The sequence below is a fragment of the Dermacentor albipictus genome, unplaced genomic scaffold (genome assembly GCF_038994185.2).
Source record: "Dermacentor albipictus isolate Rhodes 1998 colony unplaced genomic scaffold, USDA_Dalb.pri_finalv2 scaffold_17, whole genome shotgun sequence".
Classification (NCBI taxonomy): domain Eukaryota; kingdom Metazoa; phylum Arthropoda; class Arachnida; order Ixodida; family Ixodidae; genus Dermacentor; species Dermacentor albipictus.
This window is the reverse complement of record NW_027225571.1, coordinates 5582020-5706788: the sequence shown is the minus strand read 5'-3', so window position 1 is coordinate 5706788 and position 124769 is coordinate 5582020. Positions and strand designations below refer to the sequence as shown.

General features: G+C 47.4%; 1 protein-coding gene and 1 long non-coding RNA gene across 2 annotated transcripts; one reads left to right on the top strand and one right to left on the bottom strand.

The window, feature by feature from the left end:
• The first annotated feature begins 6758 nt into the window (after window positions 1–6758).
• LOC139051971 (defense protein l(2)34Fc-like) lies at window positions 6759–84277 on the top strand. Its single transcript, XM_070529024.1, has 3 exons — window positions 6759–7235; window positions 77168–77375; window positions 82830–84277. The coding sequence occupies exons 1-3, from the start codon at window positions 7001–7003 to the stop codon at window positions 82921–82923; spliced, it is 537 nt and encodes a 178-aa protein (XP_070385125.1). The 5' UTR covers window positions 6759–7000; the 3' UTR covers window positions 82924–84277.
• Window positions 84278–116685: 32408 nt separating this feature from the next.
• LOC139052014 (uncharacterized) lies at window positions 116686–123835 on the bottom strand. The gene is made up of 4 exons (XR_011509655.1): window positions 123461–123835; window positions 121033–121118; window positions 120204–120423; window positions 116686–116816 (listed from the first exon to the last, which is right to left on the bottom strand). It is a non-coding gene; the product is annotated as an uncharacterized lncRNA (long non-coding RNA).
• Window positions 123836–124769: the final 934 nt, after the last annotated feature.

Genomic DNA, 124769 nt, shown 5'->3' with positions numbered 1-124769 from the left:
TAAAACTTGAAAAATGAAAGTTAAATCTTCATTTTCTCTTCTAATAATCCTCTTATTGCCACAATGTTCATGAATACAGTTCTGAAAGATTGTTTTATCAGTCTAAAATGATTTACTGTTTCACTTTAGTATTTCTGTAATGGACCTTCAGCAACAAAATGTGTGTTAGTATTCCACAGGTATTCTCAGCGGGGGCAAAAGCACCAGCAGCATGCTCAATGATTCTGTACCAACTGATAACTTGAAGGATATCCTGTGCCACTAGGGTTAGGCCAACGTGGCTCTGTGTTAATCACAAGTGTATTATGCAAAACTTAATGGCCCAGAAATTGGTAATTCAGGAGGGAGTTGAATTAGCTATTTTTTTTTCTTTATCATAGACTTCTCACATTACACTTTGTCACAACGCATTCACTTTAAAGTAACTGTGGAGAATAAGGTGGTTTGGTATTCAGACATGCCTTCTGTGTGTAAACAGTGTTAGATGAGCAATACAAAGATGCACCATAGATGCTGACTGGCAACATGAAGGAGTTTGAGGGCAGCTACAAATATACATCCTTGTAGTCGTACCTATAGCACCATGTTCAATTTGTCACACAAGCATATGGCATCCATCACAACTGCATGCCTAGAAACGGACAAGGGCAACACGCTCAATTCCCTTTTAGTCTATCTAAGAAGCACTACAATTTTTAGGCAACGAAATTGAAATCTGGCTTGTACCCATAAGTACTGCAATACAGTTGTGCAACGTGTTCCTCTTGTGTGGAAAACGGGCTGCATATGTTTTCTTTGAGCACAATGGGGAGTGGTATCAGTTAGAGCCCCTCCATCCACGTGCCACTGCCGCTTTCTTAGGTAGCGACAACCGTTGTTGTGCGCCGCCTTTTCCCCTCACACCAAATCCAGTTCCAGCATTTCCAGTTTAAAAGTTTCCGGTTCCGGCGTTACCGCTTCCTGAAGTTGTGCTGCGGGAATTTCCGCTTTGACTGCCGATGGTGAGACGCCCACGCGTGCTTAGCAGAGCTGTGGGAGTCACCATGAGAAGAATGCAAAGGCGACAAGCTGTTGTATTCCGCTGAAGTAGTAATTCGTGGTCGCTGTTTTCTAAATGCACGAAAAACGGCAGTGGTCTCCAAGCGCCCAGGCACTACATTCCACTGTACGTTGTCTCTCGTGGCACAACCCGTCGCAGGTTGATGCGAAACAGCGAACACGATCAGATCGCTGGTTGCAATAGGCGGTGGTACTTGGATGGAATCGCATTCACAGTTTAAACTGCAGCTGGTGCAATTAAAGCCTCTCCATCGACGCGAAAGTAAACAACGTTAAGAAAAACATAGCGTTACTTCCACTCGGAACAGGAAGCTGCAGCTACAGAAATTCCGCTTGACACCGGAAACTAAGGGGGTGAGTGGCAGAGGAGCGTGGAGGAAGAGGGTAGGTTGGCGGTACTTAACCTGGTCGGCGGAAATGTGTATGGAGGGGCTTTAGTATCAGTTAATGGCTGTTTTCACATATATGTTTTGTCGTGTGTATTAGCAATCACCATTTTCCTTATCTGAGTGAGGTCATTTTTTAGAAAGTTTGAAAGTTTATAGAACATGTTGCTCATGGTTGTTGCTGTTTTCTTCCTAACTATCCATTCATTGCACTGTGCACCCATGTCTTGGGCAACTAGCTGTTTGAAGGTCAGTATGCTATCGATGGGTCTAATGGTAATCTCTAGTGCCCTCTCATTTGCTTGTTGCAATACTGAAGAGTTTTGTATATTGTGTCACTTGTTTATTTTCACTGTACTTTAGTTTCACTACATCTTGAATGTGTTGTGATAGTTTTTCTTTTGCAATGAAAGATATGGTGGACAGTTGCCAACACTAATGTGATAGTATGAATGCTTGCTGTATTTATCACGATTGTTTCATTTCGCTGGGGCACTAATGGTCATTAGCAGCAGATGCTAGCTGCCCTTAAGTGCAATGTTTTTATGTTGCATAGTATTGTTCATGATCCATTGAATGCACTGCACGCGCATGTTGTGGACAACTGCCTGTTTGAAGAAATTGTCTGCATATTCAGTGGGTCTAATGTGAACATCTCTACTACTGACTTAGCTTCACTACATCTTGAATGTGTTGTGATAGTTTTGATTTTGCCTTGACAGATGTGGTGGGCAGTTGCCGGCACTAATGTGATACAGTGAAAGCTCGTTAATTCGAACTTCAATAATTCGAATTTATGGATAATTCAAACTGTGCGACTTGGTCCGGCCAAGCTCCATAGAAGTCTATGTATAAAAAAGTCCGTTAATTCGAACGCGAGAAGGTTCCCTCACGGATAATTCGAACTACGCTCGCCTGGCACACGGTCAGAAAAACACGCCTACTGCCTACACACAAGGCTATATTGCCTCCGAAACGGAGAGAACGGCGAGAAAAGGCAAAATCGTAAAAAAATCTAACCTGCACGGTGCCAGCCAGAAGCCAGCGGCGGCTGCCGCCTCTCCGTTCTACGTAACCTCAGAGACTTCTTGCCCGTTGCGAATCCCGGAGGCTTTAGAAATCTTGTACAGCTGCTAATGTTGTGCGGAGATGGCACGGCAAACGCCAAAACACAGCGAATCAAGTACGTCGCAGCTGCGCTTGCAATCAAGAACCAACGAACCAGGGCCTTCGCCACCTTCACGTGTTCAGCGTCTTTGTCTCGGCAGTCTTTATCGGTTGTGCACCTCTGTTTTCAGATTAGGAGGTATCGGCCATCGCGATTCATTGTGATGGTGTTAAGCCTCGGCTAACGTTCGTTTCGGTGGACATCGGTGGTGGGGCAGTCGGACCCAGAGCTTCGACTTGAAGATGGCGTGTGCCCGCAGCAAACGCCATCACTTTCTGACATGGTCTACTGCTTCCAAATCGCAGTGTACTGTTGCTCTCCTTCACTTTCGTTAGTTCGAACTTTCGTTAACTCGAACTCAAGCGGCTTCCCCTTGCGGTTCGAATTAACGAGCTTTTACTGTAGTACGAATGCTTGCTGTATTTACCACATGGTTGTTTCATTTCGTCTGAGGCACTAGTGGCCGTTAGCAGCAGATGTCATGTGGCCTTATGTGCAATATTTTTATGTTGCATAGTTTTGTCCATAATGATCCATTGAATGCACTGCAGACCCATGTTCTGGACAACTGCCTGTTTGAAGGAATGATCTGCATATTCAGTGTGTCTAATGTCAACATCTCTAGTACTGCCTCTGTATTTGTGAGTTAGATTTTGTATTGTGTGTCATTTTGTTTTCACTGTGCTTTAGTTTCACTACATCGTGAATGCGTTGATAGTTTTCCTTTTGCAGTGAGAGATATGGTGGGCAGTGGCCGGCACTAATATGATAGTACGAATGCTTGCTGTATTTACCACGTGGTTGTTTCATTTTGTCTAGCGCAGTAATGGCCATTAGCAGCAGATGCCATTTGGCCTTAAGTGCAATATTTTTATGTTGCATAGTTATGTTCATACTAATCCATTGAATGCACTGCACACCCATGTTCTGGACAACTGCCTGTTTGAAGGAATGACCTGCATATTCAGTGAGTTTTATGTGAACGTCTCTAGTACTGACTGTATATTTATCAGTTAGATTTTATATTGTATGTTGCTTGTTTTCACTGTACTTTAGTGGGATTGCACATTGAATGTGTTGCGATGTATTTTATTTTGCTATGAGAGATCTAATGGGCAGTTACCAGCCCCCAGTCTGTGTGTTAGTACAAATATTTATTATGCTTATCACAGTATCTTATAAGGCTATAGTTTTGTGATGATTAACTCATGCCTGACTTTTTTTATGAGAAACATGTCAGAACTAATAAACAATCCCTCATGCTTGGGATCCATGAAATCATCTTTGTAATCTTTCAATTGTCTTCGAAATATTTCCACATCAGGCCCAAGAAACTCCAGAACAGGCTTGAAAAATTACTCTCAGGTAGAGCTACGAAACCTTGATAACGAGGTAAGAAAATACCCCGACATCAGTACCAACAAACTCGAGAATAGGCCTAAAAATAACTCCCAGGAATAGCCTAGAAAACTGGATGAATGAGGTAAAAAAATACTCCCACATCAGAACCAAGAAACTCGCGAATGGGCTTGAAAAATAACTCTCAGAAATAGCCTCTAGAACTTCGTGATGGCAGTAAAAATATAGTCCCACTATCGTCCCTAAAAACCTTCCCACAGATTAAAAAATTACTCTCGTTTCTACATACAAAAACCTTGGTCAGCATGGTAGTAAATTTTTACCTCGACTGGTACGTAGTAAAAAAAAAACCAGAAACGGGAATGCGATACAGGACGAGCGGTTTACTCCCGTTTCGCGTTATTTTTGTTTAGTGTGTAGGTGAGGCCCGCGGGGCCGGAAAAACCAAATAGTTTGGTTCCCGTGGGGCAGGAACAACCAAATAATTTGGTTGTTTCGTGAACTATATTTATAGTCCGGTAATGCATGATCATAACGCCACTCACTAGTGTTTAGACGACTAACCCGATAGGCTATGCTCATTTATGTCCTCTGACCTAAAGGTACTTCTGGGTATGGCACTTGAGACACCACATTCGTATGGATAAAGAAAAAAAAAGAGGAATAATGTAGAGGAAAGAAGCGAAAAAAAAAGACGCACATAGAACCTTCTAGCCTGCCACTAACCCCTGCACCCCTACCATTACTTCCCGCTAAAGGTTGCGTGCCGTTGTCCGAGTACTCCATGGTAGAGGTTGTGCTACGGGTGGAGGTTGTGCGAGTACTACACGCATCAGTGAACCGGATTTATGTCTGATTCATTGGAACGACTCATTATTGGCCACGCGCGCGTTTCAAAAAGTACACATGTGCGGCCATTATTCTAAATTGGTCGTTTGAAATGAAAGCAAATATTCAAGAAAACGCACTTTTCATGCAGAGCGCTCACACGTTACTTTGACATTAAACAGGGTGTCTCAGGTAACTTTAGCCAGAGTTTTAAAATATGCGAATGCCACGTAGCTGGCCAGAACCAACGTAATGTTGTTTGCCGTCGCTTGGAGTTGCTCAGAATATATTTTTAATTCATCTAAGTAGATAATCAGTCCTCATTAATTAATCAAGTTTTCAAATGTTATAATTAGATTAGAAGTGTGAGTGAGAAAATTGTAGAGACATGAAAAAATCCGGATATAGTTTTCTGTTATTCTGTACGCACTGCATAAAAGTTTTTCCGAGAGTGAAAGAAGCCCGAAAATGCACGCGAAATTGCCGCGCGACTGGCCGCTCGAGCCACTTTGCGTGCATTCTTGGGCTCCTTTCAGGCTCGGAAAAACATTTTTATTTAGCACGTACTGAGGAACAGAATGTTGTATCGGGAGTTTTTCATGTCAGTCTACAATTTTCTCACTGAAACATTTAATATAACAGTTCAAAACTTGATTACTTAATGAGGACTGATTATCTACTTAGATGAATCAAAGTGATGTTCTGAGTATCCCCAAGCGACGGCAAACAACATTACGTTGGTTCGGCCCAGCTGCGTGGCATTCGCTTATTTTTAAAGTTTGGCTAACGTTACGTGGGACACCCTGTAGAATGTATGAAAGCTGCTGAGTAGCACGCTAGAAAACAAAAGGAATTGAGGGGATCTTGGTCACCTGTTAATCTGCTTGGTTGAATAGATGTGCGATCCATTTGGATGTTGTTGGAAATCTTAACTGGCGACTGTTTTGTTATTTTGTTAAAATATAAGTTATTCAGCGATTAAAGTCAGATAAACCGAGCGAGGTAAAATAAACGCATTGCAGTGATAAACCAATTTCGCAAGCGGACGCCATGGACACTTCTGCGGTCTACCCCGTCTTTGTGCCGCATATTTGTTCATCTATGAGTTACGTTTTTATTTTATTATTTGCAATATTGTAAATAATAAAACAATCAATAATAATAATAGTTTTGTTCAGAATAACATAACTGGAGACGGACTGCAGTGCTATCCAGAAAGCTAAAGCGTATACGCTGACCGTCGCACCGACAGATACCGCCGTCAACACAAAGCCACTCCAGCACTCGATCACCCAGCGCCCCTGTCCTTGCAGGCCAAGCCTATATTTTGATTATCTTTTTGCTTGTTTGATTCACTTTATTTTTTTCTCTAACGTCCTCTGCCGTTCTGGGCAAGGCCTGACTCGTTCCTTGCTCGGGACATTTCCTCTCCGGTTCCACGTATAGTGTCCTTTAAGAATCGGTGGATGTAGTTCTTTACAGCTGCCGGTGCGAACAGGAACGAAAAAGAGAACCAGAAACAAGTTTCTCCAAAGCGGTGGCCGGCCCTGGAGGGCATCGCCGACGGCCGGGCAACGGGACTTTCGTCGCAAGGGCGTGTGCCTCGCACGCCGCCAGCGACGAGAGGTGACCACCGTGCGAGCGCCACCGCCAGCGGCACGCCGCCGTAGCCGGCCGTGTATTGCAGCGAGGGAAAGCGGGCCTAGCCAAGCGAGAGAGCGCATGAAAGGGAGAGGGTGTTTGAGGGGTTTACGCAGCGTCGAAAGCCGCCGCCGCGTTTGAAAAGGGAAACCAGCGTTGCTCCAGAAGTGACGGAAGAAGGTGGAGCGGGAGAGGGCAGTAGCCAGACGCCCAACGGGGAGGCTCACTTTCAGAGAGGAAAAAACAGAGAGTGTGACCGAGAGAGGCGTGCGTGAGTGTGGATTCGGTCTCCCCTTGCCCTTTCTTCCGTCAGCCCTGCCAGCGCGGGACGGCCAGCAACCCGAGCAGTCCAGGAACGAACCATCGTCGCGAGCAGCAGCAGGATTTGGAGCGTCTTTCTGCGAAAGCCTGTGAGCGAGTGCCGCGATCGCCGAAGCTGCGGAGGACTGACCGAAAAAAAGAAAGGCCACCCCGGCACCCTCGGATTTTTCATCTTCGACTGTCGCCATCCTCGGCGTCAATCGTTCTCCGCTCCGCACGGTTGTATACCATAACAGCGATGAAGAACAACGGTGTCTGCTCGTCGCTGGCCTGCGCCCCCCTGGCCCTGCTCCTGGTGACGGTGCTGTCGCAGTGGAGCGCCGAGGCGTTCCCGCAGGGTGGTCCTGCCGAGTCTTGCGACTCGTTGCTGCCCCGGCACGTCTACACGGCGCCCAAGCCGGCGCACGAATCACCCTACACGTTCGTGGCTTCTGCCAACCGTTTCTCCTACCAGAACGTCGATGGCATCCAGGGTGAGAACCGTTGCGTCCGTGATGCTGTCCGCGCAACGCTGAATGTGCGTTGCTTTTGTCACCTAACCTTTGTCCCATTGACCAGACGACACGTCTGCTCGGTGGTGTCATAGCTTTGAAAGGCTGTACAGCCGCCGATACTTCTTTTTCTTTCTTATTTTATTTATTGTTTCTATACATATTTGCATTATTGTATTTAAACTTTCTGTTGATGGCAACTCGATTCAACAATGATATCAGAAAGACAAGTTTTGTTACCTGCCAATGATTTGCTGCGCCACCTGTCACAATGTCTGTGAAGAGCAGGTGAAAGGCTTGTTCTGAACTTCCGAAAGTTATAAGCACGAGTAAAATAGACTAGGGAATCGGAAAAGCGAGTCTGACTCAGCGGAATGCCTCTGTACATATCTGCGTAGGACCGCTTTGGACCAATATTGGCAAGAAAATTGGCCAATATCGGACCAATAACGTCTATGTGGCTCGAAGAAGCTTCGATCATAATTTCTGTGCCGGTTTTCATCAACTCATGGATTTAGTGTTGATGTCATGGTGATGCTGTTTTCATTACTCCATTTCACGCAGATTCAACGTTTCCTACATACACCCCCCTCCTCGAGGCTATTTTTTTTAATTTTCATGATTAGCTCAACCTACTTTGTCAAATACATTTTCATCATTCAGTGGACCTGGCGAAAAATAAAACGACAAAGACGGGACATGGTCCTCTCAATGCCCCTGTCCCGTCGTGCTTGTCTTTGTCATTTTATCAGCGCCGCGATTCCTAGCTCTATGTTAATAACACTGGAGGTCAGTAATAAACTCTCGTCTCCATAATATCTTCACGGAATGTTGCATGGTGTGCACCGTACAAGGCGAACTTGAATGAATATTTCCCGCCATGTCCTGAGTTAATTGCTGCTTTGTTTCATGTAAGATACCTCGTTTTTTACTTGCTTTAACTGCACGAGCTTGTCGCAGTCAAAGGTTTTCACGGTATACAATACATTCTTCACAGCTTTTCGCACACAACTATAGCCCCAGCGTGTAGCTGCAACCATCCTAGTGGTGAGCAACCAGCTAATTAAATATTTTAGCCGTTATCCTCTCAGCGCTTCAGGTCTCCTGTTACTGTGCAGCATTAAACCAACAGACTGACCAAAAATGAACCATCGTAACTGCAGTGCCAAAAGTTACTCTTTCATCCTGCGACGAGCGCTCTTCGGTGTGGTATGCTACTGCTGCGAGAGACAACCGCAAATATGTAGGTTTCCTGCCCCCTTCAAAACGCTGCCCCCTTCAAAACAAAGCTTCAAAGCGCATTGCCGTATAACTTTCTTCCTGTTGTTCTTGAGTAGTAGAGCTTTTCTTGTTTGCAAACGTTTTATAGTGCCAACTAACTCCATCACCTAAAAATGTGTCGGAAAGCTCAGTTTCGTTTGTAGAGAAATGAAATTTTAGCATTGGACGAATTCGCAAAGCTTTTCGTTAGTAGGTGCTGTTCGTAAAGCCGCGGTCGCTAATATGTGCAACGTCCCCATTGGCTGGTACCTGTTCTTACGAACAGTCCCCCCCCCCCCCCCAAGCGTAAGCATTACTTTCTGACTACGGACTGTGATCGGTTTCGTGATCGCTCGACGCGGCAAGCTGCACGGTGCGTGTTTCGCGCTGCAAATGAGACAGCGTGAAGAGGAAATCGTGGACAGGTTTAGGGCACCGCTACCGCCTCGACCAGTTTTTGCGTTTTGTAGGTAAGGCAATGTGAGTAAGGTTCACGCGCGGGCGAAAGCGGGCCAGCATGCTCGGAGCTTACAGGGGGCACTTGTGTGCTGGTGGGATGTGCAGCTTCCTACCAAAAATTACCAGAGGAAACGCTGGCGCCGCGATCGTTGAGCTAGTAGGATGGTTAGTGCTTGAATTTGTTTAATCTTCGTGCTTGTTGCTTCAGACGTTCCTCTGGGTTTGTTTACTAGGCTTTGTCTTCCTAAATTTCGAGCTGTCGTGTGGTTTTCTAAACGCAGCAAGACAAGTAGTCATGTCGTTGAAAAGGCTCAATTTGCACAGCCACAAAGCTGTTCGAAGCCAGACTGATAAAGTTGAAGCGAATTCGTGTGAATGGGAAAAACCAATGCGACCTGAATCGCCGTAGTTGCAGTTCCCGAAGACATTAGAGCGCCGGAGTTGCTTCCCGTACATTTTGCAGGAAACTCTGATACAGCTGGCGGTAACGGTTGAGCGATAGCTTTGTGCGGCAACACTGTTCATCTTGTCGTGCTACGATGTCACTGTTAACATGTGAACACTTTTTTGTCACTACTGCTCTGCACTGCACGGTGTTTTATTTCGAGCCACTGGGTTCGTACTAGGTGCAGACGTATGAAGGATTTGATTACACGAACGAAAAACGCGGAAGGGCATAATTTGGCGTCCTTTCTCTTGTGGCCGATGACGGTAACGCGCAGGTGATCGCCGGGAGTGTTGCTCTCTAATGTGGGGGTAACTGTACCCACTTCGTTATGAACAATGGAGCGAGCGTGTCGCAGGAAACATTACACTGCCGAAAGGCTTTAAAAATTTGTAAATGTGGTCTTTTTTTTTGCACGCATTTATGCCGGCAACCTGGAAGAGCTATTGGAATGTTGCGAGTCCGGTGGCTGGTTCTATTTTACAGACTATACACTATACGTTCACATTATTTTCTGTGAATGGCCTGCGTGTGCAAAATAGAACGATTCATGACAAGAATATCTGCCTTCACTTGAAAGAATATATATATATATATATATATATATATATATATATATATATATATATATATATATATATATATATATATATTGAATGGGGCCAAGGTGCTATGCTCTCAAGAATAGAAGGAAAGCACATTCAGTATGACAGTCTTTCTTACGGAAATACGCTACATTTTATTGTTGGTTTTCTTGCAGGTAAATACCAGTCACAGCTACACAAGCTTCCTTACTATTCAATGTATAGTGCCAATAATTGGTCCATGGACCTCCTCGTGGTTGCACAGACACGCTTCTAAAACGTGCGGAAGCAGGCATCAACAAACAAAAGCGGATCGAAATAACAGGCCACCTATGGGCAACGTAGCTTCCGAGAACACTTCTTTCCGCAGAACCTATTTCATACCAACATCTCTGCTCTTATAGATTCTTCTGTCTAGGCAAGAGGCGTGGATGGGGTTTCACAGGCTCATTGTAGGCATACGAAATATAGGCGTATCGTGGGCCGTTCGCCTAGAGGCGGGCGAGGAACACCTGTCGTCACCGCTTCGTCGTTCATCTTGCTCTTTGAAAGCACGGGCAACAATGCCACCTGCAGGTCGCCAAGATTTTTACCTCTTAAAAGGTGCCCACAGTAGAAAAAAAGAAACACTTTTGAATACCCTCGCCTTTTACTGTGCGCGCAGTGTGTAGACGCGAGGGAGATTGCAAGTTCTTATCTTGCGAAAGAGTCGCGCCCTGGCAACCTTATAACTTTCCTCCGTGGAGGACTTCATCGATGAAATTGTCTAGAGCGTTCCGAATGGTAACCAAGCGGCTCAGACGTACTCGACCCCTTTTGTTAAGAGCACGACGCTTCGCCTGGTGTGGTGCTTGTAAGAATTTCACATCCTAACAGTGATCGCACTTTCCCATTGAGAATGCACGCAATGCCACAGTTTAGTTCATTTATCCTATGACTGCCCCACCAGAGCCCGGAGGGAAAAAGATAAAGAAAAAAGCTAGAAGAGGAAGAATTCTCGCACGTAAGGCGGGCTAATGGCTACACAGTAGACTACGTCGTCAAAAAATTGTTCAGAACATATGCCCCAATACTTGAAGGAAATACACCTTCGAAAACCAGTTTTCTTCTCTCTTTCTTTCTTTTTTGCTGTTCTGATATTGAGCTATAACCGCTCCTGCACCAGCTATCTTGTGAGGGGTCGTCAAAATCGATGCATCCATAGCGTCGTCACTTGTCACAGGAAAGCGGCTACGCAGACAATAAATGTTGCAGCACTTGTTCATGGCACTGAGTATTTACGATGGTATTGTGCTTAAAAATCTATTTTTATCATTGCCGGCCTAGTAGCCCTCAGCTCGTTCGTTGTCTTGATTGGTCGGTGCTGACCTATGCAACGTTCTGCTGTTTCGTAAGAACAAAACGGCTTTCAAAACCCGTGCGCTAACATGGTTTCTGTGCGTCGATAATCCATTCATCGATGCAAATACTGTAAAGTTCTTGTAGTATAGCTCCGACGCATAAAAATCAATTTCCGCCACAGGTGGAAATACAGCATGCCGTCTGGTATAGGGCAGTATGCATCCTGGTATCAGGGAGGTAGCGGGCGTCAGCCTGCTGCTGGTAGTTGGCGGGGACCAGTTAATGTGCCGATGTGGTGGTATACATGGATCGTCTCCATTAGTGGCCTCTATATATGAGAGACACAGCTCCACAAGATACTAAATTATATGGACCAGTCATCACATTTTTGATACGCTCGTGACACGGTGCTTCGGGCAGTGATATAATCTGCGGATGAAGCCACAGCACGAGTTGTTCTGTGTACTGGTAAAAAAAAAAAAACACGAGCCGTCATACTTTGCGCGCATGTTTGACGACCATACCGCTGCACAGTTCTAGACGTCAAAGCGCTAGTGGTGCAGAACGTTGCGCGCCCATTCTTAAACATAACGACCAGTGAAGAGTTACCGTGAAGTGCGATACATTGCGTACAACAATGCTAAATATTGGCGTGAAATTTAGTGTCAGGTCAAATAGCCAGACGGACACGTTTCTATTTCCATCCAGAAAGTATTTTTCTGGCTTGACGATTTTAAGACCACGGCCTAACCAACCCCGCAATTAATATCGTGGGGATAATCGCTTTTGTATTTTATCAGATGAGGTGGCATTTGGGAGCCTAAAAAAAGGGCCATGAGGGCTTTGCCCTTACGTACAGTGTATAACAGTAATCTTGTGCGTATACATTCCTGGCGCTTAGTGTTACCCGCTTTTAATCATTCAAGACATGCTTCGCTAACTCCTTCCTAACCGCCTGTTGCAAGTCTGCTATAGCCCTCAACAAGTGACACTAAGATCGCAAATGCTGTGCCCATGGCTGTGCTTCCTGCCGCTATAATGTGGTCGTGAAGGAGATAATTTATTCGCCGTCAACGTCCACTTCCCAGACATGGCTGGGGACATATTCGCTGCTTCCATGCACCGCGAGCCACTTCCGCAACAGCCGCGCATGCCGCCTCAGTGAGCAAAGGTGTCAGATCAAACGGTAGCGAGCGGCCAGCTCGCATTTGTTGAAATTCGTTCGAATGCCCTGGCATGCGACACATATACGCCTTATCACCACCTGCGGATGCCGGTGGCAGCAATACGCATAACAGCCCTGCCGGGTATTGATTCGCGCGGATAGCTAGCTCGCTCGAGGCAACTGATAACACCGATATGCAATTTGCCGCCACCCGAGACGGGTTTCGCATTTCAATGGCTCCTTTCCAAAAGAAGATAAAAACACGATCGCGATGCAATGATGCTATAGCGGCGGTCTAGCTAAAACTCGACAAGTCCGAATCTCAGACCCCGTTGAGCGTGTACGCATTGACTCCACAAGGCGTTGCATGGAGTCTCCTTGTGTCATCGCTTACTCATTGCGGCTGAAGAATTTCGCTACCAGTGCTTGAAATCAGTGCACCGCCTGTAACTGCGGCCCATTCGGAGAGAGATATGTCCACAAGGAAGCTCGGCGAGGAATACCGGACAGATCGAGCGCCTAGTCTGTCTGATTCGAGGGAAGGATGGGCCGCTCGCGTGAGTGGTTCTGCATGCTGCAGCGCTGACGGTCACCTTTTTCTACGGGTGATAACAGTCGCGGAGAGAAAAGGGACCGCGACTCTGCAGCGGGATAGCATGAGTTGTATCTATGCACACACACACACACACACACACACACACACACACACACACACACACACACACACACACACACACATATATATATATATATATATATATATATATATATATATATATATATATGTATATATATATATACATATATATCATGTCTCGCTGGTTTACTTCCTTGCTTGCGCGTCTATTTTGTTTGTTTTCATGTCCTCTGTAGAAAGGTGAGCATAAGGCCGGGCTCTTTGGATGCCTTTAGGACAAAGCACGCTCACTTCGTTGCCGCTAACATACATCAGGAATAAGCTTTATCTTGCTCGCGGCGTGCACACGGCATCGCGGCCTTCCCAAACAGGTGACCAGACGGCAAAACAACCAAGCCGAAACGGATAAACGAATCCTATTTCAAAGTCTAACCCACGAGGTGCGTTGGGCCGTCAAGCGCCCCACATGACAGGACGCGACGACGGCATATATATATATATATATATATATATATATATATATATATATATATATATATATATATATATATATATATATATATATATATATATATATATACCCGATGGACACGTCCTCTGTCGGCCTGGCTGGGGGCTGAAGTTGTCCTCTTCGGCGCGTTGTCGTGTTACGTGCGCCCTCGCTTCGCGTAGCGGACGTCGCCGCGTGCACTGCTCTCGCGGATTCTTCGTGTGCGCGCCTCTGGCCGTCGTGTTTGCGAGGCGTGCTCTACGGACGCGCGCTGTGCGTCTGGAACGAAGCGATCCCTTCGCGTAATTCCTGTGCATGCGCTGAGCTCCCGGCCTCGCACTGCTCCCATTCCGTGCAACGCTTGGCGTGCCCGGCGCACCTCGACGCTGTTGTCTCTTTGGCCGTGACGGGAAATCGTGCGCGCGGCCGCGGGCATGCGTGCAGCGGCGGCGGCTCATTTGCGCGTGCCTTTCGCTTGACGCGTGAGACGGGACGCCTTGTGGCGGCCGCAGCGCAGAAAGCGTGCCGCATGGAAAACACATTTCGCCGTCCCAACTGGAAGGAAGACGGATTCGCAGCCGCCAGAAACGAGGAGGAAGGCTCAATGAGAAACGGAAAGCATTCTGTTATCAACGCGCTCTGCCTGCGATGGCGGAAAAAATAACGTAGAGCCATAAGGATAACGCTGCACGGTGATGCGTGGGAAATCGCGGCGGGCTGTTTCTTTTTGCAGCAGAATGTCGTCAATGTGGCTCGACTAAGTGGAGTTGACAGATTGCGTGAGGACGGCCGGGCGACAGCTATTGCGGGCAACGTATCTCTGACGTACCTACCTTCCGCGAGATGTATATAAACCCGGCGACAATGTGTCCATTCCAGACTGTACAGAGCAGGCTGTTAGCACGGCCAAAGTGCATGTAACAAGGCATTGGCTTTGGGCTTCTCGGTTAGCTCGCATACTGAAAACAGTGCTGTCACACACACTCTGTCAAGGGACAGACAGGCACACACACAGAGATGTACAGCTAGCAAACCAAGTAGTCCAAGAGCCAATGCCCAGATAGTCTTAGACAGTTTCTTCTTTCCCCCTTTTAGTCTTTTATCTTCTATACTCCTTTTCCCCAACAGAAGTTAGTCAAGCGGCGATCGAAATTCTTTCGTTATATATCTGGCTTTCTGCGATTCTGGGTCAGATATATTTAGTTTATGGTTTTCAAGCACGAGAATCCATCTGAAAGAGGGGCATCAATATACATTACTCACAGCATGAAATGGGCAACTGAGTAACAAGCCACGGGAAAACAAGACACGGTCACTTCTACGTCACAGTGCTAAGACGCCTTCGCTCGCTAACTTACATGGGACAAAGAGTGTTCAGGCCACCACCTTGTGAAAGTATTAAAAGCCTTAGCTGCTGCTCTCCTTGAACCCTTCAGTATACTTGAAGAATATACTTAGGATTTAAGTATATACGAGGTATCGTTCTCCACATGCTCTTGGGTGCTTTCTCACACACCCACTGGCGGGAAAAGCTATTCAAGCCCTGTGTAGTGCTGTTCTTGAAGTGCATGCCGGGTGCATTCGGCCCGAGTCACCGTTTATAGCCGTTCTGCGCATCCCCCTGCGTGCAAGCAGTGTTCAATATCTTCCTCTTTTCCTGTTTCTATTCCTCATGTCCCTTACCCCCGGTGTAGGGTAGCAAACCGTACGCTCTCCTGGTAGACCTCCTTGCCTTTCCTCTCCTTGCATTCTCTCTCTCTCGCAGCACTGCAGTTTCGCCCAGCTGTAATTACTCATTCTCGTAATAACATATGGCAGTGGCAACTGAGGTATGCCTGACTCGTTTCCCTCAGACTGTGCCTTTTTTTTTTCTGATCGATTTTCTCGCCGTCGCGACCTCGCGCCGTTCGAGCTCACTCGTAACGACGGCGCATGCGCGCAGCTGTCGACCCTAACCCCTCCGGCCGTCAGGACCCGCGTCGCTCGATCAGCTCGCGACAACGCGTTAATTCCGCGCAACACGCTCACCCATTAGCGGGTTGCCGCGCTCGGCGGAATTCGATTCCCGCGCGGTCTGCATAACGAGGACAGCGCGCGTGTCGAAGGCGCAGATCGCAATCGAATCGGCGTTCTTGTGCCATTTGCCTTCCGGCACTCGAGCGCTGGCGGCGCGCGGCTTTGCCGTCGCGGCACAATCAATTGGGCCTCGTCGTTGTCCGCGCGCACGAGGGCACGCTCTACCCCTTTATTATTTCTTTAATTGAACCTCCACGCGCGTCGGTGGCTCGACAGAGAAATGACGCTGCCGCAGACACTGCCCGCGTCGTCCTTCGAGAGGACATCCAAATCTCACACGCGCATACCTTAACGGAAGGCTTGCTTAACGGCTGCGCATAGTTTAGTATATGCGCCAACATGTTCGGGGAGTATAATGAAGAAAAAAAAAAGTAAGGAAATAAACGAGGGAGGGGGGGGGGGGTGACGGAGAAGTACCATAGACGAAGTCAATCTTTTTCGCGGCTAAAATGTGGCCTCGGGTTATGGATAAATGTCTGAAACGATATAAACGACCGGACACGAATATGCCCGCGGGGAGCAATGTCTCGTGCCTGCGCAGTGCAAGAACGAAATCCAACGCGCGCACCTCCGGAGGCAATGCTCGCGAGAGTAAGGACTGGAACAGAAACACAAAATTAAGGTTGGTAAAGAGGAGGGAGGTGATTGAAAGAAAGAGAGAGAGAGAAAGAAGGAATGCACTGCTGACCTCCCGCATTAACTATCGTGCACCTTCAGGGTGTCCATTACATTGCTCGGCAGATAACGATCCGACGGACGGCAGCGGAGCGCGGTCGAACCATATATGCGCCTGTGCAACCCGAGAAGGCCATACGCGCGAGTGGCCGAGCGCGCGCGAGTGCCAGGAGCGAAAGCGCGGCCACTCGGTGTAGACAGGAAAGGTGAAATCTCTATCGGGACTACTGGCTCCCTCCAATTCAGTAAGCGCGCTGGAACGCGAGATTCGCAGCAGATTGAAAAGTGCACTTACGTATGTGGCTGTGCGCGTGCTTCTGTCCGCGCGTGCCTGTGTGTGCGTCTGTGCATCTGCGTGCTCATGCGCTTTTTGCGCGCATATCTTCTCGGTGCGCGTTTGTATTTGCGCGCGCACTGGAATGGCCACACGCGACTCTTGCCTATAGGGTATAGCCACCGTTCGCCTATTCTTTCGGACCGCCTGTCAGATAAATGTGTTTCGCGCCGTCTGTCAAATAAATGGAGTGACGAAAGCATGAAGTCGCTCGTTTGGAAAAAAAAGAATAAAAACACAAAGGGAGGAAAACGGCGAGCGAAAGAGCGGAGAATGAAACTAGGCTCGACGAAGAGGAAGAGCGAGTCGCAGCTGAAAGCGTGCTGGCGGCGCGAAGATTTTTTTCTTCTTTCCTCCGTCCTCATATCCGAATGCATTGGTTTCTTCGCGGCCCGCAACATAATGCGGGCAGGCGAGCATCTCGTGCCAGGGCGATATTGAAGAAAACGGTCGGCATGGAAGCCTTCGTGGACGCAGCTCAATATGGGCGCTCCGGTAAATTCACGGTCACGGCGGTCAGCGAAAAGGGCGAGCTCCTATCTGCGGCCTCGGTAGGCGCTGTGACGGCCGACGTGGCAGAACAGGTGGCGGTGGCGCTGGCGATGCAGGATTCAAAAAGGCCGTATATCTACACTGACTCACGCGCGGCCGTCAGGGCTTTCGCTTCGGGAATGGTTGCGAGACAGGTGGAGGTGATTCTGAAAAACAAGTCCGGTACTAATTGTGACCCCATGCATTATATTACATGGTTCCCAGCTCACATGGGCGACAACGTGCTGCCGGGCCGTCCGAACCCCAATGAAATTGCTCACCGCCGTGCGCGAGAATTAACGCGCCGCGACGGCGATGGGGCTACATTGGATCCGGAGGAGCTCGGCCACAGCGACCCGTTATTAACATTTCACGAGATTGTCTCCCATTATAAAGAGGAACGCAGGCGCTTCCCGCCTCCACATCCAAATCTATGCAGATCACAATCGATCACGCTTAGGATGCTTCAGACGAGGTCATATCCCTCGCGAAGTTTCTTAAGCAGGATTTATCCAGAAATTGACCCACAGTGCCCGGATTGTGGGGAGGTTAGCACGCTACCTCATATGCTCTGGCAGTGTCCTGCGTTACGGGATACGTCCCTCACCAGCGAACAGGACTGGGACGAGGCCATATCTAGCACGCAACTCAAGTTCCAGTCCATGGCCGTCCAGAGGGCCCGTGAAAGAGCGGAGAGGCTTGGCCTCCCGATTCCGACATGGGAGCAGCCAGCGGCGAGCCGGGGGCCCCAACGGGTCTCCACCGGCTAGTCCCTCAGGACCTCATTAAAGTTCATTGTCTGTCTGTCTGTTCGCGGCTTAAAACAAACGGTAGCCATTAGGTGAGGCATGGCGCTGCCGATCGCGCAGTGCGCGCTACTCGGAATCGCCTCGCGCACGAGACGATTGTTTGCTGTGATACCGTGTCTTTCGGTGCTGCGCCTCCGTGCGTATGTGCGCTATAGTCGTGCGTTGATTGGCTTTGCAGCCGACGGTGCTTTCTTCCCACTGGCACGGCTGCGGCTGGTACCGGCACGTTCAAGTTAAACTTGAGTAGGTTGGGCGAGTTTTCTTTCGAGTCGGTGTTTCTTTTTCCTTTTGCTTTCATTTCCTTATTTATTTCACGAAAATTTCTGTCGTTTTCTTTTCTTCCCTTTCCTTCTTTCTAGCGGAAACGCGGCAGCTATTAGGTTGCTTACATTCCGCGTACCATGAAGTAAGTGTCGGTTACATGCATGAATGCACTTTTCATTTAGACCCCCAACTTAGCTTCCGGCTGTTGAAATAAATAGATCGTATTTTCGTGCTTCTGACCCAGGAATAACACGTGAATTGAATTACATTGAATTTATTGGAGACGGTGTTCATCATAAAGCGTACTTCCAGGGGTTCAGGAATTGTAAACTTTTTTTTTTGAGAAATAATGGGAAACGACTATGTCGCCAACAAAAAGGAGAATTTGATATAACTTTATTGCGCGCATTCAACAATTCAGACGCTCAACGATCGCGTTAAACCAACCGCGAAATCTTATAGAACACGGCAGCCATAAAAAACCCAAATTTTTCGGGAATTGTTCACGTGCTGCAACAATTTCATATCCGTGTAATAACGGAGTAAAGGTTGCGACCATAGGCGGAAAGTCAATTATTCTTCTAAGATATGCCTGATCGCAACACACAGGCACATCAAGCGATACCATTATGAGGCCAGTCTTCCTCCAGTGAAGGGTATTCACGTGCCGCTTCTTTACAATAAATAATTAATTGTTCATTAATGAATAAGAAGGAGGGGAGACATTCTCACGCTGGATCAAATGTAGTACCGACAGGCATGTTTGGCTAAGTCTACTGCGAACTCTAACTGCCTGGCTGTAGTCGCTTAGGTAGCAGTGGCTTGCTAAGCGTTCCATTCCAAGCTACGTTTACTCTGTGCGGCCTTGGCAGCCGCCGTACAGTTTTCCTGGGGCAGCGCGGCTGAGCCTCCCGAGCATCCTTTCGGACCTATTCTTTGCGGGAGGTCGGAAAGGCACTCGGTAGACGAAGCGACCGGTGCGTTCTCAGTCGGCGTTCCCGATCAGCCGCGTGAAGTTTGCCATTGATTATGTCGACGTGGAAGTCCTTTTCGGAGAATATATCTATCTGCGACAACTTCTGCACTCCGTGAATTGAATTGATTGATCGAGTTAGCGGAAAGTTATATCGTTTCATAACTTCCGACAATGGACAGTATGGGTATAAGGATATTGTGCACAACGGGAGATTAAAAAAAGAGAAATAAAACGAGAAAGAGTGTTGCAGCAAGAAGCTTTTTTGGTAGGGAATAAATAAGGATAAATTGAAAAAAAAATCACCGGCTTATTTGAGAGAAGAAAATCAAACAGCGTGTAAAAGTCCAACTTATCTGTATTTGTGTTTGCAGCCACAGACGTTTTGCCTGATTCTCTCTTCAGTTGACTAAAACTGTGCGGAGAGCGCTTGTCAGTGGATGACAGGGCTGTGAACTTCCTGGCATAGGACTGCGCCGAGGCACTGTATCTTTCAGGGGTCCAATTCAGAAAGTTCTTCGTTTGTAAGTGTTCTTTGTCATTGGATGAAAGCCTCCGCTAATAACATGTCTAACATCAGTTCTTCAAAAAGCGAACAGCGCTTGACCTGTATATGTACACTTCAGGCCATGAAGAAGGGACGTTATCAAGAGTTAAACTTTCACGCAACATAATTAACAATGGTATCTTCCACGAAATTAGAAAGGTTGTTTTCATCCCTTGAAGTGAAAAAAAATTCAGTACAATAATTCACAGGGCGGATGCTGGAATCTTTAAGGTGTCTTTACATCGCGCAGGTAAACACTTACTGCAAGAAGTTGAAACATCTAAGTTGAATACAGGTTGTTTCAAACGCACATGGCTAACGCGTGGTTGACGTACGCGGACAGAGACAGAGAACTGAAAGAAGAGCAAATATAATCCACGGGCCGAATTCAGGAAGTTTTTCATTCATTGGCCGCCTGCCTTCACAAATAATATGTCCAGCATTATGATTGCTTTACACTTACCCTCACGAACAGTTCTAGCGTAAGAGATTATTGTGAATACCCTCCCCCTTAAAAAAAATCATTTGAACGTTTTAAGAATCACTGTACAGTGTTCAGAAATTTACTGTATGCATACCGTCTTCATCCCAGCCCTGCCCACGCGCCTTCACGCCCACTGAGCCGTACGGCGACTCTTTTTTCCTCTCGTCGCTTGTAGAACACCCCTACTTATATACTTGACTCTTCACGCTTGGCATGGACTCACGAAAGTGGCTCGACTCGCAATACTCGTGTGGAAAGCATGTGCTGTGCGCTGGGCCGAGACAAGCGCACGCGCTATGTCTCCCCCTGCGGTATCTGCCTCGCTTCATTTTTTTTTTTGTATACCACGCTTATGCGCCTCTTTTTCTTCTTCTTCCTTTTATCTTGCCCGATACCGCGCGTGCCACCCCCTCGCACTCGTCGGGCCATTCCGCTGCCGGCAACGCGCAATATCTCGAAGCCGTGTCGCATGCCGGCGTGCGCTGCCGTCTTTCTTGTCTTCCCGGAAATGTCGGTTTTGCTAAAGTTCTCGAGCAGCAGCGAGAACTAGGTTGGAATAGAGAAAAAAAAAAGTGCGATTCCTTTTCTTTTTTCTTCCGTACCTCTAGCTCTGTTTTCTTTCTTCGTTTCCATTCTATCGCTTCCACTTCCTCGTGCCGACCGATGTGTCGTGCAGCGCTTTAAGGATGGAAAAAAACTCCGTCCCTATAGCTCTGCCCCGAATAGCCATAGACAGCCGGGCTGCGCAGATTGGCGACGAGAGAAGACGACGGCGATTGCACTCAGTGCTTCCGCACGCCTTCGTTTTAAAGAAGCAGCAAAGATCTTTATTCTAGTCGATATCAGACTTCGGTTGGGCGGTTTCGCTTATTTCACTGGCTTGGCTGACAATCAGAAGAAGGAATTCAATGATAAAAATAAAATTGCACAATAGCTCTTTGCAAGCAGAGGCACGACGCCATCAAGCTGGATGCCTTTATCGGCGAGGTAGCTTCGGAACACTTTTTTTTTTCCTTTAACAGCTCTCGGCATTTTGGTCGATGCGGACTGCTCGAGGACTATTATCTTAGTTCCGTGAAGATCAATCAGCCACCCAAAGACTCCTAGTAGACCATAAATTAATCTGGATCCCTCATCGCGGTAACTCTCACTACCCTGTGTCTTCTTCTTCTTCTTCTTGTTATTATTATTATTATTTATCACATGTGCCAGTACCAAGACCACCGGGTTCTTTTTAGGCGCGTTAATATAATTGATTGATTGATTACTACTACTACTACTACTACTACTTCTGCTGCTGCTGCTGCTGCTGCTGCTGCTAATCATGTAAACATACACAAACACCACAAAGAGAAAGAAAAGCTAGAAATAGTCCTCATGAAAAAGACACCACGCCAGCCCGCCAGAAGAGGCGAGAAAAAGAAGAGCTAGCAGAAGAAGAAGGTGATAAAAGAAGGGGAAAGGAAAAAATCAGAGGATGGCACCACCAGAACCACGTTAAACTATAACAATTCAACATGCACAGAGGAAGTAAGCACAGCGCGTTAAGCGTACAGTGCACGCGCAATTCATATTTGCACACTGCGGGACACAACGCATGCATGAATAGAAATCACGTGTTGCGCAGGCACCACATATGCATTCAGCAGACATATAATTGGAGCGTAGACAACTCGCCCATTTGGTTAAGACACGGTGCATTGCACAGCACGTATACTACATGACGGACATGCCGAGTGGCGCCGAGTCCTGGCTGCGCCATCGCTACGTACAGTCTGCCACAAAAGTTTGCGACGCAAGAGCTACGCGAGAAAGCTGAACTTCTGCAGAGCCTAGACATATAGCCTTCAATGAAAAGTAACAATATACAGTACCTTTTTGCAAATTACACACTAATCCAGTGAAATGGAGGTGTCATGCGTTGACAAGAGCTCCAAATCACAGTTGCCATGGAACGCGTGTTCTGTAGGCTTTAGACTTTCGTGCCGTCTGTGCACCCTAGCCACAATGAAAGGGAACGCATACAACTTTGTTCAAAAAAGTGTTTCTTGCGAGCGTACAAGTCAATACTATGGTAAGCTTAAATATATATCGTCAAGATATCATTCGCCTATATCTAGTACATAGTGTTCTAGTGCTCAGTGCAAATTCATTTCCTCACTGGAATGACTGACGCTGCAGTCCCACATATGCGACATGTGTTTAGCTGTGACGAGACACTCACACATCTTATCTGTGCTTGCCCGCGCTGTACTGCCGAGAGGCAGGCGATGGGCGCAATGCTGAATAGAGCAGGCATGCAGTCGGTCATTATCAGAACAAAAAGTTATAGGCCAGTGCTCTCAGACGAACTCCGCACAGAAGGCTGTATTTGCGCTGATCGAGTTGTCGAGGTAGCCTATACCTGAGAGGCGGTAACAATTAACGCCTCCTGATACCGCTGTACGACGCACACTGCTTACTTGGTTCGCACTTCTCTCTCTTTCTATCCTCTTACCCCCGTGCAGGTTAGCAAAGCGGAATTACCTCTGGCTAACCTCCCCACTTTCCTACACTCCCTTTCTCTCTTCTGTCTACCTCAGCGCAAGCATGGCGTTTCCTTTCATCTTGGCGCAGGCTTTCGAGCAAACATATTCAGATTGAGCGGGGGCTTTTCTGGAAACGCGGAGCTGGAGCGGACCGAGTGGCGTACACCGCTACCAACGTGCTAAGTAGACCGTATCAAAGAGTTACATCGACGAGAAGGGGCGGGCGGGAATCGAATGTATCTCGCTCTTTCTCGCTCGCGATACAATCAATCCAGAATGGTATACGCACCTGCCGACTCTCGCTGTTGGCAGTTGTGGCGCGGGATCCAAAAAGTAAGGAAATGTGCAGGAGGAAAACAAACAAATAAAGTGTATATAGATAAGGCAATGCGAACGCGCGGAAGGGGACTTGCCTCGGAGAAACTGTGTATGAGTTATTGCATTCGCGAAATCTGGAAGCCGAAAGGGGTTGCCGACCGAGCGTGTGTCCTCGTCAGCTTTGCGTTTCTTTTTTTTTTATCTCTTTTTCATTTTTTATGCTACATTTATTGTACTGCAGGGTTGCTTAGCTAACACGAAACGTAGGAATAGGGAATGTCAGGGAACGACAACAGAGCGTGCCTTGGTTTTCCACATCGAGCATAAAAAGAAATATATATATATGTATAAATACCAAATGGGCTTTTGTGATCCTAAAACACATACCAAGGGCATAGCAGCAAAGATAAAACAAGGTAAGATTCTGCCCAGCCAAAAAGCACCACTTTATGTAATTGTGAGAAAGTGGTGAAACTGGGCCAACAAGCCCCGCTGAATGCGGCCTCTTTCCTTCATTAATTCTGCAATAAGTTGTCATCGATATTCGCTTTTCTTTCTGTTTACTTTCGGTTGTGATTCATGGATGTTCAGTTGAGATGGAAAAAAAATGTCATCTATGATGGGGAGTTTACACTCTAGAAAGAAATTTATCCTAACTCTCCTCCTCCCTTTCTTTCTCTTTCTTTTTTTGCTGCATCAGTGTACGGGATCGCCTATATAATTTAGATGCAATTAGGTGTGAAGAGCGAGAAAGCAAGAAGAGGAAATGCCGGGAGGTCAACCAGACGAGCGTCCGGTTTGCTACCCTAGACTGGGGGTAAGGGAAAGGGGGAATAAAAGAAGGAAAAGAGAGGGAGATCGTGAGCACTGAGCGCACACAGTGCACAGCATGACTGCAATCGGTCACTGAGACCGGTGTTCCTCAAAAACTGCAGTAGCGCACGAACTATGGCATTCTGCGCCGTCGGCGGATGTGGCTTGGGTTCAAGAATTTTCGTTTCAGAAAATCTTCTCGATTCCCAGCGGCTAAGTGCGGTCTGTAAGGAATCCTCGATATAGCTTTGTCACAGGCAGAAGTGTCTTACCTTCGGGAGTTTGTGCAAATCAGTTAGTGATTAGCCAGCTTTGCTGTTGCCACGTGTACGTTATTTTCGTTTTATCGTGCACACTTGACAGGGTGGTTGTTCGCCTATCAGCGTAGTTTTCTACTTATATTGTTTTCTTTGGAAATAAACTGTTAGCTGCGAGAAGCGCCCGTGTTTGTCGTTTCTCTCTTTCTCATCTGCGTCTTTTTCGCGCACTTTTTTCGTTAAGCTCAAACGAAGTTCTCTCGCAGCGTCCGTTCTTGCCAGTAGAATTAAAATAGCCCAGGTGCACGCCGTGGGTATACCGAGCAGCCTTGTCAATGAGGTCTCATCGACGGTGGCACAAGAACCCGGAGGCCACTGAACGATGAAATCAAGCCATTTTTCCAGAGCATAATGGTTAATTTCTCTAATTTCAGATGTCATCTCCTGATACTTACTGTAGCCTAAAGCACATTTGACGTTCTGAATAACTGCTTTTCAGTATGTCGACCCATTTCTCTGCTGGTTGGTCGGTGACACAATTCGGTCAGCGACATATTATGATGTGAAGCATTGCAAGAAGACTGGCAACTTCTTCGAACACTTGGCGCCTATAATGGCAAAGTGCCCCTTAATCAGTATAAATATAAATAACGGCTATAATGAAGATGGTGATAATAAGACTTTAGTAAAGAGCGGATGAGTCGGCAGTCTTGTATACCGGCGAGTCGTAAGCTTTCAGAACAGGGAAACTGAAAATGTCGGCAGTGCCAGCCATTTCGTGCGAGCCACGTGGTCACGTTTTCCAACGACCCTCGGCGACAATGCACGGGGATCGCGGCCGCTGTCGATGTGAGAAAAGAATACAAAATGCGTCTCACCGCAAGGAGAAGAAAAAAAGAACCCAGAAATAAAAACACAAGACAGAGTGACCAAGAGAGACAAAGAAGTGTTCCTTCATTCGAACAGTACGTGAGCCGTAAATGGGGCGAAATCGAACCGCATTATCAGAAGCGCGATTCTGCAGAAATGATGCCGCGTAGCTATAAGTAGCCCCATCCTCATGCGCTCGCTTCGATTGAATCTTGAGCTCCGTGGTCAATTCTACGCATGTCGTTCGTGGCGACCTCGATCTAGACAACGTGAAAAAAAGAATATGCTTTCTCTTCTCTGCTTTATTTCCGACTGCCACGGTGCGCTACATAACAATGACGCCCCCTCCCCTCGAGAGAACAAAATAAAGAAAGGAAAATATTCGGGGCTTCCTTGGGGTGCTGTAATTCTGAGTGTTCTTTTTTCTTTCTCCTTTATTTCCTTTCTTTCTTTCTTTCTTTTTCTACGCCGAAGCTTCTTCATTGGTTCTTTGGCGACCTCATTGTGCAATATGGGACAAAAACGGAGTGAAAACGTGGCGCGAAAGGAGGCCTCAAGCATTTCCCAGCTCACGCTTATGCGTGACTTTAAGTTTACCGACATGCGGTAAATTCGTCCCGGAAACAGGCGCTCAGACGGTGTGAATGCCGGCGCATACTGATTTCGCTAGAAGCAGCAGCAAACACCGATATACCAACGGCCAACTAGAAACGTGTACTGCATTCCCGGGGCTCGGAGAGCACCTTCAGCGCTACTACGAGACGGTCCGCATGTAGCACCCAGCGGTCATTCTATGTGCCCAGGTGTACATATGATAAACGCGAGGGGGCCCGTCGATTAACGCCTTTAACCACCGGAAGCGCGGATTCCGGTATAGCGCCCCTGCTGCACGCGAGCATGCACCACTCTCGCCGTCGCTTCTCTTGCTTTCTTTTCTTTACCAACCTAGTTTCCTAGTTTCGTTTTTCTTGCGAGGAAGGGGTGTCCGGGGCAGTCATTACAGCGGATCCTAGACTGACACCCCCCCCCCCCCCCCCCGACGTCGCGCTCGTCTTCCCGCATCCGCCGCCGTCTGGTTCCATTCGCTTTTTCCCATGCCTTATTGCTCGTTCCCTGACCCGCTTTCCTGCTCGGGGCCTCGAGCTACTGGATGGAAGCGCTTTTATTTTAGATTTTCACAATGACCGGTTCGTGAGTAGCACGAGCGGTTACGGCAGGAAAACAGACAGAGGGAAAAAGAAAAACAAAATGCTGTTGCGGCGGGAAGCGAACTCGTGGAGGTGGGTGAAAGGAAGGGGCGGGGGGGGGGAAGTAATAAAAAGGCGCGTTTCTTCCGTCCTGGTGGCTCCTGTCCCAAAATGCCTTGCAAAAGAACATAAACGATAAAGCACACAAAAATGGCGGCAGCGAGAACGGGCGATCACACATTGCTCTACACGCTGTTGTAGGCGCACTCACGCTAAGCACACTGTTGCTGTTGCTGCTATTGCTGCGGATGAAGACGGGCAGACCGAGTAACTTACCTTATGGTGCTCCATGCCCCGAAAGTGGCGCGAACTGTCATTAGAAATTCGGAGAGGGGCGGACGGGCGGGGGCGGGGGGGGGGGGGTGAACAAGGCGCGCTTCATTCGCGCTTTACCCAGTGCGTGGTATTTAGCCGTCCACGCGTCGGGGCGGCAGTTGTAAAAAAAATTAAAATAATAAAGAAAGCAAGAAAAAAAAACGGTTTGGCGAAGCTGCGCTAGTTCTGGATGTTAATGCATGTACGTGTCTCATTTTGTTTTCTTGCTTTTTTCGTTTTCCTTGGCAACAATTGTAACGATGATGGTGCAACTTTTCTTTCCCAAGACTGAGTGAAGTTCGCATTGGTCACAAACGACACTCCGTGCTTGTGAATGAAGTGATTTGCGAGTACAAAGGGCAAGAGGGGGAATTGTTAGCCCTCCTTAACCGTTATTTCTTCTTTCTATATTTTTATTTTTGTCAGCCCATCATCAGTTGGGACAATACGGAACGGGAAAACCAAGGCGTTCACTGAGAAAAAGAAAATAAGTAAAGCGCGCTATTGGTACAGGTTAACGACAGCAGCTTCCGCTGGTCTGTTCCCTGTAGTGGGGAATAATATAAGAATGAAAGATTGAGATGACCTGCAACACTCAATCACTTCAACTATCGTATAGCATCTCCACTCACTGTACTGCAGCGCTTCGTCATGGCCATTATAGATTTGGCAGCCTAAAAACCGTTACGCATTTTGTAGAGAAGGCGCTTTGCCCGGCTGTGCGCCTTGCTCTGAAAGGCCAGGCTTCCGTTGCGGAAGTGGCAATTGGAATCTGATTTTGGCACTGATGTAACTCGCAATTATTATTGATGCGTTTGTCACGGTCAAGTGGTGCTCCCAGCTATGTAAAACGTACAAACGCGGTGTACACCTCGATATTGCGGTGACTTGTGAGTTTCGCGTGCGGCGCATACCTAACCCATAGATATTCCCGCACGAATCGACTCGCTAAATTTCATTTACCGCCACCTCAAGAGGCCAACGGAAGAAGCTCGCCCCACTCAACGGAGAACCTTCTCAGTCGGTACTCGAGGCCGCGGTCAGAACATTACGAAAGCACCGCATCACCTCAGCGGGCGCGTGCCGAGACTTTGCATGGTTTGATTGAGAGCGGTAGAACGAGATCATTGTTCTACCACTGTTGATCCCTTCAAACCTCCACCTTCCTGCGAACCTTTCTCTTGGTTGTATTACTACCAACTTTTGTTCGACAAACAAGCTTAGCTCTACCATATCGAGCTCACGTGTGGTACACCGCAAGGTCCTTTGGCAATCGCGCTGTCAGAAGTCACAGCACCGCATATTTCTGTCTGTTCGCATTGAGTGTAAACAAGTAGGGACATGTGTGCAGAAAACTTCTTTTACGTAAGAGCGTTTCCTCATTAGCCGGCGTTCTGGCCCGCGCCACTCGTGAGCACGATCAGAGTGATAGCGACGGGATCACCGCGGCGATGGCAGTTACAAACGAGGGGCGCTGAATTCAAAAAGCTTTTCGTTCGCAAGTGCTCTCCGAGAGCTTTTCGTGAATATGAGCCTCGGTATTTAGGTGGCTCGTCATGGAGAACAAGGCCCTTACCCGCCTATACATTAGCCACATGCCCACCACAAAGTGTAGGAAACGGCAATGAGTGAAAAAATAATAAATAAACAAGAAGATATACGGAGCCAAACTACCCAATTCCACGTGGGAGAACAGTTTCTCTCATCCTTCGGCATCGTCGCATCGACTAGGAAGAACAAAGAGAGAACATACAAAAGAAAACGAGTTAGCGATCCAAAGTAGCGAGAAGGGAGCAAGCAAACAGGGGCGCGAATGAGTGCAGGCGGGGGTGAATGAATGGCGGAAGAGCGCGCCCGCCAAAGTGGCTCCTTGTTTCGGGCGATCAGCCGTGACGCCCGCATTTGCCCACGCGCGACTGACGGCTTCCTGTGTGCCTATAGCGTCTCGGCCAATACGTGCGTGTGGGTAATCCCGTGTGTGCGTTGGCGCGCAGCCAGGCGACGACGACACGGGCCTACAACAGGTGCCGTCGCGGCGGTGTCTCCCACAGCTAGGAGCCGCCCATTTTCACGCATCGCTTGTAACCGGTGGACCGGCACGCGAGCACACCGAGCTCGCTGGAGACCGCGCCGCGGGAGGACACGCACACTCGAAGACTTGGAGCAGCGCCTGGACATCAAATTGAGGCCACCTTTAATAAGTAATCGCAGGGAGGGGCGCGGGCAGACGTAATAGTGATGTTTGTCGCTGTGGTGTGAAGGCTTGGTATGCCTATTATAGTGATTCTCCCAATAAGAATACAGGGATACCTGAGAGACCTGTGTATTTTGACTCTTCGCTGCTCCCGGCTTTTTACGGGTGAGGATAGCGTTCGCGTAACGTAGGTCGTTGGTGATGAGTGCCACTTTGAGCGTGTGCACCATTGTGTGTTGCCACCGCAGCAACCCTTATGGCCCGCAACTCGTATGACCAGGATATGAGTGTCACACCTTCAGTTGCTGCAGCATCTACGCTAAGTGCGATATTATTTGAACAGGAGAGCACAACTTTAGGCATAGTGTCACAAATGTAAAATAGCATAAAAGAAATATAGACCATTACTAGTACACCACGTATGCTAGATCATATATCCCGCAATTGTCTGCACAGTTAAATCTATATCGATAGTTTTGTATTGCAAAGTCGAAAGCGATCTCACTGTAACTAAATATAGTGTTCCAAAAAGAATTCCCTCGCGGGCTAGTAGGTACATTTATTTCAGTACTAAGTTTGTGCAGCGCAAATTAAACATGACTTTAAGGAACACAAAACGACCTAAACAGGCGACATTATAGACAGCAGTGTGCATGACTGGAATAAAATTGGAGATCTATCTAAATGCGCGTTTGGAATCGTAAAACACAAAACAGGCGCATACCAACAAAGACGAAACAACAAGGTAAGATCATTCCCAGCAAACAAACACTTCTTTACGTAATTTTTAGAAAATGATGAGGCTGGAGCAACTATACAACACGGCGCGAAAAGGGTACAAAAACGCAGGTGACACAAAGACAAACACTAACTTACAACTATTGTTGTTGTTGTTTTTTTTTTAGATACGCAGAAGACATAAATATATAACCCAATAATTTGTTGCGGCGATTCTTCTTTTTACCATTGCACGCGTCTTCGTCTTTCTTTTATTATCCGCTTCTATACGTCGTTCGCTCACACGTGGGTCACATCGATGTTTCACAGAATCAATTTCTCGAGGAATTATGTTGAAAACCACGCGCTTCGTAATATCCGGGATAAAGGTGTACGGCCGACGCAAGCCATTTGCCTAACAGGGGCGCGACCGGCCCAGCGCAGGCGAAGCCTAAGGGCAAAGCGGGCAACGCGATACTGTGGCACGGCTGAAACCACACGCACTGGCCGGCTAAAAGAGAAAACACCGGCCCACGCGTGCGTCGGTGAAACTGAGCAAGAGGGCCTGTCGAGATCGTTTTCGACAAAACAAGATTTGTGTTTTGAGGAGAGACGCTGAAGATGGCTTTCCTTGGCGATCGCATTCGATCTCTGGCGTTGCTTGCGATTGCCCGATGTCCAGAGCCTGGATAGTGTAGCGATCGTATTGCAAGGCTGTTCTTTTCCGCGCTTCGTCAGTGGCCCAAGCCCGGCCCGCGTTATCACTCTGATCGGTCGGGCTTCAGTGATATATGATATGGAAGGAATAGAATCGAGTAAACGGAATCCTTACATATTATACGAGCCCAAGTATATGATGAAAAGAATTCTGGCTGGTATAATGTAAGAATTCCTTTCGATCGATTTTATTCAGTCAGGGAACAGCATCCGCTGGTGCAAATACACGTTCTTCTGGCATAAGCACTCAGAACTGTTGTGTGTTCTTTTCTCCCTTTCCTAGATCATGCCACCCACGCTGTTTCATTTAGTACCATGCACTGCAGCTATAGCAACTAATTAAGCTATGTCAGAACCTTTCATGCTGCACGGTTACTTCATGACGCGCACATAAACAGCATGTGCGCGCGCGTCAAGAACGGCTGCAGTGCCTGCAGCATACATTTTACGGACTATAGACCAGTCATTCATCACGTGCACTGATTGGTCTTTTGTTTCCCGAGCAATGAAGTACGCGTTGGATTTCTTGATCGAGTAAAACTTTCTTTTTACCATCAGGGAGATTAAATTCTACCAAATAATTTGGGCCACGTTCCACTCAAAACTATTGCATGCATTACATGCCCCCGAGCAGAATAAGCCGAGATTGCATGTAAAATTTAAAAAAGAAAAGGCACCTACAACTTTACGAGCATTGTAAGAATCACTGTACGACGAATAATTGTTTATTTTATAAATGGGAATTAACGGTTGGCTTAGACGAAAATAGTCGATTATCTGAGCGCAAATTATCTTCTACATCTGTATAGCTAGTGGAGCTGTACGTGTGTGTGCGGAAAGGAGAAATTAACTGTAGCAGAGAGTACGGCGTAAATTTCAGTACAATTACGTCTACATACGCACGTCACACGCTACATGTATCCCGTATGCGCACCATGAGCAATACGTGCGCAATCTACATCGCTCGCACTGCGCAACCCATTCTCACGAATGTGCAGAGTGCGTGCCGCTAAATTACCCGCGAGGCACTATCAATCCAACCTTTGTGAGCTACAGCCAGCAGACCTTGTGCTCGTATAGCAGAAGGCGAAAAGTGTAACACGAGCTCGGTTATAGCTGACATGGTGTTCTGAGAAGTGCCACAGACATCGTTCAAAGCGAGCCCGCACGAGTGGATAGAGAAAAGAAAGAAAAAAGCTAAATACCCCGTTGTATATATACAAGCAGAACGTAGTCCGGCTTTATATCCCATATTTTCGCGTCGAGAAAGCAAAGTGTGTGTGTAGGGGGGGGGGGGGGGGGGGGAGGTGTAGTTGAGTCGGAAAGCGCACGCAGGATATGGGCTTGCGCACAGCGTGGACTAATTACCCACGAACCGAAAACACAATAAGGGAGAGGCAAACAAAAGAAAACAAAAATCCTGCGAGCTCGAATAAAAGAAAAATGGAGCAAGGTGCGTTGTTCGTCGACGACGGCCGACTGGCGCCCGCGCGCTGCAACAGTGGGCTGCGGCTAATAAGCCTCGAGATCGAGGACACGGTCTCCCCTGGGCGCTTGGCGGGGCTCGGGGCGGCGTTCGCCGCACGATACGCGAGCCAGATCGAGAGAGCCAGGGAAAGTACGGCCAGGGAAATAAAAAAAAACGAAATGCTGTGGGAACAAGGCGACAGCCGTGAGCGCCGCATATTCGCGGATCGCGGGTTACGCCACGGAGGTAAGACATTTATTACAGGACTGGACCGTGCTTACGGTCCTTGGTACTCTTACCTCGTAAATTTCTTTGTTTCCCCCTTTGTATGGCCTGCACCGTATAGGAAGTCCTTCACGCAGGTGATGATGAAATGCATATCGATTAAAGAAACGATGAGATCATAGGAAAGCTAATCTGTCGACCGACGAACACCGATTCGAGGGGCGTCAGCCATAGCTGTGCGATGGATAATGCTTAGATTGTCACACTAATTAACGGAATCCTAATCGGTATACCCTTACTGTTGTTATCACTTTATGGCTGTACGCGCACTATATCTCAACCGCGCCCGCCAGAAGGAGGCCGCTGGTGCGATTCCTTCAGACTCGCACACGTACACAGGTGTGTGCGCCCGGACGGGCACGAACGCTGCGTATATAGTTTCGCGAATAATCGCAAGGCGTGTCGTTTCGCAAAGCTTTTTATTCGTAAGTGCCGTTGGCTACTTGTCGGCCGCCTTTGTCCGAGATTGCGATTGCCTGACGACTACTGTTACGAGCAGCTAATAGCGTAAGAAATTCTTTTGGAGGTACTGGCCCCGGTTCTGTTTCAGCAACCCTGCACAATATTGCTTGCACAAGATAGTATATACCTTCTTTGGAATTGCGCTTCCGCGCGTGTCGAACTCGTGAATGAGTCTGCGCATGCAATTGATGCGTCCCGACATTAAGGCATATAAAGAAGACTCCGCTAAAACGGAGCTCAAAGGGACATAAACGTATAGTTCCGTTTATCTGACGTTTCCTTTAGGCGAAGGTCACAAATATCATCAAGAATCGTTTTATTAGAAAAGCGCCCGAGTGTTTACCGTTACTGTGGTGGGGAAAAAAAAAGCACAGAGACTTTACTATGCTATTCTAGTGCTGTAGCTTTATCGGTGCAAGGTTGTCCTCATGCGCGGAAAAAAAGATTCCCAATAATTCCGCGCGGACCTCGCATTCATGATAGCGCTGCAGACTTTTGACCGCACCTCTTGCCGTCACGCCCGGAACCAGTACCACGCAATGGAAAAGTTATATATACGCGGTGTTTCAGCGAAAACTTTCAAAAATTTTTAAAGGTTGCCTGTGGCAGATAGCTCAATTCAGTTTATGAGCCAGTCTACTCGAAGCGGCGGACACTACTTGCACAAAAAACTGAAATGCAAAATCGACTAATTAACAAGAATTCACTAATTAACTTTCCTGCTAATTATATTATGACCCATATTACAATCTAAAAATTCTAGCAGTGGACTTCGCAAGGCGGATCCACTAGGAACGAATTCTCAGGACGACACCACTTTTGAGATATAAATTCCCGAACTTTGCGGAGAAATGCATTGGCGTTCCAGTTGTGTGCTCCAGTACATGAGACGACATTTTGTCAACAAATTAACTGAAACGCCAATGCATTTCTCCGCAAAGTTCGGGAGTTTATATCTCAAAAGTGGTGTCGTCCTGAGAATTCGTTCCTAGTGGATCCGCCTTGCGAACTCCACAGCTATAATTTGTAAATTGCAATATGGGCCATAATGTAATTAGCTAGAAACTTAATTAGAGAACCTGTATTATTTAGTTGACTTTGCATTTCAGTGTTTTGTGCAAGCATTGTCCACCGCTTCGAGTAGGCCATGATCTAGAATTTTGATATGTGCCACAGGCAACATTTAAAGATTGTTAAAGTGTTCGCTCAACCACCGTATATATATATATATATATATATATATATATATATATATATATATATATATATATATACCCTGTCCACTTGAGCGTGCTCTTCGCCTCTTGTCAGTTCATTACGAAAGAAAAACCGCTCAGTGTAGATTTTATTCGTTTTTAAAGCAAAAAAAGTGATCTCCCATAAACGAGGAGAGCGTTTGATTGGTAAACGATTGGACTAAAAAAACATAGCAATAGGTTTACATTATAGGGGCCCATAGTCTTCGCCACGGACTACAATTATATTTTCAACGGCCTTTTCAAGGCCGCTAACAATGATATAATCTCAGGTAGCTTATTCCTGATGGTGTCAACGAAGCAGTAGTGGCAGCATGACTTCAATATCCCACTTACTCCGTAGTGCTTGATTCCTGCTCAGGAACCATTAGAGCAAAGTCCTCGTGATGGAAATACCATTGCAGCTTTGACATAATTAATTTATATAAAGATTCGCGCAACTAGCTGCCTGATGGATTGGATTTTTTTCTTGATTTCTACCTTCACCATTTGTTACTTTAGGGGAGTTTTGCTGTTCTATAAGCAGATGATGCAGATGGTACCACGGCTCAGCTTAAATTTACGTTTAACCTCAGTTCATGAAAAGATAAGTTTCGTTGAACGAAAGTTTGCAAACATTGAATGCATATACGGTTGGCCATCCGAAGTTGACATCATTGTACCGTTCATCCGGCATTGCTGTTTGAGCGAAATGCGTTTATCTGAAGTCCACTGTGTCTGCTTGTTTGTTTATTTTTTTTTCTTCCCTGCCTTTTTCTCGCGTTCCCATCGAAACTCGCTTCAAACATTACCGTGCTCACCTTCTTTAGCAGTACTGCACAAGTTTTGTGTCTTTTCACTTTACCTTTCTCTCCAGCACGCACGCACGTACACACACACACACACACACACACACGCACCCGCGATGGTAGCCCAGCGGCTGTGGCGTAGCGCTGCTGAACACGATGTCGCCGGCTCGATCCTCAACCGCGGAGGCTGCATTCCCTTTGGGACAAAATGAAATAACGCTCATGTAGCGTCCTTTGGGTGCGCTTTAAAGAACCCCAGAAAGTCAAAGTTCATTCAGAGCCCTCCACTATGATGTCCTTCATAATCCAGTATGATGTTTCAAGGCGTCTGGCACACACACGCGTGTGTATGTGCGTGTCTGCCATTGCCTGGTAGATATGCCCACTTTTTTTTAGAGCACAGCTCTTAGGCGCCCGTTCCTGCGGCGAGCGTCGGCGTACTACCTCGTAACCGGGCGAACAAGCACAGCGAAAGATGAGAGCGAACGCGGGGTGCAGCGAGGAATGAAAAAAGCGGCGAGAGCGAAGAGAGCGCGAGGAGGAAAGCAGAGGGGGAAGGTATGGCGAAAGCGTGAGAAGAAAAGCGTAGTGCCGCTCACTAGGGGCTTTGCGGTGACAATGGCTACGAGATAGCGCCAGGATAGCGCTCGTCGTCTGTATAGAAATTTAAATTAAATTATGGAGTTTTACATGCCAAAACCCACCCCCTATCTGATTTAGAGGCATGCCGTAGTGGGGGACGCGGGAAATTAGGACCACCTGGTATTCTTTAATGTGCACCTAAATCTAAGTACACGGGTGTTTTGGCATTTCGCACCCATGGAAATGCGGCCGCTGTGGCCGGGATTCGATCCGGTGACTTCGTGCTCAGCTGACCAACACCATAGCTACTAAGCAACCACAGCGGGTCTGTATGGAAAGAAGGCGTTGCATGTGCTTTTTGTGCTTTTTTTGTTTTCCCCACATAAAAAACGTAAAAAATGTATGCCCGCACCACCATCAGGTATAACGGGCAGAAAACCATATCGACAATAAATGATAGAGGCTACGAGAGGACCCCAAAGCAATTTTAAGAAAAAGCCAATAAAGAAGGGAAAAAATATGAACCTAAGCCTGGATGAGACTGACATAATATCAAGGACAGGTAAACTAAGTGAAATTGAAACCGGAACGCGGTAAACGACAAGTCGCGCTTCTTGTAATATTTAGAGTAGCTGGATTTGGGGGGGAGTAGCTGAATGCGCAGTTGTCACTCTGCTACCGGTTTACTGAATTCCATCAAAGGGAGCATAAAGCTCCGCAGAAAAGCCCACAGGAGATGCGCAGCCGCCAAGCTGTCCACGGCATGACGGTGATGTATAACTAGAAGATGGGCAGAGCAGGAAGCACCCGGAGCAGCATGTACCCGGAGTGCGCATGGCCTGCGGGCTAGACAGAGCTGTACAGGGGAAAGCATGAAAGGGATAGGAGGAACGCGAAGCATGCAGTCAATCCCTACTATCACGGTGATAACCCCACCATGGTTGGCGTAAACAGTGTACTTGGCGTGCAACAAACATGCAAAAGTATTATGAGAATAAAGGAAGAGTGCAACAGAAAAAATACTGATGGGCATCTGGGAACCAGGAGCGTAGAATAACGTCGGGGACGGACTGAGTAATTTGGTGTGCCAGCTGTAAGAGCAATGAACGCGTACGTTTATTGGTGAGAAGGACAAGATAATTATCAGGGGAAATGTGGTCGATCCGTAAGGCGTGCATGTGCGGAGCTTGTCTGCGGCAGCTCCTGGGAATCGCGCCCACACGTCACCCACGCGCTTCCTCTCGCAGTCTGCGAATTAGCGAGGCAGTCACGCCACACATCGCTCCGTTTGCAACGTGCCGCACGAGACAGGTTGCCCGCGCCATTCAATGTATCGCGAAATGAAAACACGTATACAGCGAGAACACGTGTAAATCGGCGCTCAAATTTCGCATTAGGGAGTATCGTAATCGTCGGTGATCTTTTTTTTTGTTTTTCGTGGTGCGGAGGTTGGCCTGTGGTCGATGCTCGGCATTCTAGCCGATTTCTTGCTCCAAAGTCTGAGACGTGCAAATATCTTGTTTCGCCGTTCTTGGTTGCTGAGGGTTGCGTGAGCTAAAACAGAAAAAAAAAATGGAGAACGGCTTTAGACTGTTGCCCGCGTATGCTCCTCGCGGCGTCCTTGCGTGCTCCGCCTCTGCAGGCATGCGCGCTGCTGTGTACCCGTAGGCAGCGCCAGGCGGGTTTTGCAGCATCGCACGAAGTGCTGCTGTGGCGCGCATTACTATTCCACCTACGCCCTCGGTGAACATTTCTCTTAAGGGAGACTGGGTTGATGGACATATGGTGAAACCCATCAGCGGTATTGTGCGAGACGCTCGGGCGGAGCAATTGCCGGCCTTGTTCGCCAGGCTAAACCCGCCTGTTGCTACAATCCACCACCACCACCACCACCATTTCTCTGCCCACAGCTTGGCAGTGACGTTCCTCGCGGTTCCAAACGCGCAGACCGTTCGCCACAGATAGATGGAAACTGCGGTATAAACCAGACAGCCGGCAACACAAGACGGATTGAAGGAGTGATTCCCGCACCGGGTTCTACTGACCGTGTGGTGCAAGCACAGAAGTCGCGGGATTGCCGAACACCACTGTATGGCATGCACTGACGGCGCGCGGCTCATTTACCTTTACCGTGGGCACAGCGGGGAGTTACCTAAGAAAAAGAAGAGAAAAAGACAGGAAAGCAAGGTCGCGCGTAGTTGTGGCTTTTTTTCGGCTGCCCCGAACTTGCTGCCGAGAGCCCACCTATGGATCCGCCATTGGATCGGATTCCCACGTTGGCCGAAGAAAGCATATTTATCCATTTATGGATTCACTTGTGTCGCCAGGTGAAAGTTTCCAATAGTAAAGACGTCGATAACATGAATATGCTCCAAGCTACAGGAATGCACCTATAATCGTTGGAGATGTAGACGCCTCGAGCATAATACAAGCATCTATTGATGACACGTAAATGACCGCGGACGTCCGTTTCGCAAGTGCGCCCTGCTCATCCAGGTGAGCTTTAGCAATGTGCCACCGGACTGACGCTGCGCAATCAGCCTATATAATCGTCAGTTGCATGCAGCGGAAGCGTGCGAGTGAAGAAATAACCTGCCTAGGAAAAATAGTTTGCGTGCTCAGGACATTCATGAACAACTGCTTTATTTTGTCCATTTCCAGGGCCTTATTCAGAGCCCACAAATCTATATTTCGGGAGCAGGAAGCTCGACAACGTTCTCTCGAACGCAGCGACTGCGTACTACGCCGAGATGCTCGGGATTTTCATGCTCGGAATTGTCACCGTGCTTTAAGAATTGCAAAACACCGGACGAAGGTCGAAATGATTAAAGTTATTCTCCGTCTCGGAGAGGCTCGCCACGAAAGCAGCAGGTCCCATGAAATGACGGTGACAGACCGGAGCGCACGAATTTCGTGAAGAGCCGGCCGCAGCGTCGTCACACTGCAACTGTTGGAAATTTCGCGTGGTTCGGTTCGCGGCAATCCATGCGTATAGTCGATGCGCAAACTTCTCCATCTTCTTGTGGCCAGCTCGTGCCGATGCCCGGCTCTTTCGAAGAAGTTACGAAAGAACCAGCGCACAGCATCTGTAACGGGGTCGATAGGATCGTGGAACGGGAGGAGCGAAACGTCAGTCAGCCGACGCGGCACGTTTGTGCGCGACACACTATCGACAAACGAGCAAGCGACAGCTATGCGTGTTGCGCAAGCCGGCTTGGCGCGCGCTGGGAGAGTTCGGGTGCAATTCATCGGATGCGTTGCGATATGCGCAAGAGGATGACAGCTCGCCGACTCTTTTTCCACTTTGGCTTAAACAATGAAATCAGGACGTTCGTGGAGCCGTGTGCTTTAATTGTTCCTCTTGTTCGTCGCGGCGTTGTGCACTTCTTTTTTTCGAAGACAATTTGCAGTGGCCGACATATTATGTAGCGACTCTTTAAAGCGACCAAATTTATTTGCTTTCCGCAAACACTATCGTTACTACGGCTTTGGAATCGATCACCGGTGATCGAAACCGAATTACTTCACGTTGAAACAGTTAGGTAGATTTTGCGAGGAATGTGATATAAGCTTGTTGGTTGTACATCTTGTGAAAAGCGAGTTACAGTGAAAAAATTATAATGATAAAAACGGCGTGGGCACCAGAAGACATGTCGAACGCAACCGTACAGCGACCCGCCGTGGTTACTTAGTGGCTATATATATGGTGTCGCATTGCAAAGCACGAAGTCGGGGAATCTAATTGGGGCCATCGCGGCCGCATTACGATGGGGCCGAAATGCAAAAAACAACCATGTACTTAGATTTAGGTGTACGTTAAAAAACCCCAGGTGGTCCAAATTATTCCGGAGCCCATCGCTACGGCGTGCCTCATAATCAGATCGCCGTCTGGACACGTAAAACCAGACGATTTAATTTAACCACAGCGCTACGCTATAGGCTCCCTCTTACTTATACGTCTATTATAATCGAGCTATTCTTCGTAATTTGAACTAAGCGTATCTCCGATACCATGAAAAATGAAAAAAGAAAGTTTGCCTTCACAAGGCGGAAAAATCAGGTCATGCTGCTAACTGAGCATTCGCGAAGGATCCTTGCCAGGGCTGTGGGAAGGGGCATGCGGTCGGTTTTTTCGCAAAGTTGGTGGGACACACAGCTCTTGCGAAACCATGGCTTTAAGCTTCACACAAGCTTAAAGTCCGTCTCTGCGAGTGAGCCGAGGTGTCCGCGATTCTTGTCCAAACATACTGAAGGTGCCAGCATTTGTTCAGTTACCTTCCGGCTCTAGTAAATGCTGGAGCGGGCACCGCTAACATCCGGGCAGATGATGCGGTGCCGGCCAGCGGCTATACATCCGGCGACCAGTGCGTAGCTCAGCTCACCGCACGGACGACTGGAAAGTGGAACAAGTTGGGCGCGTTCGACGTTCTCCGAGCAAACACGCGCAGTTTGCTCGTCTCCACGGCACGAGGAGGTTGTGTCGCGTGCCGCCATTTGCCACGAAACGCCTGTGCATGGGTGGATGCGCACTGCGTGCGCTCTTATTTCTTCTTGGCTGTTTGTATGCGAGCGTGAATTGGTTGCGTACTTCCATTGTCCCGCTCGGGCGCACTGATTGCGCGAGCGGCGAGAGGTATGCGTGGGCGTTTGTACTCAGATCTCGATCGCCCCGGTTGTTTTATTTCCGCCGTGCTGAGATGTTACGCCATCGGTCAACGCTGCAGGCAATTATGCGGCTGAGTTGCAGGTTTGACCAGCTGGGAAAGGTGCAATCGATGAATACGCTTTTCCCGCAGTAAGGACGACGAACAGTGAATCAAGAAAAACACCGACTATGCATGGAACAGTTCATTGTGCTCGAACGAGCAATGGTTCACATATGTATTAATGCGCAGTCATTATTCTTTTGTTGTTGTTGTTGTTCTTATCCCACAACTTTTTCTGCTCTCTCGCGACTCCATTAAGTACCGGTGTTAGGTAAGGGAAGGTATCAGATCGCCCTGAGAATGCTCGCACGTGAGTCTGCCGCGCATGCAGGTTCCCAATGGGAACTTAAAAGCTTGTCGATATGTTTTATCCCATCCCCTCGCAAGGCCTTATCTTTAAAGACGTCTTTTACTACTATACTAAAAGCCGCCATCACACCAATCTCTGCGAAGGCCCCTTGCATGAACTTCTTTTCGCGTAATGAGTTACCCATCGACACTTGCTGTAGTAACGTACCGCCGGCCGCCCCGTGAGACATAAAAGACAACACGTCGCTTGCCTCTCGGAGGCTCGAAGAATCTCCAACCCAGAATCCGCCGTTCTCGCTTCGAAGCTACGAGACTGAGCTGCTTATACGTGGCTCCAATAAAGTAGCTCTCAACCGCGCTGCTAGTGGAGCAAAACAACGAGGTTTGTAGCCACCGCCTTCACAACTGTGGCGGCGGCTGTCGCATCAAAATTACGGGCGACACGGTCGCGCGTTGACACCGTCGCGCGTCTATATACCAACGCGGGCGGCATTCGTGCCGTCCTTGTTCGCTGCACGACAATGACTGCTGCAGCGCAGAGCGCAGGCGTTGAGGGCCGTCGCCTCATCACACGCGCGTGGGCATCTTGCTGAAGGCTCGCCTGCAGTGTTGTGGTCTGCAATCCGCACTTCAAGGAAGCAGGCGTCCCACGCCTTATAAGTGCGCAGCGACCTTGGAGGCCGCGCTTGTCAATTGGCTGCTCGAGAGCTGAAACGTAAGTGGCGGCAGAGAGGGTCATAAGGACGTTACCGCGCAGTGCACGTATTCGCAGTCCACGCATGTCCCCTAACCGAGGGCGCGAACGTGGCTCCCCGCGCCTTGTAATCGCCGATCTCTTGGCCGCAGGCTCACCGGGTTATGAATAATAACCGCTCGCTAGTCCTTAAACACGGCAGCTGCAGGCTTGTGCGCACATCCGGATAACATCGGTGCTTGCAATTTAGCACCTCTTCCGTGCCGGCAACCATTAGACGGTTGCACTCTTCATCTCGCGCGTCCGTGCGCGTAGTACTTTGCCGCGCTGCAGCGCTGACGACTGTTTCCTAACGTCAGGCATGCCGAGGACGTCTCCCGCGTCTGGCTGAACGTCGGTCACGGCAAGTCGATGACGTAATCAACACTGGTGTGGTAGCCCGTCTCTTCACTCGCGGGTCTTGTGAAACCTGTGGCCAGACGTACGAGGGAAAACAAGGAAAAGAAACAAAAGCAGAACGTGGATGTGGTGAAGAATAGTTTGAAGTTTAGGGCAAGCAAAACTGGTGCTTACGCGCCCGACTGCAAAGCAGAAGTACTTGGATCATGCTCGCAGGTTTTCCTCTCGCTACCCCAAGAATGGATTGCTTAAACTCTAGATGGGCTGGTTACTCGGATGGAGAGGTCATAAAGTATGTCTGTTAACTGACCCCATAAATATGGCCTCAGCCTGCGGATGGTTAATGACAGTCTTTTCGTCAAAGACGAGATGACTATATTGTTAAGTCAAAGCAAAGTGTTCTTCAAATGTTATTAGCGCATTGTTTTCGCTATAGAGCCGCGGGAATTTTCTTAAGCGATAATATGAAATTGAAAAGTGAAAAGACTGCAGCTAACGTATTGAGACATAGGAAAAAGGTCGCGGCCATGCTATAGTGGGGGGTGCCGCTGCGAGCAGCAGCAGCATTATAATGGCTACCAAGAGCAGTACTGAAATATTGAGGAAGTCGCGGATGTAACTACTTTCAGCAAGTGCATAATAGGCGTTCGGAAGCACAGAAATGCTCTCAAAAAGAAATGATGTCACTATTTTTTATATTTGTTTTCGTTGTTATACTATAATATGTTTGTTGAATCCAACGGGGAACACGATGGAGCATGCGTAATCACAGTAGACAATGCTCTGAAGTGCTCAAACTTCCCATTACTAGTCCCAAGGTTGACCTCAAAAGAAAAAGAAAACTGAAAAGAAGGAAAAAAAAAGCTTGTTGTGTGACGCACAACCTTCCTGCATGATTCACCTCTATTGTAGCCTAGCTCACCTGGTTACCTCGCAGTAAAGCAGGTAGTGCATACGTATATAAACGAGCGGGAGGGCGAGGCCACGTCTCTCCTTCTAAATATCATCAGCCGCCGCGCTTCAATTTATTTCGCGTCAGGAAATGAAACGGCAGAAAATTAATGCTTCACCTGGGCCGCGGTGTCAACAGGACAGGCCATAAACGGGACGACCCGTTCCCGACTACCGCTTCTATAGCTGGGGCCGCCCACCTTGATGGGAGCTCAGTGCCGTCGTCCTATCTATAGGAAAGGCAACGTTCGCGCGTGTGTACGCGGGTGATTGCGCTTTAGTGGCTGCGGCTTGTATTGGAGGGGGGGGCTAACAGATCGCGCCATTGTTCGAGGCGGGCGCACGCGAGCGTCTTACGTATAGAGCGAGAGGCGCCGTCAGGCGCGCCTATCTGTCTCGGCTCGTCGGGACAGCCTAGCGCCGTGGTGTCCTTGCATGTGACGGATGAAGAGGCGCCTCCTATATGCAGCAGGAAGTGAGACTGCGCCAAGGTCGCACCCTGTGCATGCGGCGCGATCCACAACGAAAAGAGAGCATCGAACAACCACAGCAGCACCTTCGCGTAGACCGCCCGTGTGTGTGCTGAGAAAGCGAGCGCGCTTTGACGGATGAGGCCAGTTTAATGGCGTCCTTCTACATGTATGTCTAGGGTGGACACGTGCGCCGCGAAAGGTGTATTGACGGATAATGGAGAATGTAGAACAATGGAAAAAAGAAGAATGCTCGGGGTTTCCTTTTTTCTTTTGTTTGTTTGTTTTGATTTTGTGAAAGCTCCGAGATGGAATGTTCCTGTTTTATGTAATGTGTTCGAAGAAGTCCAAACTTTAAACCAGCAGCGCGAAAAAAAAAGGGCTATTAGTGGCGCCGCCGCTGCCCATCGTGTGTACCGCGACACGTACGAAGAATAACGGTTTCGCGAAGGCCTCCGCGATACTGATATACACTGTGTACCCACCGTATCATAAAACGGTCGAGCGTGACTACCTGTGCGCCGCCATATATAAATGTTCGGAGAGCACTCACATCGGGATACGCCCCAAGAAATGCGCCCGCGACAGAGCCTTCCGCGTATATCTCTCGCATCGATCGTGCGCGCTGAAGAGATTGCTTTTGTTCGTTTCTACAAAAAAGAAAGAAAGAAAAGAAAGAAAGATTGCAGCCACTGATCAGAACGGGGCTGGGGAATCGCGACAGCGAAAATGTAGGGACGACCCGCGCGACTGGCCGCGCGGCAACCTTGCGTTTATTCGTGGACTTCCTTCATGCTCGGAAAAAATACGCTTCTATGTAGCACGTACTGAGAAACAGAAAGCTGTATCGGGAGTTTTTCATGTTGCTCTACAATGTTCTCTTTGCCGCTTTTCATCCACTTTTAATATTTGTGAAGTTCAATAATTATTTAAGAATCATTGTGTAACTAGCAGAATGCAAAAAAATAATAATCTGAGTATCTACAAGCGACGGCAAACAACATTACCTTGGTTCTGTGCCGCTTCGCGGCGTTTGCATATTTGTAACGCTTGGCTCAAGTTGCCTGCACGGAACACCCGGTACATGATTGCCAAACGCGTTTGCGAATGCGGCCCCAGAAGCGCTTTACTCGCTGCACAGGCAACTAGAACCAGAAATGTCCCCCGAAATACCATCCCTTTCCGGGTTATTTCATTTTGACCGCTTGGGGGTCTCTTTAACGTGCACGAGCATTCTCGCATTCGGATCCGCTCTCTTCGGAATGCGGCGGCGGCGATCGGGAACCGAACCCCTGACGCCCGCTCAGTAGCAGAACGCCGCATCCATTGAACCGGAAGGTTTATAGAGATGAGAAACGCCTGCATGGCAACTGTTGTAGTTAAACACACTGAAAAGCGATTCTCCGCGTACTTGCAGTACCTACAGCCCTACACTTGTCGTCCTTGTCTCAGAGAAAAAAGATACATTTCCACATGACACTTTCGAATTAAAAAAAAAAGAAAAGAAAGTTATCGTAAATAACTATGGGATTACTGGGATTCCCGTGTATAAAAGTACAGTATACACAAATGGAACTGTCTTTATGTACCATTACTCACTATATTCCCGCACGTATGAACGCACCAAGTTAGGTCGTGCAGCGCAATTTCTTTTACCTTCGTTTTGCATATTTTTACTCTCGCAGACGTCGCCTCCCGCGGCTATGGCGTGTGTAGGCGCCGAGGAGGAGCGCTCAAAGAAGTCGCCGCTGAAAAGCACGCGAGGACGCGGTAGCGCTTTCAGCTCGGCACGCGCGAGCAGGAGAGTCGAGAGAACACCGCCCGTTCGCTTGGCCATTCAGCCCGAATGCGGACGAGAAATGGTGCACGGGTCCACATTCTCCCGTTTCGCTCCGAAGGTGTATGTAGAGGACGCCGCGAGGGGGAGAGAGAAATAAAGAGAAAGGGGGAGAACGACCTTCAGGAAACAGAACGAAACAAAACAAACTGGTCGTTGAGTCAATTCCGCAGTGCGAGCGCCACTGAGCTAAACGAAAAAAGTATCAGAGCGCGAAGCTCGGCGGCAGCCTGAACAAGCGCAAGCCGAAGCGCGGCCGCCGGAGTCCAGAATTAATAGTGACAAATGAAGGAAAAAGAGCAAGAGATAGAGAGAAATAGCAGCGGTGGTTGTGCGTGTATATATATCTATATATATATGCTATACGGGGCCGCCGAACTCCACATTTCGTCCTTATTGGCCGTATATTCCGGCAGCGCCGCCGGCCTCCTGAAATAGAAGAAAGAAGCAGAGCGCTGCAATCTGCGGCTGCAGTCTCCGAGCGCCCGATAAGGTGGTCGCTTAATGCTTCGGCCCCGGGAGGAGACTTCCCCGATTTCGGGGATTAGGACTCTTACTTTTTTTTCGGTATGTGGCGAAGAGGGCTTGCACGGCCGAGGGAGGTAGTGGTCCCCGTCACGCGATGTGTAAAGAATGGCCACAGCGGTGCGCGCTTGTGTACGCGGATGTGCACTTTTCTCACAGACCGAAGTGGCGCGTATGCTGTAAGCAAGGCGGCGGAGGCTCGGTCGCGCAACGCAGCCACTGCGGTTGGTAGGGCTCTAACTTGTGGCATCAGGTGGAAGATGCATTTGCTGCGCGCTACTCTGGTTCACTATCATATGGGCGCCGAGCGAGCAATGGACGTTACTGTCGAAAATGAAGTCCACCTCCATTCCACTCTGTAAAAGTGAATGTATACTGCGAAGCTGTTGCCTACGTTAGAGGACGTTACACGACCACCGCCTCCATAAGCGACGTATGCCACGCCTGGACGCACGAGTGCGGAAGTGCAGCACGCATCCTAATTTTTCTAGGCTCCCCGCCAAGCGCCAGTGCATTATTGACCTAAATGAATGTTTAAAAGTAAATTGCGCCAGAAAAAAAAAGTCGTAGTTTCGCCCGAAAATTGAAGCATCGATTGTGATAGCAAATTAGTGGACAGCTATGCTAAGTAAGTATAGTAGATCTATCGGCCGTATAAACTTGTAAACATTGTCATCCTAACTAAATCAACAAACATGGTGTCACGCACTCACAAGCAAACATGAACAAATCTCACTGGACGACTGCGGAAACTCGCTGGCAAAATGCTGGAGTAAGTAACCGCTGCGGCAGCAGCGAGCGAATTGACCTCCGTGCTGCATCTCGCATCAACGCGAACTCAGCCGCGAAAACGCAGCGCCCGGCGGAACTTCTATCGTCCCCGTAGCAGATAGCTTTCAAGATACAGCAGGCCGCGCTACCCGGAGGAGAACCCCCCTCCCCTTCCCCCCAGCCCTCCTACCCTCTCCCCGAAGACGGCACGCTTCCCCTCCGCTTCCCTTCCTTTCGTGCGCGAGATTGATCCGCTATCTCCGGCTCACCCTCGCAAGCTTTCCCTCGCACACACAACATACGGCACCCGGCGGCGATCTTATCGCCCCTCGAACTTTATGCGGAACCTGACGGCGACGCCGACGCCGACAGCAGAAATGCGCTTGGAGTGTCCATTAAGTGATATCTCAATAAAATGCATAAAGTACGATTTACGCACTAGCTAGTGGCCTGCTAGCCTTGAATCGTAATTCGAGTATTCGAGAAAACGTAAATCTGTTGCGCAAAACCTGAAGGACAAAGCCCTTTTATTTCAGCTACCGTTTGAGGTCTCTCTGAGTGGCCGCGACCGCTAGGTGGCGGTACCGTTTGCACAGCGTGCATCTTCATTCTTGTAGGCCATCCGCCTAGCACAAGTGCATTATTGAACTAATTCAATTTCTCAAAGTAAAATACGTCAGAAAATTCGCAAAGTATGACTCACACATCACCTGCGGATATGATAGCATCGCATTATACTTCGAATACACGAGAAAACATCAGCTGCCGTTCGTTTCTGTTTGAGCACCGCGCACGAGAACAGGAAATATCCCGCGACCAACTAGAGGCTAACAGCTCCTCTGTAAAATGTGTGCGCGTTATCGTGCCTATACTTTCGAGTGCGTACCAGTGTTGTCCTTCTCACGTGCCGTGCGTTTGCGCGCACGGAGGAGTATGAACAGTATTAGATATAAGCTTTTGGCAACCAAGGTCACGGACTTAAGCTGATAAAACTATTGTGATCCAATTGAGTTCGCTCTCTATTTATTTCCCCCTCTCTCTCTCTTTTCAGTTATTTACTTTTGAAGGGAACTTCACCAGTGCTATGTGCGGTAAAACTTCGCATTTCCTTCACGGAATCGCTGGACACAGCCACGTGGACAGCTCAAGCATTTCGACGGCCTAACACTTGACATGATGTCTAAAGACACTTTTTTTCCTTCTTTATCTTCGGCGAAATGTCATTCTCATCACCCTTCATTTGCACTGTGCTTCAAAAGTCGTTATTTATGACACGAATAACAATGGTTCAGACCGACGAAATGAGAGGCGTATACAAACTCTATAGCGACCTGAATCAGCTGTGAGCAAAGTTTTCGCACTAATAGCTCCGTGCTCGTAAGATGGCGGCTTGCTTGTCCCACGAAAGTGACAGTGCTGTATATATAGACTATATATGAGGTGATATCCAGACCAATTTCATTTTATTTCGCCTCCTCTCGGAACTAAGTAGTCACCGGATGCTTCGAATGCCAGTCCACTTCGGACTGAACGTCATCATCGTCACAAAGACGGCCACTGTTGTCCTTCATCGCGCCAGAAAGTGATGAGTATTTCTCCCGCTAGCCAGCGTTACTAATGGTAAAGGGTCGCAGCCAGCGAAAGGAGAAGGAGTTGCGCGTTGGCAACGCCCAATAAGAACATGCATCGAGGCCAGCGCTATATGAACGGCGCAAAAAAAAAGGATAAATAAAGGAAAGATTTGGCGCTAGAACCATTGCAAGACGGAGCACCTGTGTGCCCACGCAGTTCCGTGTACCGGCAAAAGAAGAAGAAGAAGGTCGTGCAACTCGATGACCGCAAGCAACACCCGCCGTACGTGTTCTTCCACGTGCTTGCAAAACAGATGACGAGGAACGAGAGAACTAATTCCACGCACCGCTTTCTGGCTGTTCCCCTTTCTTTTCTGGTCCTTGTCGCGCGGCTCTTATCGTCGAGATGTTCGGCTCGCCGCTTTCGCTTTTCTCAGCGAACAGAATAAAAGACGGCGCGCGGGTTACTTCCCGGTCGCCTGTATAGGCAGCCCTTGGGTGCGCAGTGCGACGGCGCGTCCCACGAATGGCCCGTGTGTTTGTCATTAAAGACGGCGCCGCATTCGCGAGTAGCCCATGCGGGAGCCGTGCCGTCCATCCCGATGAACGCCGAGCGGCCGAAGAACCGCGACCCAGCCAGCGGATCAGATAGGAGCTATACACACGCTGCCCGTGCAATAGGAACGCCGTTGGCGGGCGCCCGCAGCTTCAAAGACGCGCGAAGTTGCGATGCACGGTCCGACGATCGGGAACGCCGCGAAGCGACGCGTTCGGCAGGGAGGGGGGGGAGGGGGGGGAGCGATTTTCCCAACCCTGAAACACACCAGCACGCGCCTGGCTGCCTGGACGGGGCGATCCACCGAAAAGATTACCGCGTGTAGTACACACACGCACGCAGCTCGGAGGCGTGAGGCACTGTTGGAGAGGGGTCCGTGGCTGTCGAGTCAAAGCGGGCGTGATATGCAAATGAGCTTTCAACGCAACGCCCGCCTGCTGGCTGCATTTCGGAGACCATTGTTCTGGCACGGACGCTGACAGGTGCGAATTACTGGGGACAACAGGGCGCCGCTTCATTATTTCCTATAATACGAACGGCGGTGGATGCACTGCGTCGAGGACGCTTTCTTCCGTTTCTGCTGGGCGCTGTGCACGGGGATGTGGACGTGCGTGTGTGTTCTGGCGGCAGAGACGCTTTGACGAATTATTTCGTCCACATGCGCTTTTTTATACGATGCCTCCGCGTTGCGAGGGTGTGATGTACCGGAACAGTGCTCACTTATAGTGTGAAGAAGCCAGAGGGAGGAGGCCAGAGAACTAAAACAACAGGCTGCCGCGAGCTCGCGCTTTTGTCTCACCGAGAGGAAAGCTCAGCGCGAAGGACCAACCACAGCCCTCTAAATTCATTGTCGGTTGGTGTCTTATCTTTACTGACCTGGCTTTATATATATACCTGAATGCACGATCACGATGAAATTGAGAGATCGCACGTACGTAATGTACAATTTGCAGCGACGGTCGAGGACAAAGGGGATAACTTGTCGAGGTGCACTCAATGGTTATGGCATTCTGCTGCTCAGCACGAGGTCACGGGTTCGATGCCCGCCCAGTCCAATAACACCAGAATGCATAACCAGCAGGAAAAAGAAATAAGAGTTATGTGTTGTTCTTCGTGTGCCCGTCAGAGTAATCCGGCTGGTTAGAGTAATATGAAGCCCTCCACTTCTAAAGGGAGAAGTTGAAAGTCTGCACGTCCAGACGTTCACTGAAGCCGAGATGTCCACTGCCTGTGCTAAGCAGGGACACAAACAGCTTCGATTACTTGCAGTCACATTTTAAAGCAAGAAGAAAGAAGGCAGTCCCGATAAGTCTCACACACGCCGCCACGAAGCCCGTCCGAAAACTGCACTGTTGTGAAGTGTATCACCCACCAGAGAGATGTCACAGGAAGTCACTCGAACGCATACGCATACACAAACGGCAGCAAATGACTAAAAAAAATGAAGCAAACATGCATCTTTCTTCCACTCATTTAAAAGCGTCGTGCAATTTCTTCGATCTTGCTTCGATTGGCTGCTTGAACGTTACGTCTCGAAGTTGAGCATGAACTTTGTAAGACGCGCGCATCGGATAGCTACAGATTAAACTGAGCCAGACGGAGTTGCTCTACTGATGGATAGTTGGACCAATGGAAGAATTTTATTGACAGTCCTGAGATACGCGATTATCGCGCAGCAGGGCGCTCCCACGTTGGGACGGCCCGCTGATTCCTGAAATTTTAACAGGTGGATCGTTGTTGCATTCCGTTCACGTCGCAATGTGGGAGCCGCTTCTGAAAACCGAGCCATCAAGCTCGTCGTAACGGCACGACACCACCGCCGCTAAGCCATCACGACATGTTTGAGTTTCCTCTGTGATGACAGTATGTATAGCAACAACTAGGATTTCCTGTCCTCAGTATATTACCGGAAGAGAGATGCCCATGATAGTGTGGCGAAGTCGCCACTGATGGGGCAGGTGTACTACCATGAACTACTTTCACCTTCAACATTTCGACTGCGAACCTTGAGCGAGCTTCACAGATATGTTTGTTTTACTCGACAATATATGTTAAAGGATATCCGGACTGACATCCCTACAAAGCTAACTGTTATTGGGACTCGCTGCTGCGTAGCAGTGCTTTGCGTAGCAGCTCCCCTGGCATAGTAAAATACTAGAACATTACTCCGACGAGCGGGCGAGCAGTAGTGCAATCGTGAGAGTGTAGACGCATTTCTCCCAGACTTCAATGTTACGGCGGTAAGAAATGGGCTGAATATATTTACAATCTGCAGCGTGCAGAAGCCTTAACCGATCAAAACTTAAAATATTATTTCGATTGATCTCCCGACGGCCTATCTACATTGTGCATAAAACTATCAAAGTGGCCGAGACAGTTTGTATCACAAAGGACGACGCCGACAGCAGTCACTCAAGGTCATCGTTACACGGGCGGAACGCTTTAATCTTCCGATCACGAGAAAAATGCAGAGGAAAAAGAGCATGGCGTATCGAGGAATAACCGAACGAGCAACCCACTGGCAAGGAACGCGAGCACATAAAGAGAAAGATGGCCTTTAACGAGATACGCCCTCCGTGCGCGCGTGCTCGTGTGCACACTATAGCCACTATACAGTATATATCCTGACTGCTGCAAACAACAAGCCGCACCGAATAGCCGCCGCGTCGAAGACAATGGCGGCCTTTCACGGCGGGGCGGCGGTCTGTTTCCTCTCGTTGCTGCCGTGGTTTTCGTCGTGCCCCGGTCGCGACTTGTTATTAGCTGGCTATCATCGCTGGCGCAGGCCTACAGACTGAGAGAGAGAGAGAGAGAGCGACAGATATGAGGCCCTCGTTCTAAATTGCCTTAAATATCGCGTCACGCTTTCTCTCTGCTTTCGATACGTGTCGGCGTGCTTTTTTTTTTATTTCACAACCGGCGCGCAAGCCACCCAGTCGGGGTGCAGTGAACGCATATCGGACCGACCGCTCGCGCAACAATGGGCGACCAGCACGCTCGGCCATCTCCATAGACTCTCGCGGTTCGCTCGCCAGTCCACGCCCCGGCTGTTAGGCGCCGCAGTGAGCCGTGTATACTATGTACAGTGCGTACACAAGCGCCTCGGGCGCAGGCCGAGGCGCTTGTGTAGAATATGTGGAAGAGAATGGCGGCGGTGAGAGCAGGCCCTGAACCACTTCGAGGCAGCGAACGAGCCGGCATTGCACGTACCGGAGTGCGCGGTTGAAGGGGGGGGGCGCAGACAGAACGCTCCTTTGGGGGCTGCGAACGCCCGCGATAACGCGCATTGTGTGGTGATCGCGCCCGCCTCGGCGTCTCACGTCTGCCTGTCTGCTTTGCTGCAACGCTTGGCTGCGTGCGCCGAATGTGACGGTTTAGAGTCCCTGATACAGGATCACTATATAGTGAGGGACCTACTGGTCTCGTCGAATATACGAGGCAGCACCAGCGCCACTGACTCGTTGCCCAGAAGGACGAGAACTGGCATTTTGACGCCAGCGTCCGACTCGAGGTGTTTGGTCACTGGCTAAATAAAGCGGGCGTGTGCGTTAGAGCTATGTGCTTGTCTGAACGACAGTGAAAGCTAGGGTCTTCTAAAGCTACGCGGTTAGTGTAATGTACGCGCGTGGGTGCAAGCTATACTACGAAACACCGCCATTCGATCGCCAATCCATTGCTTCGCAATCCGTGGTTCGAGCCTCGTTGTTTCTTTCGTCGCTATCACTTTTTGTTTTGCAAAATTATGCGCGGCTCGCGCGTCCGAGCACCCGATAAGCGTCGCTGTGGTCAAGATGTCGGGAAACGCGCGCGCCTATATACCGATGAGAGGAGTTGCATTCACCTTTCGGCTTCGAGGGGGCGATGAAGAAAGATCTGCAGTCACATGAACGCACGTTATTCGACACGCCAATCTGTGTCGTCCTGATTACTTCGAGCATGCGCGCATTTGACACGTTCACCAAACAACGTGATCTCAGCGCTGCATTCCAGGCTGCGCCCAGAGAATGTGATATGCCATATCTTGCTGGCAGTGAGAAATGGTCTCAATAATCTCTCTCTCCGTCTCTTCCACCTCAGGTGCCCAAAGAACGAGAATTTAAGCAGATATTGAAAACTAGAGCAAAAACAAAAATTCATACGGGCATTGCATGCTTTTGTTTCCAGTCTCACTTTTCCTTCTTCTTTTTTCCGGACTCCATTTGGCCGAAGCATGTAATTCAATTTCCGTGGCTCGCCTGTTTTCCCGAGGACGTGACAAGCGTGATCAGCTTTTCAAAATGCACCACTGCGCGGCGCCGGCTATTAATGAATGCGCATACAAAACAAGGTCGCAGGCAATTACAGGCACAACGGCCGGACAGCGTCTGTCACGCGACACCGGGGGATGTCGTTCCAGGTCGCTGCGCCGCAAGGTCCGGAAACGCTTGGAACGCTGACAAATAAAGTTGAGAAACGGCGAGTCGGTTTCCACGCGCCCGCGTGTCTCGCAATCTTGCGAGCCTTGCTCTGCCAACCCCTTTCTTTGTTAATTCCCGCGAGATAACGTGCATTTTCATGCGGGTCCACTAGAAAGCGCGGTTTCATTAGCACGGCCTTGCTCGGCATTGTACGACGTTGCGAATATATTAGAAGATATAGAGTATATAGGTATACATACTATAGTTGGACACACGTACACGTATCTGAGTCCAACACTATATATATATATATATACGCTGACTACATCCGCAGAGTGGCGGGGAGATAAGCGCACGTATACGACAGTTGTTGAGGCACGACATAGTCGTATAACTTCGATAAGGCATTCCTGATTTTCGTTTGGTGCAGAACTATATGGGCCGTCCCCGCATTCGACACTGTTTCTTTTCTTTTTCTTCTGTCATTCTATCATCAAGTGGTTCAGTCATGTTAGTATGTATCTCGCAACTGTTCGTTGGGTGACGGAGAACAAGGTTATCGGAGACAATGTCGCCTTCCAGCACTTTGCTGAGGTGCTCGCTTTTTGATTGTTTCCCCCCCCCTTTGCAGCAAATTCATTCGAGTTCGATTCTTTATAACACACAGCTCCATAAGTGCTGTACCACTGGCATTATATAATGACCATTTCCGGGTTACAAATTCTGCGTACTTGAGTCGCGGGTTTGCAGCAATGCTATATAGAAGCTTGCGATTACTCTCTGCAATATTGAATCAAATTCGAGACCCAGGCAACTTAGATGTGGACAAGATTGCAGCGCGACTGGCCGCTCGAGGCACCTTGCGTGTATTCGCGGGCTTCTTTCATGCTGAGAAAGACAGCTTTCTATAGGACGTATTGAGCGACAGAAAGCTGTAGCGTGTATTTTTCATGTTGCACTTTACGATTTTCTCATTGACACTTTTCATCTTATTACGATAATAGAGAAGTTCGTCAATTAATTAGGACTAATTATGTAATTAGGCGGAATGAAAAAAATCATCTATCTCCAAGCGACGGCAAACAACATCACCTTGGTTCTGTCCAACTACATGGCATATACATATTTTGAAATCTTGGTGCATCATAGTTGGGATAGAATCAGAATTTATTATTAGAAGTTGGATCACATTACAAGTATTTAGCATACAGGAGGAGGTCCCACAGTCAAAGACTCTATCAGGAGCTCCTGTTCGAGAACAGTTATGGTAGCTAACATCTCAAAGCAGCAGTAGGATAAAATAAGGTAGTACAAAGCAACAAGAAAAGAACTTTAACAAAACAAAATACCGAATTTATTAGAGGTAATTGCGAGGTTTAGCAGATCTGACGGCAGCAAGCAAAATAGTGCCAGTAGTTTATTTATAAGAACAAAAAAAAACGAACACGACGGATACATTAAACCTCGTTAGTCTGTCATATATATATATATATATATATATATATATATATATATATATATATATATATATATATATATATATATATATATATATATATATATATAAAGACACGGACAAAGTATGGACACTTAGGACAGTATGGGCACCGACCACCAACAGGCTATGCGTCTGAATTTTTGTATTTTTTTCTCTTTCCTTCTCACCTCGCTTTCCGGCCTGTTGTTGTGGAATAAATCAACTAGTCCGAACCAACATTTTATTGCACACTAACGGCCTTTCTTTATGCGTCTTAATTGATCACATCTCGTCGAAACCACAGACGGTCCCGCTCATTACACAGGAACGCAAAACTAATAGTCAAATTTCACTTGAGCTTGAATAGATAGATGGTATAGAAGAGTACATATATAACCTACATATTGTAGTGCTCTACGTCTTCGCATGAACGCAACAAGCAATGGATCACTGCACGCACGATGCGCCTGTTGTTACATTTAACAATCGAATTCGGAGGGACACACGTCATTTGAATTGACTGGGCTGATCTTTGCGACGGTGCAAGGCATTTATTGTCGCCTGTAGAGGTATGTTTTCATTGCGATAGAGACGGATGGGCGGAATGCTACTGGCGTCTTTGCCCAATCCCAGCGATCTTATTGGCCCGCTCGGAAAGTATACAGTCACGACATTTCTCCCATTTATTTATTTATTTATTTATTTATTTATTTATTTATTTATTTATTTATTTATTTATTTAATGTCCTTTATTGCTGCTTCCGGCACGTTCTATAGCACGGTGCACGTACTGAGCTGCGCGTGCCAGCTATCGCAGCGTTACCCGTGATTGGTGGTCATGCGACTGTTCGTATTGCGCGGAAGGCCGAACCATTGCTGCAGGGTACTAGCTGTTGCCGGTTAAAGCTCATTTTCTTGTTTGGGTTCGAAGAGCGGCTTGCGAGCCAGGCCCGCCACGAAACGCAGGCTGCAACCGCAGCTTGTTCAAGTGGAGCCACGTTTTTATGTTCGGCACCGAGACCGCGACTTGCAATACGCTGGCACGTCGCTTATCGTTGTGAAGGGCATTCGCTCTACAATGAGCACGTGTTTCGGCTTTTACAGAACGCCTCTCAACGAGGACATTAGGCGCACTTGGTAGGCGCAGATTTGTGAGAGAACACAGCCTGACGAGCGCCCAGAATAGTATTATAGAGTAGGAAGGGCGCGCTTCTCCCACCGGGCCTCAGCTGCATTCGCAGTGCTGATTGACCCAAAGGCGACGCGTGGTTCGAACAGCGGCAGCATTACGCTGTGGCTGGAACCATCGCTAAGGGGTGATGCTGTGTAACCGAGCATCGACGTGATGAGGGCTGTTGGATGTGCTTTTCTATGCCTTTTCTAGCCGACAGCCATGATCGAGCTGGTGCAAGTGCTTTGCTGATGACCACTTGCAAATTTAAATCGCGATAAGAAAAGAAAGCGAGGAAGACGGAGTAGGTCAGGGTAGTGTATACGCACTGTCGGCACCAGTGCTCACAGCGAATATCACCCTCGCGAACTCGCCGCTCCTTAAATCTCGTAGCCTGCAAGTTTCCTCATAACGGCAATGGCTTTTGAGCAAGCCATGACCTTCGCGAATTAAGAAGAAAAGAAAGAAGGAAAGGAAGGGTGAGTGTCTGCGGTTCCATGGTCTTCTAGGAGCGTGGGAGTACTGTTGGCAGCTTGTGTTAAGCGCGCGAATCATTCACTCCCGCAGATGCTCGACCTGGAGTGCGAACTTCATTGCCTCCGAAGTGCTGAGATACACCGCCCATTTGTGCGCTTGGCGCCGGTGGAAAGCGTTAGAAGGCCATCGCGATAGATATGAGAACGGGGTGGGTGAGAGCGCCCGCTGGTCACCTGGAATAAAGTACTGTAACGCCTCATCAGGCAGCGCACACCAGGAAAGGCCGTGCTGTCTCCATGTATTATGCGCAAGAATGATTAGCTACGCCGGGAAAGCAATTACCGAGGCGCGGACTGGATATCTGCAACGGTGACCGGTCGTCTGTGATCGCCAGGCCTGGGGACTTTTGCACATGCGAAGTTTTCTCTATGAATATCGCTCAGGAATAATGACACCGTAAGCAAACTGCCTCATGACTTTCGAGAATTTGAGGACAAAAAAAACAACAACTGTGACGCAGCAAAGAAGCCGAAGGCCCTATATACTGTCTTTGATTGATTGTATCTTTATTTCTCAAACCCGTCGTGGTGGCTCTGTGGCTAGGCGTTCTACTGCTAAACAGGAGGTCGTGGGTTCACTTGCCGGCCTCGGCGACCGCACACCAATGGGGCTGAATGAAAAAAAAGCTGTCGTGTACTTAGATTTTATTGCACATTAACAACGCCAGGTGGTCGAAGTCAATTCGAAGCCATCCAGTACACGGCATGCCTGCCGCTTACGAACGATTATAGTACATGTATACGTCTTCAATGGCGGAAAGTAAGCGCCTCGTGTGAGATGAGCGGGATAGCGCGTTGCACCGTCTGGTTGCTCAGTCGCTCCGTCCCTTCGCATGCTGAGTACGAGGTCTTGCGTGGACCGCATTATGATAGCGGAGGAATGTAAATACGCTCGTGTACTTAGAAAGAAAGAGAGAGAAACATGTATCAAAGGAACGCACCAGTCATGTTAACCTGCTAACCAGTCAAGAGTCTGGTTGTCTACCCAGCGCTGGGTGAAGGGAGAAAGGGAATAGAAAGAAGGGAGAGAAAGAGAGAGATGGGGGTAGAGAGACGCACACGAACAGCACAACAGAGTCAAAGGCGCTCGCACAAGACACGTTCTCAGAAAGCACAGAAATGCTTTTAGTGCCTTCTGGGCCGATGATTGGTGGAGACAGTGTTCTAGTGTTGTCTGTTCACTCAGAAGACGATAATCTAGTTTCCTGAATGTGTTTGACATAGGTTGTCTTTGTGCTTCAAACTGAGGACAGTGGCACAATAGGTGGCCAATGTTCTCCTCGCAGCCGGACTGTCAGCCATTTCAATTACCGATGAATAAGCTTTCGTGAAGGCAACTCCCAACCACAACCGACACAGAAGAGACGCTTCGCGTCGGTGCAGTCCGGCCGGAGGTCTGAGTTGCAGCGAAGCGTTGAGTCTCTGCAGTCTGGTGCACCCTGTATGTGCGGTGTTCCACACAGCTAACGAGAGTGTGCGTGCTAGACGCAAAGCTGTCTTGCAGCGTCTGTCCTTGAGAATGGAATGGGGACGCAGTGGTCTTCTTGGTTTGACCATGTACTTAGATTCAGTATTATATCTAAGGGTCATTGACGTTCAAAAATAATTCGGTTGCCTCCGCTACGGCATAGAGAGAACATTGCATCCCTGAGACGTTGAGTACGAACATTTGGTTACTACCTGAAATATAAGGTATTACACTCAGATTGAACGCGTAGTTTACGGATATAATCACGTGGCATTGCGGCCCAACCGAGCATGCGGCACCATACATCTTAATTGAAAACGTCACAATCGCAGCGTCTACGTTTGCATCCGGCGGCCATGAGGTATACTCCAAGCACGCTATTTTATCATACTTCAACGGCAAAAGCACCGCTGTTCTATAAAAGTTAGCCACAGCTGTCGCCTACATATCTTTATTGCTGTAAACAACAACAACAACAACGACAACAGCATTGAAAGCATTTTGCGTGATGCCTCGGCTGCATTTTGCCGGCTACTTCTCGCATCGGCAATTTTTGTTCCTTAGCCTTTCCTCTGCCCGGTACACCGTAATAATGTTTCCACCCTTAAAGGCGTTTGGTAGTCACACGGGTAACACCCCTACCGCTAGGGCCTTAGAAAAATTTACAGAGTGCGACAACGGAGATCTAACTAGACGTGCAATGACAAAAGACGTAGTTGAAAACTATGTAGTCGTTCTGGCGGCGTTGGGCGCACAGAAATAAATATCCAACAGGAGAATTTCACAGGAATAGATATGTAACTTTATTTAATGCACTTTTGACGTCGCCTGTCAAAGGTTTCTTCATTTTTGCTTGCAAGAGAAAGTTGGCAAGCAAGATGCCACCATTGGTTCTCTGCCAACAATTTTATCGTACCCTTTAAACGTCAGGGTGTTAGCCATGCGACCACCGAACACCCTTTATACACCCATAAAGGTGTAAAAATGTTTGGAGTGATACGTGCCTTTACCTGGCTATTTCGGCAGATGCTGTGCCCTCGCGCTTTACAGATGAGCGGTCAAGGTATCACGTTTCTTATCCAACCATATCCTACATACGCCAAATTCGCGGTGGACACTTTCTGCCCGTATATAGCACAAAGTACTTGCATTGTTAGAAAGAACCGCATTTCGCGTCGCAAGAGCGCCCCAATATATATATATATATATATATATATATATATATATATATATATATATATATATATATATATATATATTCGCCTCCATGTGCACAGTACTGCCCTGGTAGCGACTCTGTAAACCTCCGTGCAAGGATAGTCGCTTCTCAGGAATAGTTCTCCTTAGCCCCATTTCTTGTCTCCCTCCCACAGGCACCGGGTGCGTGCGAAAAAAAAAATCGAGAAAGAAACGACGTTATGGCCAAATCACTACTTATTTTAGACCCTTTGGTATGAAATATTTCACTATCTAGTCGCCCATATTATAGCGCTCAATTTCTTTCTGATAGAGCAGCAAATACCGCCAGTCATATTGAATCGAAACTGCACTTGTCCCATTTACAATGTATGTATACAACGTCTAGGGGCATCTGACGGGGTTCAGATTACCCTAATACTGCTGTGGTTTAAGCAGTTTGCTGTGGTTTAAGCAGTACGTGAGTATATGACATTTGTGCCGAAAATGATGTCAACAGGAAGAGTAGGTGAAGAAAAAGAAAAGAGCTTCGCGATGAGGTTTATATTAGAACTCCGAAAAAACGACGCAGCCATCGTCCTGATGTGTGAAAGGCTTGTATACCTGGTAAAATGAAAACGATTCACAGAACCCTTCGCGAGAAATCTTGTAGCCGCTGGTATGATCGCTCCTTTTGGATACCCGCGATTCTTCGCTATGCAATACACTCTCAAGTGCCAACAAAAGTATTTATCTATTGCCTAGGAGTAAACTAGGTTAGCAGAGGCCGGTTTATTTGTCGACGTAATGCCCTCATGGCATCAAAGTGTTGCCGGTATAGATGTCGTCTTGTAAAAGCGATGATCGCAAAATCCATGCGCTTGCTATTGCCGCTTTCTTTCTCTTGCAAATTCAATCAGCGTAACAATTTCCTCCCTTCATCACTCGCTCACTCACTCAGCTACGCACGCGCTTGCGCGGCGGCTAGGAACTTGTTCACCGGTCCGATGGCCCGATGCTTCCCTCCATCGCAACGCTTATCTTTGATCGGTCAATTTCCTGGCCGAATGGTTCTGACGTGTCTCTCGCTTCGATCCGGAAACTACGCCCCCAGAACACGACCGAAAGGCGCGCCGTCGCGGCCCGCGGCACCAATGGTGCCCACTGCCGCGCGCAGCTATGGCCTCGTGACCGGAACGCTAAGAAAGACGAGGAAAATATAAAAGCTCGGTGTAAGGGTTGCACTTATTTTTTTCTCTCTTTCCTTTATTTTTTGATTCCTACATTATCCATTTCTCGTTCACTCCGTCGCTTGCGCATAGCCGTGGGCAACCGTTGCTCCGTTGGCGCGCATGCGATGTACTGCTGGCGTTCAAGCGGAATCTATGCCGCGAACTTCACATAAAGACGCAAGAAGAGAGGAGAAGAAAAAGAGAAGGCGAGCTGGAAACCGAAAACGGCCACCGCACAGTGAGCGACTGCGTCCACTCTCTCGGTACCACTCGTCCAGTGACGGCGGAGGCGGCGGAGTTGTGCTGCCGTGGTTGTTTCCGCCAAACTATACCGAGATCCGCCTGCCACGCCCACTGCGACTCTGCTGCAAGGTTGCTCTCGGTTTTGGGCTGGCGTGCACTGGGCGTCGGCTGTGTCGTTGCCTCGGGGCAGAGTGTTGCTACACGCGCCCGCTCGTGCGTGGCCACTCGCAGGGCACCGTTATAGTGCGCGTGCGCGCATTTTACCGCTGGCTTCGCATTCGGCAACCTTGGCACGAGGCACGACTGGCGGATGTGTTCGCGCTGGCGTGACCAAGTCGGCTTCCCGATGAAGCCGCATCCGCGCGGAAGATCGTCTCTCGCGAAGTGACTGCGCCTTTGAAGAGGCGTCTGCAAGCGGGCCCACCTTTTTATTGCGATAGCAATTATGTGGACACTCGAGCATTTCTGACGTCGGCGTCACCGTGATGTTCCGTATAAAGTCCAAGGGTGATAACGTCGTGGCCATATGCTGTATGTGCGAGTGAAAGCGAGCGAGGGTCGGCGGCTCAATCTCGCGCGCGCAAAAGAGGAAAGCTGGGAGGAAGCGCGCCCTCTCCCGTGACGCGCGAGGTCCGGGAGGAGGGGAGGAAGGAACGTTCTACTCCTGAGGCTGCTGCATATACGGCGGCCGCGCGGGCCCTATCTTGAAAGCGATCTGGAATGAGCACGGAGTCGGGTGCGCCGGGGGTTCATAGCTTCGTGTGCATTGTGTTCTCGCCGCAGCGAGAGGCACCGCGAAGATCAACTCGCCCGCTGCTGCTGCCGCTCTTCGTCACGCCAGCGTTTTGACAGCGAGTGTCCGCGCTCATCGAGTGAGATGTATTTATGTTCACCTGTGCGCACGTGCCGCCGTGCTTGTTAATTTAGTTACTGAGCGAATGCGTACAAGTTTGTCCGACCGATAAAGCTACTATCCTTACTTCGTATATAACTGCCTACTAATTTCCTGTCGCAAATCGATGCTTCGCCTTTCGGTCGAAACTTTGATCGTTAAGTAGCCGCCACACACAGCTAGCACACAAATATGCGTGAAGGCTGAATGCCGTTATGCTTATTTGTGCAATAACAGGGGGGTCATCATGGGTCGCTAACTCATCCAATCATTCCTTTTATTATTCAAGGTAGTGCGAGTTGCCATGCTTGCTCGATCTACTCCCGTGGCACTTGTATCGGCTTATAACGACAATTGGGGTGCGGATTCCCATAACAGAACTTGCTTCATTTCCAATAAATAAATAAATAAATAAATAAATAAATAAATAGAAGACATCCACGCAGATGTTCGAGTAATGAGGGTGGACAGGTACCATCTTCGTGCTTATCCGTCCTATCAAACACAACGAGGACACACCTTAAGTCCCGACTGGGTGTCAGGTAGCTTTGCAAATATAAGAATCTTAGCGCGCTATAACGGAACGCTATTTCAAACTTTTCTATTAGAATTCTGCAATCAACCCTAAGCTATTGGTCAAAAACGTTTTTGGACCACTTTTCCTTCGCCTGTCTGTCATGCAACGTCACGAAAACCACGCTAGCTCCCAATCTGACATGACGTGTGCACATTGATTATGCATGATTCGACCAAACAAAAGAAAAATGATTATTTCTGATTCGACCCCGTTTCGCCATTAACCCTCTGATATTGGTCAAAAGGTTTCAGGCTGCACCCACTTCACCTGCCTGTCACTAGACGGCAAAATACCGTCTTAACTAATTGCGCCAAAGTGACGGGTACGCGGTAAAGATTCATTAATATGTCGAACAAAACTGGATTTTTTTATGAATATACGGAAGCTGCCCCATTCCGTAAGGAATAGAATATGGCTCCCGCCGATCACTCAGGCAGCTACTCCTACCTGCCGCAGAGCATGGGTTTATTTTCGTATAATAAACCATTAAGCACGGCGGCATGACGTAATCGAGCACTTTCGGCACGAATACCACATCGCTCTGCCAACTCTTCGTTCCCGAGATCCGTTTCAGCGGCATTTTTAACCTTCCGTTGCAAGCCGCCGCGATTTTCAAGCGGCCACCGCAAGTTAAGTAAGGGAAAGCGGACCATTCGCAGACACTGGCACCACCCTCTTCATCCGGTTATCTTTTTTCAGAGCGCTGACTCTGCCCCATCGCAACCCTCTCCACTTGAGCGTGCTCCTCACCTCTTGTGAGCCAATTAGATAAGAAAAACCGCTGAGTGTAGGCAATTTTATTCGTTTTGAAAGCAAAGTGACCTCCTATAAACGAGGGGAGCGATTGTTTGGGCTGTTCAGGCAACACTGCGGGTCACCACCCGATGCTTGCGTGGGCGCTTACGTGAGCTTGACGTCAGGAGATTGGAATAAAAATGTATAGGAATAGTTTTATGTTATAAGGCTCCTAGATCCGTATTAACGAAAAGCTATTATGGTGGAATTCTTCCCAAGAGAAAATACCAGCCAATCCTGATGCCGGGCTTACCAGTAGCAAAGGCGACCGGCGAATGGCAAGGCGCACTTACACGAACGAAAATATTCGTGAATAAGGCCACTAGTATACTCACGGTATCATTGCGATGCATTAAAACTGAAGACTGACATCATTCCGTTCCTTCGTTCAGGCATGAAGACCTTGCTGCGCCGTACAGCTCTCTCTAATATTGCTTTCCACTCGCGATTCGACTAACCCTCTACCAACTAAACGCCTCGCATTATCGACTCTTAAGTGCGCATACAGTCAGCGACCAAATGCTGACAAGTTACTTGATTGTTTGCAGTAGGACGTGGCTCACAGTGTCAGCCCCGTCCAAGTTTCCTGCCCCGATGATCCATCTTGGGTGCGGGGGCACCTTGGCGAGTACGTGGCGCATGGTTTCCTCGAGCACCCGCGGTGTATACGCCGAGGAATGTCCCATTGTCTCTCGTCGTCCTTGGACCTTATCCGAAAGCTCGCGCACCAGACTCTTGGTCACACATTAATGAAACAACGTGCGCTGATAGCATTAGGTGGCCGTTCCCGAGATGCGAATATTACTGGGGCCGAGTTTGCGAAGCTTTTCATTCATGAATGATATTTACCAATGGCCGGCCACCCTCGTTAATAATACGTTTCGCATTGTAAGATTTGTCGGATGATCCCACCGCTGTTACCAGTTATAGGAGTTGTCGGACTAACTCGCCGCTGCCACCATTTGTAAAGGTTGAAGGTCGTAGAGAGGAACTTGGGAGGAACTAGGTGAACTGGGTTTAATTACAGTATTTACATTTTAAACAAGCGATACATTTACACAGTCTAGCGTCACTCCCAAATGGAGCCCGCAAAACGAAGCATACAGCATACGAGCATGAAGCTCCAAACACACTGACGAGCACGCAGCTCACGAGCGCGACGACGAGCACCCTCTAGCAGCCGACAACTGCTGCTTATAAGCACTCCATCGGTCCCTAGTTCCCTAGGTGAGAGAACCGCTCGACGTCATCGCTGTCGACCCGCCTTTTTTGAAGGAGGAGGGCTCACGCACACACGTACACACTTTGGGTTCCCAGAACCCGAGTTGAGCGAGTTCTCGCTGACACGTGGCTTGCCCCGAGCAGACGTCTCTTAATCCCCGAGCGGACCTCGCACAGTGGCCTCTGCCACTGTCCATTGTCTGGCGTCTTCAAAGGCCCGTGAGTAGGCACCGCAAGGCATCTCCTTCCAGGAAACCCCCTGCTTCAGTCGAACTGTGAAGGCGTTGGCGATTTCACTAACAATAGTTGGTCCGCCAATCGCGTTTAGTCATGCGGCGCCGAGGGGTTGTTGATGCGGCACCTCGCGGTCCCTACGAAACGAGTCACCGCGGCGGGTGTTGAAGGCTTCCATGGTCTCTTCGGGGAAGCTCGCCATGCTCGCAGCTGCAGCTGGCTCAGAAAACGTTGAATGTCGGCATCTCTGCAGGCTGTTCCTAACAGCATTAGGATAGGCTGCAATTTGATCTTACGAACAAGTCTACCGCAAAACGCTTGTTGTGAATACAGGCCCTGCTTCGTAATGCTGCCCAGACTTGTAACTTAATCGCTTGTGTAGCGATTAATTGGTTATAATAGTTTAAGCGCGTGATCCCTTGCGGATTGCCTTACAGCCAACTGTAGGTAGCTAATCCCGAAATTGTGGCAAGGCACCGAGTAAAAGTGCCTTGGGGAATCAAGCCCGTATTCGCAAAAAAGCTATTAAGCTAGAATTGCTCGTAAGAAGATCTTCCAACGAATCGTTGTCCTCTGAATATTATTAGTCAAGGTGGTGAGCCAGCGGCAAAAAAAAAGCAAACTTAATAGCGAAACACTGTGCGAACTCGGCATCTGATTTATGGGACCGGTGCCGCGCCAGAATACGCAGTGCATTCGCAACTATAGCTAGAGCCGCAATGACCCGAACGTCCGTCCCCTCACCTTGGATTGATCTTTGTTACGCGCCTTCTGTAGGGATGTGTAGTTTGGTCATTGGGACGGGCCTGCGGCATGCAGCTGGTCAAGGTTAGATGGCGCTCCTTTACAAAGCAATGCGTCCGACGAGAAGGAAAGGGTAGGCGCCGCAGTATTTTGCTTTGCTCGGTTGAAGTGTTTCGCATTCGGCGCACTATAGGCTAGGAGCCGTGCGCCATAACGATACCTCGGACACGGCGCGAGGCATACGGGAACGATCCTGTGCTGACAGTGTACTTATAGACCCCTCTGCCTGTGCTATGGGATTTTATGCGGCCCGTTTGAACCAGATGGCGCAACTGTAACCTCATCAGTGGGGCGCCGTCGTACACACGGCTATAGCGCTTGAGCGTATATATATATATATATATATATATATATATATATATATATATATATATATATATATATATATATATATTTATATATATATATATATATATATATATATATATATATATATATATAATCCTCGAATATAGCTCGAGTTATCAAATAAATAAATTTATTTATTTATTTACTTATTTATCTATTTATTAAGTCGAGCTATATTCCATGGTTATACTTCTGTGAGGACGAATTCGTCATTCATAGCGAGAACAGAGCTTTCTCAACCGAGAAATTAATGAACACGTAAAATGGTAGTAACGCCACCTGTTGTGGAATACAGTACCTCTCATGTGACGTCAAACTGGCTGATTCACCGAGTGTTGCACAGAGCAAGGTCACGTGGAGATTACGTCTACACGTCCGTCTTGGCACGGCGTCTTGGAACTTCGGCGGCTATTGTCCATGCAACAACATTACATATTGGCACACAGAAATTGATGACAGACTTCTCGAATAGTAATATATTGTTACGGCGCAACCACGAGCAGGGCGGTAAATATTATTCTAGGTCGACCTAATATTTTCATTTCATGTGCCTTTAAGTACACCAGCTATATGCTGAATACAGCATCTCAGTGTTAGTGGAGAAGGTAACGGCTCCTCATGATCCTTGAAGTAAAAAAGCGTTTTTATTGGCCTAAACACAGAGGTTTAGATGTAGCATCACGTGATGGGCTGGCATGTTCATGCTGGACTCTGAATTTTCGTAAGGATTCGCGGTGTTCGAAAGGCACTTCACTCGTGTGATTTGTGCTCAGAGACGACACAGCGGTCTAGACCAATATGGTGAAAATATTTACTAAAGATGACAAAAGAAGTGCACGTAAACGACTTCCGTGTGGTTGTCTGCCCAGACATTCCGTGAAACGCTTGACTGCTGTTCACAAAATGGGCAGCGAAATGTATCGGTGTGCAAATTACAGTTACGCCCAGTTTGTGACGTTATTATAAAGGAAAGAAAATTGCACCGTAGAACTATAATATTTTGGCATATCTCAGCCCTGGTTGGTGATCCTACGGCCCGGTGAATTTTATACCCGTCAGCACTTTAGCCCGGTCATGTGATCCTTGATAAATTAATATATTCGTTTAACAGGCTACTAATATTCAATTCAGCGACTGCAGCACGTGCCCTAATATTTCCAATTAAAAGTTTTAGTAAATTTTACCTAATTAGTTGATTAATATCTCACGATATATAAACAATTTCTTAAGTTTAAACCAGCCATAGCAATGCGTTGTGCTTTGTACTGCAAGTCGCTTCAATGAAACGGAATTGCCTGTACTGCAACAATTTTGACTTCTTAGGTACCGCCTTGGTTGTTTAATAGCTATGGTGTTTAGCTGCTAAGCACGTGGTCGCGGGATCGAATCCTGGCCACGGCGGCCGCATTTAGATGGGACTAAATGTGAAAAGAACCATGTGCTTAGATTTAGGTGCACGGTAAAGAACCCCAGGTGGCCTGGTCCCCCACTAGGGCGTCCCTCATATTCAGTTCGTGGTTTTGGCGCTAAAAGCCCATACTTTTCTTTTTATTTTTTAGGTCTTATGAGTTAGTAAACTTGGCTGCTTGTGTTCGTACAACAAATATATTTTTTTATTACACAAATATATTGTTTTATTTTCTGTCGTGTTAGTCAAGTCACAAGCAGTGTTGCACACTGTGGCTACAGTGTACGGGTACACAGCATGATGTCCTTTGCGTCGTTCGCTTTGTTCGTGCGGAGGACAAAACACAGTGAAGCACTGTTTCACGTGACACTGCCTATCCTTTCAGCGATCATTCAGTGATGAAACAAAGGCGAGGGCAGAACCCAGTCTGGGGCCTTCCTTGGAAAACTGCGCCTTGCTCCATTTCTTCGTCCGCAGCGGACTGAACTGGTGTCATTTGCATACTCTGCATACTATTTGCATACTAGTTTCTCTCTCTCTCTCTCTCTCTAGTATATTTTTGACAAAGGTATCAAAAACTCGAAGCTCGTGTGCTTTCTTTTGTGTTCGCTTCACTCCTCCTGCGCTGTACTTTTTCAATCCGAAACACAAGGAGCACGCGTAAAATATCGATCGAACGTGCGAGGCCAAGCTCAGCGCGTCTATTTGGGCTGTTTGGTACACATCTTGTTAAAGAAAAAAAAAGATTAAATTCGGGGTTTCACGTGCCAAAACAAGGATATGGTTATGAGGCACGCCGTAGCGGGGGACTCCGGATTGATTTTGACCATCTGGGTTTGCTGAACGTGCATCCAATGCTCGGTACAGCGGTCTTTTGCACTTCGCCTCCCATAGAAATGTGGCTGCCGCGGCCGGGATTCGATCCTGCGTCCTCTGGCTTAGCAACGCAACGCCGAAGGCACTACGTCACCACAGCGAGTATGTTGTTGAACAACAGCTTTATTTTCCCTTTATTCAACAGCTTACAAAAACGCAATACTGCAGGGCACAGCAAAGGAACCACGGGACTAGCGCTCTGTCCTGTGGTTCTTTTGCTACGTCCTGAGTTGCGAACAAATACAAGCTCATTCGCTGGCTCTCCTAAGCGGTGTCCCATATGTGGCTCTGTTTCCTCTTCTTTTGGCTCTTCAAAGCCCTATCAGGATGTCAGAGAACAGCATATTTGCCGCGATGACTATACATCCGCAGGACGCAGGTGCCCTGGCCGATAACTTTTGTTTTTTTAAGGATTGTAAAGGAGTTGTGAATAAATCTGTGTCGGAGAATACTAAGAGACGTAGAGACATATGACGGCGTAAGGAAAGGGAATGCACAGAATGAAATCATATTGCGTTACAGGGCAATCAATTCATTTTAAGAATGGTTGACTCGCTAAAACCAACCACGTTCCTTAAGTACAGATAATAAATGCAGCGATTGGTAAAAAAATAACTAGCTTAGTGGCACGTGAGAAAGAGGAAGACAAGAAGGAAAGGCAGGGTAGTTAACTAAGGTTCTACCTGGTTGGCTACCCTACACGTGGGGAAGGGAAATGGGAGCGGCACTAGGCGCCATCGCGCTTCAATTTAGGAGTGGTGGTTATGCTTATAAATCCGTCGACCCATCCATTTCGTTTGAGTGAGTGAGTGAGTGAGTGAGTGAGTGAGTGAGTGAGTGAGTGAGTGAGTGAGTGAGTGAGTGAGTGAGTGAGTGAGTGAGTGAGTGAGTGAGTGAGTGAGTGAGTGAGTGAGTGAGTGAGTGAGTGAGTGAGTGAGTGAGTGAGTGAGTGAGTGAGTGAGTGAGTGAGTGAGTGAGTGAGTGAGTGAGTGAGTGAGTGAGTGAGTGAGTGAGTGAGTGAGTGAGTGAGTGAGTGAGTGAGTGAGTGAGTGAGTGAGTGAGCCAGCCAGCCAGCCAGCAAGCAAGCAAGCAAGCAAGCAACAGCAACCATGGGGGATAAGTATATAGCGGTATCCTTGTATGCGGTCAGCTTTAACTCACATTGGTCACTCATGAAGCTGTTCTTCATTCGGTAAACAGGCTCTTATGAATCGCGTGCATTACGCCCCACGAATAAACTATGACTCAGGCTCGATAGCAATGACTATTTCCTGGCGCGTGAGAAAAGGGAAGTCGCGCAAGCTTGAAAGTATTCTGGTAGTTATTTGTCGCATGCCCATATCTGCCCTCCGAGTTACAGTGCACACCAGTCGACAAGGCCTGTTTAAGCTCACCTCCGCGTCTAATATAATGGAGTAAGGAAAAAAAAGGTATATCATGCGTCTGAAAAAAATGACACACCACTGTAACAGAAAAAAATAAACTTGTGTCAACGTCCCACGAACAAGGACCGAATTCACAGCACTATTCGTTCGCAAGCGCTGTTTCCCACTGGCCGGTGGCTTTCACTGATGATATACCCAACATTACCATTTGCTTGCTTCTGCTCTTGGGAACAGTGCTGGCGTATCATTCTCAGCGTGTGTGGATGTACGTTTGCGTGAATACTGGCCTATATTTTGCATTATGAGCATATAGCTTTAAAGATACGAAAATGTAATAAAGCATTGTTCGCTTGCGTAGACCTGTCTACAAAACACGGACTTATAGCATAATCCCATGAATTTACGGTGACGGGACAAGTATTTATGGCTGCTCAGCGTAAATGGTAGGGACGCGCAATTGCATTGCAAAAAAGAAAAAAAAAGAAAAAGAAAAGGTGATAACATTTTTATTTTTATAAAAAGTAATTACCTGCACGTGCGCGGGCCATGTAAGCTGCAGGAACAGTGACTAAAAGCGTGACGAGAACACCTTGTATAGTGAGCAAATAACTTGAAAACGAAAAAAAAAAGAAGGGCCGCTTACACCTCGCAGAACGCTCTCTAGCGGCATGCGCCGCAGCAACGAGTAGGCGGCTAATTAAAAAAAAAAACACGCTTTCGCATTTACATTCGCGCGCATCGCGAGCCGCGAGTAATAATAGCACGCATCGCACGGCATTTAACTATTCACGAGCATCATCATCATCACCGATGCGGAACGAAAGGGGCCGCTGAGCGAAACTTCGTGCTCGGCCATCCCCGGCGCGCCTTTCCTTCGATTTGTTTCCTTTCTTATTTTCGTCATTTTGTGACCCCTTCCCACCTGCTCGAGTCTTGATCATGCAGACCTGCCCGCGCAAGCGCATCTTGCCGGTCCAAGCGCAGTGCGTGCCCTGTGGAAGCGAACGCGGTTGAATGCCTCGATTTAGATGGATGGATGTAATGCACATAGCCACGGCCCTCAGCGGCGGCATTAAAACAACGTCAGTCGCAACCTGCGCTACAATCATCTTCGCTTCGTTCCTCGGCCAGCTGATGGCATATGTATCAAAGGGTGCGGGTGGCTGGGTGGGCTGGCTATACGGGTGTGCATTACCATGCGTATTTTGTCTCGCTGCTATCCGCGTTTTTATATATGCTACGCCGAACGAATAACATGCCACCTTTTTTTTTTCTACGAAGCTCTTCGCACCGAGTGATGTTATTATAGACGTTCCCACAGGCACCGTTATTATTGCTGCATACATGTAGGGTGCGCTCCTGCACGCGCGCGCGCGCTACCATTGAGCTCCAGAAGCCCGGAGGCGAGGATAAGCTAGGAGACCGTCCGGCGCGAGCCGCAACGTTAGACCGCTATTCTAGTATGCTATCGTCACGCTCAGCACCGTCATCAACGAGAGCGAGTTAGCTGCAGGGGGGCTAGAATCTCCCCGAAGCGGCGAAGAGGCCCGCGCGCGTCTTTCCTATAGCGCCAGAAGGCGGAAAATGAGCTACGCCAGCGCAACTCATTTACCCCGCTTCATGCCGCCGCTTCTTTAACGGCCCTGCTGTTTACAAAAGAAAAAAAAAAGAGAGAAAAAAATCAACCATAAACAAACGTGACGAAGCGCGCGTTGCGTAGTTGCACGGGATACGGGGGCGTATATACATACGGGATAGCGTCGCCATTAGAGAAGAATGCGAGCTTTGTCTCACGAATGCAGGCTCTTTCCTCAGATGTCCGCGCTTGCTGCAGCGGCGGCAGCTTGCAGCTTGGAGGCTCGCGGCGTCCGCCCAGACACAAGTCGAGGACCGCTCCGTGTGTCGACCGCTTTGACGGTCTCGCTTTCATTTTCTGCCGGCTGTCAAGGTCGGGATTCTGCGGGAAAGAGGGAAAAAAAACAAAGAAACAAACCGGCACCGATTGTACGAGACTCGCTTAGCGCGACTTACACACGATGCGCACGCACCGAACTGTATACATAATCTTGAATTTCACTTACTAGTTGGTATATATATATAGCGACTGTTAGAATAACCTTTCCCTTACGTGTACAAGTATTTGGGTCCGTCGGTCAAGAGCACTACAATGAGCGCCACTGCATTCAACTCGCTAAATTTCGGTTGACTTTTGGCTCGAGACGTTTCTGCTACAAGAAAAGAAAAAGAAAGGAACTGGGTCAGGTGGGGGAAGAGCGCCCGGTCTTTTCGAATGACCCCGAGCACGACCACAGACGCGTCAAACGTACTCATGAGAAGTAGCTTTGTTTCTAGATGACCCTCTATGCTTTCATGGGTCAAGGTGACACAGTTGGGGTACGTCATTCCGCGGAGTGGGATAGAATTCGTTTCAGTGTGTTTGCTCGGTGGAAAAGGTACACTCATCTCGAAATGAGTTACGAAACTTCCTCTATTACGAAGAAGAGATTACTGCTTTTCTTTTCTTCACTCATCTGCTAAGTGGAGGCTTCTACTTGAGAAAATAAAATAAACAAATAAATAAATAAATAAACAAATTATTTATTTAAAACCTGTTTTGAGAGTACATTGCAAAAGATGAAACTCACATGCTGCCCAGAAAACCTTTCATATAGTGGGCGTAATACTGTTGCATATATCTATATGCTTAAAGAAATACAAATTAAATAAAGATGGCCGTTTTTTTGTTATTATTATTTTGATGTTCGCGCTCACGCTGCTTTCAAGACAATATCGCAACACCGTTTTCTGGCGGCCGAAGCTCAGGCGTGGTCGAGCAGAGGCAGCCTTGAGTTCCTGCACGACGAGATTAATCGCGCCAATTAATTCCACTGGTCTGCTCTTGCTCGGGAGGCGCGACCTTGACGTCGAGTAACCCTGGCTGACACTATCCGCGCAGTCAATGCGTCCAGAAAGCTATCGTTGGCCGTTTGAATGTGGACAGCCTAACAAAGCGGGCGCCGCCAAGTCGAGCCATTAGTTTTTCTCCCTGAGACATATTTTGGGCATCATGCAGGGCTGCTCATTTTGTTTGACCTTGCGATTACAGTGCGCTGCCTGAAGCACTGCTTATCTAGCGCAGAAGTAGCATGTAGATCTGGGGCCTCGCATTCTGAAAAAGCTCTTTCGCCAGAATTGTTCGTAAGAGGAAATTCCAGCCAATCCTGATGCTGGACATATTATTAACGAAAGCGGCTGTAACCAATGGCAAAATGCACTTCCGAACAACAAGCCTTGGGAATTCGGCGCCTGTTCACATCTCTGCGTGCGACGTACGCAAACAATTGAGACACAAACACTACATAAAAAAGAGACACGACAACCCTGGACTAGCAACTCACGTATATTTGAAAACACGGATCAACCCTCGAACAGATACGCAATGCTCTTCGCAAGATACAAGTTCTTTAAATTGATGAACACAGCATTTTGCCCTAACTACGACATCTTTAAATTCAGCCTTTCAGACAAGCTACCTCTTTATTGCCCAGAGAGGTAAAAGGAACACTGACGCATTTTCCTTCCTCTTGTATACTGATATATAAACTGCCTCAAGTATTTCTCTTTCGGTTTTTGTCCTGCTCCTGCCAAGAATCGTCACATTTTCAAGAAGTGGTGCAGAGTGACGCTGACGACAGTGAGGACAATGAAACGCCAGGTGACCAGCTCCTTGTGAATTGATCAACGCACAATGCTCGCGCATACGGTCATTGACGCATCGGCCCGTTTGGTCATTATAGACCTTGCCACACTTCAAGGGGATCTTGTAGATAACATGTGTCGAGCGCTGTCAGGAGCGTGCACGCGCATTGAAAATGCTGGAAAGAAGGAAGACTGCAAAACCAAGCGTGTGAACGAACACGCTAAGTGCGCGACACATGTTATCTACAAAATGCCGTTGAAGTCGGACAGAACTACCTTGTACCAAAGGTATATTGGGCATAGTGTCCCTTGCTATCTGTATGCAAGGTGTCGTCTCTATGCAGAAAAAGCATTTGCAGTCCGTGAAAGTCTTCGCCGCAGTCGATTGCGTTGGACCGTTTTTGAGAAACTACCTGTCAACAATGAAAGAACATTAGCTCTCGTCGAAAAGCATGCGCATCGGCTCTATCGAAACTGCTGCCTCTCGAGTATCCGTGACGTGCACTGCGCTGAGACACCCTAGTTGACGAGGAAGGCAACGTCCCCAGTGCCTGCACTGCGACGGACTAAAGGCCCATCTGCTAGACCACGCGTATACCGGACAGACGTGTCAGGTGCAATATTATGTGCTTTTTTAACGAATACACGAGTCGTTTGTTCATTCAAGACATATCCTTTATTTGGTGGATGGGGTGGGCCGGCACCTGTATTACTTACATAGCTCATTGCTTAACTTCTTTTAGTCGCTGAAAATAAATGTCGCAACTTCCTGTACTAGTGCAGGTGTGACAAGATACTGTAATCCGGAAAAACGAAGCCTTCAAGCATTTCATGCATAAAAAGAAACAGCACCGCGCACCGTTACATACTGCAAGTGGACTTCAGGTGCAATGGTTTGCTGCAGCACAAAGTTCGCGCATTCGAGCCTCTTCTGACACCCTGGTATAGATATAACCAACTACGCTTCTTTTCTTGTATAAGCTGACTATATGCTAAAAGAACGAGAACAATCCTGGGCTTCAATGCGCGTCGCTCGATTGGGTACGATAGCGACGAATTCCACTGAAATACAGCAATTGCCAAGTGGTCGGATGTATGTTCGACGCTTTGCAAAATCGGCAAAGTAGTTACTCAATTACAGTGGCCCTTCAAATAAACCATCGCAATATTACTGCTTTTTTGGGGGGGCTTGTTACGGCGCCAGAGACGAACTTGACGACATAGAAGACAGTTTGCAACCATAACGTCGTGGAAATTGTGTCGAAGTGATTACCGTTGCGTCATCTTGGCTTCTATCCTTTTGATTACCATTTCCTTAAAACGCAGTCACCTCACAGCGGGTTAAAGAGGAACTCTTAGAAGTGTCCGGAAAATTTTGCGGGGGTTCCTTCCACCCACGCGTGAGCACATTTAGTCGACTTCTCCCGCTGGGCTATTGGAAGGCGCCATTGCACCGGTAAAACGAGACCCAACGAGTGTACGTGATACGCACTCTCAGAACGTCCCGCCCTGATGGCCAAAAAAACATGGCGATGTGGTCACGTGCGTCGGACACAGCCCGTGTCCCTGTCTCCCGTGGGATCGACCACGGAGAGTCAGTCGCCTCAGGGCGTAGGCAAAACAATAACATGAAAATGAGAGCAGCAGCTTAACCCCGTTGTTTGTTTTGTGCGCACGAAGAGTCGTCAACAGAACGTTCGAAGGCTTCGGCACCACACACTCGCATTCTTGGTTTTCTTTTTTTTCGTCCTGCAGTTTGCTTCGTCGTTTCGTACGGCACGCACGCGAAGTAGCACGCGCGCACGCGACATATCGACCGCTGAACGCAAGATCGCAGAGACGAAGCGAGAGCTGCTGGAGAAAGCAACACTACTAGAATGATGTATTCTAGTAACGTTGGGAGAAAGCAGCCGGCGATCGAGCGTGTATATAGCCGAGCGGGGTTCCGGGTTTCGTACGTTGTTTAACCGGGCGGTCACGAAGTTTGGAAGCTCGCCTAAACGTGAGATCAGGATGTCGAAAAAAAGAAGGAAAAGAAAGGCGGCACAGTGCTTTATTCTTTTTCCTACTACGTGCTTGCCGCGCGCAGAGAAACCTTGTGGCGTTCCTTGTGGGGCGGTGGGAAGCCACCACTTATTTGCCGGCAACGTCGCAGACGTGCGTTGACTCTAGAGGGCGCCGACCTGCGTGACGCCGCCGGTCAGTGCCCGCGCTATCAGTGGCCATTATTAGAACCGTATGGCTCCAAATTGGCCTACCTGTAGGCCTTCCCGGTCTTCTAGAAAAACTCTGTAATTACGCCTTTATTGAAGAAAGTGATCACGCCAAGAGGACCGTTTTTTACGAATGTTGAATTTTACATGCGTGATACACGTGCAGGTGAATTAGGTTTTTAATAAAACGTTATCGATTACTTGGGAGTTCACGGCTTTTGAACTAATTGAAAATTGCTGCTGATATTGAACTTATCCGAAGAAGAAATACATATCCACAGCTAGGTGAAAAAAAAAAGAAAACAAATTGTGGGGTTCAACGTTCCGAAACTGCAAAGTAGTTTATGAGGGACTCCGTAATTGGGGACTCCGGATCGATTTTGGCCACTTGGGGTTCTTTAACGTGCAGCCAATGCACGTTACAAGGGTGTTATTGCCTACTGCCTCCCATCGGAATACGGAACGCCACCGGCATTGATCAAACGCGGCGGGTTACAGCTAGGAGAGGTAATAATTTTTCCTTTAAGAAGGATGCTTTAATCTACGTTGAATATTAGCACGAATGAGAAAGCCTGAATACTTCAGTGCTTTACATAAGCGAGCAAGAAATTGATCAGGAACTGCAGAAAGCTATTACGTGCTGCACACCGAGGTTATAGCAACCATATACGTTTGTTGAAACTAATGGCGTGTAAGGAAACGTTTAGGGCTTTGGTGCTGAATATGAACTTAAATTTGAGCTAGTCCGTATAGATTCATCTTGGCGTCTTATAGGCGCCGAAGCTTTAGCCGCCTTTGCCCATACCTCTTTTTATTGTGGGGCGCTATAACGTAAAGCTATTCCAATAACTTTTCTATTCCAATTCAGTAATCAGGTCTCCGCGATTGTTCAAAAACTCTTTTGGACTACACCCACTTCACCTGTCTGTCACGCGAGGTTACGGAAACCGTGATAGCTCCCTATCTGATATGGCGAGTACCCACTGATTATGTATGATTTGACCGAAAACAGAAACATGGTTATTTCTGATTCGACGCCTTTTCGCCATTAGCCCCCGGCTATTGGTCAAAAGTTTGCGGGCCGCACCCACTTCACCTGCCTGTCACGCGACGTTAAAAACCGCAAGAACTCACCGCGTCAAAGTGATGTGTACGCGTTAAAGATGCATTAATATGCCGAACAAAACTGAATTTTCTTCTGAATAGCCGAATGCTGCCCCGTTCCTAAAGGAATAATAAATGGCTGCCGCCGATCGCTCAGGCAATGGCTACACGCACCTGCCGGAGAGCATGGTTTTATTTCCGTGCAATGAAACATTTTTCGTGGCCGTGTAAAGTTTTCGAGCACTTTGGGCACGTTTACGACCTCCCTCTGCCAACTCTTCCTTGCCGAGGATCTGTTTTAGTGGCATTCTTAACCTTCCGTTGCACGCCGCCGTGATTTTTGACCAGGCGCCGCAATATAAGTAAGGGAAAGCGTACCAATTGCAGGCGTTGGCACCAACCTCTTCATCCGGTTATCAATTTTCAGTGCACAGGCTCGGCCCCATCGAAACTGTGAAGCTTATAGCGCGTGAAAAGACAAGGATGAAAGGAAGACGTGATACACGCAGTGTCTGACGTGTCTTTTCATGCGCTATAAGCTTCACGATGTCATACCAACAAGCCCAAGAACACTACATTAATTCATCGAAACCCTCTCCACTTCAGCGTGCTCCTCGCCTGCTGGCAGCCAATTACAAACGAAAAACCGCTCAATGTAGGCAAGGTTACTCGCTTTGAAAGCAAAGTGACCTCCTATAAACTAAGAGAGCGTTTGATTGGGCTGTTGAGTCTTAGTGGCTATGGCTATGGCGTTTCTTGCGCTGCTGAACCCGAAGTGGCGGCTTCATTCAATCCGGCTGCGGCGGCCGCATTTCGATGGAGGCGAAATGCAAAAAACATTCGTGGTGCTTCCATTAAGGTGCGCGTTAAAAAACCTAGGTGGGCAAAATTAATCCGCGGAGACTCCCACAATGGCGTGCCTCATAATCAGATCGTGGTTTTAACTCGTAAAACCCCAGAATTTAATTGAACATTCCTTCATCCATTCTTTGTTTATATTTGTCGTATATTCAAAATAATGGTGTTTTACGTGCCAAAAACGTTATTTGATTAGGAGGCATGCCGTAGTGGCGGGCTCAGAAATAATTTGAACCACTTGGGCTTCTTTAACGCGCACCTAAATCTATGTACGTGGCCTTCTAATAACGTGGCCTTCGTGGCCAGATTCACTCCCGCGGCCTCATGCTTAGCAGCGCCACATCACAGCCACTAAGCAACCACGGAGGGTCTTGTATTTTCTGGAATTTTATTTGAAAACTTTGGGTTCGGCAAACTTAGTTGGTGTATATTTGATTACGATGAAGCGCGAAAGACGGGACAATGTGCCGCCAGACAGACGGGGACAAGCGCTACTGACAATTGTTACTATTTTATGCGGTTTACGTTCGCAGAATCTTTACACAGAAACTGCGTGCTTTGTGTTTTTATTATTATTGTTGTTTTTGTTCTTGAATTTCTCTCAGAAGGATATCTGCCACTTTCCTCACCGCATCTTTATATCACTCAGTGATTCATATCGGAGTGATATAAAAGTGCACGTGAGTAAACGCGACACTGAAAATATTGAGTCAATTTCGGGGTGGAATATTGGCTGGAATTTAGGAAGTAATTACGTTTTCCTGGAGTATTGACAGCGCATGACTATATACGTCCCTACTGTCGAAAAAAAAGAAGTTTCTAGATGTAGGGGCACTTCCCTGCAGTTGGCAGAATGGGAAAAAAATACTAAAAGAAAATGCCGAAATGCTATGGTAGCCTCGTATAATGAATGAATATGTAATGCATAATTCAGGTTACACAGATCATCATTCACGCAATGCATAAATCATGTTGTGCAGGCGTGACCTTCGCGACATTTCTATTTATTCATTGTTCAACCTCACGGTGCACCACGCTAGGCTGTATACGACACCTGCACTTGAATGCACGTCACAAGACCTTAAGCTCATCGTCGTTCCCTGCTTGTGTTTTTTCGCAGTCGAGCTGGGCGGCGCACCGTTCAAGGGCTTCTTCATTGCCGCCATGGACCCGCGCACCCAGAAGCGCATCGGCACTTTCCTCAAGGTGAAGGGCACCCACCCGGTCAGCTGCAGCGCCGTCACGCACAACGACGCGCACCCCAAGAGCCACGTGTCCCTGCTCTGGCTGCCACCCCAGAACCAGCCCGAGGGAGAGGTGGTCTTCATGTGAGCACCGCTGTTCCATCTCGCGAGCCGTCACGCAGCTTCAGTCGATGCTGAATACCATGACTGCTGACACCACCAAAGTCCTCCATATTGTCAAATTCACCATTCTTGCCAGTTCTGATTGGCTCACGAGGTAGCTATACAGGCCTTCTCTGATCAGCTATAAACGTCGAGATAGCGGAAGTCTACAACATGGTGGAATTCGGCAGTGTCGATAATACTACTGCGGGCACAGAACGATGGCAGGCTTGAGCGGAGAGAGACTGAAGCAGAGGCGGGCGAAGGGGCCGCATATTATTCATGGTCGTTAAAGGGAGAGGCACTTCGTCGCATGTCCCACTGAAGCTGGATTCACGCGGTGAGCGGAATTGCTGATTCATTCTGCAGAGTAGCGTGATCCGGTTGGTTTCAGTACGGGGACACCGAGATCGGGCAGCACGTCGCAGCGCGCGCAGCCTCATCTCTGATGCCATGATCAGTGCGACCCAATCACGCTGCAACACATAAGGTGGCGCCGGAGGATGTACTTATCGCGGTCCAATTTACTACAGCTCCGCTACGTCACGCTCGGCCACGGATTAAATCAGCTGTCCGTCCCGCCTTGGGAATCTAGCTTTAGAAGCCGTGTATTCACGCAGCTAGTCGACTAAGTAGGGATTAAGAAATGGAGACTTGGGCAACCAATCGAATATTTACGAGTGCCCCCCCCCCCGAGCTGCATGAAAGGGAACGCTCAAAGTGCTTTGCAGAGGGCATAATGGCTGAATACATGCCCTGCATAAAAGTGTTGCGTGAGACTAAATCTTCGACTGGAAAGGCGCACTTGCGTATTAACAAGTCGCACTTGAACACACAAATCATGAGTAGTCGTTGCTTAAAAAGGGAAAGCGTTGCTCCCTCTTATATTTCTCGCCATTTACGGATATATAGAAGGTTAGCTGGGGGGGAAAATCTCTTAGAATTATGAGGCTTGACATGCCGCTTTGCAACCCTCTAGCCGCGACCGCTTAACCAAACTAAGGTGCTTTCCATCGAGCAGCCGTGCTCAAGCGATCGCTTCTGCTTCTTTTTAGCAGTATGAGCTGGCAGGAAAATCTAATTGCCAGCATGTTTGTTTCTGAAATATTCGTGCCCTCTAGACCTGCGATGAGTGCTTCAAAATGTTCCTCGGAGACAGCTGAACGAAATTCAGTGCATTTGCAATTAATCAAAACTAGGCCACCTCATGGCGTACGTGCATCGACGTTTCCTGTATGTGCGTAAAAGCTTACGTATAGCTACGCACTCTTGATAGCACGCTTTGAATACCCAGCGAAATCATCGCGTAGTTGCGGTGTCCTTAATTCGTCAGCTTTCGGCTCTTTAGTTCTTTGCCATTGTCTGACGCTCAGTGAAATTAAGTTCTCGTGCATTCTCACGCGTTGTCGTAACCGTCATCAGCTTAAATACGCCCATTGCATAATACAGGCCTTTCCAGAAGCTCAACTATTACCGTAAAAAAGCCACATGTAATGTGGACCCGCGTACATTGTGGATTAGACGAGGTTTGGGGATAGCGAGAAGACAAAAAATAAAATTAATTCACATGTAATACGAGTGAGGCAAACTCAGCGAAAACGTTTATTGACATCTGGGCCGCTATATCAGGGGGCGGACACTTCGTATACATCCCATTGGCCGTTTTCGAGCAGACGCTCTTTCGACGCTAGCGCCAAGGTCCCCTTCAGTTACGGCCCTAACCAATGGGCGACGCATTAAGCAAAATGGCGGCGCATATGATTGTATACGTTGTCATGGCAACAGCAGCGGCGCGGCACCTCCTCTCCCAAACGTTTTTTTTCCTTTTTGTTTTTATTGTGCCGACCCGCTCCACTCCCTTTCCCCCATGCCGCGCGCGCCGCTCACTTTTTTTTTTACCCGTAAGCGGCGCGTTTTTTCTTTTTTATTGCGCGCTTGTAACCGCGTGCCACGCGCCAGCTCGCAAGCAATGCGCGCGCTACGCCATGCATTGGCATTGCTTGCGAGCTGGCGCGTGGTGCGCCGTGGGCTATGCGTTGGCAGGCACGCAGTCTTGCCCATACATATATTATACCAGCATGTGCCGGAACATAAAAGAAATTCCACTTCCAGCACAACAGATGTTTAGTCTCACTTTATTGACTTCGTTTCCGAAAAGCAATTTTTCTTACAACGTGGTGTGATACTCGCTCAAAAAACGAGCAAAAGTGAGAGGTGCATGACATATACAAGAGTACTAAAGACAAAAGTTCACAGATGGTGAAATAACAAAAGAAAGCGCTAGAAAACGCGAAGGCCATTTCATGTTCACACATATAAAAACAAGATTTTTATATAACGTCCTCAAGACCTAAATGTAGACGAGCTCCTGATATGTGCACTAAGATATTGCACAAAATTGGACGACGTGTATGACATAGTCATGACAACTATAAAAATGGAAAACTCACTAGTAATGGCAAAAACAATGACACGCAAAATACCTGAAAGATAGAATAAAATGCTAACATGGTTTGATTGAGAGCCATACCGAAAGAAAGCTTACTTATAAATCTGCACGAAAGTATATGAAATGCTTGACATGTTCATTACTGCTGAACAAATTGAAAAAAACATGGCAGAAAAAAATAACATTGTACTAAAAACTGAAACACACATTATCACATTTTGCACTTGGCCACAACTTGAGTAACGGTGGCAAGGCGAACAAAAGATAGTCGACTTTTGCAGCAGCACATAGAAAACATTCGCAGAAAGGCTTATTCCTCAATCAAAGACCAGGTAAAACAAGCCAACACGACTTTTCTTTCTACCCGAATGCAATGCTTAGCAATAAAACGACGTCACTTAATGCACTAAGTCGTACCTACTGGCCTCTCCCTTGTATAATAAACACAAACTGCAAAAATCTGCATGTAGGACACTTGCAATGCTCATGCTTTCCAGAGGAAAAAAAAGCGTATCATGACTACACATGAAGGTTGTTCGCGCGGTTTTCCCATCGGGCGTTACTGAGATAGTACACAAACACTAACAGTAATTTTTCAGCTGTTAGTTCGTTTGTAGAACGTGATACACAGAAAAAGCACGGAGGGCGGTATGGAAAGCTGGGCAAGTTACTGAAGTTGCAGAATGAGACTTAGCACAGAAAAACACAAGTCACAGACCAGGTGACAATGAGGAGGAACATCTATTTGTCAGCTTTCTCTACCGGGAAGAGGCAAGTGTAGCACAATCAAGGCGCAACGACGTCCGGAGCCTCATGGAGTACACAAATGGACAGGGCTGTGTTCGTGTACATGCGCCTTCTGATGTCCTTGGGTCTGAGCGCTCACCTGTTGTCTTTAGGCACCCGGAACAACCTTGCAGAACTTGTTTTTGAGGTATTTGTGCACCACTACACGATGCACGAGCGGTACGAGTCGTGAAACGGGTGAAACATCGCGGAGCACAAGCACACAGCTACCGAGGACCACAGAACTGACGAAACTAGCCACGTCGGTCAACGCACAGCAGCGCACGCATCTCGATGACAGTAGATAACAAAAATAAAGCGTTACGTAGCGGACTAAGCAGCAGCCGGGCCGGCGGGGATGGCACGGCGGCGCGGGCGCGTATAGACAGTCGAAGGTGAGGGAGTTGAGAGGGTGTTACGAGAGAGGGCGTAGGGAGAGGAGTTGAGCGGGGGGAAGGACTTGACCACCTGGATCGGCGCGCGTGCGCGCGACGATCTACGAGGCCATGCAAAGGAAACGGATTTTCGCGACGCCCATTACAGAGATGGCGCCAATTTCCTGTGCCACCGGAACCGGGGAGTGTCCCCCCCCTGGCTATATTGCAGCGATGCCTTATGCCTTATTCTACGCTGTTCTTATCATCCACCACACATGGCCGTCTGATCCCGTTGATAATGTGGGCAGACCGTCGCTCTGACCACTCGCCAAGCGCGAAAAGCCTGAAAAAGCATAGAATCGGAAAAGGCATCGCTACAAAATACCGGCCCTGACCTCGCGCTTCAATCAGGTACGCGGTTCGCTGTTGTCATACGAACTTCGTCAGGGGGAGTTAGATTTCCGGAAAGCGTATTTACAATTGCTAGTAGGTACAGCGGGGCGTGACACTTGTGGAGACGGCGGACGTTTGCGCGCATGCGCAAGTAATAGCGGGTGCGAGAGAGGAAATGTGGCGACTGTCGCACCTTGAAAATATGACTCTGTCTAGGCACTACGAAGGAGTTTCTTAGCTCTTGTTGTATGCGTTTGTCCCTAGGCGTGCTGGCAGAAGTCGCGGGGGGCGGTAGTGCTGAACTTAGCGTCGCAAGTTGGCGGCTGGACGTAATTATATTTATTTAATCACGTTTTTACTAATGGAAACAACGTGCCATTATTTCGCATTATTGGCGGCGCCTCCAGGACACCAAAGCGGCAACGGGGACATGAAAGCTGGAACCCGGACTGGTCCGTGGGCTGGTGCTCGCCGAGGCTTGCGCGTGCGAGGCATGTATAAGATCGGCCAATTTTTTATGCGAACACCCCCTGGCACGCTTCGGCCTCCGCGGCCCCAACCCACGGGCCGCCCTGCTTCCAGCTTTGAACCCCCGCTACCCCTTGGGTGTCCTGGAGAACCTGCGCCGCCTGCTTTACTATAACCCCAGGTGCTCTTCTGATGCCTCCGTTTGCCGGTTACATGTGTCCTCCTGGAGCAGTGCTTGCAATAAACGCAGTCTATCGTCGCGGCGAAAAAAGCAACCCGCGACTTCTACAACGCCAGTCAGAACCTTGAACCTTCAGACAGGGCGATCGCCAAATGGCGCCTCCGTGCCCACTATCTCACCGCGCGGGCAGCCAGCGGTGGAGCGTTAACCAACTGGACCACACTGCGTAATGCCAGCATGTCTAGGGAACAAAGGCGTACAACACTCGCTAAGAAACGTCTTCCGTAGTGCCTACGCACTCGCATATTCAAGGACCGAAGGTCCCCACATTTTATATCTCGCACCCGCTCTTACTCGCGCCTGCGCAGAAACGTCGAGCGCCACGAGAGACGCCACGCCTCGCTGTACCTACTAGCAATTGTCAATACGCCGCAACGGCCCTTTCAAAGGGGACGCTCACAACATCCATCCATACATCCTGAGGCGAAGGGGCCGTGTCGATCGGAGGAGAGTTCTAGAATACGACGATAAATTATCTTCCTTCCTCGCAGCTGCAGGCTGTTGTGTTTTTCACCTGTCACTTTAACCACCCCACTCGCTATCATTCACAAGAACGATAGTGTCCACCCCTGCCTATGAATTTCAGCTCGGATATGGTATGCTGGCGTTGATTCTGTATGCAGCTGAACGATACTTCAGAAGGAAACTTTGTGTGTGCGCGTGAATTAGGCACTCAACAAAAAAGGCAAGCTATGTTGACATTGCCTTTTTTTCCCCCACAGGGCGACCGTCGTGGAGTCGTATGCTCGGTACTACACTGGCCTCGTGGCAGCGGTGCCTTCCGTCCCGGCGCTGCAGTACATCAAGAAGAAATAGGAAGCCAGCACGCGTAGAACAAGAACGGGAGGGGGCGCACCCAAGAGCCAGGGTTCACCTCCACGCGCTCGGGTTCACCTCCACAAGAGACGAACAGTTCTTATTTTTTTATACCCAGAGTTCTGGAAGCTGCCTACGTTCAGCTACAGCTGCAACCGACCCTGCGTTCGTTGATTAGGGTAGCGCGTTTGACTATTCGAGTTTTCATACCATATTTGCATAGCCTTTATTTTTTTTTTGCCTGCATAGAATTTGAAGTGACATCAAAGGGCATGGCGAGTTTAAAGGCGCGCCTATGATGGCCCATACGGTAGGCGACTTAAAATGAAACGTGCGCGACGTGGCCTCTCACTCACGTCGCACAGTGCTTATTTATAGTATCAAGACACATTACAAACTTTGGCTACTCCCAGCGTGTCGGCGCTTTTATCCTCTCACAGAATACGCGCGGTACTGCCCGCGTGCCTACTTGGCCTAAAGGGTTTAGGACCACCAAGATGGCTCTAACGAAGGCAGTCTTTGGAACTTTGGGCGTAGTTGCTTTGCAGAGTAGTCCTTGCTTGTAGAGGTGAATCGCCGACGTGTCCTTTGTGCGCTCTGCTGCTCTCGAAGAGCCAGCCTTGCGTGCGGGAGTGGCGCCAGAGATTCACAAACATGTACAGAAACGAGCGTCTCGACGAGCTGCAAAGTCGAAAAGCTTTTGCGCTGTGAGGAATCGTGGTTCTGTTTTATTGTTGTTAAAGTGAGTTTTATAAAAAAGAATAGCTTCGTTCGAACGTATTTGCTAAAGAAAGGAATGTTGTTAGCAAGATTTCGTCAACAATATATTCTTCTAGAAATCTTTATACTCGTTGAACGCCGCAGCGTTGAGTCGCACATGTAGAAGCTACAGCTTCAGTGTAGGTGGAAAATATGGCCTATGATAACTAGCGATAGATTTCTACACATTTAGTTGCGTTGAAAACGTTGCTTTGCTCGCGGGAGGCTACACATCATCCGTTTTTATGCCATTTTATCCACGATAAAACAGAGATTGTGTGTTGCGATCAAGTAAACTAGGATAACAGGGATGATGTTTGCTAATTCAGATTACCGTGTGTGCTTAACACTAGCAGTTCTGTTTTCTTTTGTACCATACTTCCAATATTTGTATTGTGTTTTTTTAAGTTTTTTTAAAGAATAGTTATGTTAAAGATTATCTTTACGAAGAAAGCAAACTCATTGTTTTTAACGTTTTATGCACTCCCCGGTCTATTGTATAATAATACTCTCGTTATACGACATCACTACGGACCCACAGATATACCATGGATGCATGCGTCATTTCTTGCAGTCGGTTTTCTTCAAGCGTACCTCTATACTTAACGTATTTATTAGTGCGCAAATTCGATTTGAGGCTTGCAATGATGCAGATTGTGTGGTCCAGCTTTGTGCGCAAAGAACACGCAGCTTGCAGTGGAGCTTAACAGGAACGCTATTAGCCATGCCTTTTTTAACAAGTTCGACAGAAATAAACCAAGACACTGTGCATCAGCCACACTGGATCTGCTGGAAATGGTTTCCAGTGGCGTTGTTCAATGTTGAGGAACATTGTTAATAAAAACGTCTAGAAAAAAATGTGGTCAGTCTCTGTGTGCTGCAGTCTGTCAACGCATTAAAATTTGACCCGTCTATCTCTGTGGGTAAAAACCATATGCGCAATAGCCCCCATATAAAGTTAATACCATATGAATATATGTGGTATTTAAGGACCGTATGTCGCCACAAATTATATAGGAATATTGGATGTGGGTGTTATCGTGCAAACCTTTTTTTTAAAGTAAGAATATGATTAAATTTGCTATCCAAACTATAATCTACAATAGCTCATCATTCTGAAACTGCTGTCAACTCTTCTGCCACTGAACAGGTTACCTCAAATTTTACATCTCTTATTCACCACTGCCTTCAAGGGTGAGAGCAAAGCAGTGGGTTCGTGCACTTTTGCAGTGTTTATAACGCAAAGTCAAAACACGGCGATTTTTATAGTTCGAACCGTCGTATTCTCACGCAAACTTCCTGTGTTATCATCCTGCGTGCGCCTCAAAACAACACATTGCACGACGTCGGAAGCACCCGCACCCATTTACTCGAGCCTACCGCGCCGGGAGCCGGCGGGGTAGGCGCATCGTGATCCCTTCCCCCGTCTCCGCCGCGACGCGCAGTTCCACGAGACCTGCAGGAAAGAGAAAACGTATCCGTCCCTACTAAATGGAGGAAGGAAGAAAGATATGAGGGGTAGCCACGTGACAACGTTCAAGCCTAGTCATAAATATATATATATAAAGGCTCATTAAAATCAGGCTATGGCTACGTGGCAGGCAAACAGTAATTTTTAGCGACCGAGCGCGCGGAGTGTGTGGCGAAGAGTAGAGCGAGTGGCGAGGGCAGATCATGACAGTTAAGGGCATCACTAATAGCTACCACTACCCGAACAATGCTTTGAAAAGTGCAGCAACCTTGTGGGGGGGCATATCTGCGGAATTCTGCTAGCCCGCTCTGTGGGCGGAACCTGACAGTAGCCCCGAACTAGATCCACGGTAGAAATGAATCGGGCACTGCTAACTTTCTCTATGCGCTCTTAGATTTTCGTATAGGATAAATCTGATCTTTAGTGATCGCGTTTGGCCTGCGGTAGCCTGTACAAGGACAGGGATCCTTGCCTAGTACCTCAACTAAGGTCAAAGGTGAGGCGTAATCGCTCTTGCAACGCACGATCACACAATGAGCCAACATTTTCTTCAGCTCCGAGTATATAATCCCAGGGTGGCGGAATGGCTCTCGATAAGCATTTGGACGTACCGGCTTCGAAGAAGAGTGCTCGATGTCGTGTGTAAGAACTGATCTCCTTCTTGGCCAATCTACAAATAGCTCCTGAAACTCTTGCAGGATTTCCTGCAACTAAGTCATTTGTTCATGCTCCTGGTGCGCATTAGAGACTAAATCCCTGACTAGTTGTTCCCTGGCTTCTCCGTTAGTGACTGACTCGAGCGCCGGAGGCTCTACCGGAATGTCTTCGGGAATGTTTATCCGTGAAACACATTCGTTTATGTTAATTCGGACGTTCCGCAGGCTGGGGTCCTTGTTTTGCTCGGACTTCAAGGCTGAACAGTCTACTTCTAACAGCCGCTGTAGGCCATCCAACGTAGGCTCTACAAACAAATCTGGCGACTGCTCTTCCAATAACTCAGCTGCTGCGACTACTGAGACCTCTGCCTGCGTGGATCCGAACTCTTGCGGTTCCAACGCAGAGGCCTTGTCGATCTCCGCTTCCTGAGGTTTCGAACTGGCATCCACCTCAGTTAGTGCCGTTTCCTAGACTACTTTTGCAGGTAACTAGTGAGCTTTCGATTTCGTTAGTCTCATCACGCTAGCCTCTCAGGAAATTAGCCCTTTCTCACGCGGAATCTGATCCGACCTACTTGAGAAAAGGTAAGGGTACTGCGAAGGATGCGTAGGCGATACGGCAGCTACCGTCTCAAATGTGCCGAAAGGACCTTTAAGAGATATCTTTGTGACCAGAAGACAAACATGCACTGTGAGTTTCTACAGCATGCTTATTCCAAGTGCATTCACGCGTAAACATCTCAGGTTCTACGTAAGAGCTGTGAGCCACGTCCATCATAGCCGCGAAGTTGCGCAGTACGCGACATGGTTTCCCGCTTACCGCGAGGTCGCGCATCTATGGTTCAAGCAGCTTCATGTTTTCATCATTGCAACCAACCGATAAAAACACTACCTTTGCTTGTTACATTGCGCAGCAATGTGCCCTGCTTTATGACAGTTGTAGCAAAGAAAGGGTTTCCTTCGCTTCCAATTTCTTTTGTTGCTCTGCCTTAACTTCAGCGGTCCCTCCAGATCAGGAAATATTACATTTTGAAGTGCCTGCAATCATGGGCTCGTGCTTTCTTTTTTCGGCCTGTGCTGCGGCCTAGCCAAGCCTGAAATTTCGATAGCCTTTTCGACTGTCGCTGACTTCGTGAACCGGATGCGTAAAAAATTACGGCTAGTTCAGCGGCTCTAGCTATTCTGATAACTTCTGGCCTATCGTGAACGCAGTATCTCACGTTCTCACGTAACAGGTTATGAAATTGTTCAAGTGCGAAGCACTGAGCAACCTTCGCGCGATTCCTTGAGCCATTCCTCCATGTTTAACACAAGCTTGTTGGAAACTCTTTAGAGGACTCATTTCTAGGCTTTTCTATTTCGTGGTACTTCCGCCAAAATGTTTCCGCTGACGGCCTATACTTCCTCAGCAAACTGGACTTCATCTTATCATAATCCTCAGCTTCCGCTCTGCTTAAGCGAGCGATTACGTCCGTTGCCTCGCCCGGTAGCAGTGTGAGCCGACGCTGTGGCCACGATTCGTGGGAAAACCCTTGTTTCTCGCACGTACGCTCGAAGGTCACCAAGAACCAACCAATGTTCTCTCCGAGCTCAAAAGACCACATTAGTTCGTTCACCTTTAACGGCAGGCGCTCTCCTGCACTGTGTCCTTGGCTCCTCTGCCCGCTGCTCGAGCGCGTTCCATTTCAAGATCTAGCCGCTTCAATTCAAGTGCATATTCCCTTTTCTCACATTCTTTTTGTTCTTTACGTTCCCGTTCTTCACGTTCCCGTTGTTAAGTTGCTGTGCATGACTTTTTGACAGTCTCACTCTCTCTAGCAATCTTCACGCATTGCATTCCGTAAGCTCAACATCCTCAGCGTCTAGAGCAAGAATAGCCTCAGTCAACTGTGGTTTTCCGAGTGTGTCAGTCACATCCAGGCGCAATGCCAGGCAAAACAACTCCGGTTTGCGCAATGACTTCAAATTCATGGCTGTTTTCAGTGCTGTTTTCTCTACTGTACACAACTATATTGCCGCAACCTAACTATGAGACAATAATATAATTACCCTTTCTGTTCGAACTCTTCAACAAAACCTAGAAAAACTCAGCAGAGAAAATGCCACACTCACCAGCTTGCAGCCAAGAATCCGGCGTAGACCATCGCAAACACTGCATTCAGTAGCGACTTGGGAGACGAGGCTCGTATATCCATATTTCTCCGTTGCTTACAAGTTGTAAAGGCTGCCACCAGTTGTTACAAGCTGGTACCAGTTGCAACCTGCAAGGTTATCTGACTGAGCTAACTGTATGCTCTGTTGTCGTAGTCAGAAGTTCGAATCCTCGAGTTTCTTTTCTTTTTAATTCCTAATGTGGTAACCTGGAATTCACCATCTCCAGTACTGAAACATCTCTAGGCTTGAAGTGGCGACTGACATCGGCTAAAATGATGAGAATTAATGGGGCTATACTAATAAAATTAGGAAGGAAGTTAGGAAGTTTCAACAAAGTCACTCCGTCAACAGAACATGAATTGGCCTCCCTGATGCAGTATTCGGCCACTACCTCCCTCATGACTAATACAATTAACCCATGGCCATCAGTCCCCAGCACCTGCGGGGCACCTGACCAAGGCGGCGGTCAGACCTGTAACGCAGCAGAGGGTGCTAAGAATCTCCGGACCCGGACAGGCCACCAATGGAAATTGACACTTGAAACCTCTAACACCCGAGCTCTTTCGAATGAGGCTAACATAGCAGGGCTCTTTCAGGAAGTGTCAGGCATTGCTTGGGATACCATTGGCCATAGGGAGGTTAGAACTGGTGAGGCTTATACAGTGCTGACAGTGCTGACTAACGGCCACGTCCTCTGCTATAGAGGACACCAAGATAGGAAGTTCTAAGTGGCAGGATTCCTAATACATAAGAACATAGCGGGCAACATTTACAAATCTACAGCATTAATGAGAGGTTAGCAGTAGTCGTAATAAAACTTATTAGGAGGTATAGATTAAAGGTGGTACAAACCTACGCTCCAACATACAGTCATGATGATGACGATGAAGTCGATCAGTATTAGGAAGACGTGGAATTAGCCATGAGAAAAGCGCAAACCCAGTGTATTGTAGTAATGAGCGACTTCAATTCAACAGTGGAGAAAAATCGGCTGGCGAACAAACAAATGGCCACTACGGCGTGGATTCTAGGAACACTCGAGGAGAGATGTTGGTAGAATTGGTGGAAAGGAATAAGCTGCGAGTAATTAACACCTTCTTCAGGAAGCGTTGGAACAAAAAGTGGACCTGGAGAAGCCCTAATGGTCAAATAAGGAATGAAATCGATTTCATACTTTCTGCCGATCCAAGCGTAGTGCAGGGTGTATAAGTGTTAGGTAGGGTAAAGTGCAGTGGTCATAGGTTAGGGATTTCTAGGATTCACTTGAATTTGAAGAGCGGAAGAGTAAAATATTACAAGAATAAACAGGCCAACCTAGACGCTGTAAGGATAAAAGAGCACCAATTCAGGCTCGTACTTGCAAATCAATCTACAGCCTTTGAACAGCGAAATGTAGATGACATACAGGTACAGAAGGAAACCATAACAAGACTGGCTTCCGAAGCAGCACTTCAAGTGGGAGGCAATGCACCAAGGCAACCAATAGGGAAGCTTTCCCAAGCAACGAAGGACCTAATAAATAAACGACAAAGAATGAAACAGTCCAACTCGTGAGATCAGATAGAACTTGCGGAATTGTCAAAGCTGATCAACAAGGAGAAAATAAAGGATATTTATAACGCAAGAGAGACTGAGGAAGCAGTAATAAATGGACGCTGCATGAAATCAGTGCGAAGAAAATTTGGCGTAGGAGAACCCAAAATGTATACACTGAACCATAAGCAGGGCAATATTATAAGCAATTTAGAATATGTAGTAAAAACACTAGAAGAATTCTATACTGACCTGTGCAATACCCAGAGCAGCCGGAACACCTCCTTTGAAAGTAGTAATGAACAGGTTTCAGAGACTCTTGCTAAAACTTGCGATGAACTTGCGGTGAGCCTTAGGAGACATGAGACGTGGAAAGGCGGCAGGTGAAGATGAAATAACAGTCGATTAATAAGAGATGGAGGATACAACATGCTTAAAGAGCGTGCAGCCCTTTACACAAGAAGCTTACGGCCCGTTAAAAGGAAAAGGGAGACGTTAAAAAATTGAAAAATTATAGGCCAGTTAGCTTACTTCCAGTATTGTATAATATATTCACGAAGACAACTTCCAATAGAATAAAGGCAACACTTGACTTCAGTCAACTAAGGGTACCGACTGGCTTCAGGAAGGGATCATTTTTTAATTATTTAGCAAATCCTGCTGGCCTGTATTACAGGCCTTAGGCAGGAGTGGGGTACCGAAATCATAAAAACAGAAAAAAACGTACATTGCCACAGAAGTGACTAACAATGAGACTCGACCAGAGTCCAAAACACAGTGCGAAATCATGCACAAAAGCAAAACACTTGGTTCATATAATATTACATGTGTGCTCTATGCATCAATAAGGGCTTGTAGAAACAAGTTAAATGTTTCGGAACTGACCACATTTCAAGGGAGACCATTCCATTGGGGAAAAATGAGTATTTAGAAACATTTGTTTTACACAAACATGCGCTGACTTATTTAGAATGATAGGAACGCGTAGGGCGGTGAGTAATTGGTTGAAATGAAATGCCTTCCTCTATTTTATTTTATTTTAATATTTTAAGTAAAAAATTATGCAGATCCCACGCACTGTGAGAACCGATGTAAGCGAAACTCTCTGTGCTGGATACTTTGATTGACGATAATTAGTGGTGACGTTGTCGGCTAAAGCTTCATTTCTTCAACGCTTAGGCTAACACGAGAGTGGTGAGTTGATGTTAAACGTTACCTTGCGTGCACCACTGCTGTTTGTGTAGTACACAGAACACACAGGGAAAGGTGCTTGCTTGAGGCGTTGTTGTACGCCATATTTTATATCATCTCAGTGGGTTGGGCCTTGTCATTGCCTCACATGGCACACCGCATTGTGGCAGAAGTATTAAACTTGAATTGGATTATAGGGCTGTACGTGCCACAACCACACTCGGATTATGAGGCACGCCGTAGTGGTGGACTCCGGATTAATTTGGACACCGTGATGTTTTTTAACGTGTTCCAAAATCTAACTGCACATGCCTTTTCTATTTTTGATCCCAATCAATTTGATCCCTATCGCGGCGGCTGTCGTGACTGGGATCAAATCCACGAACTCTAGCTATTCCATAGCCGCAAGGCTAACGCGGCGGGCGCAGAATGGTTGATTTGACGGTTGACCGCTTCCGTATAGTGTCTCCCGGAACCCGCGGTGCGCTTTGATTAATGCAGCTCTGCTTCTGCACGCCCGGCGTAAGTTGCCCACTTGAAGTACTGTAGACCTCTTCAATGAAGCACACTAAACAAACTCGTTTATTGTGGGTTATTTGATCCGCACCGATGGCACCGGCTGTTGGAATCTCAGCGCTGCCACCAGCTGTCGGAACCTCAGTGCTGACACCCGTTGTTGCAACCGGACCGTTGGCGCCCGTTGTTGCAAATGGGTCGCAAGCCCCAAGGGTAGCGTTGGCCTGGCGGCCTGGGGCACACTGGAAGCATCCGAAGGTCCCAGCAAAGCATGAGGCGACTGCTAACAGAACAACTTGTTTATTCTAGCATCGCAAAGAGCGGGCGGTCAGGTTGACCGAAGTAGAGAGACGGAAGAGCACGTTACTCAACAGAAGAAATCGGAGCCTCTCTCCTGGCGTCCGGGGGCAGCTGCTCTTATACTCTTGGCGTCGCGGGCAAGAAGGAAGGTCACGAGATGACACCACGTGACAGCGGCGACGGACGGATTGAGAGACACGTTGGGACAAGGAGGTGACGCATCAGCCGGGCCGGCGCTGGTCAGACCTCCTCGCTTCACACTGGGGGAGCTCCTCTCCCCGGCTGCCGCGCTTTGACAAGCGTGGGCACACACACACACACGCACACACAAAGACACGTGGCACTGAACATGCCGGGACGCGCTCGGCGGGGATGCGTCGCGGCCGCTCCGAACGGGCCAAAATGTCCGCCGCTTTGAACGAAGCTCCGGCGTACGTTGCATCCGCGCAGGCTACACCGCGCGTCATAGGCGAAACGTAACAGGGTGAACTTGTGCCCGGAAACTCAATGATAAGCATTCACACAATTTAAAAGAAGAGTTAACAGGAGCCTATACCACAGTCAACCGCGTCTCCACGCCGAACAGACTTTTCACGCGCCCCGAAAGCCAGGAGCCACGCCGTGGCTTCTCATTGGACAGGAGACTCGGGCGCTGCCGTATGCGAGTGCATGGGAGACACGCGCTGTATCGCCATGCGCGAGGCGTTGCTGGCGCTGTTAAGTTTTGCCTACGACGCGCGATATGGCCGGCGCGGATGCAACGGACGTCGGTGCTTCGTTCAAAGCGGCAGACATTTTGGCCCGTTCGGAGCGGCCGCGACGCATCCCCGCCGAGCGCGTCCCGGCATGTTCAGTGCCACGTGTCTTTGTGTGTGCGTGTGTGTGTGTGTGCCCACGCTTGTCAAAGCGCGGCAGCCGGGGAGAGGAGCTCCCCAAGTGTGAAGCGAGGAGGTGTGACCGGCGCAGGCCCGTCTGATGCGTCACTACACTCGTCTCCACATGTCTCTCAGTCCGTCCGTGCCTGGCTGTCACGTGGTGTCATCCCGTGACCTTCCTTCTTGCCCGCGACGCCAAGAGTATAAAAGCAGCTGCTCCCGGACGCCAAGAGAGAGGCTCCGAATTCTTCAGTCGAGAAGCGAGCTCTCCCGTCTCTCCACTTCGGTCGACCTGACCGGCCGCTCTTTTGCGATGCTAGAATAAACAAGTTGTTCTGTTAGCAGTCGACTCATGCTTTGCCGGGACCTTCGGATGCTTCCAGTGTGCCCCAGGCCGCCAGGCCAACGCTACCCTTGGGGCTTGCGACCCATTTGCAACAACGGGCGCCAGCGGTCCGATTGCAATAACGGGTATCAGCACTGAGGTTCCAACAGCCGGTGCCATCGGTGGGATTCCAACAGCGCTCTTCTAAAGGCGACGCGATGAGTAATGCGTAGGGGCTCTAGCGATGAGGCGCTCGGAAGGCTACCTCACGAAAGTGCTCGTAACTGGCACGTGGATAGCTGTCTACGGCAATGCATGCGTGGTGTTTATTTTTCAGAAATAGCAGCAACGTGCTGTACCATACCTTGAACTTAAGCTTATCCTGTTTCCCCGCAACCGCTCTGGTATAGTATAGTGCGGTTTCGTTGCCTTCTCACGTCACCTCCCCACCTCTCTTGTATGGGAACTGCCTCTTCTCCCTTTCCTTCTTCTCGCCTTCTCCTCTCTACCGTTCTATCTGCGTCCCCTCTGGCCTCGCAGGTTAGTAGAAAGGGAAGCGTTGGAGTTTCTGCAATGATTCTGAGGGGATTGAGAGATAACCACAGCTGTCAAGTAGCTAATGTGGCTACAGCCAGGGGGCTCCAGAGGGCATTGTGCACATTCGACGCGGTGGGGTGAAAACGAGTTTCTCCAGTCGCCTTTCCGCTCTTAAAGCGCGTTCACATTCGACGCGGTGGGGTGAAAACGAGTTTCTCCAGTCGCCTTTCCGCTCTTAAAGCGTGTTCACACCGAAGGCGGAGTGGCCAAAGCGGGCAAGTGGAAAGCGGGCAAGGGAAGTAAAAGTGGGCGGAAAACGAGGCGCAAGCCCGATCGCACGCGGACCGAGTTTTTTCCGCCCGCCGGAGCTCTCCGCTTTCCCGCGGCCAATCAAAACGCCAGACAACGGTGGTGCGGTGACAACGCTAGCGCACGTGTGTCGAGAACGGACGACCGGTGCCAAGCGATGGCAACACGTGCGCCACGAAAACGCTAGATGCTCCGCCTCCTCTGCGGCGCGGGCCGCCAGGCAAGTCGTCCGGTCTGAACAGGTGCGCGCGCTCACCGCCTCGCCACGTTGAAAATCCGCTTGGGCACTTAGACGCGCCGCTTTCGGTGTGAATGTGCCTTTACTCGCACTTGTCATCTATACACACGCTCTGAACGACTCCCCGACGTGGTGTGCGCGACAGCAGCAGCCACAGCAGCCCACAACAACAGCAGTGGGAATGTCGAAGGAAGAGGCAAAGAAAGTTTTGCTTTAATAAATTTAGTCCTTCGGGATGACGTCGCATGCCCAGATCTTCGAGTCCTGCGGTGTGCAGTAAGGCTATTGGGGATATATTCCAGCTGTGACGATAGAGAGTTTTAGAATAGGGGCCCCAATAGTTTCAGGCCCCAAAGAGCTTCCACGGTGTTAGCGTTGGGGCACGCAGAAGTAAATAGTTTTAGTTTAGGGGACGCAAGGCGTAGGGGCTCCTAGCACTTGGGTGCGTTCGCGTTTGCCTACGCAAGCAGAAACACGTTATAGGTTAGTGGCCCCAAATGCAAGCCGCAGTGAGGTCGCATGCGCACGCAGTGCCATCGTCTCATTGTTGCTGCGTTATCATTTTTTAAAATATGAAATCAAACATATGGAGTAAAGCCATAGAGAAAGAAATTTCAACAAGAGCGGACGCTCCCTCAGAGCCCAGCAGCCGAATTGACTGTAGCACACCAAGCCGATGGTAGTAACACCTTCCGGTTTCGGTTTTGGCCGCGCGCGTTTTGAACACCAGTTGGTACACGCCACGCCGGCTCCGCTGCTCGGCGCTGCATTTTTTTTTTCGGTTCTGCTGAACGCCGCGTGGTCTTGGCGTGGAATCGTTTCATTATTTAGTAGAAATGATTGCGAACGATCTTTACAAGACCGCGCGGAATCTGTCAGGTGCAATTTCATAAAGAAAACGAAAGACTTCTGAAATGATGAAATGTTTATGTTGCTCTATATAAATGCTCGTTACGGGCTTCTGCATTCATCCAAAGTTGTGGCACCCAGTAAGCAGCAGTCGCTGCCGTACGAAGCTCCACCGGATGCCATCAGCTGAAAGAAAGTAAATTACAAGCATGTATCATTTTGGTATATTGACCTAACAGGAGTAATGCGCGTAGAGGCGAAACGTGCATCAGTGGTCAATGAGCGGCATTACAGATAAATTCACTTTTACGTAATTTCGCACCGATGAGTACTCCTCCCAAACAATGCCATAAAATGTGAAAAAAAACATGCATTTTTCAAGCATCCCTCCCTTCCCGGGCATTATTTCCTGCATTTTAAGAGCACAAATACACGGGTGACAGCGCGTTTCCAAAACGACTTGGCCTCAGCCGACGCGATGGTACGCCAAGTACACAGAGGCGGCTGCAACACAGGCTCAGCCAGACCATGTTACACGCTCACAGAATGCCTTCTAGTCGCACTCAAGCAAGATTCGTGGGTGCAAAGCCTGTTTTCAGTCACTGAGAATACGTAAATGTCAAGTTCTTGAGCTCCTCCGTGTTATCTTTTACGCGTCCAGCCGGCGCAAGCAACACCCCCGCATTATCACTCTCGGCAATCGCTCGTCGCGTTTCCGACAAGCGTCAGTACCAAAATAAGGTATATGTTGTTGCAGGGCTATAAAATGCGTCACAAACTTGTCCCACTAAATTCAGTACACGCAAAACTAACTTACTATGGCCGGCTTGCTTTTTTGCTAACAGCTTCGCAACCCCAGGCGCGGCGTGCATGCTTCAAAATATCCCAAAAATTACCGAATGAATTACAATACTTTTTCGGGTAAGAGAATGCGTCACGAGCTTCTACCATCTTCTACCCCTAAGATTCAGTACACGCGAAACTAACTGCGGCACAAAGCCGAGCTGCTTTTCGCTAACTGTGGCTCTACGGCGAGCGCCGCCACTGTGCGTGAAAAGTACCCCAAGAAGTAGCGAAATTAGTTACAATAATGTCTGGGGTCAGAGAAAGCGCCAAAACTTGTCCCGGTAAGATTCAGTACACGCGAAACTGCGTCACACGGCCAAGGTGCTTTTCGTCCCAAAGCCAGGTGCGGCGAGCGTACCCAAAAACTACCGAAATAAGTTTTAATTATGCTGAGGCTCATAAAAAGCGTTGCAAACATCTCCCAGTATGAATAATTAACTAAAAAAAACTAGGCTTGGACGGCGGCGCTGTTTTTTGATAACTGCGTCACTATATAGGTTCAGTTTTGTGCAGTAAGCCTAAACGTGCTTGAAGTGCGTCGCAGACTGTCAAACAAAATTCCTCACCTTGCTGTAGTCCAGTAGTGCAGCTGTGCCATATCGAAATGCAGACGGAACACAAAAGAACGCCGGGAGCCCAAAAAACGAGCTACATTTAAAAGAGACGGATCGCCAAGCACGCGAGCTTCACATTCGCAGCATAGAATAAAGAACCAGCTTAGAGAAGGGAAACTGTACCTTCCGCGGACAGGCCGCCATTGGAATCTGAACCTGGCAACGTTTAACGTTAGAACGTTATCTAGTGAGGCGAGTCTAGCAGTGTTATTGGAGGAATTAGAGGGTAGTAAATGGGATATAATAGGGCTCAGTGAGGTTAGGAGGACAAAAGAAGCATATACATTGCTAAAAAGCGGGCATGTACTGTGCTACCGGGGCTTAGCGGAGAGACGAGAACTAGGAGTCGGATTCCTCATTAATAAGGAAATAGCTGGTAACATACAGGAATTCTATAGCATTAACGAGAGGGTGGCAGGTCTTGTTGTGAAATTTAATAAGAGGTACAAATTGAAGGTGGTACAAGTCTATGCCCCTACATGCAGTCATGATGACCAAGAAGTCGAAAGCTTTTATGAAGACGTGGAATCGGCGATGGGTAAAGTCAAAACAAAATACACTATAATGATGGGCGACTTCAATGCCAGGGTAGGCAAGAAGCAGGCTGGAGACAAGTCAGTGGGGGAATATGGCATAGGCTCTAGGAATAGCAGAGGAGAGTTATTAGTAGAGTTTGCAGAACAGAATAATATGCGGATAATGAATACCTTTTTCCGCAAGTGGGTTAGTCGAAAGTGGACGAGGGGGAGCCCGAATGGTGAGACTAGAAATGAAATAGACTTCATACTCTGCGCGAACCCTGTCATCATATAGCATGTAGACGTGCTCGGCAAGGTACGCTGCAGTGACCATAGGATGGTAAGAACACGAATTAGCCTAGACTTGAGGAGGCAACGGAATAAACTTGTACGCAAGAAGCTAATCAATGAGTTAGCGGTAAGAGGGAAACTAGAGGAATTCCGGATCAAGCTACAGAACAGGTATTCGGCTTTAACTCAGGAAGAGGACCTTAGTGTTGAAGCAATGAACGACAATCTCAGGAGTGGCGCAATAGAAGTCGGTGGTGACGCCGTTAGACAGGTAACCAGTAAGCTATCGCAGGAGACGAAAGATCTGATCAAGAAACGCCAATGTATGAAAGCCTCTAACCCTACAGCTAGAATAGAACTGGCAGAACTTTCTAAGTTAATCAAGAAGCGTGAGACAGCGGACATCAGGAACTATAATATGGATAGAATTGAACAGGCTCTCAGGACAGTTCGGCGACAGTGCACAGGGAACACGGACTTAATTTTTTCCTGTTACTCTGCAGTCCCTGCCACGGATCGACTGCTGTGAAGGGCCGATTCGTCCAGCAAAGACGGCTGCTATCTGATCATCTTCGGACATCGTTCGGGTGGCTACCTGGCGCATGCGTGCTCCATAGAGAAGTTGGCTACGACGGCGGCGCCACACCAGCGTACTTAAGGAGGACGACAGCCAACTGCGACTACAGTTCGGCGACAGTGCACAGGGAACACGGACTTAATTTTTTCCTGTTACTCTGCAGTCCCTGCCACGGATCGACTGCTGTGAAGGGCCGATTCGTCCAGCAAAGACGGCTGCTATCTGATCATCTTCGGACATCGTTCGGGTGGCTACCTGGCGCATGCGTGCTCCATAGAGAAGTTGGCTACGACGGCGGCGCCACACCAGCGTACTTAAGGAGGACGACAGCCAACTGCGACTACAGTTCGGCGACAGTGCACAGGGAACACGGACTTAATTTTTTCCTGTTACTCTGCAGGTGAGGCTACTTGCTATCCTCAAACAAATCCTTACTATCCTTGCACTGTTGCCGAACACAACGTGCGCCACGAGTGTCGTATTGTTTCTCGTTGATCGAGAGCCTACTGTGTGCTGTGCTTGTATCCTTACCCCACTTCTCTTAGCTGCCCGCTTTCGACCTAGTTATGACTAAGGACGCCAAAGATTTTTTTAAGGTCCTTGATGACTTGAAGCGCGAACTTCGGGCTGACCTAAGGGCTTTGAAAGAAAGTGTGAAATTCTGCAGTGACACATGTGATGGTGTAAATGATATCAAGCAAGAGTTAAAGGAATTGCGAAAAGAATTTCAAGGGTTAGTGAAAAGAAATGAAGAACTTGTAGCCGAGAACCGCAAATCGAGCAACAGAGTCGAAGAGCTGGAACAGCATCAGAGATCTAACAATCTGGAAATCAAGGATGTGCCAACAGAAGGAGATGCTACAGAGGTCGTTAAGAAAATTGGCGTCTTTTTGGGTGAGCCAATCGTTGACACAGATATTGACATTTGTCATCGCGTCGCTGTACACAACTCGGAGGAGAAAAACATAGTAGTTCGTTTTGTACAGCGTACCAAGCGAAATGTAATCCTGCAAAAAAGCAAAAAACAAAGGATAACTACGAAAGACCTTGACTACGGAAGAGAAGCTTCTCCGGTATATGTGAATGAACATTTGACTGTCTTAAACAAAAGGCTTCTGGGGGCTGCGATCGCCAAGAAAAAGTCTGCAGGATGGAAGTTCGTGTGGTGCTCTGGAGGGAAAATTCTTGCTCGAAAAGACGATGGCTCGGTTGCTATCAGAATTGCTAAACAGTCTGATCTGGAGAACATAAACTAAGGATAATGGTGCACCCACCTGTTCGACACACTTCAGAAAAATGATGGCAGGACAAAATGATTGCCAGTACTACGATTGCCAAACTTTTAATCAAAAGCACAGTTCAAACGAAAGACAATTTTCAGTTATACATATAAACATGCGAAGCCTAAAAAACAAAGTGGATAGTCTTGAGATACTTCTTCAGTCCCTACACATTAATTTTTCTTCAATAGTCTTAACAGAAACTTGGCTAACCCACACAGACACGGCACCGCATCTTCCTGGTTATAAGTGCGTAAGCCTTAGTAGGGATATAAAAAGGGGCGGTGGTATAGCAATTTTTATAAAGGAGAGTGTACATTATGAAGTGCTGAGCGACCTGACTAGATGCGATCAAGTTATTGAAAGCCTGTTTGTCAAATTGTCGAACGTCACTGTTGGCGCGATCTACAGACCGCCAGCAGGCAAATCGATGGAATTTATCGACTTCATTGACAATGCTCTTCGCACTTTACAGACTGTAACAAAATCATTTATGCTTCTCGGTGACGTCAACATAGACACCATATCAGATAGTCCATGCGCAAGAGACTTTCATGACATACTAAATTCCTATGCCTGTTCTAATCTGATATCACTGCCAACCAGGGTCACAGTAGATACTGCCACGTGCCTTGATGTGTGTGTTACCAACATAGATGATGCAAATGTTACGGCTGGTGTTCTCAGATATGACATCAGCGATCATTTGCCAGTGTTCTGCTTGGGCTTTCCTTCCGAGAAAAATAATGTTTTTCCTAAAGAAAAAATTTTGTATCGAGCAATAACTAATGAAACCTTGATGACGTTTCATAACTATATAGCAGAAGAGAACTGGGATGATGTGTTCAAGCAACGTAACGCCACACTGGCTTACCAAGTCTTTTTGATGAAATTTCAACATTGCTACGATTTGGCCTTTCCACTCCGAGAAAGTACTCAGAAAAGTAAACGGATTAGAAAACCATGGGTTACTAGGGAGCTGCACAGAAAAATAAAGGAGAAAAACCGAAAATTTCAACAGTTTCTTAAAACCCGAGATCCATGTGTACTGAATGAATTCAAACAACTGAGAAACAAATTGAACTCGGATCTAAAATACGCAAAGTCCAATTATTTCCAAACTAAATTCCAGGATGTTCAAAATGACGGCAAAAAGACATGGGAGCTACTAAATAACATATTAGCAAGAAATCAAGCTGACTGTGGTGTGAAGGAAATCTGCATTGACATTGTGCTTCTAACTGGGAACAATTTAGTAGAAGCTATGAATCAACATTTCGTTAAAGTAGGTGTTTATTCAGGACGGCATGGCACTTCCAGTGACTGCGTACGTATAAATAGCTTGATGGAGTCAATCATGTTTGCCCCTACAACGTCTCATGAAATCGAAACAATAATAGGAAATCTAAAAAACCAAGTCGCTTGTGGAGACGACGGGATAAAAGTTTTGCCTATTAAGCATGTGGTAAGCTTGAAAAGCCCCATATTATCGCATATAATAAATCAGATGCTTCTTAGCGGAGATTTTCCAGACGATTTGAAGATCGCAAAAGTTACACCTGTCTACAAAGGCGGTGGTGAGACCAACATTAATAATTATAGGCCCATTTCAGTTCTCACAGTGTTTTCAAAGGTATTTGAATACGTCATCAATCACAGGCTAAGCGGTTTCTTTAATAAACACCGAGTAATAACAGAAGCTCAGTACGGCTTTCAAGCAAACAAATCAGCAGAGATTGCTCTCGTTGACATAAAAGATAAGATAATTGAAAATATAGAAAAAAGATTGCTCACTCTTGGCTTATTTATAGATTTCAGCAAAGCCTTCGACACTGTTCAACATAACATATTGTTAAGAAAATTAGAAAAATATGGTATTAGAGGAGTAGCAATAAAACTAATCCGGAGTTATCTAGAGAAACGTTATCAATATGTGCGTGTTAACAATTGGTCCTCCAGCAAACTCGAAGTACAACAGGGCGTTCCCCAGGGCTCTATTCTGGGACCCCTACTTTTTCTTATTTATATAAATGATATTATAGCAATACATGGATCCCCGCAATTAATAATGTATGCAGACGATACCAATGTTTTTTTCACCGGAGAAACCATGCAATCTTTAGAGACGTCTGTTAATGACTACTTATTACAGTTATCTGCATGGCTTCAAAGAAATCGCTTGAGTCTAAATATAAATAAAACAAAGTACGTCATTTTTAAGCCAATCAATAAACATGACTGCTACCCGGTTAACATTAGATTTGAAGGACGCTTGCTGGAACAGGTTACTGAACAAAAGTTTTTAGGTGTCTGGTTTAACCACAATCTCTCATGGAATACTCACGTTATTCACCTAAAATCAAGCCTTTCTCGCAACATTGGTTGCATTTACAAAGTACAACATCTAATACCCAAACGTTTAAAGCAGGCACTATACTATTCACTGGTTTACTCTAGAATGAGCTATGGAATCTTGACTTGGGGAACAACAACGGCTACTAACTACTACAAACTTAATGTATTACAAAAGCAAATGTTGCGCATACTGGAAAATTTTAAAGGCAACAAGCAGTTATTGAGAACACAGCCATTATTTACCAAATATAACATGTTGAAGGCTGACCAGGTGTACTACTTTAAGCTATTGCAATGGATCAATAAATACAAGTTACATATTTCCGCAGTGCCCAGCTCAAATTCATACAGTACCCGAAACCCAAAACGAAAAATGCCGCAAGTTAGAACCAACTACGGAAGGCAAGCATTATCTTTTCAGATAACCAATGCTCTAAACAGAAGAGATATGCAAGTCGACTTTAATAAAAATGTACATACATTTAAGAAATACTGTAGGAAGTTTCTTGTGAACAGTGACATTATGTTTTCATTATTGTAAATTACCTCACAAAGTGCGCTTTGTTCTCCCATGCCATGCTTCTCTCAACTAGTGCAATTTTTATACACGGCTGTGAAATTGTGCTTGGTTATTGTGTCTTGGTTTTGTGATGAGTGCCATGGCTATGAATGATGTTGTTGAACGTGCCGACTGATAACTAAATTGCTGTGTTCTGTATTTACGTTGCAGCCATTATGTTGAGCATGTAATTATTTTGTACCAATTATTTGCTTACTTCATATTCGAGCAGTGACTAGTCTCCCTTTTTAATATTGCCCACTGTCTGAACCTATGTCTGTCTGACTGAACTTTGTTGATGTATTTTGTCTGTGTATATTGTGCAAGGGGGCCGGGGCCCTTGTCAGGCGCTCTGTCGCCTTTAGCCTCCGCCCCCTCTTAGACTGTGTCTGAGGAAATAATAAAGAAAGAAAGAAAGAAAGAACGGAGGAAGCCTAAAAAGAGTGAAGAAGAAGCTAGGAATAGGCAAGAATCATACAAGATGTGGACGTGCTCGACAAGGTGCGCTGCAGTGACCATAGGATCGTAAGAACTCAAATTAGCCTAGATTTGAGGAAGGAACAGAAGAAACTGGCACATCAGATGCCGATCAATGGCTTAGCGATAAAAGGTAAAATAGAGCAATTCCGGATCAAGCTACAGAACAGGTATTCGGCTTTAACTCAGGAAGAGGACCACAGTGTTGAAGCAATGAACGAAACTCTTAAGGGCATTATTAAGGAATGTGCAATAGAAGTCGGCAGTAACTTCATTAGACAGGATACCGGTAAGCTATCGCAGGATACGAAAGATCTGATTAAGAAACGCCAATGTATGAAAGCCTCTAACCCTACAGCTAGAATAGAACTGGCAGAACTTTCCAAGTTAATCAACAAGCGTAAGACAGCTGACATAAGGAAGTGTAATATGGATAGAATTGAGCATGCTCTCAGGAACGGAGGAAGACTAAAAACAGTGAAGAAGAAACTAGGAATAGGCAATAATCAGATGTAGGCGTTAGGAGAAAAAGCCGGCAATATCGTTACTAATATGGATGAGATTGTTCAAGTGGCTGAGGAGTTCTATAGAGATTTATACAATACCAGTGGCACCCACGACGATAGTGGAAGAGAGAATAGCCTAGAGGAATTCGAAATCCCACAGGTAAGGCCAGAAGAAGTAAAGAAAGCCTTAGGAGCTATGCAAAGGGGGAAGGAAGCTGGGGAGGATCAGGTAACAGCAGATTTGTTGAAGGATGGTGGTCAGACTGTTCTAGAGAAACTGGCCACCCTGTATACGCAATGCCTCATAACCTCGAGCGTACCGGAATCTTGGAAGAACGCTGACATAATCCTAATCCATAAGAAAGGGGACGCCAAAGACTTGAAAAATTATAAACCGATCAGCTTACTGTCCGTTGCCTACAAAGTATTTACTAAGGTAATCGCAAATGGAATCATGAACACCTTAGACTTCTGTCAACCAAAGGACCAGGCAGGATTCCGTAAAGGCTACTCAACAATACACCATATTCACACTATCAATCAAGCGATAGAGAATTGTGCAGAATATAACCAACCCTTATATATAGCTTTCATTGATCACGAGAAAGCGTTTGATTCAGTCGAAACCTCAGCAGTCATGGAGGCATTAAGGAATCAGGGTGTAGATGAGCCATATGTAAAAATACTGGAAGATATCTATAGCGGCTCCACAGCCACCGTAGTCCTCCACAAAGAAAGCAACAAAATCCCTATAAAGAAAGGCGTCAGACAGGGAGATACGATCTCTCCAATGCTATTCACAGCATGTTTACAGAAGGTATTCAGAGGCCTGGAGTGGGAAGAATTGGGGATAAAAGTTGATGGAGAATACCTTAGCAACTTGGGATTTGCTGATGATATTGCCTTGCTTAGTAACTCAGGAGACCAATTGTAATGCATGCTCACTGACCTGGAGAGGCAAAGCAGAAGGGTGGCTCTGAAAATTAATCTGCAGAAAACTAAAGTAATGTTTAACAGTCTCGGAAGAGAACAGCAGTTTATGATAGGTAGCGAAGCACTGAAAGTGGAAAGGGAATACATCTACTTAGGGCAGGTAGTGACCACGGATCCGGATCATGAGACTGAAATAACCAGAAGAATAAGAACGGGCTGCGGTGCGTTTGGCAGGCATTCTCAAATCATGAACAGCAGGTTGCCACTATCCCTGAAAAGGAAAGTATAACAGCTGTGTGTTACCAGTACTCACATATGGGGCAGAAACCTGGAGGCTTACAAAAAGGGTTCTGCTGAAATTGAGGACGACGCAACGAGTTATGGAAAGAAGAATGATGGGTGTAACGTTAGGGCATAAGAAAAGAGCAGATTGGGTGAGGCAACAAACGCGGGTAAACGACATCTTAGTTGCAATCAAGAAAAAGAAATGGGCATGGGCAGGCCATATAATGAGGAGGGAAGATAACCGATGGTCACTAAGGGTTACGGACTGGATTCCAAGGGAAAGGAAGCGTAGCAGGGGGCGGCAGAAAGTTAGGTGGGTGGATGACATTAAGACGTTTGCAGGGACAACATGGCCACAATTAGTACATGACCGGGGTAGTTGGATTAGTATGGGAGAGGCCTTTGCCCTGCAGTGGGCGTAACTAGGCTGATGATGATGATGATGACCTTCCGCAGTGGTTCGAAAATAAGCAGCGGCAGCGCATGGAACTTACTTAAGTGGACGCCAGATGACGTTGCTCAATCCGGAAGCGGAAGTGCACACTTTTTTTTTAGAGCGAAATCCAATTTGGCCATTTTTTCCGGTCGCGTACACTGGTATGCGCCGTGCTTGCCCTGCAGGCTATGCGACATGCCTCAATGCCTACGCTGCCGCGTAGCTGGTGCGTTCTAATTGCCAAGAGCCTCTACTGACGCCCATACAAACAAGCCACAAGTGATTGAACAGAACGCGCGACTTTATTGGCAGAAGACAAGCAGTGTACATTCTCCTGCAATAGCAGAAATAAAATTTGAATGTCGAGATACGCTGGAATCATTGACGCGAGCTCGTAAACGGCTCACCGTCGTCGTCGCACGTGGTGGCCAGGTTAACGAGCGACAACCAGCAGCGGAAACATATTGCACAGAGTGTGCCACCTGTTTTCAGCAACAGTCGCCGTTAAAAATGCCCAAATTGCATTGCGAAGCAATCGGGTGAAGCAGGCATCTGCTGCCGCAGCCTACACAGCGACATGGGCTACCCTGGATTTGTGCCGTTCATTCCTTTCGAACCTGCACGTTTCTTTTCTTTCGGGGGCCGCTAATGTGTGGCTCACACTTGGTGTCTCACATTGTCTCAATATGGACAAGTCGCTTTCGTGGGCATCGCCTTCATCAGCTACTTTTGCGGGCCTTTCCAACCATCTGGCTATCAACTTCATACGCATCGAACTATGTAAGCATGAATGCTGGTCTCCGTTCATGCCTAATCACGGCCGAGAAAGGCCAGAGGCACAATTTGCCCATTGGTGCAGCAGGAAAGGGCGAACGGGGAGCACGAATCACGGTGCATGAAAATTGGGAGTCTACATCACTGTGCAGGCTGCAGGAGCGAATGCTTACTTCGAGAGGCTGCTTCCCAGTGCTACCTACCAGGCCGCAATATTCTAAATACATAACACTGCGACCATAGCCAAGTGACATAACAGCAAAATTAAACAGCAATCAATCACCACATAAGGTTCACACAATACATTATACATTGGCTACGAAGCATATGACAACAGTGAGCATTCACATACACGGGTCTCTTACGGTACATTCAGCCGCCTACCTACAGGCGTAATGCTTGCCTTCGTCGCACGTGGTGGTCTAATAATGAGCGACAACCAGCAGCAGAAACAGATTGGACAGAGTGTCCCACCTGTTTGCAGCGACAGTCGCTGTTAAAGATCAGAAACTTGCAGTGCGAAGCAATCGGGTGACGCAGGCATCTGCTGCAGCAACCTACACAGCGACATGGACTACCCATCATTTTAGCATTGACTCCTTTCCAACCTGCACGTTTCTTTTCTTTCGGAGGCCACTAATGCGTGGCTCACACTTGGTGTCCCACATTGTCTCAATATGGACAAGTCGCTTTCGTGGGCCCCACCTTCATCAGCCACTTTTTCGGGCCTTTCTACCCAACTTCATACACGTCCGACCATGTAAGCACGTATGCTGGTCTCCTTTCATGCCTAATCGCGGCCGAGAAAGGCCAGAGGCACAATATGCCCATGGCTGCAGCAGGAAAGGGTGAACGAGGAGCATGAATCACGGTGTGTGTAAATTGGGAGTCTATGTCGCTGTGCAGACTGTAGGAGCAAATGCTTACTTCGAGAGACTGCTTCCCAGTGCAACCGACGAGGCCGCAATATTTGAAAAACATAACACTGCGACCGTAACCAAGTGACATAACAGCAAAATTAAACAGCAATCAGTCACCGCATGAGGTTCAGACAATACATTATACATTGGCTACGAACCATCTTACAGGCATAATGCTTGCCTTTGTCGCATATGGTGGTCTGGTAACGAGCGACAACCAGCGGTACAAACAGACTGGACAGAGCTCGCACCTGTTTGAACCAACAGTTGCCGTTGAAGATGAGCAACTTCCATTGCGAAGCAATCAGGTGACGCAGGCATCTGCTGCCGCAACCAACACAGCTATATGGACTACCCGGCATTTTAGCGTTAACTCCTTTCCAACCTGCACATTTATTTTCCTTCAAGGGCCGCTGTGTGTGGCTCACACTTTGTGTCCCACTTTGTCACAATGTGGACAAGTCGCTTTTGTGGGCATTACCTTCGGCAGCCATTCTTGCGGGCCTTTCCGCCCATACGGCTATCAACTTCATACACTTCGAACCATGCAAGCACATATGCTGGTCTCCGTTTGGAGCAAACCATGGCCGAGGTAGGCCACAAGCACGGTTTGCCCATGGCTGCAGCAGGCCAGAACGAATGGGGCGCACCAGTTACGGTGTGTATATATTGGGAGTCTGTGTCGCTTTGCGGACTGCAGGAGCAAATGCTTACCTCGAGGGACTGCTTACCAATGCAACTGACCAGGCACCCACATCCGAGGAACGTAACACAGTTACCACAACCAAGTGGGGCAGCAAAACCAGATTCTGTAATCAATCACTTCAGTGTAGCTTGCACAAAGACCCAGGCTATCAAGGAAGAGGAGCAACCATGAACGTGACTAGGAATATGAAAAATGAGAAAGCTTGCATTCAAGAGAGAAGCCACTCTGCTCTGCAAGCAGTGAAGGCTAAAAACATCAAGAAAAGTAAAATGGTGCACAGCACATGTGCATAGGTTAATGCAAGACACATGCCAATGCTGCATCAGCTATTTCAGGAGAGGAATTGCGCATGACAACATACACTAGAAGATACTGCTACAGATATGTTATGCTACTAGACAGTGACTGGTATAAAGTATCAGCGAAGAATCGGTTGACCTTTATGTTTGGATGAGGATGAATGATCTCTAACAAAAATGGGCAATGAGAAAGCTTGCATTTATAGAAGAAAAATTACACTTGGCACAAACGGAATTGACATGGCTAGGAAGCTGATTAAGGGCAAACTGACGGAACTCGATCTTTTGGCCAGTGTCGTCCGTGCTTGGTCAGATGTTGGAGGTGCATCTGAAGACGATGAATTTCTAGAAAGTCCTTCTTGAGTTACCTGGATGACTCAGCCAAATGTTCGTGCTGGTGGAATGGTGGCTGAAGCTCTACAGTCCTCTGCAGACTTGATATCTCATCGATATTCTTCTGCATGCGCTTCTTTGTTCTTGGTGTAAAAGCCTTGCAAATTCGGCTCCAGCCCCTTCCTGTTGGCGCAGGTAGGAACTTCTGCGATGACCAAGTTGTGCTTGGCGTAGACTCTGCTGGGGCAAAACGGTGACATGAGATACAGCACAGATTAGCCAAACTTATGTGTGTTTTCTTTTATGTTCGAACCAATTATACTGAACCATAAATATGAACAAACATTCATATCTGCTGCAAACAGCAAGCCAATACAGCATATATTAAACATATTTATTTCTGAACCTTGTGTTGTTTACCTTGCAGTAGTAGCCAACGTCCACACAATGACCTTGTTGCAGCAGGCAGCAGCTTCTGTTTAGTGCGTGGAGTGTGTTGCTTTATACTGGTGCCGTCCTCATTACTGCATGTCTGGAACAGAAATTTTGACTGAATCAGAAATTGAAAAAGCAAAGTTTTGCAATATGAAATGCATAAAGGTGTGACATATATGTTATGATTTGCGACTACCGAACACATGCAAATGTACACTGTCTGTTCTAGGGTGCTTAAGCAGCATGTTAAATAAATATTGTTATTGTCCATAAAATTGATGTCTGCCTAACTACAATGCATGTCAACAGCTTAAGTATTATTAAGATCATAAATGAGACCATTTGTGCGTTCATTTATGCACTAGAAGAGATCACACTGCTGGTTCCACAAGCAAAGGCATGAAAGTCATGAAGCTATTAGAACTGATGCATTATTTTTCTGCGCCAACGTGATGCACCGCTTCACTACTGCAAAAATAAATGCCCTGAGGTAAACCAAACTGAACAGCAAGAACATTTCAAACCAACAAGTACGATATGTGGGTGAATTATCATTCTTGCAACTGTTTAATACATTAAATTCTGTACTTTCACTTCATTTTACCAAAAGATTATTCGGTTTTGTGGATGAAAGACGTTGCCCGCGGACTCGAAAAAAGAGTTTAATATGTATATTGATAAGGCTGCTCAGTCACCTACGACCACGGCTACATAAAGATGAAAAATGAGACGCGCGTTCCGATATCGCTCTTTCCTTCCTGGTTGTGTGTGTAAATGACAGCCTCACAAGTAAAGGTTTATTTAGGAAACAGCAACTGAGATCCTGACTGCCCATATGTAATGCAGGATCTAGTTCGCCAACTTGTGCCCGCCTGAAAGGTAATGAGACGGATATTATATAACGATTCAAGCAGCGGTGTTAAATGACTCACCGTTATTGCCGTTGTCAGCCGCAGCAAAATCCAGCTCCCGTTTCGATGCAGACGTGTTCCGAATGGTTCACGACCGAACCCCATCTTCCGGGCTTACATGTCCGCTTGCAAACACGTAACTTCACCCAAAGTTAAATAACGCGAGACATCGAAGCGCAAGAAACTAGTTTTAGAAACAAAGAAGCAACCAGTCTGCAGAGTGTACGAATGAATGAATCCGTGGCGCCGTGCACTCGAAAATACCGGCAAAAAGTTTAAATCCAGGCCAGAGGTCACATGAAAAATCGATGATGCTGAACGCTATTTGCGTTTGTAATGACGAAGAAACAATAAACTTACTAACAAAGAGTACAATATCTAATTAGCAATAATAATTTTGCCCTGTTTTTTATGTAAAAAAATGCTTCGGTAATTGTAAGAGAATGTTTGTAAAATAAAATTGCGCTTACTACGACGCCTCTACCGGGAAATGTTGGAACTAACGTTAGCATCCCGAAGCGATTCTACTACGCTGGTTTTGTTTGCAGCGGCGCGCGGTCGATTTTTTCGCCCTCTGTGGCCATTTGTTGAACTTCAGAGTGTGCTACCCCTGTGCGCAGTCGGCATCGCTCACTCCTGCGGCTTGTCTGGCACATGACGTATGCACGCGCGCATGGAGGAAGGAAGCTGAGGAGAGGCCCTACCCCCTCCGCGTGCTAGGAGAAAAGTGTGGAGGAAATGACGTAGTAGGTTCTCTTTTTTGCTCATATTTTATTTCTTTGCAGTAGCGGCCACGCCTTTCGCGCCACAATGGTGGCTTTGTTTTGGTTCTGTGCGCTCACACGTGTTGCTCCGTACGTTTCGTACCACGGCAAAGGCGCCGTGCGGCCAGGTTTGCGTTGGTCTCCGTGTTTTGTTGCACTGCGTTATCTGGACCGTGCTCTACCGGATGTTGCTGCGGCCAGGTGGGACAGGAGGAACTAAAGTTCGTGAAATGAACGCGCATGCAACGCTGTACGCAATGTACCGCGCCACGGCAATGGCTACGGACGAAGGAATATCCGCGGGAAATGTTGCCCTCTTTCGCGGAATCATGCTAATGTGCTAACGATTGCTTAGTATTGCTGCGGAGCGCGCGTGTCCGAGTAGCACGGTTGCGCGCAACGCGGCATGGTTTCGCGAGAAATGTAAACAAGAGAGAAGAGCTGGCCCGATAGGTGGAGTAACACCATGAGCAACGCCAATTTCCGGCTTCACTTTAGCTTCACAAAGAGTGACGTCAGGGCCTCTCCTTAGTCTCCTTCCTCCGTACACGCGCGTCTGGCGTGCCGCTAGCTTGTTGCTAGGCAACGCAACAAAAATAGGTCGCAAAGTACAAGTTCATTTACACGCAAAACTGTTTCACTCTAAGTGGGAAAGAATAAAAAGAAATAAAACGTTGTCTGTAAGCTTATTTCACATTCATTTTTTTCTGATGCGTCAACTAACGGATGGAGTTGAAACTAGGCGTGACGTGGTTCCTGTTGCCAGTTTTTGAAGAGTGTCCCCTCTTGTTGAATTTCTTTCTCTATGGTAAACCACAATAAACTATTTTTATTAAAAGCAGGTAATAGAGAGGTTTAGCGTGTCCGGTATTTGGGTAAACGCAGCTGGACGAGGCGTTGGGGCCGAGCCGTAAACGGGAGCGGCCTGCATTGTGCAGCCACTTTGTGGCGCAAAGCTCAAACAGGCAAGAACAGCTAATATTGCAGTAACCAAGTGTATATTTCTTTGCTGCGGGTGTAAATTTTTGGCAGCAACGCGATTACGCCAGTGCCGAAAATTTACACCAGCAGGGAAGTAGAATTGACTGCAGTATTAGCTGTTTTTGTCTTTTTGAGCTTTGCGCCACCAGGTGGATGCACCATGCAGCCCGCTTCCGTTTACTTCCCCGCCTGCGTTTACCCTAACACCGGACACGCTAAACCTCTCTAACATATATAAAAAACGACGTCTGTCGACTCTTGGCGAAAGAGGAAATCCAAACATACATTTGGTAAACTGAAGGTTGACGTCTCGTGCAGCATAATACGTTGCTGTCTATGTTTTGTTTATTTAAAGCTTCCTGGAAATTTTGACATGCCGTCGTTGTGGCGACAGCGTGCCGGTGCGCTCTGCGGCCAGCTTCTGTACCACCCGGTCGTGAAATGCACACGTGCACACGTCCTCGCTTGCGCAGCCATGTTCTCCGCTGTGTGGCGGGATTGGCGGCTTGTCTCGGCTGGTCTCGCTTCTCGTAAGCTCTCATGCACTGCGAGAGTCACGTGGGTCACGTTACCGCTTAGGGGCAGCGATGTTCTCAGCCACCCCAACAATCCAAGGACGCAAGTAGACGTAGCGGTCTGCGCATGCGCAGTACCATCACCTCTAATACTCGCGTACGCAAGCCGCTCGGGTCCCCTGAACTAAAACTCTCTAATTAAATATAAACCTGATTGCCTTGTGTTGGGCATTTTCTAGTTTCAGTTTGTTACTTTCGGTCGAGGGATCCCATACTGCCGCAGTATATTCTAATAGCGGTCGTACATTAGTTTTATAGAATAAAAACTTTATTTCTTGTGTATATTGTGCTAGTGTTCTGCTCAAGTAATGCAGTTGTCTTAGGGCATTCTTTCCAATATACGAGATACGCACATTCCATCGCAGGTCAGAGTTTATGTGAATTCCTAAGTATTTAAAGGTATTTACAACTAAGAGAGGTTCGTTGGCTATGCGATATGTAACACTTAAAGGATTCTTTTTACCTGTGACAGTCAGTGCTACCGCCTTTTTGGAATTCACAGTCACTTGCCACGTCCAGCAACAATTTTCTATAGCAAATAGGGAATCGCTTAAAAAACAAGGTGGTCGTTAGAACTAGAAATTTCTTGAATTATACAATCATGTGCGAACAGTCGTATTTTAACATGTATATTTTCAGCATTGTCGTTAATGAACACTAGAAAGAAAAGGGGACCTAGGACATAGCTCTGAGGATAGTGGATACTGTACAATGGATCACAACCATGCAATCAATCACGTAATCGAGAAATTGGCAGAGTACAGTCAAACCTCTCTACATGACTTTCATAGATTACTAAAAGGCATTTGATCCAGTAGAGATACCAGCAGTCACAGAGGCACTGCGTAATCAAGGAGTAGAGAAGGCTTACGTAAATATATTTCAAAATATGTACAAAGAGTCTACAGCTACCATAATTCCTCACAATGAAAGTAGGAACATGCGTATAAACAAAGCGGTCAGACAAGGAGACATTATCTCTCCAATGTTATTCACTGCGTGCTTGCTGACTGTTGCGTTTGTTGACTTCTCATGATATGACTGCGTGCTTGGAAGATGTATTAAAGCTTTTAAATTGGGATGGCTTAGGGCTAAGGATCAACGACGAATATCTGAGCAACCTTCGGTATGCAGATGACATTGTCCTATTAAGCAACACTGGGGACGAGTTGCAACAAATGATTGAGGACCTTAAACGAGAGAGTGTAAGAGTGAGGTTGAAGAATAATATGTAGAAAATAAAGATAATGATCAATAGCCTGACAAGTGAACAAGAGTTCAGGATCGTCAGTCAGTATCTAGGGTATGCGAAGAAATACGTTTACCTAGGACAATTACTCACAGGGGACCCTGATCAAGAGAAGGAAACTTACATAAGAATAAAATTGGGTTAGAGCGCATACGGCAGGCATACCCAGATCCTTAATGGAAGCTTACCATTATCACTAAAAATATAGGTATACAATCAATGCACTCTACCGGTGCTAACATAAGGGGCAGAAACTGGGAAATTGACAAGAAAGCTCGAAAACAAGTTAAGGACCGCACAAAGAACGATGGAACGAAAAATGGCAGGTGTAACTTTAAGAGACAGGAAGAGAGCGGTGTGGATCAGAGAGCAAACAGGCATAGCCGATATTCCAACCGATATTAAGAAATGGAGCTGGGCAGGTAATGTAATGTGCCAGTTGGATAACCTTTAGGGTTAGAGAATTGGTGCCAAGAGAAGAGAAACGCAGTCGAGGACGGCCAAAGACTAGGTGGGTTATGATATGAAAAAATTCGCAAGCGCAAGTTTGAATCGGTTGGCGCAGCACAGGGGTAATTGGAGATCGAAGGGATAGCCTTTGTCCTGGAGTAGGCTTAAAATAGGTTGACGACGACGACGATGATGACGATGATGATAACGACGGTGGTACCAGATAGCGTTTCGGCGACCTTCAACAGCGTCTGCTTAGAGATCGAACGGGATTGAGCATCAGAGAAGGTTCGGCAGGGAAGACGGGGTGATGTTAAAAAGAATAACAGGAGTTTAATACATCGTTACGGGTTAGCGATGCGCTCCAAGACTGAAAGTACAGAAACGTTCGGCGTGCGCGCTCCTGCACGCAAGGGCGGAGGTTTCTACATGGTCTCTCGCTGGCCTACCCTACACCATCCGGACAATCTCATTCTCTCTTGCTCCCTGGTAGAGGGTCATGTCAGCACACTTGTCAGTTCACAGAGAGGAATACGGAGAAAAACCCCTCCCTGGCAATCCACACAAAGGAATACGGAGAAAAACAACTCACTGGTGTACAGGTGGGAAGCGTAGGTCACATGGGGTCAACACAATGGTCAACCCGCACACTGGAATTCGGAGAGAAACCACTCCCTGGCGTAAAGGCGGTAAACGTAGGGCAAAGGAAAGTAGGATTTGCACCGGCGCATAATCCCACTGCACACACCCGTTGGACATGTCTTTTCATGTTGACATGCGTGACGATCAGGCACGTCAAGTTTCAGGCGCTTGGCATCCGTTTCCTTCATCGCCGCACACTGAACCGTAACAGGCGTCAGAGGAGGTTGTGTTGCCGAGGCTAGCGGCCAGAGGTCATACTCAATCCCAGTTTTTTAACGCGACAGCGTTAAGGAGCTCGTGTCGCAGAAAAGCCGGTGTCGTCGGCGTCGGTGTCGGCGTTGGCGGCGTTGGCCGTGAGCGATAAATCCCAGCAGGCACTTCATGAGTAAAAAACAACTTGCAAGATGGGCTGGGTGGGAATCGAACCAGGGTCTCCGGAGTGTAAGACGGAGACGCTACGACTGAGCCACGAGCTCGATGCTTCAAAGCGGTACAAAAGCGCCTCTAGTGAATGCGATGTTGCCTTAGAAACGAGCTCTTATTTTCTAAGGCTCAGGCGTGCTTCGCTTGCTCAGGCGCACATTTCGTTGCCACGCCGAACGCTGCGTTGCTCGACGCTCACCGCGTCCATTGCGGGGCGCGTAGTCGCTGGGCCGTAGCCCATTGTCTTACACCCCTTGGCGGGTCGACGGGAATGGTGTCGCGTTCCACTCTTGAAGGCGAAGCTTAAGCGTCCTCCAATTTTTTTTTTGTCTTTCATGCATCCGTGGACTCATCCCTCCGCAGGGTAGCCCTCTCAGGGAAGTAAACCGGTTCAAAGGTCGTCTCTCAGGGAGACGCGCTCTCTTTGGCAGAGACAAAATTTTGTCTGGATTACCGTACCCGACCGGCGGCTGAGCTCGCCGCCAGACTGATCTGGTGTGACGACATGTGAGCCCATTCCTTATTGCGAAGCGGACGTCATTCCCCAAGTGCTTACTGGTTACTTTACCGCTCCTCAAGCAATAAATATTGCTTGATCATACGCCAATCGTTTCGCCTTATTCGCCGGAACCTACCATATAGTTACGATTTACATGCACTAATGGTGAATATGCGGCACGGACCTACTGAAAGTGGCTGAAAGCGAAGCTTGCCTTCAGCTTTAGCAGTGCATAGAGTGTGCCCCATAAGGATAAGATTATGTTTATGGAGCTCGTCTTGAACAAGTCCATAAACAAGCATCATGTTTTAGTAAGTTGTTGTTATTGTTGTTCATTAACTTTGAATAACTAACTTTTACACTTTTGAACATAACTTTTGCAGCAGAAAATGGACAAGAAAAGTGCGATCGATTTTCCTCAGCACAGGTAATTCTGGCCTGTATTGATTACTTAGGAGAAGCAACTGATACATTGCATTCAGCATATAAGAGAGGTTTTAGTCCCATTGTTCAGCAGATGAAAGCCAACTATGATAGGTACCTGGTCACTGTGACATGGCCGGCAACCAGGTAGCTCGGAAGCAAGAACCGCTATCTCTAAAGCCATCGACATAAAGCTCCCATACTCGCGAAGCTATGTAAACTGTTTGTTGGCTGTGCTCATGAGAGATTGCACAGCACGTTATTGGGCTCAACCGGTACATCGATACAGGCGCCTGCCGGAAATAGACTTCGACAAGGCGTTTCGCCTCCCGGCTAAAGTCAAGCGATGCCAAGCAAGCATGCTTCATCTGATTAGCCTGGGCTCCACCTACTATCTACGCTATGCACACCTCCTCGGCCGTGGGGACAGCCGAACTGTGAACGCTGCGAAGTGCCTAAGACTCTTCGACATCAGTTTTGCGACTGGCCTCTCTACGCATCACAGCAGAAGACACTGGATTCTGCGCTAGCAGGGATTGGTCGGCAAACATTCTCTGAAAATACTATTTTGTCCTGAGTTTGTGACAATACAGTACCATCAATAGCTACATGGGCTGCTGGGGACTACTTGAAGATCACCGGACTAGACACAAGGCATCAAAGAAACCACTGTGTTAGGGTATATATGCATCCCTTCTACCTGTCCTCATAGTGTTTTTTCATCACTCTTTATCTCCTTTTATTTTTGCCCTGTGCAAGGTTGCAAGCCCGAGCACGCTAGCTCAGGCCGGCCTCTCTGCTTTTCTAATAAATTATATATATATATATATATATATATATTTCTCTCTCTCTCTCCAGACTACGAAACCGTTGGTAAGGAGCAACAGCTCGTGCTCCAGCCTCGTGCAGCGGAGGCCAAAACCATGTTGGTTGCTTCAATGTTCAGCTTCACGTGCTTCACTACGATGGCCGCGGCGACGAAGGGGATACATCCTGGAGACTCGAGGCATGGACACGATGAGGTGGTCGCAATAAGGTTTGATGCACCTAACGTGGAACGTCTCGCGACCTCGAGGGCACTGATCAGATGAAGGCATCATTGGCTAAACTATGTAGTTCACAAGGGAGTAACGTTCAACGATACAGTAAGGGCCTTGATACTTCATTGACAACTTGGAGGTTGGCTGTACCCACAGCCAGACAAAAGGTGTTATCAGTAAATGCGGGGTCTTTTTGTTAGCCTTGGTGGTCGGAAGTGAATCTAGGGGCGAGTTAACGGTATTCTTGAACACGCTGGACTACTTTGGAAAGTTCGGTGTATTCTGAGGCATGACGATGACAGAGAAGGATTGCATCGAGGGTACATGATTGCTGCCATCCGTATAAAATAATAAAAAAACATTAAAAAACATCAGGTGATTGCACGCAAGATGGCAAAACGAATAACCTTGTCCCATTCGGAGCAATCGGAGGCCATGTACACCGCTCGCAAGCACGTCACCGAGGGTACGATTCAAGCGCTCCCTGAGGCCATTGGTCTGATGAGTGTAGGTACTGGTCACACGATGAGCACTGGAACACGCGACTGGGAGCTTTCTGTCGACTTCCGAAACCAAAACACGATCATCCCTTACAAAAAATGTTGTTGGAAATCCACTGATTTTCCATCGATATATTATTGTACCATCAACAGAAAAATTGTGGAAATTCCATTGGCATTTCATGGAGGATTTGTTGAGAGATCATGGAAAAGTGGCCACCGTGAATCCATTGTATTTCCATGGGAGTATTATGGTGTGGTATTTCCATGGGGTCTCCATGGTATTTTTATTGTGTTGTTTTTCATGGGATCTTCACTGGATTTTCATTGTACTGTTCTTCCACTGGGTTGTCATTGTATTGCGCAGTATCTTCATGAAGTTGTCATTGCATTTAGTCCTCAATGCAATGACTTCATGTAAAATGCTTACTGAGGCTGAATATGAGGTGCAGCCAGCAGTAACAAACAAGAAGGCATATAAAAAGGCATGGTCTTACTTCATTTTATTTATCACGAAAGCAAGGATAGGCTCTTCTTGATGTATGGAACACTGGCTCCCGGAAACTGAGCAGGTGTATCCTGGAAACATATGAGTAGATGAAACAATGTGCAGCTCTGGCAAATTAAATTAGCAGGCAATAGTGATTATTTAAGCAACAAAACTAAGAAATAAATATCTGCTAGAAGCTTTCATGTTTAATCCATGTACTACTGATGTTCTGTATAAGGAGCTATAATAACAGTATAAGGAGTCATGGTAAATGTGGCAAGAGCTTTGTAGAAGCTGCTAGACAAAAAGTATACAAGTGAGCTTCTATGCAGTTTAAACTAGCTTTATGCTTGAATTATCTGCCTGAAAAATCCTGCAATATTTTTGTTTTATCGTTGATTAAATGTTATTACAAATAGCATTATGCTTTAAATTATCTGATGGTCACTATGGCAATGAAAAGCTTGAACATAGCATATGAAAACATTGCAACTGGAATTCACTACTTTCTGTCACACTTTAATTGGTTTAAGAGAAAACATTCAGCATTCTTAAAGTAGGTGCAGCCTGCTGGTTACACATCACAGCAGTGGTGGTCAGACATGCGGCAAATGAACTAAATTAGCATCATGCTCAACGTGACTGTCACACGAATGTGTGGGGCTCTTCCTCTCTGCATTCACTAAGTTCCTGCTAGAGTGAACCTTTCATGCAACATATATATTTGACACTTTATAATAACAATAAGCGCTAAGTTAACCCAAGATGTCCTGAAAAATAGAGCAGGCTTTTCTTAGTAAAGAAACAAAGCTACAAGATAGCTAGCACATAGCAAATCGCCGAGCATATATTGAAATGTGCCATCACAAATAGCTGGTGCAGAAATCAACCTAGGAATATATGTGTGCTATCTGGCCAGCTATGATCTTGAAGCAGCACACTTACATCTGACACGTACACTTAGAAAGGGCGTACACAGGCGCCGGACTGCAACTACTGCTTTATTGCTCAAAGACCCATTTTCTGTAGTGTCTCTTGTGAAGCGTACATGCCCTGATGGCAGTGTGGTATGGCGACAGCCAGAATAAAATGCATAAAAGACACAAATAAAGATGAAATTTTTGGATTTCCACTCTATGAATAACCAAAGTCCAAAATAACAGTGTGCTTCTTCAGAGAATGATACCGAGGGGCAACTGATACACCTATCTTTCCATTTGTCAATTTCTATTGCTTCAAGAATTTCCCGTTTGTTTTTTATGTTCTCTGCGCACAACTTCCGTATCTTTCAATATGGTTTGCAGCCACAATCCTTGCAATGAAACGCTAAATGATCTGAATCTTTAGCCATGTAGTGATAATTGTGCTCAGTTAGCCTCATATTCGAGGACCTGCCCGTCTGCCCAATGTATACCTTGTTACAGGACAGAGGGATCTTATAAACCACTCTCTCTGAACAATTCACATAGGCCTTTCAGTGATTGATTGCACAGGCACTTGTTCCTTTTTTTGCGCCATTCACCTTTTTGCATACGCTCGACAATCACAGAGGCGCGCAAAACACCACATCAATGCAAGCCCTGCGACCTATCTTTAGCAGATTTGGGAAATTGTGTGTACATAAGGCATGACCAGCTTGTAATGCCTTGTGTCTGTGCGTGGATCTGCTCACTATTTCTGTCTTCTTTAGTAAGCATTCTGCAACTGATATCAAGAGCTTCGATGAACACCCAGAGCTCTTGAGGCAGGTTACCTGGTTTGTTAAGCTTGTTTCACATTTGTGATGACATGTTTTTTGCAGTGTGTTAAGAAAGCAAGAGCGGACAGTCACCCTTTTCACAAGCTTTGAATGGGCCGAGTGGTAGGCAAAGACAGCTTTGTTGCTCTTTGGCTCATAAGACCAACAGATTTGATCGGAGGATACATATGCACCAAGGTCTAAAAACCTAATAAAACCGCTGATAGGTAGCTTATGTGTTAGTAACAATGACCTGAGGCATTTATAAAACACTGCATTGGTGTGTATGTTGGTCTTATGAACCAAGGAACAACAAATCTGTCCTTCCCTACCAATCGGCACATTCAAAGCTTGTGAAGAGGGCAATTGCCACCAACACCCCCAATCCCCAACCCCTTGAGCGATGGGAGACCTTGTTATCCAGCCCCGCCCTACCGATTCAGCTCGCACTGACGGACAGGGGCCAGGAGCTGCTGGAAACATATGGGTCCCGTAACTAGGGAACCACCCCGTCTGGTGCCTGCGTGCACCACCGATTTATTTCGGGCCCAGCAAATGTTGCTTCATCATCATCATCATCCACTCTTGCTTTCGTAACGCACTGCAAAAATCATGCCATCACAAATGTGAAACCAGCTTCACAAACAAGGTAACCTGCCTCAGGAGCTCTAGGTATCCATCGAAGCTCTTGATATGTTTCAGGTTACTAAACACAAAAAAGTGAGCGGATCCACTCGCAGTCACAAGGACTGTCAAGGCAACGCAGTCATACCTTATGTACACACAATTTCACACAATCTGCAAAAGATAGGTCAAAGGGCCGGCGTTTATGTAGTGTTTTCCGCACCTGTGCGGTTGTCGAGCCTGTGCAAAAAGGTGAATGGCACAAAAAAAAGACCAAGTCCCTGTGTAATCAACCATCGAAAGCCCTACGTCAATTGTGCAGACGGAGTGTTTTATAGTCCTGTAACAAGGCATACACTTGGCAGACATGCAGGTGCTTGAATGTACAAGGCTAAATGAACACATTTATCACTGCACAGCTAAAGATACATGTCATTTAGCCTTTCATTGCAAGGATTGGGGCTGCAAACCCGTCCTGAAAGATACGGAAGTTTTGCGCAGGAAACACAACAAACATAGCTACAGAAACTGACAAACGGAAAGATAGGTCTATCAGTTGCCCCTTGGTATCATTCTCTGAAAAGGCGTGCCGCTATTTAGACTTTGATTATTCAGAGTGGGAATCCGAAAATGTCACCTATATTTGTGTTTTACCCTCGCTCTTGTCACACCTCACTGCCATCAGAGCATGTGTGCTTCTCAAGTGGCACTACAACAGACGGGTCGTTCTTAAACAATAATGCAGAATGTGCAGTCCAGCGCCTGCGTATGTCCTTTCTATGTGATGCGTATGTGTCAGATGCAAGTGTGCTGCTTCAATATGATGGCTCACCAACTCGCCCATCAGTATCTTTTAAGCAGCTGTGATCAATCCATAGCTCGACCAATCATTTCTTTTATCGGGCCTCTAAAATTTGTGCATAACTTCGTGGCCATAATGCAAATAATGAAAGAAGGGAACTATTTGTTTTTTTTACATGAAATATTAGGAACACTTACTATACTTTATCCAGTTGCTAACAGTACAGTTTGTATAAATAGCCTTTCTTCAACTTATATGCATGTTCTGATTTCATTATTTAAGACTAAATGACTACTAAAATAGCGTACACACCTATCGGTCTCCACGCATACGGTGTTGAGGGCCTCCTCCTGAACCGTCTGGCCACGTAGGCAGCTCTTGCCCACAAACAGTGGCTTGCCGTGGAACCCACCATCAGTAAAGACGTGGTGCAGAAGTGCCCTGACGAATTTTCCACGGCCACTGATAATGTCACAGGTCTGGCTCAGCTGATCGAGGATGTTCTTATCAGCGTCCCGCCACCAATGTCAACCTGTACACAGAAAATTAAGCGACACTTTAAAAGCTCACTTTTGATCACACAGAGCATAAAGGTGAAAAATTTATCATCAAATGGACAAGCCATAAATGAAAGCAGAAGAAAAACAAGTGTCTTGCAGCATCGTTGCATGGTTTGCATTGCAGAGGCATTTCTTTGACAGTTACTTGCAGTTACTGACACTGCAGCACATGTGCACGTGTGCGAACAAATATAAGTTGTTCAGAGGTGGACTTAGTAGTTGCCGGCTGGTTGCCCAGATACACAAGCTATCGTCAGTGAGTGTGATCTCGTACACGATCATTGTTAATGATTTCTAAATACCATACAGCACCAGTAACTTTCCTGCAACGGCTTGCTACCTGCCACTATGCTGGCCAGATATAAATTTTAGTCATAGTCATACATTGCAAGATCAACTGCAAATCTTTAAATGATCCATACAGATCCCTTTCGCTATCTGAAGTGATTCCAGGGGCCAGAAGTTGGGAAACACTGATTTAATCTTGCTTTGTTCACGGAATCACTTCTAATGCACTATATTGCCAAAAAAGAAAGTAAAAGAAAGAAGGGAGAACAACTGGCAGCACACAATAAGCGTACCTCTGTGCAAGCAATTACTGGTTCTTCTGGCTTGTTCTCGATGTTGTTGAGGATTTTTCGTAGCCTCTTCACTCTCTTGCCAGCTTCTGCATAATGAGAAAGCAATACAACCACTGAATAAAAGTAATATGTACTTCAACCATTTCAGCGATAAAGCACCAAATGCTACTTCTTTATGCAGCGAAATATGTCACACTTAATAATGAATTTTGCGACACTTCGGTTCTTTTTGTGCGCCAGTCACTGATGCGTGATTTGGCGAGCCTGGCATTTAACATGAGCCGGGCGCATGACACTTCGTGATAGTCGAGTGAAGCGAAAAGCCTTCCGTTAAAGTGTTGCAGGTTTTCACACACGCTGCACAGATAGTTTTGAATTTAAGAATAGGCATGTTTATCCACAAAATTAATACAAAAAATTAATGGGTATTTCTTTCAAGCAGCAAAAGGGAAAAATCAGTACGATCAATATATTTTAGTTTTTTTAAAGATGCTTCAGTATTCAATATTCCTCATAAATTCTAGTACGGATTGAATACTATCAGACCCAAACACTGCTGCAGTGTGCTTTTTGTCTCGAGTCATGGAGTTCCTTACATAAACCGACTAGAGGGCCTCGACACCTATACTTCCATAAATATTACAGGGCACGTACACAGGAGCTTTTGATGTGGAAGGGCATGTTCAACTGGTTCTTGTTATGTTAGCACTGTTTATTCAGTGTGGCAAAGTAGATTCGCACATGCAGGGAAGGGCCTTAAAGATCCTTTTTTATATTCACAGAAAGCATTAACCAGATGGTGCAAGATTGTTGCCTGCTTTTGATGTGTCATGCAAGTTTGCAATAGCATCAGACACAATGTGCCCTGCACTCTTCTCCAGATGCTGTGGATGCCACTATTTAAAGTATTTTATAAATGCAGTATTACATAACAGCTACACAGTGAAATGCCATCAATAATAAAAAATGTATATAAGTGCTTGATGCTTACGTAACCAAGTGTTTCTTGCTACCAGCTGCTGTGTTAGCAATGTATTTTATTTGTGTGACTGAATGAATTAGTTGAATATTTTTATTGTTCACTGCATATGTTTTAGGAATACTGAAATAGCAAGAACCAAATTCTTTTACCAACAGTTTTTCACAGGGCGTTTAAGAGGGAAATTTCAAAAGAAAGTGTCTGATATTACGACATCTTTATGACAAGGCACTTTTCTGTGTGAACATAAAAGTAGGAATTTGGGTCAGTCCTCCGAAGGAAAAAATATCCCAAATTTGGTCTAAAGGTTGCATCTTTTCTCACGTATTCAGAGGCTTGCATGCTTTCATAATCTTCTTTCTTTTTTTTTTTGCCAGAAAAGAAAGAAGATTGACTATATTTATAGTAACTCCGGATTAACAAGTCTTTTTCTGTGATACACTACAGGTTTGAGTAAAATCTTGTTCTTTAACATATCCAGAGTACACAAATAATTTCGTAGAAATACTTTTGCAACATGAAAAAGATACCCAGGGCTGGGAGAGAAACTGGTGGTGTCAATCAAATGCGCTTTAGGCATTTTTTTTCTACGTTACAACACGGTGGCATTCGATTCGCGAATGATCAACCAGCCTGTTTTATAGGACGATCCGCGTTTATTACACATCTCACGATATCGCCCACGACATTTCTGCATGATTATATGATGACAATACAAGGAAAAGACGGTCCGCCAATTTGATGTTCACATAAACGGCTGTGGCATGGGTCCTGCTGCAACGGTAATACTTGAAACAGGGTCATGCAAGTTAAAAAAAACATTCAAATTTTGTGATTTTACTATCCAAAGCCACGATCTCATTACAAGGCACATCGCAGCGTACGACTGAATTAAATTTGAATCTTTAACAAGCACCCATATCCAAGCACGAGCGTTTTTTGCATTTCGCTCCATCTAAATCCGGCTGCCGCAGCCGGAGTTGCAGCTGCGGCCTCAAGGTCAGTGGCGCAACACTAAGCTACCGCAACGGGTGGGGACGAGCATGACAACAACAGGAACAGGCGCCCTTGTTTTAAGTGGTTCCGTGCATTTCAGTTCGCGATAAACTTGGCTACCGTGTAGTACAGACGAATAGGCCAGGCTGCTAAATACACAGCTTAAACAGACGACATGAGCCCACCTTGGCGCTCGATGGACCGAATGAGCATGCAACACGCTACACATGCACCCGGGACCGGCCCGGCACGAAATGTTTCGAAACACCGATGCCGTGCACCACGCGTGAATCAGACATACAGCTCGGAGTGGTTGACTGACACAGCACCAGCGCCACAGGCGCAAGTCAGCCCGACGTACATCCAGCAACAAAAAAAGCGCCCCGCGACTTCTACGACACCAGTCAGAACGTTGCCGATCAGTTATACACACAATACAAGAAACGTACTTACCGTCAGGTCAGCCGGCGCTCCATTCTTCATGCACGCTTCCACGCAGCCCAGTCGGTGGCATACCTCCGCGTCAGCCAGTGGACGGACGGGTACATTCAGCTTTTCGTCTCCGACGCTCTTGGCAAAAATGTCTCTTGTCGCGCAACAGCAGATCACAACACACACGCATGCTTACAGCTCACGACGCACACAACGCGCACACGGAGACCACGAAAGAAAGCAAAATGGCGACGAAAACAACTGCGAACACAACTGCCAAACAAGCAAACACGCAAAAAAAAAATTTCAATGTTGCTTGTTAACTTCAGTATATTTCGCTAAGTTTGGTAAAAAAAACTTTCCAAAATATTTCGTTCGGGCAGAACTTCTATAATTTCTTTGCAAAGCTGTCAGTTATACACAAAGTGTAATAAAATAAATTATGTTGCTGCGCAAATAGCAATTGTCTGCGTTGAAACAATGATTTAGTATCAATGGCAATGTTGAAGCATAACCTCCGAGATTTCCTCCGTGACGACACATCGTTCTGATCTCGAAGGCTACAAATCCATCAAGTTGTCACAAAGCGATTAGTTGCAAATGGTGGTGATTCACCACTGGTTTGGCTCATTCCCTAAGTGCTCCTTGTTTCAGCCGCGCGAATGCAGTGGCAAAGCTGTGCTGCTTAACCAATGCGCTGAAGGTTACGTTACGCGGCAACGATGGCGCGAGAAGTGAACGGCATCAATCGACAAATGTTTTCTTCTGACAACGGGTAGGTCGCGCTTGCTGATGCGAACATGAGTCTGTATGAGTCGCGTCTCGGTCGCTATATATAGATGTAAAACTTGAATAAATCAAGCAGACTAGGAGACTATTTGTCTCCGCCCTGTTTCAAAAGTTTTTGGTGCTGATAATTATCATCATCATCATCATTTTAGTTGGTCGCGTGACCTCTGCCAATCGGCGTGTGGGCGCGCTTACACTGAATTTTGTTGCATATTTTGCCGTAATGTAATAGTGTAAATTTACGCGAGGTCGCCTTTCCGCAGGCTCTGTATTGTTGCGGTAGCTTGTGATGCCACGTGATATAAATTTTGGTAAGGTCCAGTAGGATCCGTACATCGACGTACCGATAGTTAACAAAACAAAAGTTCAAAAACGGGTTACCTCTCAGTATTCTGGATGCTTCTGCATGCATTGAGGAAGACATGAAGCTACGCCGACGACAAAGGCGCTCTTTGTCCAGCCAGTTTCGATTTCAAGGAGCCTGCCAAGGGGAACTAATTGTTCGCGAAGCTCCCACATAAAATCCACTATTCAAAATTTG

What these genes read in the sequence shown, in the direction of transcription:
- LOC139051971 (XM_070529024.1), top strand. Translation starts at nt 7,001, where the DNA reads ATGAAGAACAACGGTGTCTGCTCGTCGCTGGCCTGCGCCCCCCTGGCC. An exon ending in GAACGTCGATGGCATCCAGG is followed by an intron (nt 7,236 to 77,167) that starts GTGAGAACCGTT and finishes GTTTTTTCGCAG; the next exon opens with TCGAGCTGGGCGGCGCACCG. An exon ending in GAGGGAGAGGTGGTCTTCAT is followed by an intron (nt 77,376 to 82,829) that starts GTGAGCACCGCT and finishes TTTCCCCCACAG; the next exon opens with GGCGACCGTCGTGGAGTCGT.